Source organism: Akebia trifoliata, chromosome 7 (genome assembly GCF_017979445.1).
Source record: "Akebia trifoliata isolate Shusen 1 chromosome 7, ASM1797944v1, whole genome shotgun sequence".
Classification (NCBI taxonomy): Eukaryota; Viridiplantae; Streptophyta; class Magnoliopsida; order Ranunculales; family Lardizabalaceae; genus Akebia; species Akebia trifoliata.
Genome location: NC_141381.1, coordinates 3,355,200 through 3,499,378, shown reverse-complemented (window position 1 = coordinate 3,499,378; position 144,179 = coordinate 3,355,200). Strand labels below are relative to the sequence as shown.

The 144,179-nt window shown below is 34.7% G+C and overlaps 11 protein-coding genes across 15 annotated transcripts; 3 read left to right on the top strand and 8 right to left on the bottom strand.

The window, feature by feature from the left end:
- Positions 1–4,989: 4,989 nt before the first annotated feature.
- Positions 4,990–9,018, top strand: LOC147398008 (large ribosomal subunit protein uL6z/uL6y). Its single transcript, XM_086447117.1, has 3 exons — positions 4,990–5,472; positions 8,496–8,618; positions 8,709–9,018. Exons 1-3 carry the CDS (start codon positions 5,098–5,100, stop codon positions 8,793–8,795), a joined length of 585 nt encoding a protein of 194 aa, XP_086303243.1. The 5' UTR covers positions 4,990–5,097; the 3' UTR covers positions 8,796–9,018.
- A 6,245-nt stretch (positions 9,019–15,263) lies between these two features.
- On the bottom strand, positions 15,264–34,745 carry LOC147398007 (putative cyclic nucleotide-gated ion channel 20, chloroplastic). Its single transcript, XM_086447116.1, is given in 14 exon segments — positions 15,264–15,575; positions 16,684–16,843; positions 18,607–18,853; positions 20,364–20,493; positions 21,625–21,702; positions 22,293–22,438; positions 22,763–23,026; positions 24,388–24,636; positions 26,690–26,827; positions 29,807–29,905; positions 31,502–31,548; positions 31,551–31,692; positions 32,853–33,379; positions 34,587–34,745. Coding segments are annotated over 13 exon segments (2,328 nt in total). The 5' UTR covers positions 33,357–33,379; positions 34,587–34,745; the 3' UTR covers positions 15,264–15,451.
- A 10,245-nt stretch (positions 34,746–44,990) lies between these two features.
- LOC147398006 (pentatricopeptide repeat-containing protein At1g32415, mitochondrial-like) lies at positions 44,991–56,431 on the bottom strand. Of its 3 annotated transcripts, XM_086447115.1 has the most exons (3): positions 54,779–56,431; positions 53,764–54,505; positions 44,991–46,147 (listed from the first exon to the last, which is right to left on the bottom strand). In XM_086447115.1, exons 1-2 carry the CDS (start codon positions 56,364–56,366, stop codon positions 54,015–54,017), a joined length of 2,079 nt encoding a protein of 692 aa, XP_086303241.1. In that variant the 5' UTR covers positions 56,367–56,431; the 3' UTR covers positions 44,991–46,147; positions 53,764–54,014. The 3 variants fall into 3 exon arrangements, with proteins under 3 accessions (XP_086303241.1, XP_086303240.1, XP_086303239.1); XM_086447114.1 differs by having other exon boundaries at positions 44,991–53,329; positions 53,764–56,429; XM_086447113.1 differs by having other exon boundaries at positions 53,764–56,429.
- Positions 56,432–62,394: 5,963 nt separating this feature from the next.
- Positions 62,395–69,850, top strand: LOC147398005 (glutamate decarboxylase-like). The gene is made up of 6 exons (XM_086447111.1): positions 62,395–62,555; positions 62,651–62,855; positions 65,493–65,693; positions 67,327–67,795; positions 68,258–68,310; positions 69,163–69,850. The coding sequence occupies exons 1-6, from the start codon at positions 62,470–62,472 to the stop codon at positions 69,607–69,609; spliced, it is 1,461 nt and encodes a 486-aa protein (XP_086303237.1). The 5' UTR covers positions 62,395–62,469; the 3' UTR covers positions 69,610–69,850.
- On the bottom strand, positions 69,586–82,043 carry LOC147398004 (Protein kinase superfamily protein). 2 transcript variants are annotated; one of them, XM_086447109.1, is made up of 16 exons: positions 81,814–82,043; positions 81,636–81,719; positions 80,985–81,125; positions 80,779–80,849; positions 79,023–79,116; positions 78,509–78,586; positions 77,741–77,807; positions 77,471–77,556; positions 77,048–77,098; positions 74,670–74,717; positions 73,733–73,853; positions 73,410–73,590; positions 72,993–73,130; positions 72,773–72,885; positions 72,051–72,122; positions 69,586–71,958 (listed from the first exon to the last, which is right to left on the bottom strand). In XM_086447109.1, the coding sequence occupies exons 1-16, from the start codon at positions 82,012–82,014 to the stop codon at positions 71,846–71,848; spliced, it is 1,659 nt and encodes a 552-aa protein (XP_086303235.1). In that variant the 5' UTR covers positions 82,015–82,043; the 3' UTR covers positions 69,586–71,845. The 2 variants fall into 2 exon arrangements, with proteins under 2 accessions (XP_086303235.1, XP_086303236.1); XM_086447110.1 differs by lacking the exon at positions 74,670–74,717.
- A 1,061-nt stretch (positions 82,044–83,104) lies between these two features.
- LOC147398003 (protein NRT1/ PTR FAMILY 8.3-like) lies at positions 83,105–88,956 on the bottom strand. Its single transcript, XM_086447108.1, has 5 exons — positions 88,610–88,956; positions 86,492–86,597; positions 86,184–86,401; positions 84,755–85,311; positions 83,105–84,115 (listed from the first exon to the last, which is right to left on the bottom strand). The coding sequence occupies exons 1-5, from the start codon at positions 88,658–88,660 to the stop codon at positions 83,293–83,295; spliced, it is 1,755 nt and encodes a 584-aa protein (XP_086303234.1). The 5' UTR covers positions 88,661–88,956; the 3' UTR covers positions 83,105–83,292.
- A 1,777-nt stretch (positions 88,957–90,733) lies between these two features.
- On the bottom strand, positions 90,734–97,961 carry LOC147398002 (protein NRT1/ PTR FAMILY 8.3-like). Its single transcript, XM_086447107.1, has 5 exons — positions 97,619–97,961; positions 93,723–93,828; positions 93,417–93,634; positions 92,499–93,055; positions 90,734–91,774 (listed from the first exon to the last, which is right to left on the bottom strand). The coding sequence occupies exons 1-5, from the start codon at positions 97,652–97,654 to the stop codon at positions 90,955–90,957; spliced, it is 1,737 nt and encodes a 578-aa protein (XP_086303233.1). The 5' UTR covers positions 97,655–97,961; the 3' UTR covers positions 90,734–90,954.
- A 1,088-nt stretch (positions 97,962–99,049) lies between these two features.
- LOC147398001 (protein NRT1/ PTR FAMILY 8.3-like) lies at positions 99,050–104,439 on the bottom strand. The gene is made up of 5 exons (XM_086447105.1): positions 104,054–104,439; positions 102,150–102,255; positions 101,844–102,061; positions 100,883–101,439; positions 99,050–100,090 (listed from the first exon to the last, which is right to left on the bottom strand). The coding sequence occupies exons 1-5, from the start codon at positions 104,102–104,104 to the stop codon at positions 99,268–99,270; spliced, it is 1,755 nt and encodes a 584-aa protein (XP_086303231.1). The 5' UTR covers positions 104,105–104,439; the 3' UTR covers positions 99,050–99,267.
- Positions 104,440–107,597: 3,158 nt separating this feature from the next.
- LOC147398000 (glutamate decarboxylase 4-like) lies at positions 107,598–112,746 on the top strand. Its single transcript, XM_086447106.1, has 7 exons — positions 107,598–107,781; positions 108,172–108,376; positions 108,559–108,759; positions 109,588–109,802; positions 110,386–110,639; positions 111,266–111,318; positions 112,131–112,746. The coding sequence occupies exons 1-7, from the start codon at positions 107,687–107,689 to the stop codon at positions 112,605–112,607; spliced, it is 1,500 nt and encodes a 499-aa protein (XP_086303232.1). The 5' UTR covers positions 107,598–107,686; the 3' UTR covers positions 112,608–112,746.
- A 1,229-nt stretch (positions 112,747–113,975) lies between these two features.
- On the bottom strand, positions 113,976–117,316 carry LOC147397999 (Adenine nucleotide alpha hydrolases-like superfamily protein). The gene is made up of 4 exons (XM_086447103.1): positions 117,029–117,316; positions 116,829–116,938; positions 114,857–114,975; positions 113,976–114,256 (listed from the first exon to the last, which is right to left on the bottom strand). The coding sequence occupies exons 1-4, from the start codon at positions 117,204–117,206 to the stop codon at positions 114,166–114,168; spliced, it is 498 nt and encodes a 165-aa protein (XP_086303229.1). The 5' UTR covers positions 117,207–117,316; the 3' UTR covers positions 113,976–114,165.
- A 3,036-nt stretch (positions 117,317–120,352) lies between these two features.
- On the bottom strand, positions 120,353–122,987 carry LOC147397998 (zinc ion binding protein). Of its 2 annotated transcripts, XM_086447102.1 has the most exons (4): positions 122,783–122,987; positions 121,741–122,649; positions 121,525–121,648; positions 120,353–121,186 (listed from the first exon to the last, which is right to left on the bottom strand). In XM_086447102.1, the coding sequence occupies exons 1-3, from the start codon at positions 122,950–122,952 to the stop codon at positions 121,546–121,548; spliced, it is 1,182 nt and encodes a 393-aa protein (XP_086303228.1). In that variant the 5' UTR covers positions 122,953–122,987; the 3' UTR covers positions 120,353–121,186; positions 121,525–121,545. The 2 variants fall into 2 exon arrangements, with proteins under 2 accessions (XP_086303228.1, XP_086303227.1); XM_086447101.1 differs by lacking the exon at positions 120,353–121,186 and having other exon boundaries at positions 121,357–121,648.
- Positions 122,988–144,179: the final 21,192 nt, after the last annotated feature.

Below are 144,179 nucleotides of genomic sequence, written 5' to 3'. Positions count from 1 at the left end.
TTTCCATAAGCTTAAATGACCTAGGAGCTAACCATGCCAATTTCTCCATTTCTGAACCCTTCCACTGACTTTTAAATTTTTTTTATAGATATGTCTGAAACAAAATCTATGTTGAGAATTGGGTAATACATTTTTAACTGCATCAAGGATGCTTTTTTGTCTATCTGAGTAAATAGTAATTAAGTAGTGCCCCATGTTCTGTTATCCGAAAACTAATCAACTCTAAGAAATGTGTCCATGTTTCTTTGGTTTCTGGCCAATGAAAACAATCCATTGTTCCTATCTAATCCAATGGCCGAGAGAATAACACCCCCATATTTTCCCTTGAGAAGACATCCATCCAACCCCACAATGGGACGACCCATCCAACCATCCCTCGAATGAAGCTTGAAGTGATGTACAAATGCACTTGAAACGTTGATATTCTATATTAACATCAGCACATGCGATGCTCCTAGGATTTCTTAACAAAATTTGTCTACAAAGCTCAGGAGTATCTGCGTAACTCCTATCAAAATCACCATATACTCTTGAGAGCCTTTGCTCGAGCATGCCATGCAACCCAATAAGATATTTTCAACATAAAATTTCCCCATATTTAAACTATCACATCCTTTGGCCTGTAAGATTTGAGAGGCTCTCTGATTTTTTGTTCTATATGTAAAACAACCTAATTAGCATCAGCCATGTTGTTTCTACTTTTAGGCTCACCCTCACAAATATGCTCTACATTCATTTTAGGACAGTGGTTTCTACTTTATATTTTATATTTTAGCATCAGCCATGTTGTTTCTACTTTAACTCGTTTGTATTGATCGGACGAGATTTTGAAAATCTCGTTCGATACGTCTCGTTTAACTCGCGAGTTAAACCATTACTGCACTGTCTTGTTCGTATCACTCGAGATAATCGAAAATATAGTCCGAGACGACTCGCTTATCTCACGATACGCGGTCGTCTCATAACACTTTGTGAGTTGATCTCGTTGGGCTCTAATACTGAGTTAACTTGGACGATACTTCTCGGTCTCAGACGAGTTTAAAAACCATGGTTGTATGCCAATTAGCTTAGTTGAAAAGAAATATTATTTCATAAGATGTTTCAGTTTTTTTTAGATGCACTAGGTGATAGGATAGGTGATGTTTAAATTGTTTCAGCTTCTTTTAGATTTTCTTATTTACTATAATTGATATTTTTCAAAGTATTTTGTGGGTGATTTTTTTAAATGATATTTAATATATTTTATTGTATTTTATATGTGGGGTATTCTCTATAATAATTGTTATTAGAAATACAAGAAATATATTGATATAAATTTATATTTGCAGGCATTACAAAAAATGGTGGATACTTGTATTGACTTTGTCGTACATTATGATGGGCAATGAAAAGCTCTCGTTCGACATTGAGACAATGGCTTTTAACCATTTAAAAATTCTGAAAAAATTCAGAAATAATTCCTATAAAAAATATAAAATTAAAAAAAATCGATTTGGGAGTGATCCTAAAATATAAAATTAAAAAAATTGATACAAATGAGACGAGACGTATCGTCCGAGTCAACGCGATATCAAAGTTGAATGAGACGAGATGTAATACCGAGTTCAAAAACCATGCATACAACCACAATAACATTTTCTTAGAGAGTTGTTATTAGCTCACCTACTTTTACTTATTACACTCCAATTGCTTTTTTATTTTATTTCATAGGTAATCGTGAAGTTGTGTTCTAAGGGAGTTGGCATTTTCAATTTCTCAAATTATTTATGACACCCTAATTAAAGATTAAAACACACAATTCATATAACAAAAAATCGGTTCAAATTATTATTTTAACATTATAAAGGTTTATAAAACAATCAAACAACTTCAAGGATTCTCTCCGATTAGGATCAGGTCCATAGAAAATCCTAACTCTAATAGATAGAAATCTAAAATAATAAAGGAAAAAGGGAGAGTTTCTATTCGCCCCAACTTTATTTATTCTCATTCATTGATTATTTTTTTATATTCCATATAAGGTGTAATTAGTAAAAGTTGGGGTGCCAATAGCAACCCATTTTATTTTAACAGAAACACAATTGAAGCACAAAGAAAGTAGTGTGGGCTAGCGTGACTACCTTTGAAGGCACGTCCTCTATAGTTTACAATTTCATGGCTACATCAACTTTAATAAAGAATAAAAAAGGCCCAAAAAAAAAGAATGATATTGAACTTTTAAATTAAAATTGTAGATGGAAAATAACTTTTTATTTCCAAAAATGATGGATATATTTTTTTTTTTTGAGATTTACAACCCATTGATCATGATTTTAATATTACCTTTGGTTGGAATGAGACGGTGATATGATCTTACCTCTTTTATATTGTGTGATTCCGACAACAATGAATGGATTATGATCGATTTTCTCTAGAGTTTCAATATTTTATCAAAAGCAGAGAAGTTGAAGATGATAACAGATTTCCAAAAAAATCTAAACTCAAGACTTGCAATTTTACACTCTAAATCCAACATCCCATATTTATTTTGATATTAGAGATCTTGACCATCGATTCACTGAATTTATTTTTAGTGGATGTGGCTCATGAATGCCTTACTACGAGGGTATTTCAATCTTTTGACAACTAGTTATTCTCCAAAATGTGGGCATGACTTAACTGCAAGGCCATTTCAGTCTTTTGGGAAGTGACTCTCCCAAACGTGATTGGTCCCTCATTGAGGACAACAATTAAGGAATTTATGTCATCAATTTGAACAAGTGTGGGCTATTTTTAATATTCATCAAAATGTAGGAAGTATGTCAAAACCATAACAATAAAAATTCAACGGTCCACAATTAAACCACTTTTAACGGGGTTAGAAAGTATAGATTGGACTGATTTTTTGTGAGAATGATCTCCTCATCTTAGAGATTATTAAAAAAAGTCTGCCTATTTCGAAACTTCTAACCTATATAGGATAAAGGCGTTGGCTCCCTAATGTTGGCTATTGAACGAGACATATAGGGAACGTTTAGTTGACAATCTTAGGATGACAACATTGGCTGATAAAATCTGTCCTATATGACTTAGAAGTTTTGGATTTAGATTGATTTTTTGTGAAGATGATTTTTCCATCATAGAGATCATTCTCATAGAAATGAACCAAATATAAAACTTCTAACCCCATCAAAAGTGATTAACAAATTAACAATAAAAATCAACAATTCTTCAACTTTGTGTACTACTTTTCATGGGGTTAAAAGTTTTAGATTGGGCTGATTTTTTGTAAGGATGATCTCCTCACCATAGAGATCATCCTTACTAAAAAACTAATCCGAACGAAAACTTTTAGAGTATGTTTGATTGTACATGGAAAATAGGGTGGAAAATCAATTTCCATGGAAAATGACATTTTTCAAGTGTTTGATTGCACATGGAAATGGAATTCATTTTCCACCCCATTCAAAAAGTCTACTAAATCATGGATTTCACTTTCCCACCCATATGGGTGGGAAAATGAAATCCACCCATATTTTCCATCATCAATTCTTCCCTACCACCACCACCACCACTACCACCACCACCACTATCACCACCACCACCACCATCACCATTATACTAACCTCGTCGTCATCGTCACCATCGCCGTCGCCATCGGCTCCATCTCCGACCACCTTCTATCTCTATATTTCTTTTTCTTCTTCTCCATCCCTCACCTCATCCACCACCACTACCACCACGTTCTCCTCCCCATCTTCCTTACTTACCTCCGTCGCTACCGTCTCCGTCGTCGTCGTCGTCGTGACCGCCACCGTAGCCGTCGTCGTGGCCGCCACCGTTGTCTCCACATCCTCCCCTCTCCCTCTTCCTCATCATCTTCTTCTTCCTCTCCCCCTCCTATCATCTTCTTCCTCCTTCTCCTCTTCTTCTTTTTTCTCATATTTTTTCATGATTTTATCCATGTGAAATCAAACAATGGAATTTGATTTTCCAACCCTACCTATTTTCCACAGCTAATTTTCCATGGATTTAAAATTCTATGGAAAGTGACTTTCCATGCAATCAAACATACCCTTAATTCATATAGAATAAATTTTGTTAGCCAATGTTGTCATCCTAAGATTGTCAATCAAACGCTTCCCTATATATAAGTATATATAGGTGGGTAGTGTTCACAGACAACGTTAAGGAGACAAAATTTGTCTTATATGGCTTAAAATTTTCGAATTGAACTAATTTTCTATGAGGATGATTTCATGTAAATGATATCTATGATGATGAGATCATCGTCACAAAAAATAAAATCATCCTAATCTGAAACTTCTAATCCCATCAAAAGTGACTAATGATAAAAAAAATTCGATGGTACACAATTTTAAACCATTTTTATGGGGGTTAGAAGTTTTCATATTTGATTGATTTTTTGTGACCCTCACAAAAAATCAACACATTCCGAAACTTTTAAGTCATATTAATCAAATGCTGTCTCCCAACCTTGTCTCTTTGATGTTGTCTTTCAACACCTTTGTCTTCTATGACTTAAAAGTTTTATATTGGATTGATTTTTATTATGATGATCTCTATTAGTAAGGAGATCATCCTTATACAAAATCAAACTTAAAGATCATCCTCACAAAAAATCAGCCTAATCTGAAACTTTTAATCCCTTAGTAAAATTTGTATATCATGCAACACGAGATTAGTTGGACGAGTCAACTCGATTCAAATTTGGTTTTCAATTTGTCACTCTAAGACCCAAAAGGTTGGAACAAATGAACAACGATAATTACAAAAGCATCGTACAAATTAATAAGGGCATCTCACGTCATAACCAAATTATTTTGTTGTTAAAAGTTTTGGAATGAGCTGATTTTTTCTAAATCCGTTAGGAGTGCTTTTATAATTACCCAATCAACGAATCCGTTCTAAAAATTAGTTTCGTAAAGGGCATTTAGGTCATTTCAGTTGGTCTAACAGAAGATTTATGTCATTTGATTCGATCGCTAACTTGATCAAACTGTTAGGGTTTTGGAATTTAGCCTCTCCACAGCGACGACCTTTCTTTTCTTTGGAAATCTAGGGTTAGGGTTTGAGGAACAGAGAGAGAGAGAGAAGATGAAGACTATACTATCTTCAGAGACCATGGACATTCCAGATGAGGTGAAGATCAAAGTGAAGGCAAAGATGATACAAGTGGAGGGACCAAGAGGAAAGCTTATAAGGAATTTCAAACACCTCAACTTGGATTTCCAACTCATCAAGAATCCTGAAACTGGGAAGAAACAACTTAAGGTTGATGCCTGGTTCGGATCAAGGAAGACCTCTGCAGCCATCCGTACTGCCCTAAGTCACGTTGAGAATCTCATCACAGGTGTCACCAAGGGTTATCGTTACAAGATGAGATTCGTCTACGCTCACTTCCCAATCAACGCTAGCATCAATAACTCTAACAAGAGCATCGAGATCCGTAATTTTCTGGGCGAGAAGAAGGTATCATTATCAAACAACTCATACTTGGCTTGTTTCACATTGAGATTCTTTGGTTTTGTTCAATTAAATGCAATTCTAGGTCAGTGGCGTCTTATTTATTTATTTTTAAATATGTTAGATCAAAATAAAATTTTGGGTGTATTTTTGATCCGTAAATGTGTTTATGTTATATCTGTGAGAGAACGTAAAAAATTCATTCTAAACTGGCGATTGTATTGTATTGGGATTTTAGGAGGATAGTTTTAGGTTTGTTTGATGATTTTACGGTGCTGCCCCTTCGCCTGAAAATATGCTGCTAATGGTGTTTTTATAGAAGAGAAAGAAATAATTTTTTTTTTATATAGATGAACATCAGAGAGAGAGAGAGAGAGAGAGTGGTTATCAAGTGGACGTCAACGTTACAGTAGGGTGACTATGGACCATATTGTTAAGTCCATTGGATGGCAAAGTATCCCCAGTGACCTTAGTGTTGATGTCGCTATGACTCTAGCTTTGACAGTGATGTCAATGTTGCCCCTAATCTTCTTGTTTTGGAGATGAATTATTCTTAGTTCGTCTCCAAAATAAATCATCTTCAACTTTTCTTTGAAGTTTGAAGAGTCATAGCCAATGCCAATATCAAGGCCAATGCCATTGGGATTCTTTGCCGCCTAATGGACATAACAATGTGGTGCAAATAGATGTTAATCACCCTACCAATGTGGGAGAAGTCCATGATCAAAGATATTCTCGTCAGGGGTAGAAGAGGAAAGACAATAAACTTGGAGGGTTGTTATTGGAAAAGGGTGTGAGTAGGAAAAGTAATATACAAAGTTAAAGGTGTGCTCTTGGAAAGAGATAGAAGATGAAAGGCAACAAAGTTGAAGAGGTACTCTTGTAAAGGGGAAGAAAAGAAAATAAAGTTGAAAGTTATCCTCGAGATGCTTGCAAGATTGAACTAATAACCTCATGAAGCAAATGTTTTGATCCTTCAAAGATCACAACAATTCATTTCTTCCCTAATACCCCAGCACATTGCGAATTTTCATTGAAGATGTCATTCAATTGAGTTATGGGTCTAGACATGGGATATGATTTGTGAAGATGATGCTCTAGACATGCTTTTTTCCTTGGATAATTTGATGTGCTACAACTATTAAAACTTGTATTTTCCTTGGTACATAGGGTTGATATTAGACGTTCATTTTGGTTTAATGTATAGGGTTGATTGTAGACATTCATTGTGATTGAAGGTTTTGTTAGGGCTTGCCATTTTATTGGTCGACATAGAATTTCTGTCATTGAATACATTTTAAAAAAATCACCATCATTAGTTGTATTTGACTGAGATGATTTTGGGCGTTCCTCTCATGAGATGAACACCTAAAAGAACATATATGAAGACTGTGAAAAGCAAATATGAATTCATTTTCAATAACATAAGGCTTGGCTTTGGATATAATGGAATGAATGAACAAGAATCCTTTAGCCGACCTCAAAATTTTGGTTCAAGACCTTGTTGTATTATTTCATTAGATGTATGGGATTTGTTTTCTTGTTGGAATGTTTCTTCGAAGATATGCAAACTTTGAAAAGCATCATCATTTGAGTGTTTTTTTTTCCTATTGATCTAAGGGGAAATTATCGCAAAAGTACTAATTTTTTTTATATTTATAAAAAAGATAACAAATAGGCACTTAAAGTACAGAAAATATTTTTTTAATTAAAAAAAATAAATTTAAATGAAATTAAGATATCAAGATCTTGATCTTGATCTAGATCAAAATTTAAACGAAATCAAGATATCAAGATCTAGATCAGGATTAAAGTTTAAACAAAATCAAGATCTTGATCTAGATAAAATTTAAATAAAATCAAGGTTTTAATCTTGATTATTGGATCAATATCTGGTTTAAGATAAAGAAATGTTTAAATGTTTATTTATAATTATTTTTGTTGAAATAGATGGTAGCTAGTGATAGGTGTATTTTCTTGGAGGTCCAATTAGTGACGATATTGTAAATGATCGTCAAGGTCATATGCCAAATGATATTTAGATGGGACATGTTATATTTTAATATTTAAATTTTTATTAATAATTAAAGTTCCACCACTTAGTGCCTTAGCGTTGATTTCACCACTTGGTGTGAACTCGATACTAAGTTTTGGACTTGACACTAAAACATTAAGTTGGGTTCTTGAAACTAAGTGGTGAGCTCGAAATTAAGTGGTGAACTTTAATCATTAATAAAAATTTAAATATTAAAATTTAACATGTCTCATTTAAATATCACTCCATAGATGACCCTGACGATCGTTTATAATATCATCTGTAATCGGACCTCCAGGAATACACCCATCATTAGCTGCTATCTATTTTGACAAAAATAATTATATAAATAAACATTTAAATGTTTCTTTATCTTAAACTAGATCTTGATTTTTTTTTTTTAATTATCTTGATTTTGTTTAAATTTTGATCTAGATCAAATTCTTGTTCAATCTTGATTTTGATTTTGCTTAAACTTTTATCTTGATCAAGATTTTGTTTAAATTTTGATCAAGATCTTGATTTGTTTAATCTTTTATCTCAATCATGATCTTGATATCTTATTTTGTTTAAATTTTTATGTAGATCTTGATCTATCTTGATTTTGATCTAGATCTAAATTTTCATCATTTGTTATAAAAGGAAAAAAAGAAATGGTAAAGACTATTTTATTCACCTTTAATTGATGTGTGTCGATGCCGGAATCTCGGATGAAATCAAGATGTTCAAGTGCCAAAATCAAGATCTTCAAGGAGGAGGAAAAGAAGAGGAAAAATCGCAGGAAAAAAGTGGGTGGAAGTACATTGGCACTTTAAGTGCCGAGAATTTTTTTTTTTTTTTAAATAAATAAATCGGCACTGTTAGTGCTGATTTGTTATCTTTTTGATAAATATAAAAAAAAATTAGTACTTTTTCAATAATTAAATTTAATTTTGGGTTTTTTTTTTCGATAATTTCCCCTTGATCTAAGTCTGCTTTTGTATTTTTGAAATAGGTGCGGAAGGTAGATATGCTTGATGGTGTTACCATTGTCCGGTCTGAGAAGGTCAAGGATGAAATTGTATTGGATGGGAACGATGTTGAACTTGTTTCCCGATCGGCTGCCTTGATAAACCAGGTACCCTTTCTACTCCCTTGTTCTCTTTCAATGCCTTCCGTTAATTTGTGAATTTTATTGATGTCAACTGTTATGATTTTGTTTGGACAGAAATGCCATGTTAAAAACAAGGATATAAGGAAGTTCCTAGATGGCATCTACGTAAGTGAGAAGGGAACTGTGGTTACTGAAGAGTGAAAAAAAGAAGGTAAGGTTGTGGAATAGAGATGTATTGGATTTTCGTCCAAAGTTTTGGTTTGGATGGTGGTTCATTTTGTTGGTTTGTTTCTTTAGGCACTAGTTTTTTGTGGACACCCTCTCAGATTGTTTACCAATTAGAGATTCAAAGTGGAACATTTTTGTGGAATCTGGAGATGATTCAATGTCATGAAAGTTACTTCTAAGTAACTTTTATGAGTGCCTTATTTCCAAATTCGTCGCGTTGATGATGTTTGAAGTTCTGGCAGGTTGAATTTCTGTGTGACTTGGACATAACTTTGGTACGCTTTGTACATTCTAAATGGTTGGAGATAACTTTGGTATGTTTTGTACATCCTAAATGGGTTAAGGCCACAAAAATCAGATAAATTTTCAATTGTTATAGCAACTTAACAAATTCAAAATGGAATGATTTGTCATATTAGTATTTGTCCTAGAAATTTATGTTGCGTCTTATATTGGCAACGTTGGATACTAGAATTTCAACGTCAGATTAAAAAAAAAAACTCTCTCAGCCAATCAGACCAATTTGAATGAGTTTTTTTTAATTTCACTTTGAGATTCTAGTATCCAACGACACTGACATTGCCAACTGTCTCTCGCTCACAAATGTCTAATATGAGATTCAGTATTAATTTCTGGGACAAATATTGGCGTAAAAAATCATTCCATTTTGATGGTAATCATTCTGAATTTGTTAAGTCGCTATAACGGTTGCAAAATTATCTGGTTTCTTATCTACATAAGACAGTATCATTCTCCAAGGGATTAGCTGATTAAATTGGTGAATCAACGAATTAATTGTCATCAATTAATAACAAATTATGGTAATATTTTTACCATTACTTTCAATATATTATTTTCTTGTATTCTCAAATGTTAGCGACAAGATAGGGATTTTCACCAACGTTTGATGAAGGGTTTTTGTTTGTTATCAAAAATTATCTTTTATATGTTTTCCAAAATTTCCTTTTTTTATTTTTTATTTGAAACTTTTCAGAATTTAGCTGAATTAATGGAATTGAAATCGCATTATCTAATCCAAACTTTCTTACTATGGTAGGTTGCTATAAACGCATCAATACAGTCTAGGTGGGAATGAACCGATTTGCATGGAAAGTGAATGAATAAATGATTTCCCCTGAAAAGTAAGGGTTTTAAAGCTTATCTTTATGTATTTTCCTTGGAATTTAATTTTCTTTCAAAAGGTTTATTCCACCATAAGAGGATAAATGTAATGACTCACTCCTAAAATTAATAAGATAAATAAATATATATATATATGAGTTTCGTTCAACAACAAACATTTTGGCAAAACATTTTTCAAAACATGGGTTAGAGGTTTTAGAATTGGCTGATTTTTGGTGAGGATGATCTTCTAATCATAGAGATCATCCTCACCAAAAATCAGCCCATTCTAAAACCTCTAACCCATGTTTTGCCAAAATGTTTGTTGCTGAACATTTCCCATATATATATATATAGGGACGGTTCAGCAACCCGAAAGTTTGGTGCCAAACATTTTTCAAAATATAGGTTAAGAGCTTTGGAATGAGCTGATTTTTTCTGAGGATGATCTCTATGATGAAGAGATCATTCTCACCAAAAATCAGCCTATTCCAAAAGTTCTAACTCCATCAAAAGTGATTTACAAAAATTGGACGGTCCAAAATTCTTCGACTTGTAAATTAGGGTTAGAAGTTTCAAATGAGTTGATTTTTTGTGAGGATGATCTCTTCACCGTAGAGGTCATCCTTACAAAAAATCAGCATATTCTAAAACTTCTAACCCCATCAAAAGTGATTTACAAAAAATGTTTGGCACCAAACTTGGCAAACTTTAGGGCTGCCGAACCGCTCCAATATATATATATATATATATATTGGAGCAGTTCAGCGGCCCTAAACTTTAACAAGTTCCGTGCCAAGTTTTCCCGACCATTCGATCTCCACGCATCTGATGTTTCTGCGGGATTTTTACGATTTTAATGTAAAAGCGTATTTAATTACAATCGACTCCCTATAAATTCTTCATTTTTTCTTTTAAATCTCTCTTTTGTAAAAGAAACCCTTTTTCTTCGAACGACTGTCCCTCTATATATATATATATATATATATATATATATATATATATATATATATATATATATATATATATATATATATATATTATATTTATATTTATATGTATATGTACAGTAATTAATTGATTAATTAATAAAAGAGCAATGCTAAATGGACAGAGTTTTTGGCTAATGCCCTATGATGTATTGGCTCATAGTCTAACAAATATTTGACATGTGGCACAATGACATCATCACTCTCATGCCCTCTACCCACATATTTACTTTTTTCAGATTTCAAATCTTAAAAAGAGTCATTGGGCTCACATTGACAGTCCAACAACGCATCTTTTTAGATTTCATGAAATTATTTATATTAAAAAAATATATTATTTTTCGAATTTGACAAAATTCAACGGTGAAAAATAATTATTTAATTTTTTTTTAAAATTCATATAATTTTGTCCTCTACAACTCCATTGTATTGGATGATGTTTTTTTTAATGTCACAAGGTGATCAAATCAGAAAATTTGCCTATTTTTTCACTATGGACACGAGAGAAAAGGATGTCAGGGGCGTTGGCCAAAAACAGCATGCAATTAACATCACTCTTAATAAAAGGATTAAATTAAAATAAAACTTTAAGGTTAGGTGTGTTTTAAAATTATTTAGAAGTTGAGGTTTAAACTGCTTTTTTAAGATAAAAGGAGGGGGTTATAACGAACTAAAAACAAATACAAGAAGAAGAAAAAAAAAAAGTTGGGTTTGTTAACGGTAGACCTCACCATTATGTTTGATACGTAGGGACCTTTGCTGCCTAGCATTTTTCTCAAGTGGAGCTATTACAGAAATAAAGAAAATCAAATGAGGGAAAGGAAAAAGAAGGGAAAGGGATTTTTGAATTTTTGGAGTGGGTTTAGTGGATGGAAATGCTAACGTCCAAGAAATCATAGGGATTTTAGTATTGTCCAACACTTTTTTTTAGTAATACACCTCCTCGTTGTCTTTTAGTGAAAAATACAAGAGCATGTTAGTCTTTTACGCAATAACTATATTTATTATGTCATTAATAAATACATTTATTATGTTGGCATTAATTGTCAAAGCATTTATAAAAAAAAAAAGATATTTAATTCAAAATACTTAAATGCTCATAGTATTTATTATGTAAACAAGCATTTATTATATAAAAGATTAATACACCCTTATTTTTGTTTTACTAAAAGACAAAACGAAGAAAAGTATTATTATTATTATTATTATTATTCGGCACCCTACTATTTACCCTACGCTTTGCCCAAGGTGTTTTGTCCTACATGGGTTAGAAGCTTTGTAATAAGCTGATTTTTTGCGAGGATGATCTCTATGGTGAGGAGATCATCCTCACCAAAAATCAGCCCATTCCAAAACTTCTAATCCCATAAAAAATGATTTACAAAAAATGGACGGTCCACAATTTTTCAACTTGTAAACATGGGACTAGAAAATTCGGAATGGGCTAATTTTTTAGTGAGGATGATCTTCTAACCCATGTAGGACAAAACACGTTAGGCAAAGCGTAGGGTAAATAGTAGGGTGCCGAACATTTCCATATATATATATATATATATATATATATATATATATATATATATATATATATATATATATATATATATATATATATATATAGATATATAAAAGATTTTCTCGATGATTCTTGATGGATTTGAGTGGTTTTAAAGGGTTGGAGTTGTTAGATTTAAATTAATTAATTAATTTTAGGGTTTTTGGTTAATTTCGTATTTGGATTATTTTCGAAATTGGTTTTAGTGATATTCCTAGATATTTAATAGTGGTGGGCCCCTACCAATATTTTTTTATATTAAAACAAGGGATTAATCCCTTTGTTGCTTGGCATTTTTCTCAAGTGGAGTGATTACAAAAAATAATAATAATAATAATAAAAAACGAAAAACAAACGAACGAAAGGAAAAAAGGAACAAGAAAATAAAGGGATTTTGGAATTTTCGGAATGAGTTCAACAGATATATGTATATATATATGAGATTTTCTTGATGATTCTTGATGGATTTGGGTTGTTTTAAAGGGTTGGAGTTGTTAGATTTAAATTGATTAATTAATTTTAGGATTTTTGGTTAATTTCATATTTGGATTATATACGAAGTTGGTTTTGGTGATATTCATAGATATTTAATTGTTGATTAGGTTGTAAATTGATGATTGATATATGGTTCGGTGAATGGTTAAAAAAAAATTCACACAAAATGTTTGAAGAACTGTCGAACCTAAATAAATTGTTGTAATTTCAAGTGTTTGAGAAATGATCAAATTGACTAAATTTTTGTATTGGGTACTTAAAATAAATATTCGTTTGAATAGATATTTCAATAGATGAAGGATTAGTAGAAAATATAAAAATTGATATTTATGGATATAAGCTACAAAGAATTGAGGAAATAGTTACGGGCGATAACACATGTTGATGCATTAGGTGGGATATGTTAATTTGGACAAGTGAAGTTTATGACAGGTTATGTTGTTAGTAAATAAACTATAAAATTAGTTTATTGTAAGCATTTGAATGTGTTATTAATGAAAAATTAATTTTGATTCTTTTAATTAGAAGGAAGCGTGCGAGAAAATGGAGAAGAAGCCAACTTAATCAATGTATGTCCAACCTATGATTATGTAAGTAATAATCTTCCTTATTCTAGAGTTTTACAATAATAAAAGAAAATTCTTTTATTTAGATTATGATTTTAAAAAAATTATTTTATTTATAAGTATTATTTTGAGAAAAAATTATTGATAAAGTTATATGAGGTTGGATTTAAAAAATGTATATAAACTATGAATTGATTTATGATAAAAGAATGTTTATGTTAAAGCATTTGAATTCTTGTGTGATATTTTCCTAGGTGTATCAAGAATTGCTTCAATGTAAGTAATGAGATTTTATAATTTTGAAATAATTACATTTAGAGAATGATTTAGAAATAGATTGAATACTTCTAGCAAGGTTTTGACTCAAGTAACAATTGAGTGCTTTATTTTAAAAGTTTTTATGTCAAAAGACCGGTGAGATAGAATACCATGAGTTAAAGGTATAGTGATGCCTTGGGTGTGAGGACCCATAAGATGTACGATACCAGTTTTAAAAGAAATTTTACAGACTACCCTAACAATTGGTGCAACTAAACAAGTAGAGTCTAGCGGGTTCATGGTTTTTAAACTCGGTATCTCATCTCATCTCGTTCAGTTCCAATACCGAGTCATCTCGGACGAGTTTTTCGATATATTTGAGACGTCTCGTGAGACAAATCAAAAAATTAAACGTGACTCGTAAATCTTTGTCAAAAAATGACTTCGTGAGTTGATCTCATTCAGTTATGATACCAGGTTAACTCGGGTGATACGTCTCAGTCTCGAACAAGTTTAAAAATCAAGAGTGGATTAGGATAATCTCTACTGAGGATTGGCGTCGTTGAAAGACACGTTCCCATCCAGTATAGGATAACACGTTGATATTCAGTGCCTATTAAATTTTATGGTAACTTGGTTAACTAGAATACAAGTTTATTTAATGGTTTAGATGAGAAAGAATATAAAGAATGTTTCCAACGATCATAAATCATAGTATATGAATGAAATTTCATATTTGTCTCATGATTGCTTTTAATGCAATTTTTCTTTTCTATATAGTTGACATGGTTAACATAAATGTAATCAATATTCACATTGTTTGATTTATTACTTATGTTAAAAAGATATTCCTTACAATTTTATTGGAATGATATTTTTTTTAAAGCAACAAACTTATTGTATAAGTTAAATTTACTTGCTGGGCTTTTCCCAAAGCTCAACCCCTCATATATCCATGGTAGAATCAAAGTTGACAACTTACGAGTCAACTCAGATGAGTGAAAAAAAAAAGAAGAATTTATAAATGTTTTGAAAATAATTTTTCATAATTAAAATAAACAAATTTATATATATTTTTTCATCACAAAAATATTATATATAACTGCTGAATGATTGGGTCAAGTTTCTAACATAGCTTGGCCAAATTGACAAGTTGACTCGACTTGGCTTGTTGAGTTGATTCCATTGAGCTCTAAGGCCTAATCACCTCGAATCGAATTGAGTCAAGTCGAATCGAGGAGTTTTAAAACCATGCCAAAAACCAATGCCCTTTTTTGATATTTTCTCTTGAGAACAAATTTCCTGAACTTTTTCTGCTTAGTCCTTTTAACTTGACTTTCTATTGAACAGTAGAAACGTTGACGGCGTAAAAAAACAAACAAAAACCAAAACCTAAAGTTTAATCCAACTTTAGTGCTCATAACGTTGGACGGGTAAAGAGGAAGAATACTTACCATGATAAGCTAAAAAAGTTATTGTTCTATCATTCGTAACTTATAGTTGCTTTGGTAACTTCCAAGTCCAAGAATCGAACTTTGTCTTGTATGAATATTTTCAGGGTTAAGTCAAAATGAAATATAGAATATATCTAATGCTCATAGCTATATACATTCCTATTGATTATGAATTTTATAACAAAAACTGTGATTACGTTGATGGGTGACCAGATTCTTGATTACAAGTGTTACCTCGGCTTAAGCGCTTCTTCCTGTATCTCCACGCTACTTGAATGCGCATTGCTGCACGTCCTCTCCAATAGGACGATTCATACCTGTCACGTGTATCATTTAAAACAAATAAACAATCAGATACTTTACTACTTTTTTTCTCGTTTTTAAAGTAAATATGTTCATAACATGAGATTTTTATACCTTTTTGAGGAGTGTAGCATAATATTTTCAAGTGGGCCATATGAAATGAAGAAGTTTTAATGCCTCTTTAATGCGACCAAACTCCTAAGAATAATGATTGTTTAAAAGCAACAACTGTTAGAGGTGATTTGCGCACAAGTTGTGCATTAAGAAATTTGCTTGGACCCTATAACGAGACCAAACTCCATAGTCATTAAATTCAGAAACCCCACTTTGTTGTTTAAATGTGTCAAGAGTTCAAAATAATCAAACACTCTTGAGGTATGTTTTACAGCTCATTTGAAATGCACATAAGAAACCTCGTAAGTGATTTTAAGGTGTCACTGTTAAATCTTACAAAAGGCGAATGTTTTTCTGTCAAGTAAATGGAACAGAATGCAGGACCTCAATACCGTGAATCACTCCGAATGGTTTGACAACAAAAACCTGAATTTGTCGAGTTATTTTGATTAGTGTTCATTCTCCTAAATCGAGGAGTCTAACTAGAATCTTCTGTGTCACAGTTTTCTAAAGTTACCTAAGACATGAACCTAGTGCTCTGACACATCTGAGAGTGGAGGAAAATATTCACTACAATTTAAACTATTCGTTTTCCAGCTCAGTATTTTTGTAGACAAAGACTTTTCTACCATCAAAATACGTCTCATGCACATGCTGAGATGTAAGAAAAAAACTCTGGTTTCCTAGAGTCATTTTATTGTATATTCCTAGAAATATTCTCCCATCTCAGTCCTATTTGTGATGCTGTGATATGGTTTGTAGCCATGTTTTGGCATACTTAACCTCCTTATGATGACCAATTAAAAGAATTTGAATAGGAAATGAAACTTATTTTCGATTTCTTTTCCATTTTTATATGCTAGCTGGCAAAACCTAAACGGCTACAGGAAGAAAACTATTTTTTTTTTGATCGATAAAGGAAGAAAACTTTCATTAACTACATGTGATACCCCACAATAATGTTTTTCAACCAGAATTTATTGGAAATGGATTTAGAGCATGGATTACCTTATGGCTCCTTGAACACGTGGGCTCCGAAGGAATCTCGCAAAAAGGGCCGTGACTTCCTCAAGATCAGCAGCTCGGAGGGAAAATGCTTCCACATTAGTTAAGCATATTACAGTCCTGTTGGAAAACTGCTGTCCCGGGATCCTGATTCTCTGCCCATCTGCATGATAAAGCGTGGCACCGTATCATTGTCGTTCATATTCAACTTAAAAACATGATCATTAAATACTAATTACTTCAAAATCATGACTAGCCAAAGATATTTCATACTTGAGTAGCCATGTGAGGATGACAAGTTTCCCTCCCAACATTAAATGCGTTTATGGGCATCCTCTCTCAGGTTAAGGGGGGTAAAAGTGAAAAAAATAAAGTTGGAGTAGGTGGTGGAAATTTTAACACGACTCGCGAGGTCAAGTCTAATTGAGTTTGGGGTATTATTGAAAAATTTTAAAGTTAAAGAGGTAAAAGAAAAATAAATAAAGTGGGTTAAAGGAGTAAAAGAGAAAATATAGTAAAGTTATAGGGGGTGAAATGTAAAATAAATAAAATGGTTCCCACAAAACTATAGCTTGATGGGAGAGTCAAGGGTATAAAAGTGAAAAAAATAAAGTTGGAAGGGTATTATTAAAGAATTTTGAGGTTAAAGGGGTAAAAGATGAAAAATAATAAAATAAGTTAAAAGGGGTAAACAAGGAAATATATTTAAGTTAGAGGAGTGAAAATAAAGTTGCGGGAGTAAAGGGAAAAAGCAATAAAGTGGTTAAAGTGGGTCCACACAAAGGTTTGTCTCACAACTGTACCAACTCAGTTGTGCTTTATTATATATATTTTGCATGGTTTTAACACATATTTTACGCTCAAGGACTAAAACACGAAAAACTGCCACATAATTAAGGACATGAATGAGAGAGCCTAGACTAAATGTTGAGGAGAGAAATGAGTTCCCAGTTACAACAGGTTAACATCAGGGATCAACTTTGAATATGTTCCTGTTTTCTAGGAATATCTTTGTAAGTCAATTGAGATGGTTTCATCATGTGCAATGGAGGTTGATTACAACACAACGGAGAAAGAATGTGCTAGCTGAAGGTTGTAAAAAAGCAATACGAATATGGAAAGGAATGTGGATTGAGCTAGTGAATATGGATACAAATAAACTCGAATATATACCAAATTGGATGGAGATACAAGATTTGTCTTGCTGATCCCCAAATTTTTTTAACAAGGCTTTGATGATGGTGATGGTGATGATGATATAACTTGGATTATAATTACGAAAAAAGAAATCAAATTGATTATTTTATAAAAACATCATTTTTTGTTTATATTTTACAGTCTTTACAAGAGCATCCATAATTTTTTTCTTTACGCTTTATTCTGGCATTTTTTTCCTTATTGTTTGTATGAAACTAAAAATTAAAAAAACTCATATCCTAAGCATTCACAAGCTCAGGGAAACTTTGACAATTGATAAATCTCAAACTTCAAGGTCAACACCTTGAAACTACGAAATTATAAACAAACAATTATGAGCAATAGAAATGTAAATGAGCTAATTGCATCACAATTTGACCATACCACCATTCAGGATGAAATCAAGTCAACATTGAGAAGATAAAGGAGAAGAGATGGTGAGAGTGGAGAAAATGAAGAAATTTTTTCGAAAGTTAGGATGCTAGAATTTTGTGAAACAATAAAATACTAGTTACGAGTGTGTACCCTAAATTACATTTCTAAATAATTAAAAAGGTAAAGCATTCAAAAGTAGATAAAACACAAAACTACACTTACTCGTAGTCATAAAAATAAATATTCTATTCTAACGTCCTATACCATTTTAGGCTATTTCTTTTACTCATTTATCCTTCTTGGGTCTTGCTAAAGCAACGACCTTATTGAAAGCAAATAAAATTCAGATGATACCTTTGTTTACTGAAGTGTGCTCAAGACACCATGTGAGAAGTTCTTCACCACAAACATCCCCTTCTGACAAGGAGGATTTATTCCCATATGCTTCGATGCTCTCTATTTTCCCTCGCACAATAAAAACCATCTTGTCAACAAGACCTCCACTGTAAAAAATTTTGCTTCCCTTTATGTATAACTTCTGTCTTAATCTTTCACATATGGAATCTAAGATTGGTTCTTCCATTAAAGAGAAAATTCGGACCTGCAAAACAAGTTTTTATTTATTTAATTTTGTCTAGTAAGGAGTAGAGTCATATTGATGGCATAACAAATGTAAAACATAGGCCATTACGAAAAAACTTCAGGGAGACCATCTCCAAAACTAGAGAAATAAAAAAATAAAACATCAAATTCATAAAAAGTGTGGTTCTACTTTGTTCTACATGAGTTATATTGACAGCATGAGTAGTGATCCCCAATATTGCTTTGATTCTCTCTAGGTTCATTGATTTAAACAAAATGGCCTGCCAGAAATGTTGTTAGCCATGACTGGAGAGCAAGGTGAAACAAGAACACACAGCAATAAGCATCAATTTATATATATTTGTATCCATATACAAACAAATATGAAGTATTATATAATATACATTTGTTATTTCTATTTATAAAAAAAAATTACATTTGTTATTTCATTCTACCATACAATATTCGTGGTTGTAATGTCAAGTTTGCAGAGTGTAGAACTTCTTCCTTGCCTTTTACTAGGGGTACAACTTGGTTTGATTTCTGTGGGCTGCCAATATTCTATAAATTAGTTGTGACATAATTTTTAATGAAAAAACAAAAATTTCATACGGTAAATCATTAATCTATCCATAAAGAGTCGCTAATTTATCCATAAAAGGATCTTTAATCTATATATTACAGAAGGGTTCAGTTCTATACAAGCTTGATCCAAGAACTGAACCAAATTGATCGGTTCTCCATTTTCTTAACCCGGAACTGAACCGCAACTTGTTCCAAACCGAACCAAACCACCCCAAAGCTATCGGTTTGAACTGGACCAAGTTGCACCCCTAACTTTTACTATGAATTATGTTATATTTTTCCAAACTCAAGCTAGGGTATTCCTGGAAGCAGAGTGCTGCATCCACACCTGACTGTTGTGGAAAGTAAACAGCTAAGGATTTTCATGTTGGAAGCTTAGTTTCTTCATTAATTCACCATTCTTAGAGTAGAAACACTTTTAAGAGGATTTTTCAGCCACAACCAAACTGTGACTTCATATCTATATATTGTTCTCCAAAGTAGCAGCCATCCATCTTGGATAGGGCAGTTGAAATCCACAGACTCAGCTATCCAAAACCGCAAGTGATGCAAAATGCATGCCAAAGAGTGGATAATGTTGAAGACTTCAAGGGTAAAAATGGTTTTCCACATCCACAAAATTCTGGAATATAGCTTTCCGTGATTGATATTAATTTGTCTATAATCGTGTTGATTACAGCTGTGAGACTTGCAGAAACAAGGGTAAGGACACCTACTTCTAGATGAGATATTTACGTATTCTATCCAAAGAAGATTGATGAGATACTGATTGTCTATTCCAACAGAAACCAATTGCGTTTTCTTGGGGTCACACTAACATGCTACATTGCAGAACTAACACATGGACATAAACATTTACTGAAATAATAAACAATGAAATATACAGAACCAAAATTATACAATTTCTATAATAATGGCCATCACAACATGTTCTAAAAGCTCACTTTCTTGACAAATGTAAAGAGATGGCGGCGTATATCTCTTTGAAGGTCCTCGGGGAAATTTTCCAGAAGCACTTCTTCATTTACACCACGTGTGGCAGCCCAATTAAACCGATCCGACTGTCGTACTTGCCTATATTACATGCAAATAGGTAGGTAAAAGTAGCCAATAAATGCTGTTTGACATGTATACCCAAAAAAAAAAACACAAAAAAAATAATATTTGAAATGTAGAAAAAAATTCCTATATATGGGACTACTACATTATTCTGCACACTTCATTCACATATATCCACTTTAAGTTTTATTCTTTGGATCAAACTAGATTACTTAGTTTTCAAATAAAAATGTAAACAAATAGAGAATACCATGAAAACAACATACACTGACTCCGACTTTTATACCCAATTAAGGATCCATAGGATGTGTTTGAATGATCTTTCAAGTTATACGATCTACTTCTAGGGGTTTTGCAAGATATTATTCTTACTAAACTATGGCACTGAACTTTAATATATTTCCACGGAAAATATGAAATAATACAATTTATCAGGGAACCAAGGAAACACTATAGGAGTATTTCAAAAGATAATAAACTATCATTAACTATGTTCAAAAAAAGGAAAAACTATCATTAAATAAGACATACAATGAAGAACACATTATAAATTGATTTTTTTTTTTATAAGTATTTATCATAGACAATATTGCTCTATATGCAACATTGATACCACACCCATATCACTTGATACACTACAAAATGATGTAAATGAGCCATGCAACCATATGGAAAAATATATCAATATGTATGACTCAATTTGCCCTGGTGCATTGTATATCCATGAATACAGCACCAATACATTATTTACATGGGTGTGAAAAATCTGTAGTGATCAAGGCATGTGAATTCAACAGTGATACTTTAAGTATGGGAGTAAGAAGTCATATTAATTTTACTTTCTGTTTAGATTCTTGTCGTTGAAACTATATTTAGGGTTTAAATATTGTTTCATTGTAATTATATTACTGGATTTTCTTACAAAATTCAATTGCTGAGGAATACTAGAAGGAACTAATTGTTAAATTACCTCAAGATTCATTTATTGCTTCTAAAGTCTACTTTCAATTTTGCCAAGTAAGATCTTAAAATATTAAACCTCAGACAAAGCCCGTGGAATTAACTAAATACTACACTTTGCCAAAAAAAAATAGAGAAATCACCATAAAAAATACAGGAAGGAGAAGAAGAAAAAATACTTTATACCTCCTTAGATCATCAGGCAAGCGTCGATGACTCATCCATTGCTCAACATCACGACGCCTAAGTTGCATCTCTAATCTCCTTGAGAAATAAATGAATGAAATCAATAGCAAATAATGGCGAGGTTTGAGAAATTAGAAAATGTTCGATAAAAGCAAATGAAAAAAAGAACTTCGTTGACGACACTTACTATGATTTAATTATAATTCCTTCTTTTGGGGACACTAATTTTTTTTTATTAAGAACTTTTCCTATGAAGCTTCTTTTTTGAAAATATTATTTTGTGGCAACCTAGAAATTTTCAAAAGGAATTTTCACAGATTTTTTGGGTGATTTAGTAATACCCCCTGTGAAATTGGTGATATTAGGTTTTCCCCCTTGACCGGAAGTCAACATTGCTTTGTTGTTTATGATTTAACGGAGAAATATTGATTATTATTTTTTCAATTTTTGATTTGGTAATTTAAGTTTTTGAAGAAAAAAAAATCAAAATTTCACCATTAAATCATTAACAAAAACCAATATTGACTTTCAATCAAGGGAGGTAAACCTAGTCTTGCATTTTGAAAGAGGGGGGGGGGGGGGGGGTAAACAGGGGTATTTCTAAAATACCCAACTTTTTAGAACAAAAAAGTTCAGCATCAAGAAACAATAGTGAAGGAATTATATACCTCCGCCCAAGAGCTTGGAGAAAGTTCTGCATATTCCCTATGAGTAAAGCAAAAAGAAAAAGGCCAAGTCCAATAATGCCCATGGTAAAGAGAACTTCCCATACAAAATCGCTAGGAACTTGATTTCCAGCGAGAGTACTGATTTGCTAGGCAAGACCAACAGAAATGAAAAAAGTAGTATCAATAAGAGACACATCTCCAATCAATTATATGAGACACTTCAAACACTAAATTTGAAATGAAAAGCATCAAATAATCATCATAAGGATTACACGATGGTGGGTCTGCAAATTATTCTAGGTCCATAATGTACAGGAATTTTTTTTTTTAACACAATATAATTCTAACTTTGTTCAGGTGAACCACAATATAGGAGCTGTTTGTTTATACTCAAAATTTAATACATATAGTATCCTATCAATTTTGCAGAAACAAATATCAAGAATGAATCAGAAGACATCAGGAAATACCTGGAAACCCCAAAACAGAGAATATATATATCTTGTAATGATACTAGGGACGGTTGTAATTTTAACAGCTTGTTCATAGATCCCGTAATCGAAAGCACCCTTTGGTTTAAAGCAGTCGGCAGCATTTGAATGGTTCACCCAGTTCTTCCAGTCTGTGGATACCTTGTAATCTTCAATATCATCGCCATCCCCACAATCTATGAATTTTTTACAATCTTTTATCTGTGTCTTGATGCAAGCATCTCGAAGACATTGATTTACCCTCTACGACAAAAGTTATCAAAAAGGTAGAGTGAACATTAAATGAATATTTGCATACATAGTAACAAAGACAAATTAAAAATGTTAATTTATTGATCAAGAGTAAGAAACCCTATATGATTAGCAAAGAAGAGCAGAGGTGCACTGCAGGGGCCAAAAAAAGAATACGAAAACATTATGACATAATAAGAATTGGAAAGATTGCTAAAGAATGGAACTTGATCTATTAGAGTTCACTGATATTTCATGTAGCTGCACATGCAGATTTGCTTTAGAACATTTACCGAATGGAATGAACCGCTCATACATTTGAAATGAACTGCTCAACGATGGTCATTAAAGGCCCATTTAAATTTTAAACTATATCTTCTTATGTTGGGATGGGTTCTAAAACTTATTTTGTTTAGTGTTGATTTTGGAATTATGGTACAAAATTTGAAAGGAATGAAGGAGTTGGATTTGGGTTAGGAAGTAGATCACCCTCAAAGTGGCCTTCAGGACACTGATTCCCTCAAAGAGACAGCTTTACTTTTCCAGACGATGGAGTTGCGTCAATTTGGTGGTAGAGCCCATGATTCATGATTCCTTGGAGGCAAGATGGAAGCAAATTTAAAGAAAATGCTAAAAAGTCAACCCTCATAATTAAAGCAAAAGAGCTGAAAACATATGTACATGATGGCTACCCTAATGCAATCATAAATGTACCAAAACTTTTAACATATTTTTGAAATCCAAAACATCACAATATGCTCAAAAGTTGTGAAATAGTTGTTGTAAAGCTTTGAACAAGCTTTCCAATGGATCTGACAACTCCCCAATCGGATGTCTGAGTTAGAGATTATATCTATTAGACATTAACAACATCTAGGACCAGATCCAACGAGTCCAACGACTGTCAATATTATTGTTATCTTGTGATGCTCAGGTACTTTACATGTCTTGGGCACCAATATTGACATAATATACCATCAATTTACGGATAATTATAGCTGTAATTTTCTCACTTCCTATAATACCAATGGTTACTCTCTTAGTTGCTAGAAGTTCACTCAAAGAAATGATAGATTAAAAATGCTACAGTAGAGCATGGTATCAATTTTACTAGTTTCAAACAATTTCAACATGCAAAATATCTACGGTTCCTAATGGAATGGGTACCAAGAGAATGGCTACTACTACTAAACAGCACCAACTATGAGAAATCAACTGAACTACATGTGAAGTTTGGACAATGGAAGCTGTATATTAGCTAGGTTAAGAGAGAATTAAGTTAGTCATCACATTGTTAGGATCTCATAAACATGATATAGCAAAGAAAATACAGTTCAGCAATCATCTGTTGATGTTAAAAGGTCTATACAAACCTGTAACCCGAAGAGGTACCAGCACGACCCCACAACATGCCCAGCCAATACAAATATGAGAAGATTAATAATAAAGTTTGCCCAAGCTGTCTCAAATATGAACCCACTTGCAGACCGACCGGAAAGAAGAGGCAGAAACCTGAAAAACCTGGGTATATACTGAAGAAGAACTGTTGCCCGTAGAAGATTTTTTGCATAATTTGCAGCTGATGAACCCACATATTTAGGTAAGACAAACAATATCATGATCTGCAGAACAAGTATAACAGACAAAATGTAAATATGGATGAGAGAATGCTAGATTTGTGAACAATTGGATGTTTATATACTTTAATGAGTTCCCAAATAAAGTTACATGGAACCAGGAATCTTAACATGTACATCAATATAGGATGTTATTTCAAATGCATAGTACATAAAACAACTCCACATCATTGACAGCTCCACTATTAGATCGTCAACTCTGAAATCACACAGAAATTCCTTTTATCAATGATGAAAAACAAATATTTTATTACTTTTTTTTTCCTTGAGTTCATCCACTCACATAATTGGGTATCAATCCCTGTTCCCTCTATCTGGTTTAAACTATTCACTATCTTTGTAAATCGTTCACTCACTGTAGATAAACAGTAAGAACCATAAAACGGCACAGCATAAAATTTCTTTGCATTGATGTGGCGGAACCATTCTATAGACTAAGCCAGGAAGCAGTCCAACCAGGTTAGCAAACCCGGTACAAATTTAGAATGCCCAAACCACCCAAAAGTGGCAAACAGGTCCGATACACGGGAACTTCTAGGTTCCAATAGCTAGACAGAAGCAGGAACTTCAGATTAAGGTAAAATCATACTGTTGGGCTAACAATACGTTGGACAGCTATCCAGTGAGGCATCCTAGGTGCCTCCATAACTTGACTCACAATGCTAAGCATTTGAGACATTTGGTATCGTGATGGTTAGACAATTTAATTTCCCAACCAGTCTTCTGTACCCACTTGGATCATCAAATGCATCTCCTTACTTAGCTATAAGTTCAACTTTGGAACTACAGGTGTGTTTATGGGTTTGGACCCAAGTAATCTTGGCTCTTCTAGCAAATTTAAGACACCATTCTTTTGCGAGAGACTGATACCACTAGCTGAGCAAGCCATTCAATACCAAGGAAATACCTTAGCTTCCCTTGGTTTTTGATATGAAATTGCAATTGTAGATATGACTTCAGTATCTGAATCCCATCGGCATCACTAGCTGTCAGCACAATATCACCTATATATAATACTACAAGTAGAATAAACCTATGTCTCACACTACTTGTCCAAAGTGTAAACCCCAATTTTGATGGTTTCATGTAAGCACTGGGTCGACGCGGGGCACCAGGGAGGGAGGGAGGGAGGGGGGGGGGGGGGGGAGAGAAGGGATCATTTAGGATGATTCATCCAAGAGGCTCAGAATAGAGGGGATAGTCTAGGAGACCTTCAAAAGGCAAAGTTTGTAATACCGCCAAAGTGCACCACGGATTTTCTAATAGAGATGAAATCAAAATGGGCTATGAGTGGCCCCAACCTAATCCTTGCACCGAACAAAATCCATACCTAGACAATCTCAAGGTAAATAAAGGTTCAAAGACATGGTCAGATGAGTTGGAGAAGAAACGGTTTATTAAGGAAGTAATGGAATGGCTACTGAATCATGTCTTGGCAATAGGTGTAAAACTAGGAATTGTGTTTTCCGACAAAAATTATGTAACATATTTGTTCTCAATTACATGTATGATATATTGTTTTGGTTATTACACCATCCAGATACCCATGGTAAAAATCTCATTTCCATGTAATGTTTAGATCAGAAGAAAAACTCAGTCTCAACCAAAATATTCTGACATATTTCGAGACAATCTGAAACATTCCCAAAATATTCTTTCGTGCTGGTCTACCAGAATGTTCTACTGAAACGGCACGGAACTTTGAGCCACATATAGTGGAACATTGTTGCACTGTTGATCATTATTTCCATAGTCCATATGATTGTTTATAATAGCTTAATGACTTATGAGTGTGTTTTCATGCATGATTTATTATTCCCTACAATTTCAAGAAAATTTCCTGAATCTTTCCATCATTCCACAATATTTTCATCATATCTATGATATTATTAATTTCTACATTGACCACAATATTCCAATATTTCCATTTCTGAACCAACCAAAATTTAATATCTTGAGATCAGGTAAAAAAATAGAAGTATTCAGGACAGAAGTATTTGAGATAAAATAACAACACCACGTAAGAGAGAAATCTTACCTGAGGAAGTGGTAATACAATAAATAAGTCGATTAAAAAGTAGCCATAAAGGTAATGAAGAGCAATTTTCTTTGGTTGATCAACCAATTCTCCAGCACCCACAATTCTAGATTCAGGAGCAACATAAGCCAGCCTGAACTGCAGCATAGAAATTGTACTAACTAAGCTAAAAAGTTCAAATAAGATGCTTCAATACTGGAATCAACATAAGCAGCATGATTTAAGACATAAATTTCACTTTACAAATCATTGTCTCCTATATAAAAAAAATTAGTAAATCCGTAGGTCAGCAAAATTAAAGATTTATATTCAATGTCAAAACAAACTTCCTATTTGAAACAAGAGAGACCCGCATATCAAAGACAGCAAATTCATTTCTCCTAACAATAACTACTGTAAGAGAATAGGATGCATCACAACTACCATCCACTTATCTTGATTCTTTGGATGTGTAACTATCTACTCATCCTCCAGAAATCCAATGTTTTTCTTCATGTTATCACAGCCTATAGACAAGAGAGCAATTATGCAAACCCAAAAGGGCCCCAAAACCAAGGAAACATGTCTCTAAGGCAATGCATTGTTGGAAATCAATATGACCCATGGACCATGCAGCTCAACAACAAATGCCAGAAAGCTTCACGCAGTCTGAATAGGAGATTGAATGGAATTGTGACTGATGACCAGGAACGATGTGTCAAGCATAATATTATTAAAGGGAAAGCCTTCAATCAAATAGTAAACCAATCATAAGAAGGACATTCAGAAGAGGAAGATGTTGAATCAAAACCTTCAAGAGTTGCTTCAATCAAGGAATCACCAGATCAATCAAGTCCAAAAGTTTGCCTACCCCCCTCAAACTAGTCCATGATCTCTCGTCACGAAACTAGTCTAGAGCCTTACACTACTACTCATGGGTCTAAAGAAACTACTCTTCTCGGACTTTTACCTATGCCTCAAAGTGCCAACTTAGATAAGTGGTAAGTATTAACCAATCAACCACTCCAAAGACCGATTTGTTGGAGAAGGGGAGAACTATGAATATAAGAGGGTCACGGGAATTAACTAGGGTATGACACACCCAAGAGTGGAGGAAAATATACACTCAACAGTAAGACGTGTGGAGTGTTGTTCCCACGTCCTACGTCCAAATCCCCTTGAACCCAACTTCACTTGCTAACCACTAACTCTATACCTATCAATACCTATCAAAAAAGAAAAAAAAAGTTTTACCTATGCCTCTTTGCTCTGTCTTTGTTTCCTATCAAAACCTACTAGTCTTTTGAGTAGTACTATATTTGCTTTGTTAGTTTCTCATCCTCTATTGTCCATGGCCATCAATGAAAGACATGAACTATCTCACACCCCTAAAGCTACAAATGCCCTCTTATGCCTCTTTAAAGATGGGCATTTTGTGGTTTCAAACAAGCTCCTCGTTTTTAGTATTTGTTTTGCTTTCTTTAAAAAGTGATTCCCTATTTTGATCGTATGACTCTTATCATAAAGACATTGAGGTGCTGCAACTCCTCTCTATTATATCCTCCAAAGTAACATGACTGTATTTTATCAAAAGAATTTTCTCTTGTGCTGACTTATTGGGAATAGGTTTGTCAAAAGATAGTTGTAAATCGAATCCAAATCCAAAAATTTTGGATATCGGATTCAAATTCGGGTGTTGATACATCCAAATCAATCATATAAATATAATACAATACAACTATTATATTTATTATTATTATATATAAATATAACAATTCATTTTTTCTCTTAAAAATCCTTCAATTTCAATCTCATCTTCGACCTTCATCTAGAAAATCCTGGACTTTTCACTCAACCTTATCTTCAATCCATCATTTTCAACTTTGCTTTAATCCTTTCGAGAAAACAATTGATTTTTCTACCCAAAATTCCATTGTTTTCTACTACCCCAAAATCTAATTTTGTCTTAATGTTTTAGGTTGAAATAAGTAGAATATTAAGGTTGAAGTAGGACCTTGGTATGCTTGATTGTCATCTTGTTTCCTCTCCTATGGATCAGAATCATCGCCTTTATGTCGAATCTGGCGATCTATTATTTGATCATTCTTTTTATCAAAGACTCGTAGACCATCTAATTTATCTAACTAACACTAGACCAGATTTAACTTTTACGGTTAGTATGATCAGTCAGTTCATGCATGCTCCGCGCACTTCTCACATTAATGTTGTTTATCATATTCTTCGTTACTTGAAGTCGTGCTAATCTTAGACATTTTTATTCGTCTACTGCTCAATCTCATTTATCCTGCTTCATTGATGTTGATTATGCTGGTTCTATTACATATAAGAGATCTACATTTGGTTTCTGTACTTTCCATAGTGGTAACCTAATCTCATAGAAAAGTAAGGTACAAAGTGTGATTTTCCGTTCCTTTGCTGAAGTTGAGTATTGAGATATGACCATTGGCACATGTGAGCTTATTTGGCTTCGATCTTTGCTGACGGAGCTGGGATTTCTTATTTCTGGCTCCTCTACACTGTTTTGCGACATCAAGTCTGCTATTATGTTTATTTCTGACTCTGTCCTTCACGAGAGGACCAAGCATATAGTGGTTGATGTTCACTATATGAGGGAGAAAGTTCGATGAAGTACCTTTCAGACGGTATTTGTATCTTCTTCAGATCAGCTTGCCAACATGCTTACGAAGTCTGTTGGTCCTTCTGTTACCAACTCTTATCTTGTCAAGTTGGGCTTAGTTGATATCTTTGCACCAGCTTGAGGAGGAGTATTGGAAAATAATGTCCTTTAGTTTATTTTTCCTAGTTTTCTATTTATCTCTATGTAAGGGCATTTATGTCCATTCCCCTTGATTAATATAAATATCCTGTCAAGTTCTCATTGTGAGACTTGACAATTATTCTTCTTAACGAACACCCTAGCCTATCCTTGTGCATTTTTCGTTGCACCCAGTTGTTGATGAAGTGAATTACTTCCAACGAATGCCTTAGCAAAAGAGCTTGGAAAAGGAAATCAAGCTTCATGTGATGATATTGAGCAAAAGTTCCTTGAAACAAAAATTGTAGAAAATATCCATGTGAAAATGCTAAAGATTGAATAAATATATGAAACCAACTTACTTGAAGAAGCATATGCATAAAGTAAATGAAATCAGTTAAGCTTCTCACAACTGCAATTATTGTTGCTATGGGCCAATCAAGAACTATGCATCTATTACCCTGTTGTCACAAAGAAACAAAACTAAAGGTGTTCATGGAAAAGCATGAATATAGCACATCATTAAAGAGTAGTAACACAAATACACATGTACGAAAATGCCTCTCCTAGACATAAGACCAAACAAAAAGAACCAAGATTATAAAAAAAGAAACACAGAAAAAAGAAAGTTCAAACAACAATACACACCATGTTGAAGGAAATTAATAAAGATAGATCACAAACAACTCAAGCTAGAGAGGAAATATATCTCATAAAGGATTTAAAAACACTAAAGGAGAGCTAATGTCTCACAAAAAATATATATATATTCTTTTCTCAAGTTTCCCAAACTTTGATTTGACTCAAATCCCCAACTTTTTCTAGGACTTGTTCATAGCACCATTAGAATTGAAAGTCAAGCCAACTCGAACTTATTAGAAGTAACTAAAAATTGTACTCATTTATTTAACTAATTGATCAAGATTTTAGATCAGTTGTTCATTGCTCAATGTCCTCGAGATATTGACACTACTAATGAGATCACTATGATGTCAACTCTCTTTTCTTCATCTGAATTTTGACTGCTGTCATCTTTCAATTTTTGATATCTAAAAAAATTGTAATAAGAAGAGAATTGAAGATCCCCACTGTGCAAAAAAGAAAAGAAAGATAAGAGTTTAGTATCTATTATCATGTATATTTTGCACTCTCTCTCACCCCTTGATCTCCATTATTCTTCCTCTCATTCTTTGATTTTATTCTTTTACATTGTATTAGAGCCTTCAGACCTGATTGCTTCTTGAATACTCATCCAAATCAAATAATGCTATAGGATTTTTAAATGTGAGATCAAGCTCTACATTTTGGTACCATCCAAAGTACAAGAACACTTGCCCTTACCAAGAGTAATAGGCAAGTCAAGGTGAGACAGAATATCAAGAAAGGAGATCAATCAGCAAGATTGTTAGGTTGCTTAGATCAAGAACAAGTCTAAGAAGAGAAAGAGGAATTGAGAAGAAGTTTAATTCGTTGAAAGGAGGAGAGGAATTTAAAAATATTGCTAAAAATGTGATCGGTACCTATCTGTAAAGTTTGTTCACACTAGCGAAAGCGCACCCCCCACCCCCTGTTGTGTATTCAATAAATTCTTACGAAGTTTTGTCAAACCCAGTGGCCCTAATAATGTGGAGAAATAAAGATGACGAAAGATAAGGAAAGAGGAGAAAGAATGTATCTTCTCTCAGTATATAAATGGGACACAAACCGAAGAAGAATAAAACAAATGTAAAATACCCATTACATCACATTGCATCCTTCAACAAGTTGGAAGCTTCAGAATGGGCTGATCTTTTGTGAGGTTTACATCCATGGTGATAATATTTCCCTAAAAATCTGCCACTGACTAATCTCAATGTGGAACCCATGGATGCACGTAAATCTTCTGTACAAACCAAATCATGTGTGTGTGTGCAGAATCATGGAGTCTTGCCATCCACCAAACAATCATAGAGAGTAACACATAAAAAATGGACCATTCAAGTATTTAGTTCATCAATGTTAAAATCATTCAGAAGCAATCTAAATGATCTTTTAGCAAGAAAAGAGACAAACTATACCTGTTGTGCCGACAGCAAGAAAAAAAATAAAGGGTCTACAAAAATGCCACCAAACAAGAGATCACAAAAAATTTGTTCCACTGTTGAACAGCTTTAGTGTGAGGGTTCATGATGCCAGGAACATATGAACTTAGAAAGGAAGAAAATCTCCTCATCCAACCTCTAGCATCCCTGTGTAGAATATTATGGAACTGCAAGTAAACATCATAAAGGAACTGCATGAATATGTCATATTGCTTCAATAATATTAATTTGGATGATGATCAAATAGGATGAAGAAAGAAATCACAAAACATAACTCTAAAGTGGCCTTGCCATCTCAAGAAATCCTGTCCAAGATATCACATATTAGAAAAGAAAAGGTCATGCGTATGTGTGTACATAAAGAAAGAAAAGAAAATAAGGTAATCCTCAACAGTTCTGCTTCATATTCCAATACTAATAAAAAATATGTGGCTACAAGTTTATTACATATAAAGCATCATGAATATATATATATATAAAATGTTTGGCTCTCTTTAGGGCCTCCAAATGCTCCCCATACATATATATATACACACACTAGAGTTTGCCTGTGCCAAGGGGTATTATTAGAAGAGAGGTAGTAGAGAAACCATAAGTTGGAAGGGTATTATTGGAAAAGGAGGTAGAAAAAGACGGACAATAAAGTTGGAAGGGCATTATTGGAAAGGAAGAGAGGAGGAGAGACATTAAATTTGAAGTTAAAGTTTCCTCGAGATCCGCAGGGATATTAAAACCCAACCCCTCTTTATATGGGGGGATAAAGGGAGTGAAGAGGAGGAGACAATAAAGTTAAAGTTTTCCTCAAGATCCGTAGGGATATTAAAACCCAACCCCTCTTTATATGGGGGATAAAGGGAGTGGGGTCCACCGTTGTGTTTTATTATATATATAGTAAAACTCTGGGATAAGACTTTGATGATGATAATGAGGAGGAGGAGTAAAACATACATACAAGTTGGTGCATAGGTTTGTAGCACTTACCCAGTCTGAAACTTCGTATTAGTGATCAACGTTGACACACAGATTAGTGCCAAGTAATACAGGTCGCATTGGGTATTTAGCAATGAACACACATAATTTCCACATTGAAGCTTTCTATGAAAAATGGTAAAGCATAAGTAAGGGAAATGTAAAATATTTTGTGCAAAATTCGGTCGAAGATAAAATCGCAAAGGAAAGCCAAACACATAGTGTCCAAATCATATGGAAGTATGATTATGCAAGTCTGAAGCATAAGAAAGAAGGCAACATCAAATAATCCTAGTAAACTATTTATGACTATACAACTACGAAAACGTCAAATTGTGTAAAAGAGGAAGAAAAGCACCTTCGAGTCAAAAGGAGAGGAAGTTTTTGGGTTTGTTTGTCGTGGTGGTCTGTGATAATATGTTGGGCATGTCGTACAAAAAGGATCATTGCACATCCCTAATGGACCAGATCTCAACAAATGTTCATTCTTTCCAGCACCATTGTCATCTGGCTTGGGCCAGTTTTTTGTTTCCAAAGAAGGATATTCTTCTGGCATGACTGTAGATGAGGTGTGGGATTTAATGCCTTCCATAGGCCAATGAATGTTGTCGGGTTTCCGAGTAACAAATATAGGACCACTCATTTGTGTTGATGGTTTTCTTCTTTCACTCCGCAAAGGACCAGTGTGAGATACAAGGTTATATTCACTTTCATCTGAATCCATCGAGGTCGTTGGATATGACATGGAGGCACTCCGAGTTCGGGCTGTTAGCATTTGTGGTCCAACTCCCATATGTTCTTTTGGTAATTGAGACCAAGTACTTGAAAGCATGGGTATCTCCTCTTTCTCAGAAGCATCCATCTTTTCTTTTCATGCACTAAGACCTGAAAAAAAAAAATAAATAAATAAATTCTAACGAACATAAAAAAGCTTCCCATAAAAAAATTAAGCATCGGATCTAAAGCAGAAGAATATATATATAGAAAATGTCTTGAAGTGTATAATAATAGAGACAATTTATAGAACACGGGAAAATTGAGTTACAAAAGCAATTACAGGTTTGAAAAGCCCAAAAAAAAAAAAAAAACCGTAATGAAAAAAAAAAATTAAAAAGAAAAGAAGCTATTTTGAACAGCACAATACAAAAATTATGACAAGTTTGAAATTGAAAATCCAAAAAACCTAAATAAATAACAAAGCTATTACAGTTTTGAAGATCAAAATCTAATTAGACCAATCAAAAAAAATCTAATGATCATAAAGAAGTTTCCCAATCAAAATCTTTAAGCATTAGATCTGAAGCAGAATTTAAAAAATAAAAAAAAATGTTAGAAAATGTACTAATAGGCTCATCTTTACAAATTTAACCAAGAACTTTCAAAGCAAACAATCAAAGGTCTATGAAACAAGATAAGTCACTGACAATTGAGTCGCAAAAGCTATTAAAGGATTAAAAATCCAAAATAATAATAATAAATAACAAAGAAATTACAGTTTTGAAGATCAAAATCTAATTAGAAACTTTATGGAAGTTGCAACAGCTATCATAAACCTTTGTTTCACAGAATTAATCTAATTCAAACCCTTAAAAGAAATGAAGAAAAAGAACCAAGAAAATATCAAATTTCAAAGAGAGCACGAAACTTTGCAATTGAACTTCCACAAACAAAACCTCCTGAAGAAAAAAAAAGAACAAAGCAAGCTATTGAGCCACAGAAACCGAATTAATTCAAGATAGTATCAGTTAACTCAAGCTCAAGAATCAAATTTATTACAGTTTTGAAGATTAAAAGCATAATTTAATTAGGAAAATTTTCAAATAGAGCACGAAACTTTGCACTTGAACTTCCACAAACAAATCCTCCTGAAGAAAAAAAAAAAAAGAACAAAGCAAGTAATTGAGCCACAGAAACCGAATTAGTTCAAGATAGTATCAGCTAACTCAATCTCAAGAATCAACTTTATTACATTTTTGAAGATTAAAAGCATAATTTAATTTGGAAAAAAGTATCAGATAACGTAAAACCTACCACAAAACCTCATTTGAAACTTCAAGAAACTAAAGCAATATCAAGATTGAAGACAACAAACCTCTGTAATTGAATTTCCACCAAAACAACTTCCAGAGAAAAAAAAATCAGAAGATAATGATCAAGATTTTGATCTGAAACTAGAAAGAGACAGAGGTTTTAGTCGTTGACGAGTCTACAGCCTCTAACTGAGACTGGAAGTCATGAGTCTTCGTTTTTTTATTTCTTTTGTTAAATTTTTACCGAGGTTAGCGAGCGAGCGAGCGAGTCGAGAAAATGTTTTATAAAAAGTGGTTTTGAATTTAAGGGTGATTTAGACATACCCCATCATATTCCGGAAAATATTTGAGATACCCCTTTTGGTTTTTAAGCTAATGACTTAACTCCCTTGACCTCAGTTTACGCAAATAGACTAAAATGAAATGACTTAACTACCTTCTCTTTCAACCTGTAGTTAAATTCCCTTGATTTTTGTTCCCAAATCTTCAACTTATGACACACTTTTTTAAGAGAGACCCAATTCATGTGTAAATCACTAAAGAATTAGCATACAACTTTGGGTGGCATTAGCAAAAATTGAAAATTGAAGAGTTTCAAGACAAATAGTTTTGAAGAGAAATTCAAAAAAAAAAAAAAAAAAATCTAATAGAAGAAAATGATATTTAAGTCATTTTCAAGTAGTCTCTAAGAGAAGTCCTAGTCAGAGGCAATATCATCTACGAGGTGAGTGGATGAGGGCAAATAAGACATGTAATTAGCAAAAAAATAAAGGGGTATCTCAAAGTTTTGTGAGGGCAATTTCCCCCTCCCTATATTCGCCTTTCCTTACAAACTCTGCCCTAAATTTTTAATTAAAAATATTGGAGATAATTGGTTTTGAGAAGAAAAGTCAAAAGTTTTGACTAAAGTTTGAAAAAGAGGATATTTGGGTCTTTTCTCATTAATCAATTAAGAAGACCAATGTGAAGTGAAGCATGACATTAGTTTAAAAACAATGGGGATATCTCTAATATTCACTAAAAGATGGGGGACATGTCTAATTAAACATGATTACAACCGTGTCTAAGTAAACATGATACGGTATTTGTCCATGTCAGCTTCACCTTCCGTGTACCCCATGAGTTTAAAATTAAATAAATGGCGGAAACAACGACGTATTTTGTCAAAATGATTGAATGGAATCAGTCATACTTTTTAATGTTTATGAATACTGCAACAACTCCCTACAAAAGTAACGAGTTTATTTTTATGCCCTTGAGTTGAATGTAGGTTGAAAGAAAGGGTAAATAAGTAAATAGAAAATCTACCATAATATACTATTTGATAAAAATAAAAAATTATAAAATTGAATATATAATTTTTTTTAAATATTTAGATTTATATTTAAATAAATATAATACGAGTTTCCATAACTCAATTGATATCTTCAAAAGATCTTGAAAATTCATTTTGTAAATAGAAAATGTAACATATAATATAAGTGTTTTGGTACAAATAATTTATTATAAAATTAGATATATGATTTTTTTTATTTGTAAATTTATTTTATGTTTAAATAATTATAATTTGAGTCTAAATTAATAATGTCAAAATGTCGTGAAAAAAAAAAACATTTTCATTAAGGAAAATGCTGAAGTAACACTGAAATTGACATGTTTCACACATTTGTGGATCTCTATAAAGAATCATAAATTCTTTTCATTGAGATACGAGTGAGAAGCATCTATGGTTCTATGCATTCTAATGTGTGAAATGATGTCAACGTTACTCTAGCACTATTCTTTCATAAATTATGTCATCTTTTCCAAAAGTAACATTGAAATGTACATCGATTCTAAAAGCATCTATAGTTATGTGTGCACCACTGAGAGGGGTAAATTCTCTAACCTATAGGACAACGACATGTGTCATCCAAGATTTGAGATATATGTTGGGACACAAAGTTCTAATCCCAAACCTTGGATACCACTTGAATAAGTAAGCGAGAAAATGGGGTCGTGTAAGCTCGGGGAAACATAATTCCGTGAATAGAAAGGGATCTAATCCCTAGAATTTTGGAATTAGAACGTTACACTTTAGGAAGGATTCTAATTGGGGATTGTCTCACGATTCTCATCCCAAAATAAAAAGAGATAAGATGGGAAAATGTGCAAATTAGGAATTTCCCTCTGTAAATAGAGGAGGATCCCCACACTAAAGGTACATAATTTTTTACACAAAAACTTGCTAAAACTTGTCTGGAACTAACTTAGGCATGGGAGGTTCTATAAAATAAGGAACATGGAAGATCTCATGAAACTACAAATCGTCCGATCGAGAATTTGAGAATCTTGAGGTGATTACAAAAATCACCTCCACAACCACCATATCAGAACGTACAACATATGTACATTTTAATGCTACTTCAATATTTTTCTTTTTTCAATCATTAAAAGTGTGTTTCTTGATATTTTTATAAAGGGGAATGCTAACGCCCGAAACCTCATGGGGACTATAGTATTCTCCAATACTTTTTTTTTTTTTTTTTCTAATAATACCCCTATTAGTTTGTTTTTTAGCGAAAAAGATAACGATATATTAATCTTTTTATATAATAAATACTCATTTAAATAATAAATGCTAATGGCATTTAATCTTTAAAATTAAATGTTTTGCTTGTATTTGTCATAAATGATTTGACAATCAATGTAAACATACTCTCATTTTTATACTAAAAGACAAAATGAATAAGGGTATTATTGTGTGGGTAAGATTGAAGTCACACATGGGATGGATAGGCCTTTGGAGTTGTATCATGCAGTATTGTTTCGATGGGTCTCATTTAAAAAAATCCACTATGGACATGATCATATAATCAGAGCCTGATTAATAAAAGATTTTGTAAAGACGATCTTAACCATCCAAACAAATTGTAAATGTTTGGGCTACCAATGTAAAACATTTGGAGATATAAGGGGGACTATGGCATAAAATCAGTCGGTTCTAAGTATATCCGTATTAAGATCCATGTTCTTTTTTACCTATACATGTCTGGATCTGACTTGAATCCTACTAATTAATACCATATTCGGATCCAACATGGGTCAAATCATATAATTTTGGAATGTTTTTTTGTTTTTTCCTATTTTACTTTTTCGTAGGCTTGTAATAATATTCTATTATACTCTTCTATTTTATAAGAATCTATATAAGGGGAAATAATATTTAAAAAAAAACTTAAAAAATATAGTTTTTCAAGTAATATACATTTGATCGGGTAGATCTAAGGATGGATCTGTATCTAGCTTGGATCCAAATCAAGCCAGGGAATGGTAAACCATATTCACCCATTTTTTTAATTCAAATCTCCTATACGGATCCAAACCCGTTAAATTTGGTTTTTGTTTCACACGGATTTCAAGTCAAATCCAACCCATTTTATTTGCCCGGAGAGGATTGGAGAAAATTAAAACACCCACCATTTCAATTTTTCTTTTATATCTCTTTTGAGTTGGACGTTTGTAAACTTTAGTAATAAGTCGCATGCATAGGCAAAAATGTCAATAGAGTATAATAGTTATAAAATAAAATAAAAAAATATGAGTCCAGCATATATATTAGACTAGTCATACCCATACGTGTCAATGGGCTATGCTGAGCTGGGTTTGGGCCGAGTTATACATGGATCGATGTTAATTGGGCCTAATAATCCTACACCAAGCCCGATCCATATAATGGTCGGGTTCAGGCCACCTGACCCTCAAAATAAGAGTCGTGATAATCGGACTCCCCCATGTGGCATACTCAAAATACTCTCCTGACATGGCATTTTCTAAAATCATAGACTTTGTGCTCGCGATACACAACTGCACATCCCCATAAATCTTTGTATCCCGGTTAAAGAAAATCTATGCTTTTGGCACACCGCACGTTAGAAAAGTATTTTGAGTATTAATTGGACCTAGTAACCTAACCCCACCACCCACAATTTATATATATAGATAAAAAAAAAGTTATTTCACAGCTGTGTGGCCTTACAAAATATTTTTATGAGAGATTTATGGGGATCCACAACATAAAATTGAAATTGGTGTTAATTGCTACTTAACATACCTTGGCGTAGATCTTAACCGCATCAATTTGTGGCATCTAAAAACATGATTTGATGCCACGGGATATAAAGGACAAAATTCTAAAAACTTTAAAAGAAAGAAAAAAAAAAGTTTAATTTTCACCATTAAATTTTAGTTTTAAATTTGGAGTTTTGTAGCCATTCATTTTCAACACCTCTAATTATCTTCAAAACGGATATATATATGTATAAGGTCCGTTCGGCACCCAAGCATTTACCCAATAATTTGCCCAAAATGTTTTGTCTTACATGAATTAGAAGTTTTGGAATAGAGATCAAAAATCTGGTCATTCCAAAACTTCTATCCCCATCACAAATGATTTACAAAAAATGGACGGTCCACGATTTTTCAACTTGTAAACATGGGGTTAGAAGTTTTGGAATAAGCTAATTTTTGGTGAGGATGATTTTCTAACTGTAGAGATCATCCTCACCAAAAATCAGCCCATTCCAAAACTTCTAACCCATGTAGGACAAAACATGTTGGCAAATTGTTAGGTAAATGGTTGGGTGTTGAACATTTCCAGTTAGAAGATCATCCTCACCAAAAATCAGCTCATTCGAAAACTTTTAACCCATGTAAGACAAACACATGTTGGGTCGTTGGGTAAATGGTTGGGTGTTGAACATTTCCTCCCCCCCCCCCCCCCCCCACACACATATATATATATATATGAAAATGTTCAGCACCAAACATTTTGGCATAACATTTTTCAAAACATGGGTTAGAAACCGTAGAGATCATCATCATCAAAAATCAGCCCATTCCAAAACTTCTAACCCCATCAAAAATGTTTACAAAAAATGGACAGTCCATGAATTTTCAACTTATAAACATGGGGCTAGAAGTTTTGGAATGGGCTGATTTTTTGTGAGGATGATCTCCTCATCGTAGAATCATCCTCACCAAAAATTAGCCCATTCCAAAACTTCTAACCCATGCAGGACAAAAATGGTTGGCTAAAATGTTGGCCCAAATGTTTGGTGTTGAACAGGACCCATATATATATATATATATATATATATATATATATATATATATATATATATATAGGGTAGCGTTCAATGGCAAACTTTTTGGCAAAACATTTTTCAAAACATGAGTTAGCAGTCTTGGAATGGGTTGATTTTTGGTGAGGATGATCTCTATGGTGAGGAGATCATCCTCACCAAAAATCAGCCCATTCCAAAACTTCTAAACCATGTTTACAAGTTGAAAAATCGTGGACCGTCCTTTTTTTGTAAACTATTTTTGATGGGTTAGAAGTTTTGGAATGGGCTAATTTTTGGTGATGATGATCTCCTCACCGTAGAGATCATCCTCTCCAAAAATCAGCCCATTCCAAAACTTCTAACTCATGTTTTGAAAAATATTTTGCCAAAAAGTTAGCCATCGAATGAGACCCATATATATATATATATATATATATATATTTCTTCTTTTGATTATGAGTTTTTACATGAAATCTAAAAGGTTGTGTCGTTGGATTGCCAATTTGAAAATTCATGCGGGCCCAATGACCCATATTAAGATTTGAAATCTTATTAAATTAGTCATGCTAGCATGATTCATAAAGTAAGGTTTGTTTCGAAAAAAACTTGAGAAAGTAAAGGAGTTATTATAATAAAATTACAACAGAAAGGTATGCCCAATAAATCTCTCTATTTTCATAATGTCCGATTAGTCTTACTAAGTTAGTAAGGATTTCACCCTTACAAAAACATGATCCAATGCTTTAGGGTTGTAGCGGACAAAATTCTATGAACTTTCAAAAGACAAATTCTTAAAAAAGTTATTCTTCACTGTTGAATTTCAATTTCAATTTTGGAATTATGTGGAAGTTCAATAGACATCCATTTTCAAAATCTTAGGTCAAACTAAAAATAAATTGAGTTTTGAATCATTATTATTATTATTATATATTTATGTATATCTGAGATTCTCAATGAAGCTCAGAGGGTTGTTGTGTTGGATTGCTGATGTGGTAATCGATTTGAACAAAAAGACCCTTAGTAAGGCTTAAATCTTACTATGTTAGTAAGGACAGTGTTTCTCCATTTTTATATGGAGAAGCACCTTCCTTACTAATTTCATCTTCATTTGTATTAATTGAAATTCTCTGGTCCACGTCCACCACACCTACCTTATCTTACACATGAAATTGTCTAAAGGGCTGACATTGAGACGATTGGCCTTGATGGGCCCCATTTAGAAAACCCAGTTGTCTTATTAATCGACATGAATTGGAATTTGGAACCAATCGACCAATCATAGTTTTCGTAAAGAAAACGGTTCGAAAACGACCACGTAGCAGTGCTTGACTTCAATGACTTGAAAATTGAAAATCAAGTTGACATGGACTTGAACCATGTTAACTTAACTTCCTCCATAAGTAACTTACAAAAAAAATAAGCAAAATGTATAAATTATTTATTACCCATTTGATACATAATTGTTATCAAAATCAAAATTAATAAACTATAATCTTCAAATAGATATTTAATTTTAGGTGTTGAACATGATTTTTATGGAGGATATTTTTCGGAAAAAAACAACATGTGGCAATCTCAAGGAAATTTGGTCAAATGCCCGAACTATTGGACAACATAATTGAACTAGCCAAACATCCGAAATAACATAGAAGGAGAAGAAATGTTGAATTTGTCTTTAATCAAGTTTCGAGAAAATATACTTGAAGTACAAGAGTTATGAATCCCATAAAATAAAGAGTATAATTATATCCACGGAAATCAAAGCAAATCCTTTAATGGGTGTAATCGTTCAAACGAAAATCAAAGAGAAAATTTGAAAAGATCTAAGGGAAGAAATCTCTATAAGTAGAGGGATGCAAGGCACTGCAAGATCCTATTTTACTTCTTACATTAAAAATCTTGATTTGGGCGTCGGAGTGATGTTATTGCAGGTACACCTAAGAATACAAGAAGGCAAGAGTTCTTTTATCAATGAGAATCACGAGGTAGTGCAATTTTTTTGCATCTATAATTTACTTTGGAAAGAAAAATCAAGGATTTATTTTAAAGAGTTGTGATAATCTGGCGCCCCACCTCTGACATGAGCCCCTTACACCCTCATCATAGAACCATAGATCATTTGCCTTGGGATACATGGAATATATCCCAATGTAAATGATCTACGATTCTGTGATGAGGAGCGTATGTCAGAGGGGAGTATAAGAAAATCATTATTCTATTTTAAAATATTAAAACTATACCTTAAGTATTTATAAATTAATAATTTTTTGTTGGGCTTGTCGGAGTTATTCAAGTTTTAATACCAAATGTGTGAGAATATAAGAGCAAAGTTATTCAAGATATACAAAAGAAAAAGACTACTCCATATGATGAAGAAAATATTATATAATATAATAAAGAGATGTACTGGGCAGACAAATCTATTACATTCCATTACAAAACCTCACCTACTTTATCAAGTTTGTTAGCAGACCTTTCTTTTTAAGAAGAGACTAGCCTGACTTGCATAGTAAGATTTGATGTCTTAATAAGGGTCATTGGACCGACATGGATTATCAAATTGGCAATCCAACACTACAACTTATAGATTTCATGGAAAAAACTCAGATTAAAAAAAATCAATTAAAAAAAATCTTTTTTTAAGCTTGATCCAAGGTGTTGAAAATAGACGACTATCGAACTCCCAAATTTAAAATTGAAATTAAATGGAGAAAATTAACTGATTTTTTCAAAGTTCTTAGAATTTTGTCTTCTATAACCCTATGACCTTAGATCATGTTTTTGGATGCCAACAATTGATGGGGGAACTTTTCTTACTAATTTAGTAATGAAAGTGTTTTCTTCTTCTTAACAAATCTTAGAGTGAAATACACATTTTTGAAAAAAATAAAAAATACATACATTACCTTGGTATATAAAATTGTGATTAACAAAACTGAGTGCATTATAGGTATTTAATCATTTAAAATGATGTGGATCTACTTTAAGGTTTGTTGAGTAACAAACTTAATAAAATAGGAGAGTTTTTGTAATAAAAACGTAACATATAGGTCTCCAGTAAACCTCTGTCTATATAATATTACAAACATAGAAGATGGTCGAAAGAAAACTTGGTCAACAACTACCAAAATTTTGTTCAGGAATTTTTAATACGACCCTACCTAAAATGTCTAAAATTATTTAGTGCCATGTCATATAGACTATAACTTTATGGTTTTTGTCAAATTTGAAGAAAATTACAGTCATTAACTAGTAGATTTTGAACAATAAATTTATTTATTTTTTAATAATTTAATTTTGTAATAAAATCATTTGATCAATGGAGAGGTCTTGAGTTCAAGCCCCCTCGTTGACCATCCATATGGATTTATCCATACTTACCTGGTATGTGTTGTTTGTGAGGTATTGAATGTACTTGGGGGATTTCGGTGAGCTATGGTGTTCTAAGAGATCAGTTGCCTTGTCTCTATTAGTTGGGCCTACAAGTCTAGAATTCCTTCATAAAAAAATAAAAAATAAAAAATTTACTCGATCAATAAATCGTTCATCTTTTTTAGTATTCTTTCTTTTTAGAAAAATAAATAAATATAATTTAGCGAAAAAATTAAAAAAGAACACATAATCTCAAATATTTTAATAAGATGAAAGTATCCAACTAAAATGAACTAGGGTTTACATTTGATCCAGCCCATTTGGGAAAAAAAAAAAAAAAAACGCACTACTCTTGCGAAAGCTTCGTTGGTTGTGTTAAAGAGAAGGTGATACTTGATAGCGTATGACTTTGCCTTAGTCCTCTTAATCTCTTAAAATATATATTCTTTGCTAGGTGGGATTAGTAGTTAGCGGTTCAAGGAGTTTGAACCTGAGACCTTGGGAGCAACCTCCACAAGATCTTACCACTTAGCTTAAGTGGTTCTTCTTAATCTCTTAAAATATTACTCTAATATATCATTTCAAGATCCAGTTAATCCACCTTGATCCAAAGCTCATTTGACCAAACAAATGTACCTACACTAAAATGCTAAGGTACTCTAGTCCCAACATAGAATTGAGACATTTATTAGATATCAAAGACCATTTTAAGATTTAGCAACCCCTAATGAAACCGCCCTCTTTTTTTTTAAGCCAATAAGATAAGGAAAAACATTGAAGCGGCCATCCTGCTTCAAAATTGTGAAAGAACCATTTCCTTTGGATTACACGTGGCTTTTCTAAAGAGGTATTCTAAATATTGACAAAGATGTAGGGGCATAAAATAAATATAAAATGCCACGTGTCTTGTAACGAAGAGTAGGGCTAAAATGGTATAGATATTATTCAAAATCCAAGTGATCCGAATGTGAATTTAATGGATTTGATTTCATCAAGTATATCTGAATTAATATATGATTTGGATATGAGTTGATGTCCCTTGACCCGAATCGGATCCGGGTTGAATATGGTTCCATCCCTAAATCATTTTCATCAATAATAATTGGGTGTAGTGATTAAAGTCTCTTTTCAAAATGGAGAGGTCTTAAGTTCAAGTTACCATTTAATCACATTTTAACAATATTAAAAATAATCTTAAACGATTAGACATTATCCGATCCAAATCAATAAATTTGATTAGATTGAATCCGGATAATTAAAATAATTTGGATGTGATCTTAATTAGTATGGTCCGAGTGGGATTTGGATTTAGATAAACAATTCAGATATGGATATATAGACACACTCATATTCGGATCGTATTCGACCCGTTTTAAGTCCTAGCGAAGAGGGATCTCGAACTCATAACATAACCACTTTAATTTGTAATCAAAGATATTCCTTCTAAGATTTGCTAACTTGTAATGAAAACTTCCTTGTCATGGAACAATTACAACTATTATTACTATTTCAAGCCTAACTTTAATCTTGGAACCACTAAGGTTGATTGACCTAAACTCAAAAGAAAAGCACTTTTATTACTAACTTAGTAAGATTTTAAGCTTTACTAAGGGGTCGTTTTGCTTAAATGGATTACCACATTGGCCATCCAACACTACAATCCTCTAGATTTCATGAAAAAACTCATATATTTATAATGTGAAAGACAAGTATTTATTATGTAAAAAGACTTGCGCACATTTGTCTTTTTCACTAAAAGACAAAATAAATAAGGGTATTATTAAAAAAAATGTTGAAGAATGCTAAAGTCCCCATAGGGGGAATGCCAACGTCTAAGCCCTCATGAAGACGTTAGCATTCACCACTACTTTCCTTATCAAATAATACCCCCATTTATTGTGTCTTAGTGAAAAAATAAAGGTATATTGGTCTTTTATTTATTTATTTATATTGAAGATTAAAAGAGGGTTAGGCAGATCCCCAATCAGAAGAGAAGAAACTACACTGTCATAGACATGCCCAATGGCATCCTTACAAATAATATTCCTTAGCTCACTAGGGAGATCCATAGGATCCAAGACCGAATTACCTAGAGAAGTCCTACAAGAGGCTAAAAAGTCCGCAGCTTTGTTGGTTTCTCTATAGCAGAACCAGAAATTGATCCTTAGGAACTCAATTGCTCTTGTCTTGATAGCTTTTACTAGCCTTTCTTCTTGCCATGAAACTTTACTCTTTTCATTGATGCACTCAATAGCAATTTTGGAGTAGCTCTAACCTTTAGGGACGTAATATTTAGGGTGGTTGCCATGGCCAAACCCTTCAAGATGGTGTGAAGCTCATAAGCAAGGACAAACTTCCCTTGCGTCTTCTCTGCATAGGCTCTGACTTTTCTACCATTGTGGTCTCTGATGATTCCACCTTCTCCTCTTGCATCGCCCATAAGGGACCCATCCATGTTGAGTATATGGAAGCCTTCAAGAGGAAGCTCCCACTTACATCCTATGGGCTTTCTCAGCTCGAATTGTGGGTTCAGGCACCAAGAGGATATGAAAGATCTATTAGAAGCATTGTCTTCAGTGCTGGGGCCCATGCCTTCGATCCTCAACCGCACATCGCACACAATTAAGCTTTCAATAAGGTTCTGGAGCATGTAGCTATTCTTGAACATACGCCTGCACCTCTCGAGCTAAAAGTGGTGGATGAATGCATTGTATGCCAATTTCTTGATTGTGGAGCTTAGATTATTTTGCTTTCATGATGTTGCTCAGCTAATCTATTTCAGCATTCCAGTCCATATTAATGTGCCTTATGTTGCATCTTCTAAGAAGGCTTTGCCATAAGCTGTAAGAGTATTCGCATCCAAGAAATAGGTGTTCTTCACTCTCTGTTGAATTCCTACAAAAACAAGTAGATTGCTGAAACCTGTCTTGAGTCTTAAGGCCATTGCTCAATGCCAACCATGTTGTGGCACTGTGCCGCTTGATATTATTAGTAAACCATACTAGCTTGTGAAATCTGACATGAGGGTTATTTCGTTGAATGGCCTTGTATGCTGTCCGAAGGGTGAAGGTACCATTGGTGCTAGGGGTCCAAATGACCTTATCTTTTTCATCTTCCTCATGTCCAGCTGCTTAATGTGTTCCCATCTGCTCCCCAGAGCAGCAGCAAGGTGCAATTATGCAAGGCAACAAAACATTTAATTGTAAAGATTAAACGCACTTAGCATTTATTATGTGAGAGCCAAGTATTTATTACATAAATAAGTATTTATTATGTAAAAAGATTAATATACCCTTATCTTTTTTACTAAAAGACAAAATGAGTAGGGGTGCTATTGGAAAAAAGTGTTGGAGAATGCTTACGCCCCTATGACATCTTGGATGTTAGTATTTTCACATATTTATATATGAGACGGTTCATGTGACAACAATTGTAACAACATACATGACAATGCTTTTTTGTAAACCACTTTTGGGCATCATCCAAGGTTTTGAAAATGGACGGCTACTAAACTTCCACCTAACTCACAAATTTAGAATTAAGGTTCAACGGTGAAAAATAATTGTTTTTGAAATTCTTTTTTCAAAGTTCATAGAATTTTGTCCTCTATAACCGTGAAGCATTAGATTATGATTTTGGATGCCACAAGGTGAGCCCAAGGACCCTTAGTAACTAGTAAGGGTGAAATCCTTACTAACTTAAGGCTAAACGAACTCAAATCAAAATATTCTAATTTGTCCCTACTTTAGTTGAGATTATGGTCACAAATGTGTTATTTGAACAATAAACAAGGAATCCCTCCCCTGGAAAATCCTTGATATCACAATCTTCGGATTGCCCATGAGTATGTTCCAACAAGATTTGAATAGAGAGCTGCTATTGGCACCTGTGGAGGGTGTTTCTCGAGTGAGTGACATGTGGCAATCTCGAGGAATCATAACTGGCTCACCAAATTGCATGGTGAGCCAACCGATCGACCTTTCAAATTACACTAGTGTGTAGGTCAGGACAAACTCCGTAAAACCCGGAATGTTAGGTGCAACTACTCCCGCAACTAAGAGATTAGGTGTAATTGCTCCCGTGAAAATCGAGACAGATCATGGAGCAAGTGCAACCACTCTGGTGGGAATCACAGAGAAAATCAAGGGAGATCTGCGGGCGGAGAACTCTATAAATACAAGGTAGCAACACATCTAAAAGGTTAAAAAACATTCTCCCAGAGAACATTATATTAGATTGGCACTAAAATTCTAACTTGGGCGTCAAAGTGGTTTTATTGCAGACCCTCCCCCAAGCATAGGAAGTATCAGCAAGGATCACAAGGTAGAGAGAATATCTGCATCTACTGTCAAATTGGTCTCAATCCCCTTTTCCTAGAGTTTCCTTTCATTATATAGAAGAGATTTACATAATGAATGCCAGATTTCCAGCACCTAAATGTTATACAAGGTAAGTGAATGAATGCCAGATTTCTAGCACCTAAATGCCAGCACCTAAATGCTATACAAGGTAAGTATTTACATAATGAATGCCAGGTTTCCAGCACCTAAATGCTATACAAGGTAAGTATTTCCAACTTATTTACAGCCTAATTATCTGCTATGTACAATCTAGATATCAAGGAAAAACATCCCAAAAATAGTATAAATCAAATCCCTAAATCATCTCCGTAACATCCCCCCTCAAATTGATGCTGGTAGATCAAGAAGCATCAATTTGTCAACCAAGAACTGATGCCGATGCCGAGAAAGAGCTTTAGTGAAGATGTCTGCAGTTTGATGTTCAGTGGAAATGTGAGGAAGAGTAATCACATGTCTGTCAAAGGATTCACGTATGGAATGACAATCGACTTCGATATGTTTTGTACGCTCATGGAAGACTGGATTAGCGGCGATCTGAATAGCACTGGTATTATCAGCATGAAGAGGAGTGGAATGAAGCTGAGGAAAACCAAGTTCACCCAATAACCCACGAAGCCATGTGATCTCAGAGCAGGCGGAAGACATAGCACGATATTCAGACTCAGTGGAGGACTTGGAAACTCTGTCTTGCTTCTTACTCTTCCAAGAAATGAGTGCATTGCCTAAAAACATGCACCAGCCTGTAACAGAGCGACGAGTATCCGCACATCCGGCCCAGTCAGCGTCACTATACCCTACCAAATGTAAGGAAGATTCCTTAGGAAAAAACAACCCGCGTGTAGAGGTGCCCTTTAGATATCGGATAATGCGGCGGACAGCGGCTAGGTGAAGGTGTCGAGGAGCTTGCATAAATTGACTGACCTGTTGCACAGCAAAAGAAATGTCCGGACGAGTAATTGTCAAGTAGTTCAAACTCCCAACGAGTTGCCGATATAAGGATGGATCTGATATAAGCTCGCCTTCATCCTGACGAAGCTTAAGATTTACCTCCAAGGGAGTAAGAACAGAATTACCCAATTGGAGGCCAACTAATGAAATTACTTCCTCCGTATATTTGTGCTGATGTAACAATGTACCAGTAGGAGTAATCTGCACCTCAAGACCAAGAAAGTACTGCAAGGGACCAAGATCTTTCATGTGAAAAGAGGCTTTGAGATGTTGTTGTAATTGCTTAATTAACTCAGTATCAGAACCAGTAATCACAATGTCGTCAACATATACTAGAAGCAATACAATTCCTGCTGATGTCTTGCGAAGAAACAGGGAGGAATCAAACTGACTCTGAGTAAAGTGAAAAGCAAGCAGAGTAGAGCGAAATTTATCAAACCATGCACGCGGGGCCTGTTTCAACCCATACAAGGATCGACGTAGTCGACAAACCTCTTGAGGAAGGTGTAGTAAACATGCCAGGAGGTGGAGACATATAGATTTCTTCCTTCAAATCCCCATGTAGAAAAGCATTCTTCACGTCCATCTGCCGAGGAGACCACCCCTGCGACGCAACAAGTGCCAAGATAGTCCGTATAGTAGTCATTTTGGCAACAGGTGCAAATGTCTCTTCATAATCAATACCATACTCCTGTCGGTTCCCAAAGGCCACGAGACGGGCCTTATATCGGTCCAATGAGCCATCAGACCGAAACTTGACTGAGTATATCCATTTACAACCAATAGGTTTTACACCAGATGGGCAAGTCACAAGATCCCAAGTGTGATTGTCTTGAAGAGCATGGATTTCTTCTTGCATGACCTGTTGCCAACATGCTTGGGTGGCTGCTTGAGTATAAGAGCGAGGAACAGAAACAGTGTCGAGGGTGGCAGTGAGTGAGGTATGAAAAAAACCATACCTATCTGGTGGATGTGTAGCCCGGGTAGAGCGCCTAGGTCTAGGAAGTGTAGAATCAGATGAAGAATCAGTGTCTGGAAGAGGCGTTGAAGGAGGACGTCTATGATACACCACACCCGGTTTAAATCGCTCAATAGAAGAAGACAAATCATCAAAAGCGGGTAGAAGAGTAATAGGAGGATCAGAAATAACCTGAGACTGAAAGAAATATTGATTTTCAAAGAAAATCACATTCCGGGAGATCCGGAATTTGTTCGCATGAGCATCATAACAAACAAATCCTTTCTGAGTAGGACTGTATCTCATAAAAGCACACGTGACAGACTGGGCAGCAAGCTTGTGACGATTAATAGGTGGCAGATGAACAAAACAAATACACCCAAAAGTATGAAAGGATTGATACTCAGGAGATATGCCAAATAATCGAAAATAGGGAGAATCATAATTTAAAGTGGCAGTAGGCAAACGATTGATCAAATAAATAGCAGTAGATAAAGCTTCTACCCGGAACTTAGAAGGTACTGACGAATCAATTAGCAAAGTACGAACGATATCTAAGAGATGACGATTCTTACGCTCAGCGACTCCATTTTGTTGAGGAGTATAAGGACAAGAACGCTGGGAAATGATCCCTTTTTGCTGAAGATAAGTCTGAAAGGAATGAGACATGTATTCCCCCCCTGAGTCGGAGCGTAAGGTTTTGATACAAGTACTGAACTGTGTCTCGACAAGTGCAACAAATTTTTGAAAAACAGAGAACACATCAGCTTTAGAACGAAGAAAATAAATCCAAGTAAATCGACTATAATCATCGATAAAAGTCACAAAATACCGATACTGACCATGAGAAATAATAGGGCTGACACCCCAAACATCAGTGTGCACAATCTCAAAGCAAGTAGAAGCACGACTACCATGCGCAGGAAAAGGTAATGTTTTACTTTTACCAAGACGACAAGTAGTACAATCAAAAGATACAGGAGAAGAAAATGAATCTTTATTACCCAAAAACCATGTTTCAAAAGATGAGTTAAGACAACAGAATTAGGATGACCCAATTTCTTATGCCATACTTCATTATTATTGGCAGTAGCCGTACAAGCAAAAGAAACAACATTAGGAATAGTAAACTGTAAAGGAAATAGACGTCCTACTTTAGGCCCCTTCGCAATCACCGTCCCCGACACCTGATCCTGCACAAGACAACCACCACGAGAGAAATGAACATCACAGTTATTATCCACCAATTGTCCAACAGAAATCAAATTGGTAGATAATCCAGGAGAGACAAAAACATTTCGAAATGAAGAACCCAAAGTACCAACAGCAGTAATAGGAAGTGTACTGCCATCAGCAATCTGAATAGTTTGTGTGCCTCCATACTTACGAACACCATGGAGACCCGTCGTATTACCCGTCATATGATTAGAGGCACCCGAATCAACAATCCAAGAAGAAGTAGCGGTAGGATCAGTACCTTGTAGGCCTAAAGCCGTAAAAGCAGACACAATCATTTGTTGGACCATGGCAGGTGTGAGAACAGATGACTCAGAGCTTACAGTGGGGGGTGTAGAAGAAGACGAGGACTGAACAGCAGCTTGAAAGGCTTGGGATTGGCGATTCTGAGGCCGCACGCGACAGTCTTTGATGAGATGGCCCTCTTTCTTGCAGTAGTTACAAACTTTCTTTGGACAGTTGCGAGCAATGTGACCAAACTCCTTGCAACTGAAACACTGCAACTTGTTCCTCCCCCTCCCTTGTGCTGCAAGACCTTCTCAGAAATCATACCCATCTGAGTAGATACTCGTTATTCTTCACGCAATAATTCTCCTAAGCAAATATCCAAGGAAGGAACTAGATTACGGTTCAATAAACCGGCTCGAACAGGCTCAAATTCAGGTCGAAGCTTCATCAAAAATTGATCGCGTTGACTCTCAGCATGAACCGCTTGAAGAGCCGCGAGAGCCGCGGTGGGAACCTTAGCATGAACAATAGCAGAATACTCGCTCCAAATATTAATAAAACCAGAATAAAATTGCTCAATGGTCAAATTACCTTGAGTGTAATTGCTAATTTCCAACTCCAATTGGAATTTTCGAGCGTTGTGGTCTTGGTGATAAATACGATGCAGATAATCCCACATATTTTGAGCCGTAGTGAAACACCGAAGATTGGTGACAAGATGGGGCTCAATCGTTCCCAATAGCCAAGAGATCACCTTAGCATCCGTGACCTCCCATTGGGCAAGTTCCTTTTCATCAATGGGAACTTGAACAGAACTATCAATATGATTTGAAAATTCTTTCCCTTTCAAGAACATTTTAAATTGAAATTGCCACGTAGGAAAATTCTTTCCAGTAAATCGAACAATAGTATTGTCAAGAGACATGATGAAAATCACTTAAGAATAGCAATAAGTCCAACCAGAAAATTGTAGATAGTCACGGCAAACAGAGAAAGTCCACGTGAGATACCTGCCCAAAACTGAGAGACACTACAGAAAGTCCACGAGCTAATCAACACGCCCAAATAGACACGGCAAGAAGTCCACGAGGAAAACTTGCCTACGAGAAAATCCTGTCGTCAGCCACACCAAGAGGAGTTGAAGCTGCCGACCCCCACAGAAACTGTCAATCACCACGTAGCTACCCACAGAAACAGCCAACCTCCTCACAGCCACCCACAAACGCTGTCAGCCACCACAGAAAGTGCCGACGTGCACAGAGACAGCACTCGCAACTCAGAAAACTCTCAAAGATTCTTATCACTGCATCTTAGAAAACTCTCAAAGATTAAGATCACCGAGAAATGATAATCAGAATAGGGGCTCTGATACCATGTCAAATTGGTCTCAATCCCCTTTTCCTAGAGTTTCCTTTCATTATATAGAAGAGATTTACATAATGAATGCCAGATTTCCAGCACCTAAATGTTATACAAGGTAAGTGAATGAATGCCAGATTTCCAGCACCTAAATGCCAGCACCTAAATGCTATACAAGGTAAGTATTTACATAATGAATGCCAGGTTTCCAGCACTTAAATGCTATACAAGGTAAGTATTTCCAACTTATTTACAGCCTAATTCTCTGCTATGTACAATCTAGATATCAAGGAAAAACATCCCAAAAATAGTATAAATCAAATCCCTAAATCATCTCCGTAACATCTACAACACCCCAATATCTTAAATTATTTATCACCCTCTAATTAAAGATTAAAACACACCATTCACTTATTACAAGAGTTTGGTTCTAGTTATTAACTCAACATTACAAAGCATTATCACACATTCAAACAACCTCAGCTTTACTATTAGGATTAGGCTCATATAAAATCCTAAATCTAGAAGAGAGAGAGAGAGAGTCTCCATTAGCACCCCAACCTTTACTTATCACCAACCATTGACATTTATAAAAAAAAAATATTTATTAGGAGTGTAACAAGTAAAAGTCGGGGTGCCAATAGCATCCTTCTTTGACTAAACGCATAAAGAAGCCATTCATCCCCAGGAATTTCCCTCCACATGCCTCCACAATTGTTCACCTACTTCTTCTCAGGGTCTCTCAAGACAAAATGGGGATGCATTCATCCATTTAAAGCAATATCCCCATGTTCACAATTCTTGCCCAAACCCATGTACTATTCAGTGTGTCTTACTGTCTTAGTGTTCTTTTACACATTTGACACAAGCAAATTTTAATATGCTTTACTCTCGCACGCATCTAAAACAAGATAAAACTTGCATGGAAAATCAATAAAAGGTGTACGACTCTTGGGCAATTTCTATTGTACGCACATGTTAATAACAGTTAATTTGCTATCGTGTTTTGATTTCTCCTATATTGAAGAGTAGAACTCTGTTCCTTAGCAGTGAGGAATAGTCTTGATCCATAGTAGTCTTCGGCTGAACATGTACCCATAATAGCCATAGAAGTTGAGATCAACTTTTGTTTAAATTCTTTCATGTTTGGAATCTTTTGAAAAACATGTTACATGTCGAGTGGAGAGAAGTCAAGGTCAAGAAAAGCTCGATAAAGAGAGTACTACTCAAGATTGAAGCTTCAAGTAAGAAAACAACATTGATAAGTTGGCTATGCTATGAGATTATTAATAAAACAGAAAAGAATGCAAAATTGCCAAAATACAACGATCATGATAGAGAACAAAGAACAGATTTTGTAAGCACACGAAAACATTGACATTAGAGAGATCATAATTGAGTTTCATAATAAGAAACTGATCAAGTTTATAATAAGAAATTGTGCACATATGCCCCAAGTTATCATCTACAATACATATTCCTTTATTCCATATTAGTTAAAGTGATTTTGTAGATAATATATAATAAAAAAGGATATTTTGTAATTTTCAAAAACTAAAAAAGTAACTAACGTGATTTTAGGGCATTGTGGGAATGGCAGTGCAATTTTACTTGTTTTGACCAAAATAAGCTTGATAATAGAAATGAAGTACTACATGGGAATTTAGATCACCTTGTACCAATTGATGCTGCATCAGTCTGCACCAGTTTTGGAGGGATTAACTTGGCCACTTCAAACTCGGATTGGTACCCATGCTCTATTAGGATGCCTATCCTTGCACCCAAACACCCTTTAGGATCAATGCCTAGAGGAAAGGCAGTTCAATGGCTGTATCAAGCAGATGCCCTTTTCTAAGCCATTGTTCATCATTATTGAACAAGCTATCCTTGTGTCCAAAACAACACCCAAATTGCCTTCAACAATCATCCTCCAAGAAGTGAGAATATCTCATCAGTTTGTGGATGTGATCTATCACCAGACAAGAACACATGAACTCTTCCTTTCAACATAATCCAACTACAGCCAGGAACCTTCCTTACCCCCTTTAATCCCATAGCCTTTCTCAACATTCCCTCTTTGCCATGCTGACCAATAGTGGCATATATATTGCATAACAAAACATGGGCCGGTGCATTTGATGGGTCTAATTCAAGAACCCGTTGTGCGGCACGTCTTGCAATGCTCGCATTCATCTCACCAAGCCGACATACACCGAGCAATGCACCCCAAATGCTAAGAGGTGGCTCAAAAGGTAGCCGCATTATGAACTCCTCCGCTTCCTCAACTTTACCAGCTCGGCCTAATAAATCAACCATACACACATAATGCTCTATCCCAGGTTGAACTACAAAATTTCGGCTCATGGAATGGAATAGCTCCCACCCTCGATCAACCAATCCAGCATGGCTACACACTGAAAGAACACCCAGGAATGTAACCGAGTTTGGGTAAGTTCCTTCGTCTTGCATCACATCGAAAAGCTCTAATGCCTCATTGGCTCGCCCATGATGTGAAAGGCCCACAATAATAGAATTCCAAGAAACAACATCTCGAGAAATCATGTTAGAGAATATATATCGTGCATCATTTATTTCTCCACATTTCGCATACATCGAAATCAGAGAATTCTCAAGAATAATGTCAAGTTTTGATCTTGTCTTTATCAATAGGGAATGGAATTGCTTACCCTGAATGAGATTAGCACTTGCACCGGTAGCACCGATAAGGGTAGAATATGTCGAATCCAATGGCCTTAACCCTTTGACCCGCATATCTGAAAACAAGTAGGTTGCCTCTGTGAATAGCTCATTTTGTACATGACCCGATATCATTACCGTCCATGCAACATCATCTCTCTCGACCATTCTATTAAAAAGACAACACGCCTCTTCTACATTGCCGGCTTGAAAATATCCGGCAATCATAGAAGTCCACGAAACCCTATCTCGAAAGGGTATAGTGTCAAACAAGTATTGAGCTTTTTCCAAACATCCAATCCGAATGTAACCGTTAATCATATAATTACAAGATTGAACTATACAATCGTGAGTGTTCTTAGTGAAAATATAGTGTGCCAAATCCATAAGACCAAGCTCAGAGTACATATGAATTAGGCTCTTTGACAACCTTCCATCATAATCATCTGTGTCCAACCCATTTAAAATCATATAACCATGTAATTGCATGCCAAGACGATTAAAACCCAAACCACAACAAGCGTAAACTAGTGAAATAAGAGTCTCCCCGTTCGGTTTCACGTCGTGGGTCCCTTTCATTTCAAGATAAAGCAACAATGCCTCGTTGAATAAACCATTCCACGCGAACCCACCAATCATTGCTGTCCAAGAAACAACATTCCTATAAGGCATTCTTCGAAACATTTGATATCCTTCTTTTACATTACCATCTCGACAATAACCGGCAATCAAACTAGTCCAAGTAACCACATTGGGGTCCGACATCGAATCAAATAAAATTCTCGCTTCCTCCATCATATAATTCTCGGCATAACCCGCTATAATCACATTCCAAGAAACTTGATTCCTCATAGGCATTATATCAAATAGTCTTCGAGCTTCTGCCAAATCATCATTTCTAATCAAGCCCACGATCATCGAATTCCAAGATATGACATTCTTATCCGGCATGCAATCGAATAAAAGTTTAGCGTCGGTAATTCTTCTAGCATTTGTCAGTCCACAAAGCATCGAAGTCCAAGAAACTACGTTTCTCTCGGGCATTTCTTCGAAGAATCGGCGAGCATCAACGATCCTTCCAGATTGCACGTAGGCAGAGAGCATCACGTTATGGGTAACGAGGTTTCGTATAGGCATGAGATCAAAGAGAGCTCGAGATTCTTCAATGTGACCATCTCTAGCGTATTTTGAGAGAATTGAAGTCCAGAGAACAACACAAGAGCCATCGTTGGCTCTTTGAGGCATTTTGTCGAGCAGTTCTCGTGCTTGTTGTAATTTTCTTTGGGAGAGACATTGGAAGAGGAGGAGGAGTTCGGAATCATGAGCGTTGGATTTGAGGTGATGGACGGCTGCGAGTGGAAATTGGGGTTTTGAGCGTTTGATGTGGAGGTAACGGTAAAGTTGTTTGAATGTTGAGGGAAGGATGAAATAGAGATTTTGGACGCGGCACGAGAGCATTAATGTCCCTTGAAGATATAAGGTGTGGGGAATTTCTCGAAAAATTCTCGAGTCTAGGTCGCTCAAATAAAGGAAGAAAGCGACCAGCTGTATCAAGGAAGACACGTCATCATCCAACATGGCCCTATTCTTACCACATGTCCTCCTTTAACACGTTGTACCCTTTGTCTGAACCTAATACCGAGCACAACCAAAAAGAGAAAGATTTGAGTTTTGAGTCGAACTCAAAAAGATCTATTATTGGCACCCCAACTTTTACTTATTATATCTTAATTAAAAAAAAAAAAAATCTAAATGATTATTAATAAGCAAAAGTTGGGATGCCAAATGAAACTCTATCATAATTTTTTTGTTTTTGTTGTTAGATTTCTATTTTTTGGGTTTAAGATTCTATCAGTATGAAGAACTAAACTTAATCGAAAAAAATAAAAATTAGAACTCGATATCACATACAAACTTATCAGAGAAGAGTTGCTCGTACATTTGACAAGAAAGTCAAAGCTCGTCGCTTGCCAATCGAGGATTTGATACTCAAAGATAATCGAACGCATGTCTTTGATTTTAGAGAAAAGTTCAAACCTAATTGGGAAGATTCTTTCATCATCAAAGAAATACTATCTGAAAAATCTGTTGACTTCAAGGCTATGATGGAATTAAATTACCAGAACCAACAAACATTGATCAAATCAAGCGGTACTACATTTAAGGAGGTCATCTTTGATCAAATCAATTTCCTTGTTACCCAACTCAATATCTCATTTCTCAATCTCTTGTAGTCTTTTTTTTTAATTAAAAATTAAAAATTAGAAAAAAAAAATTACGTTCTTCTTTATCAATTTGATCACTCAACTCAGAGGAGGAAATCTACTCGAACTATGTTTTGGTTTGATCCCAAAATTTTGGAGTATGTAGGTAACCTGAGAAATTACTTCAGGCTGTTCACATAAAAAAAAAATGTATATTCCCCATAAACAAAAGAAAATATTCGGAAAAAAAATATATATTATCAAAATGAGGAAGAAAATTCAAAGAAAAAGAAAAAAAATCTAAAGAAAAAAATTTTAATTTTAATTTTATATTTTGTTCTTGTTCTCTTTAGAGACATCTTTACAAGACGAATACTCATGTTAGATTTTTGCACTTATCATCTGACTTAACTTTAACTGAGGTTCTTTATATTCCAAAATTTCTTTTTAATATTCTTTCCATAAGCAAACTAACTTAAAGCCTTAATTGTATTGCCATATTTTTCACACTTTTTGTGTGTTTCAAGACCTATCATTAGGGAAGCTGATTGAAATGGGTGAAGTATGAGATTGGGCTCTACCATTATGTACCTTACAACACCTACAGCCATGCTTGTTAGTCATCCTTGCACCTCCAACCTTTGACATCTACGTCTTTGTCATCCTTCATTTGTTTGTTTAAATAAATTAGTATCCACTTCGTCATATATTTTCTCTTTTGATTCTCATGGTGATATATAACAAATTTGTTGCCTTTTTCATTTAAGTTGCGATAGAAATAGTGAACCATTTAATAGAATTTATGTTGATATTTGGGGGTTATCATACACCTTCACATAGTGGTGCACACTTCTTAACTATTGTTGATGATTATTCTCGGAGTACAAGGTTATATTTAAGAATAATTTACCAAAATGGTAGAGTTTTTAAAATTAATTCCGAAAATGGTACACTGTAGTAATTAATTCTGAAAACGGTAAAAGCAGTAAAATATATATATATATTTTTTACTGAAAATACCCTTTTATTGTTTTACATATATATTTACAATTTTAACCTTAAAAAAATGAAAATCCAACTAAAAAGATTCACTCTCTTTCGGTAATCCAACAATCATATGTATTTATAATTTTTTTTTAACCAAAATCAATTTTATTTTCGTAATTTCAATCAAAAAATAAAAAAGGGCATTTTCGGTATAAAAAAAATACATTTGACTGTTTTTACCATTTTGGTAAAAAAAATTAATTCCGAAAACGGTAAATTTACCGTTTTTGGAATTAATTGCTACAGTGTACCATTTTGGTAAATATTTGAAATGTTGTGCATGTTTTGGTAAATCTGCCTATATTTAATGCATTTCAAATTTGAAGCTTATATTTTTCTTAGACATTTTTTCATAATGGCATGGAATTTCACTCACAACCCGTGCAACTTTTTTTCCCACGAAAATAGTATCATTTAGGAGCGAACTTGTGTTGAAACACCCCAACAAAATGGGGTAGCTGAGCCCAAACATCACTATCTCCTTAAGGTTGCTCAATTCTTACGTTCCAAGCTCATCTTCCTATATCATTTTGGGGGTAATGTGTCAAAACTGCAGCTCACCTTATCAATCGTATTCCTACTCCCAATTTAGATGGAAAATTTCCTCATGAGTTACTCTTCAAAATATCTCCTTATGACCACCTTCGTGTCTTTGGTTGCTTATGGTACGCACATACTCTTTGTCATCACAAATTTTCACATCAAGCCTCCAAGTGTATTTTCATCGGTTATCCCTATGGTCAATGTACACATCGAGTTTATGATCTTGACACCAAAAAATTCTTCACATTTTGAGATGTCACTTTTGTTGAACATATTTTCTCCTTCGCCTTAACTTCGATCTCCCAAACCAATGCTACCGTTATTGTATTCCTTCACTTATTGGTGAATATTCACACCCACAACCGCCCATTGGACCAAATGGCAATCTCGCAATGCCTCCCATCCCAACCAACACCACCATGTCATTGGACACACCACCTGGCCCCATTGCCACCACTCTTTTGCCGCCTAGCTCATCCACAATTTCCTCATCCACTCAGCGCCCTGTAGGAACTGCTCATCCACTTTCTCATCATGTTTTTTATCACCGCTTCTCTAGTAAGCACATGCCATTTTTCTCGACTATTTCACATCAAGGTGACCCACTTCATTTTCCAAGCAGTCACACATGCTCCTTGGCGTGAAGCTATGGAAATTGAGATCTGTGCTTTGCAAGACAACAACACTTGAACATTACAACACCTTCCACCTGACAAGAAACCCATTGGTTGTAAATGAGTTCATAAAATTAAAGATCACGCTGATGGTACCATTGAACGATACAAAGCTCAACTTGTGGCTAAAGGATATACCCAATAAGAAGGCTTGAATTTTCATGAAACATTTGCTGCCTTGCCAAACTAGTTACAGATCCATGTCTCTTAGTTGTTGTTGCAGCTCATCACTAGACACTACATCAACTTGATGTGCATAAAGCATTTCTTCGTGGGGACCTCGATGAAGAATTTTACATGATCATTCCCTCTAGATTTTCTAAAAAGGGGCAGCATCGTGTTAGCCGACTCAACCACTTTATGGCCTCAAACAAGCCTCATAGAATTGGTTATCCAAATTTTCATCAGTACTTAATGAAGTTGGCTACAGACAATCCCAAACAAATTATTCTTTGTTTGTTCATTTAGTTGGTCACACTTTTACAACCATCCTTGTTTACGTTGATGACATTATTGTGACAAGAAACGAGATGGCTTCCATCAATGCTTTGAAAACATTTTTATGCCGTAAATTCCATCTTAAAGACTTAGGTGCTCTAAAATACTTCTTAATTAGGTATTGAAGTTGCACGATCCCCATAAGGCATCTTCTTTAATCAATGCAAATATTCCCATGATATCCTTCATGATAGTGGTCATCTTGAATCTCGGCCTATTGATTTTCCCATGGAGCAAAATTTGCGTTTAACAAATGATCTTGGAGAACCTATTTTTGATCCACACACATATCAGCTCTTAGTGGGTTGGTTACTTTGTCTCACAATCACTCGGCATGATATTGTTTACTTAGTTAATATTTTAAGTCCGTTCATGCACCAGTCTGGTCAGCCACATTATAATGTTGTTATTTGAGTTCTTTGTTATATAAAATGGTTACAAGGTAAATGCATTTTTCTTCCTTCCAATTGCTCCCTTCAATTATCAGGCTATTGCGATTTTGATTGGGCTAGCTGCCCATGACACAATGATCAACAACTGGTTAATACACTATGTTTGGCAATAATCCTATCGTTTGGTAAACAAAGAAGCAAACTAGTATTTCTCCATCCTCTGCTGAAGCCAAATATTGAGCCATGACCACTCTCACATGTGAACTTGTGTGGTTCAAGGCCTTCTTTTCATGACGTTCAAATATCTAATCCTCAACTAATGCGCTTATATTCCGACAATCAAGAGGCTCTCCATATTGCTACCAATCCAATATTCCATGAATGCACAAAGTACATTGAAATCGAATGTCATCTTGTTCATAAGAAACTCAACCACGCATGATATCAATTGGTCGACATTAATTTCTTACTTGACAAGTTGGGCATTACAAATCTCCATGCGCCAACTTGAGGGGGAGTATTAGGATGTAGAAAGATTGCCCAAAGCAAGATTGATGTTGAGAATCTTGCTCGAAATTTTCTATACAATTATAACTTTCTATTTATGTTTTGTGTACTATAGTTGTAACTTTCTATGTTTACTATAATTCCTTCCTTTACGAAATCCACACAAACAAAGGATTGGATTGGATTGGATCTTCCTTCTCTATGATATGTGTATTGTTCAAAAAACTAAATATACAAAAACAGATTTAATCTTCTTCTTCTCATTTTCATTAGTTTTTATTTTTATTTTTTTTATTACCCTCATCACTGATCTTTAGGAAAACTAATGTCTTATGACTCATATCCCTTGACCATAGTCTTCCATGGGAAGAGACTTACGTTCGTGACCATTGGATTTCGTATTTTAACTAGTGTGTGTATTTATCAAATATCTTTTTTCATGAGTCCTATTGTAATAAGATACATGAGATACACTCTATCATGCATTACTATCTTATTGAAGGGGACTATAGAAATCGTGTACACAACTGTTGGATACACCCATACACTATATGCAGTACTATCATGATTGAGAACGAATTCAAGGCATCTTATCTCTCTACCTCTGATTGAAAAGTCTTGTCAAGGTAGGCCCAACACAATGAAATCAATTTTAAATGGACTAACAATTACAATAAGAGAAACAAACCAAAATTTGGTCTATTTCTTTTTTCTAATGATTGGATTCCACTAATTTCCATGGTGATTTCTAATCATAATATTTGACCTTAAACAAACAGTGCCCAAATTCAACTTAAGATGTAATTTGAGATTTTTTATTTTTTATTTTTTACTAAATAAGCAAGTAGTGGCGGAGTCCGAATTTTGCCTATGTGAGGGTTACTAAGAGCATAAAATTTTTTATAAGGACAATAACGACAAAATTTTTATCTATTATTGTTATCGATACACAATCGCTCATAAATACTTATAAACTTTAAAAATCTTTTATGACTTCAATGAGACTTGATCTTAGATTACGTTTACAAACTTAATTAAGTTGACACCATCACCTTCAACGATAGAACATGTGGCATAAGTTGAACAAGCCATAGGTTTTCATGATTTATTTAACCAATCTCAGGGATTTGACTTGACCTTAAAATTAAGAGTATTTAAGTCATTTTACATTTGTCTTTCAGAAAAACGTAAGTCATGTTTATGTCATCAAAAGTTTGAAAAAATGAATTTGATCCTTGAAATGGACGGCTGTTAACTCTGAAAACTCAAATTAAAAGTCAATAATAATTTTTTTTTTCCCTAAAGTAATTCGAATTTTTTCCTTGAAAAATCTGTCGTAGCGGATCATGTTTTGAAATGACAAAGATGTGAGTTGAGTACACTATCCTTGTTCCCTTGTGAGATTTGAAATCTTACCAAGTCTAAGTCACATTTATTTATTTTATTTTGATGTCGGTCACCGCGTGTACGTGTCTCCTCGTATACTCAACACGTGGCAGTATCTGCACAAGCACATCTGTCTCCAATCTGAAAACTCGTCCGAGACCGAGACGTGTCATCCGAGTTAACTGGTATAAAGCCGAACGAAACCAACATCACGTTCAAATTTTTTGATTTTTTAAACGAGACGACTCAAACCTATCGGAAAAATCGTCCGAGACGACTCTGTATCGGGTCTGGACGAGACGAGACGAGACGAAACCGAGTTTTAAAACCATCTACTCTTCTAGTCTGTCTGATAAGATCAAAAACTAAAGGTAGACGCTCTCTCTCTCTCTCAAGTTTAATTCCAGATTTTAAAAGAGAAGAAAAAAAAATGGTGGTGACAACTACAGTATCCGACACCGAAGCATCTCTCCACTGCACATTCGCTTCAAGATATGTTCGTAGTCCTCTACCGAGGTAGATTTTTTTTGCTATATTTCTTCAAATTTCATATGAGATGTGCTGTTCTTTTTCAAGATAAATCAAATTTAATTAAAGATGTTTTGATTCAGATACAAGATGCCAGAGAAATCGATCCCAAAGGATACAGCATACCAGATCATAAGCGACGAACTTATGTTAGATGGGAATCCAAGACTTAATTTGGCATCTTTTGTGACTACTTGGATGGAACCAGAGTGTGATAAACTCATCATGGCTTCCATCAACAAGAACTATGTCGACATGGATGAGTATCCTGTCACTACTGAGCTCCAGGCAAGTTATCTACACTGTCACTACAGATACCATATAAATTGGTGCGACCCACAAAACTTGGTTCATCAGTTAGATCTCCTCCGTTGATTTTCTTTATGGATCTAAATCTATCTAACAAACGGCTGAAATGGGAAATTGATTCCAGGAAAACTAGTATTTCTCTTTCATATCATAGTTCGTTGGACACTTTGGTGTCCAACGTCGTTGGAATTTATAAAAGTTTCCGGTGAGACTAGAAGAGTCGTGATAAATGACTCGCCAGGTGCCTCACTCGATCGACTCACTGTCGTGACAAGTTTGGGACCGTAGATCTATATTATGTCTCGGTGTACATGATTGAACTTCCCCATAAAAAAAGTGTATCCCGAAGCAGAAAGATCTACGGTTTTCAACTTGTCCACGTCAGTGAGTCGATTAAGTATGCCACCTGGTGAGTCATGTTATCAGGACTCGATTAGAAAATTCCAGATTGAATAATGATTTTCTGACTCCCATCTACTCTTCCGGCGTGCGTGGCATGTGACAGAACCGTAGATTTTCTTCCTCTAATGAAGATATGCAATTGTGCATCCCGAGAAAGGAAAATCTACGGTTTTGTAGAATTACCAGGTAGGAGAACCTGACACGCTCACGTGGCATACTCAAAATATTCTCCTCACGTGGCATGTGTTAGAACCATAGACTTTATGCCTCGGGATAAATATGCGAATCCCCATAAATCTGTTCAGTTAATGAAAAGTAAATTTGTGGTTCTGGCACATCCCACGTCAGGATGAGTATTTTGAGTATGCAACGTGGGGTGTCCAGTTATCATTACTCTAACCTTAAAAGATTCCCAAGAAATGATCTCTAAAAAACTTTGCTTCATCTCTAAGGAAAAACTTTCTAATCTCTAGGAAATATGTTTCTTTCGTCACTATGTTTGATTTGGTTTGAAGTTACAGAAGTTCGATCCACAGCCTAACCATAGTTACTTTTTTTAATAACCATGGTTTGGTTGGTTAAATTAGCAATGTGTCGCTGTAGAAAGAGGTTTGCTTAAAAAATTGAAAATCTGTCTATAAAGTAGACACGTGTCTAATTATTATAGCAAAGTAATATTATCTTCATAAAGTTTGATTTGAAAGCATAATTTTAAAACATCCGTGATCTGTCCATGAACGAGACCGAGTCATCTTAGATGAGTTTTTCAATACATTTGAGTCCTCTTGTTCAACAATGAGAAAAATAAATTATGATTTTAAATTTCGACAGATATGTTTGACTTGTCTATCTGTCTTGTTGGTAGATGATACCAAGATGTATGTCTCGAATGAGATTTAAAATCATATTTGAAAGAGAGGTCTTTTTAATATGTGCCCTTAGGGCATACGTTAAAGTATATCAAATACACCTTGAGATTTGATATTTGTACCAAAATTACACTAAAAATAAGTGTTTTTAGCCAAAGATACTCTCCTTGTTTACGACTGAGGAGTATTTAATGCACTGAAAACGTGTGCCCTTGGAGCACATCTTAACAAGATCCTTGAAAGTGAGGGTACTTGAAAGGACCAAAGTGCCCTCAAAACTTTGTTTCAAGAATCAAGAGTAATCTTAATGTGAGCAGGATAAAAAGAAAGAAAAAAAAAGGCCCAAGAGTAATCTGGACGGGCTCTCTACTTTAGACCTGCCATACTTTATTTAGACAAATTTATGGGCCAGGCCAAATTTAAGCCCATTTCTCTATTGAAATGTTTACATCTATGTTTGATGATCCCCACAACTATGTTTCTTCTTCTTCTTCTATAAATGTCCCTCCAAGAAGAGTTCCACTAATAACCTTAACTAGATTTTGTACGATTGCATGAGAAAATCTAAGAAGCAAACCAAATAAAAATATTCACTGAATAAAACCTTGGAAAACGATTTTCTCACAATTACTTACTCCCACTCCTAAAACTGAAGCCAATTCTCCTCTTAAACATTTTTCCTAGGCAATCAAATACCAGCAAACATTTTCCCGAAAAATTCATTTTGTCAAGAAAAAAAATGTTTTTCTCAGCAACATGACACCCCTTAAATTTATGCCTAAGAGGCACCTAACCTGAGTTTCAAGTGCTAGCTAAAGATCATAGGAATATGATTTTCATGTGAGCTCCTTGCATAAGAAATTAAAATCATGTAAACATTCAGAGGTTGACACGTCATAGAACGCATGAATTGTTGTCGTAAACTAAAAAAATGTTTGATGATCCCCTATATGACATGTTATAATTGGACCTTGTTAGATATATAAACATAGATATTAAATTCGAGTACGAGTACCTCTAATTAAAAAAAGAAAGAAAAATCAAATCTATGATTACGAATTGGCCATGAAAATTATCAAATTTAATGACTAGAAATCATCGATGAATTCACGCGTACTATAACACGTTTAAAAAAGACAACAAATTGTGAATGATGATGCTGTGATCTCTAGGCGCTTGGCATATCTGTGCAAGGAGCTTGCATCAAACTCGGACTCAAGACAATAGACGTGATTAATTTTTTTTATTTTTATTATCAATGTAGTAGATTCGGATAAAATATATTTTCTTTTATAGTAAAAATAAATTAACAAATTAACAAAAATGTATTTTACCAATTTTGCAGAACCGATGTGTAAATATAATAGCACACCTCTTCAACGCTCCGATCAAGGAGGATGAGGCTGCTGTAGGAGTGGGAACAGTGGGATCATCAGAGGCTATAATGCTGGCTGGACTAGCGTTCAAGAGGAAGTGGCAGAACAAGAGGAAGGCTGAGGGCAAGCCCTATGACAAGCCCAACATCGTCACCGGTGCTAATGTGCAGGTCTGCATGTATTATTTACTTGTGTGCCCACTATTCATATATTTGCTCTTTTATTTAAATAATTAAAAAAAAAAGTGTGATTAATGTCCAAAACTATATTTTTTCCATAAATGTCCCTAGAAGAAAATCTTATTACGTCTTTTAGTGGATAAACACAAGCTTTGCGACATTATAAAAACATTATTGCACAATGGCAACAATTTTTTAGGGATATTTATGGAAAATACATGGTTTTGGTGGTTGATAATGTTCCATTGAAGTTTTGGATGTTAGTATTCTCCTTTAGATAAATAGTTTCAATTGGGAGAATGAAGGTTCTACTTCTTACAAAACATGTCATCAAATTTTATAATTGTTCATTTTGTACGGAGCTCATAAAATTGGGCTTCGGCCTTCCAATATAAATTAGCTTATTGGCTTTGGTCCTTAATTTTCAACTTCTTCCAATATAAATTTTAATCTTATCTTTATTTATTAAGGTCCAAGATTAAATTTAAATAATTACATAAAACTAAACGTGTCTATAGTTCCTTCTTTTATAAATTCTTGGTATGTGGTTCTTTTTTGCAAAGCCTTATCCCAAAGATTTGGGGGCCGTTTAAACAAATCTTGTTACTCCATTCAATTATGTTTAGAAAGAAATTATATAAGGTAGAAATAATTAATAATGGAGACTGTGGATTTGTCTCCAAGAGACCTTTCTGCGAGATCCATTTTAATGCAAGCGGTATTATAGAATAGAAGTTATTTTTAAAGAGAAAAAAACTAAAAGGAAAGAAAAAAAGATGTTTGTTAAAAAGATTCTGATTGAATTATATAGAAATTAAAAAATACAAGAAGCACCTCATGTTTTTTCCTTTAGACATGTTTAAGATTGTATTGCTCCAAAAACGTGGACTGTATGCAAATCCCAAGGAGACATGTGGACTATCGGCACTTGTAAGAATTTAACTCCCACAAAACTAAAATTACGCTCAAAATATAAGTATCTAATACAAATATGACATCCATTTTGGATCGCATCTATTGGCATTCTTTATATTTTTCTAACCCGCTGTCAAATGTGTCAATTGTATGCTTTAACGGTTCCCAATTTGTAATAGATCCAAAAATATTGATCGTATTAGATTATTTAAGTCATTCAATTTGTTAACTCTATCTAAGAAGTTCCCAAATAAAAATGATAGAAGGCTAGAAAGCTTGACAGATTATATCTTTGATGGTCATGGTCATGGTCATATGTACTAGTTTATTATTGTTTGATATTTATAATTGTTGTGGTTTGTGGAGCCTGATAGTACTGGTCAACAAGGAGGTACTGTAAATCAAACCACGCCTTCACGCCGGTCGAGCTAAATTTCCTGATTAGGTTTATTTATTTCACTAATATTATGTAAAACCCTAGTTAGATTTCCTGGGATATTTATACTTCTCGTTTTTGGTGAAAGGGTGTAATATGTAACTGTAAATTCTCTTTATAGTGGAATCGATGTGATCCATGGACGTAACTCAACCTTGAGGGAACCACGTAAAATCTGTGTTTTTCTTTGTGTGATTGCATCTTGTGTTTGTTTTTCGATTTGTTTTCTTGTTTCGATTGCATCTGTTTTCTTAACAGTAATGTTGTATACAGGTATGTTGGGAGAAATTTGCAAGGTATTTTGAGGTGGAACTTAAGGAGGTGAAGCTAAGAGAGGGATACTATGTGATGGACCCCGTAAAAGCTGTAGAAATGGTGGATGAGAACACTATCTGTGTTGCTGCTATCTTGGGATCAACCTTGACGGGTGAGTTCGAGGACGTCAAGCTCTTAAACGAACTTCTCACTAAAAAGAATAAGAAAAACGGGTGGGACACGCCGATCCATGTTGATGCTGCGAGTGGAGGATTTATCGCTCCCTTCCTATACCCAGAGCTCGAGTGGGATTTTCGGTTGCCATTGGTGAGAAGCATCAATGTCAGTGGCCACAAATTTGGCCTCGTTTACGCTGGTGTGGGATGGGTCGTGTGGCGGACCAAAGAGGATTTGCCAGAAGAGCTCATCTTCCATATAAACTATCTCGGAGCTGACCAACCCACTTTCACACTCAATTTTTCTAAAGGTGATTTTTTTTTTTCCATTTATTTTTATTAGTCGGGACTTTATTAAAAATTTTGTCTGGTGATCATCACTCTGTCAGTGAAAAATAGTCTGTCTTAAACCGAAACAATCAAATACAAACCCAAAAAAATTGAAACAAGCATCGTTGAGATTGAGACATCGATATGAAATTTTGAACTATGATTAGGAATGAGGTTTTGTGATAATATAAAGTTTAGTGCCCATAATAATTGTGTTCCACTTGGATATAACCAAAAGATAACTTTTGTCCGTGTCTTCGTTACATAGTTTACAAGCAAACTAGTTATTGGTAGGATGTTTAGCCTCGAATGTGAATTCGTCAAATTGTGTGCCTAATCCTAGAGAACAGTGGTTTTTCTTGAAGTACTAATATTCTCATCTCTAGTTTTACTATGATATTCAAAAACAGTAAATAAAATTGTATCTTCTTGTTGTCTGACAGGTTCCAGTCATATAATTGCACAATACTATCAACTCATAAGGCTTGGGTTTGAGGTAAGTTCTGTAAAAATTTGTATATGCTTATGCCGTGCACATCTATGCTATATCTGATCAAGCATTTTTCTTTGCAAAAATCCCCAAAACTGAGCGCAATCATGTAAGTTGAACCTTAAGGGACAGAATGAGGATGCAAGGCATGTATGGAAGCTTTAAAAAAAAATTACTACTGTTAACAGAAGATATTTCTTTAAAGGACTTATTTATCTTTGATATTAATGAGATTCCCAGCTGGGATGTCATTGTCATTTAAATCAAAGAACCTACCCTGTGTTGCCATCATCTGATTCTCAGAATTTTTTAGAGAGCTTATATTGGCATTGCACCACCAACTTTTTTTTAAAACCATAGATATTGTATTTGGGGTGTGGATAACCATTCTTTCTTTTTAACAACAGCACTCCCTTGCCATTTCTTCTTTGCTTTCAGAACTTTTTTTGGGGGCATATTATATAAATTTCATTAATTAGTATAGTATATATAACAAAGAAGTTGGCGCGAAAATATAAGCTCTCTTATGTTTTATAGCCTGTTTATATATATATGATAAATTTTGGGTCCAACTCAAAAACAATTGGCAATAAGTGAAGAGGCCCAGAAGCTTATAAGGAGAGAGACGAGGCAATTTGTGTCCGATGTGGGACTAAACAACATATGTTTATTGCTGTCCATTTCAATTGTTATGATCACATGGTCATCTTAGTTTTCGGCAAAAAGATCTCTATGGTGGGAGTCACTAAGAGATAGTTAATGCTCCCATCTATACATCTAAAGGTGACATTTTCAGCCTACATGTTTCTATTTCTTTCGATGGGAAACTAAGTGAATTATCTTATAAACCTGGTGCAGGGGTACAAGAACATAATGGAAAACTGCATGGACAATGCAAAGGTTCTTAGGGAAGCTTTAGAGAAGATGGGTCGGTTTAAAATCGTTTCCAAGGAAGTAGGGGTGCCACTCATTGCCTTTGCTCTTAAAGATAATAGCAAACACACTGTGTTCGAAATATCCGAGAGTCTAAGGAGGTTTGGATGGATCGTTCCCGCCTACATGATGCCTCCTGATGCCGAACACGTTGCTGTCCTTCGTGTTGTTATTAGAGAGGATTTTAGCCGTAGTTTGGTTGGGCGACTTGTATCTGACATCGAGAAGGTATTGCAGGAGATCGAAGAGCTTCCAAGCCGGATTGCAACTAAAGTTGCCCATGCTAAAGCCACCACGGATAAAACCCAAGAGGAGATCGCATCATATTGGAAGAGACTTGCGGATCGGACGAAGACTAGTGGAATCTGCTAAGATTGATTTTGTTGGATTTCATTTTGCATGCAGTTTGTATGTTACATCTTGGCTTATTATGTGGGACTGTTTGGGTGTGTTTTGCCTTTTTTTTTTTTTTTTGTGTGTGTGTGTGTTGGTTATGACGGTTTTTCTAAGATGAAAACTTGTATCAATCCTATGAGGATACTACTACTACTATGTTGAACAGTTTTTTTGGAATTTTCAATATAATACAATAAGATACTTTTCGCCTTTTCAATTTATGGAAAAATTTCAAGAATAAAGTGAGTTACAAATATGGAATAAAAGTTTCTATGAACGTTTCAATTTATGGATAAAATCCGATAAACGACAATCTTACGAAAATAATAAACCCATTGTTACGTTTCACATCAAAGTGATGGCACCAGAGGAAAAAAGAAAGCAAAAGCGATTTCTGTAGTACTGACAAGCGAAATGGAGGAAGCCTAAACTGTGGAAACCTGGTTCTTCATCCAAATGCCCAGTGGAACCCGGGTTTCTTCCCACAAGTATTTTGGTGATTGTGTTCCTCCAAGGAAGGAGATTGAAACTCTCTCTCAATAACAAAAGAATTGGCTATTGTTGTAGCATTCCTCTAAACTAATTTATCATTAGAGGAACTAATGAGTTTGGTCTACAATGTATCATTCATGGGCATTGATCATGGTAAGGTCCATCGAATTTGCTTGGATTTAGCTAAATAGATCCAGAGGGTCAATACATGTTGAGCCTTTGTAAGATTTAAACATAAATAAATTGAAATATTGAGTCTTTTGGAGTCCATGTTTGATGATCCACACCTTTTGACCTACAACTCATGAGGGAGGGGGATGAATACTTGGTTCAACTCCTTTGATGGATTGATTCACCAAAATTCAGTTTTCTTCAAAAGGCAAACTCTAGCCATTCTTTTTTAGCATCAATCTGAGTAGTTTAATGGGAAAATTCTATTGACACACCAAATTTTACTTATAGCACAATAACTTATGAAGTAATATACTTGTACACCAAATAAGATTAAAGAGAAATCAAAATCATTTTCTTAGACAAACTTAAGTGATAAGTCGTAAAGAGAAAGGAAGGGAACAAGAGAACTATGGAGATAGGGAACAAAAAAAGAGGAGAGATTTATAATGAATTTGATTTAAAATATTCTATACTAAATCCTAAATTTCAAAAAATCTCCATGAATGAACCCTCCGAAAAATTCATCCACCTCCCTTTGAAGAAAAAAAAATGGATTTAGTCTCTCTCATTTGGAGTGTCTTTAGTGGTTTTCTAGGGCCAACAAATCATTTTTAATTTAAAAGATTGGGTTTTTATATGGAAATTTGGTGTGCCAATAGAAGTTCTCTTGAATAAAAACATTCATGGGCCAGTAGGAAGTGTGAATTCAATTTTTTTTTATGTCGGGCAAGAAAATCTCTCACCTAGTTAACACAAATTGGAAAAATCAGATGGTTGACCATTAGACTTGGTTAGAGTCTTGAATCAAACAGCAAATACATTATCATGATTTAGGGATTGGGTCCAGTCGATCTGGGATTAATCCAATAAGGATCATATTTTTATCGGATCTCAATATTAGGATCCGAAACTAAACTCATAACAATTGGATTGGGTCCAGATCAGACCAAATCCATTTAGATATACAAAATCTAAATGAACTTCATATATTTAAAAAAATATATATAATATAATTTACAGACTTTTTAATAGATTATCAAATCGGGTCCTTATTGGAAGTTATTGCACAGAATGGATCAGATTTCGGGTCTGATCCAATCCATCAATAGCCTTAGCGTGATTCAACAGTTGACATTCCAATTCTGGAAAAGTTTAATCCACCATCAAGTAGAACAATTCATATTCAATAAAAATGGAACCATTAACTGATATATTTCCATTTGATTGCAGTAGTTTTTGCTATTTCAGTGAATGAAACAGGAATTCTACTCTAAATATCATGTTCAACAGTTCAAGTTGATAATAGAAATTAAAATGCTTAAGCAAAAAAGGTCTGTTGCAGACTGATCCAACAAATAAAAGAACCCAAAATTACAATAAAATACCTTGTTGGATGACTACTAAGGCCCATATCCTCCAAAATCTCATCTTGCGGCATTGTTGCTTGGTTGTCTGCATAAGCAACTTCATTTTTCCATTATCAAAGTATTAGTTCCTTTCACCGAGACAACCCATAAATTCGTCTCCAATTAATAGGTTTAGGACGTCAAAGGGAATGAACTCCAGTAACTAAATGAACAGCCTCAACCAGCATCCGCTTCAACTTATTCATGATCGAATGTTGAAAATCTTCCATCTGAGAAAGTAACTCCAGAAATACTGAAAAAAATGAAAAACACATTAGTTACCACATTGCTTTTATCTTTTGCAATTTATTACTGAGTAGGAAAAGAACTAAGTTGCAGGCTTACCAAGAAACAGCCTTAACTGAAAATAACTGATGCTTCCCTTGAAGCTGGAGATCAAGAACCCAATCGTGAGATCTGAATACACAATAGATATTATTAGTACTGTCCATTTTTGTGGTCAGTTTGTAGCAATGTTAGAAATCTCGGTGAGTTAGCTTCATAACTAGGTATAGTTTATTTATTCTGTTTATTGATTGAGGATTAAGGCCCAAATCTGTCTAAAGCCATGTCTATTGTTATTGCTAGCGTGTTCATATCTGTTCTCACTACTTTTTTCAAAATGGGTAACCTAGACTCAAACCCACAAACCTCAAGGTTGCAATGTGCTGCAATATCGTCAATTGAGCTATAGGTCTTAGCCCACTGCTCTCACTACCTTGAGATACGTTCTGATGAGTCTTCATCTCGCCCTTTTAGAACGTTCAACTTGAATAACAATGGTTGTAAACTTGTAATTGACCAAACCATCTCATTCAACATAAATTTTCACAAATGCTTTCAGTTCTAATTTTATCTTTTTGGTCTTTCAACTCATCCATCTCAATATCCTCATCTTTGCCATGCTCAATCTATTTACATTGTTTCTTCTTGATGAGCAACATTTATATATTTTACAAGTAATAACTACTCTTTTATATATGTAAAATATTTCAAATATTGTCCAAGTCATCAAGTTAACTTCCTGAACTGAGATTTTTTAACGGGGCAAATAGCTGTTGACTCACCAGATTCAGGTTTTGACTTCGTTGACAGACCGTATACTGAGTATTTAGCATAGGTAAGTAGCCTGACCCGCTGTGGAGCACCCAACTTGCTAATTATAGACCTCAGTAGCCCACTGAAATGGAAGTTTAAAGAAGGAAAATGGGGAAAGAAAATACAGGTAAGGAGAAGAAACTATTTCTGCATTTCACATCAGGACTGTTTGAAAAAATGGTTTCTTACTCTGTACGCAGTATTGTAATAAAGTCAGGTGGCAAGGATTCCATAAATGAAGAAATATCTTCCATCTTCAAAGACAGTAATTCTAGCTTTAGATATTTTTTCTCTTCGGCTGTCAATCCTCTCCCAAGAGCTGATTTACTGCAAACCACTTAGTTACATAAATTGCATGGCAATTGAAGTATAAAAAGTACGACATTAGCCCTCTAATCAGCAGAAAGTTAATTTTCCTTTTTTTTTTAATCAACAAAAAACCTATAAATTGGTTGAATTAAGCCAACAACTGAACATCTGACAATGATTGAAACAAAAGAAGAGTTGCATCTGGAGATGAATATTGGCTCAATAGTGTACAATTAATGTGAAATAAATAGTTTCACCATTCAAAACGATGGCTGTGAAATGGAAAGTTTTCATTACCTGTCAATAGTTCTCCCAGTGAATATGATTGGAAAATATTTAGAATACTTTTCAACACCAAATCGTTGACCTAGAAGTTCTATTTTGTGTGAGTCCTGAAGAATCAATGCTTTCCATAGTTGACAATAGTCCAATCGGAACCCTTCATCCAACTCTTTGTAGATCCCATGATCCAAAAGAACTGCAAATGTCACCCATGAAATGCAATATCTATATAAAAAAATTATGATGTAAACAAGAACATGCGAGTAGTCTTTTTAAAAATAGATTAAAAATAAAACACTTTCATCTTAGATCAGCCTAGTATGGGTTGAAGCACATACCTAGAGAAAAACCATTTCGACGTTCAGGAGAGACTAATATGTTACCAGGATGTGGATCACCATGCACAAATCCATGAATAAATATCATTTCAGCGAATACTTCAACTAATACTTTGGCAACCTGCAGTACTAGTCAGTCAAAAGTAGTCTAAGCAAGTTAGCAAACTACAAAACGAAGAGCGTGTCAACAACAATCTAAGAGGAAATATCCAAGTGTCTACTCTACTACAAGTAACTTGAGATACTCCATATGTGGATTCAATTGCATTTCGCAACTTATCCTCTAAAAGAAAAAAGAGATGGACGAAGGGCAAAAGAGTCTACTACACATGGATGAATGAACAAGATGAGTGACCTCAAAGTATATGCAATGTTCGACTGGTAATCTCCGTACAAGCATAAATTGCTATTTTGCCAACTAGTGAATCAATGGGTTGAGCTCCAAGATTTCAAATCCCACTAAGATAAAGAACATAAAAATGATCTTCTTTGAGCATGCCATCTCAATCCCAACAACACCCCAAATTCATTCTTATAATTGATCTATTCCATTCTGTTCAAAAACTAGAAACTGATTCGAAAAATTAGTTCACTACTAAATGAAGCAAAAAAGAGTTGTTTTCCTGCTATCGACTCTTTGTTTGGAGGAGATGTTTCCTCTCAAAATGTCATCTCATCCACCATAACTAGTCTACCTACCAAGTAATATTTGATGGTATTGGGTTGAACAACCAACTTGTCAATTGTGCATTTATCACACTCTTGCCATTGTGTAAAATGTTTTGTACATAAGAATGCTTTAAGTCTTCTTTTAAGAGAAGATATATGGTAAAATCTAAACCCAATGGCTATTAGAGTGAAAACTTAGTTGTAATCTAGATTATGATATTGGATAATTAAAGTGATTTGTTAATGTGTAACAACCAAGTGTAACAACCTTTGTCGGATTTATTCCAAACTCCTTCAAAAATCCCAAGTCATCAACCTGAAAGTTTAAGCAATTTCTTGTTAATAGCACATATATTGTCAAGACTCAAGAGTGTTGTACATAAAATAGAATATAGGCACCATATGTAAATACATTAAACACTGTAAACAGCTTTCTGACTTAACACCAAATGACCAAGTAGACATCACCCAACTTGCTGTTGAATGCAGCAACTTGGCTCTAACTCCATATTGTTTTGGTAAAATTAAGTATATTCCCAACTTTGTTGTCGTCTTTTTAAATGAGTCTGCTCATCCAATCAACTTGGTCACCCAGAAATGTATTAGTTGAGATCTCGAGTTCAACCATTGTACACACATGTAGAGACCCAAACCTCGCCCGCTTTTGAATTATCGAAACAAGAACTTTACGTGAGAGTGGAAGCCCCAAAAGGGGAATTGGGAATTTTTATGATAGGAGATCAGAGTGTTTTTCCCTGGAGATGGAAAATTCGTCCACCAGGTTTTATAAAATTTAGCAATTTCTTCCACTGCCCTGGTCCTTTTCTTGGCCATCTTGCTGCTCAAGAACACCAGTCACAGAGCCAGTGGCCTCAGGAAATTGAACATTGCTGTAAAAGAATGAAATTGGCTGATATTATGACGATACTAGGTAGTATAGATATCATTATGGGAGAAGTTGATCGTTGAAATGATAATTGGTACAAATCTTTTATTACCTCAATTTGTCTTGTTAGGACCAATCTGTATCTGGAGTAACACACAGTTTTGTTTCTTGTCTTTTGTGATTGTTTTTATTTGATTTTTTTATTGTACTTGTCCTATCCATCAGATCCTTCATTTTTGTCTTTGTCGGTGAATAATATGTCCAATCCAGGGATCTAATTCGAATTGAAGATTCATGAATAATCAGATTGGTGATAATAGTTACAGATTTTTTTTTTCCATTTTGATTTTGACTCGATTCATATCCTTTCCTCAATAATAAATACGCAGTCTACTCTCCAAAACAAAAAAAACAAAAAATACGCAGTCTAACTAATAGTCAATATACTCCAAATGGCATACAAACTACCGGATGATGTAGAAAGTATTTCTCTATAGAAGCTAATAACTAAGTAATTTGTCCAAGTGTATTGAGGTTGCTGCTAATAGAAATCGCACATAAGAGGGAGGGACAACATAAAAATAGTCGCAATCTTTTCTCTCTTCTTTATTTTTGTTGTTACCATACTTCTTATTTCAAACCACATTATCAAATCTCCTTTTTAAATGATCCTCAGATTGTAAGGGGCTCCTTTTTATGACTTTGTATGTAGATGGGGATCTATTGTACGAGGGGGAAGGGGTGTTAGGTTGTTTCACCTTTTGATGTTGTAAATTGTAATCATTGGTAGATAGTTTTGGTGACCAGGTTTTGAGGTATGAGAGACATGCGAAATTCAAGCCTTTTTGCAGGCACATACAGGGTCCGAACCTATAATTTTTTTTTCTGATTTTTTCCTAGTCTTTCCCCAAAATGGTCCTCCCATTTATCATATATGCCAAAAATGACCCTGCTCAAAAAGATTTAAATCGTTTTTCTCCTCTCATTTACATCAGTAAGTTTGAAATATGTGGTTTAGGTAGCTTGGTCTGGAAGGTGTTTGCAATTGACTTCATTTTTATTTAATTCAGAAACAGTTAACCTTCCCATATATAATTCCACCCAATGTTTAAAATCTCATCTCGAAGCAATGTTTTGGTCTAGACAAAAACCAAGATAGTCTCAGCCAAAACCAGAATGTTTCAAACGAAATTGTATGAAACTTTAACCATGATTTCCCCCGCCAAAAGACAAAATCCTTGAAATGGGTGCATCTGCATTCCTGCAGCAGTGATCCTCTCAAACTGAACAAAATCATCCAAACACATCAAAAAATAGCATCCAGCTGAGAATAAGAGATTCACAATCTATAACTTGGTCAGATTAACTTTTCGAAAAAGCTTTCTTTAAAAAAAAAAATTGTAAAATTTTATATTAGACGAGTAATATTTAGCGAGGACAAATCATACAATGATGGATTGTTTAGACATGGCCTAATTTACTGTTCCATAAGTAAAATGAGGGAAACACAATTGGCAATGGTGCCTAAGAAGGCAACAATGACTTTTAAGGGAATCTCGAAGTTGAAGCTGCTCCCAATGATAAAAACCAACTAATGTGAATGAAGGTTGAGAACCCCTGACATGCTTTGCTATTTTCAAGAAAGGGAAACTTATATAATACCCATGTGTTTAAGCTAACATGGCCATTAGGAGCATGAGATAAAGTCATAGCTTAAACAAATCCTCATAAAACATATGATGTGAAAATGACAACCATACCTTGTTTCCGCTGCAAAATTGCATCGTCAATACCTGACTTCTTGTCAAATCCTGCATACATATATGGTTGTCAGCTTGTTCCATAAAGAATCCTCATTAATCAATACAAATGGCTATTTAGATGGATTATGAGACTGAGTGTTTTATTCGCCATTAACAAGTTTTCGGATTAGGGACGATTCAGCGGAGACACAATGCACCCAGTAATTTGTAACTAGAAACAACTTCAAAATACAGTTGGTGTGAATCCAAGGGGTGTTTTTTTTTTTTTTTCTCATTCGAAATCTTCTTGGCTATTTATTTTTCCCTATTCGGTCGTGCTTCTGTCCAAACACGTACCTAGAAGCATCAAGTTCTGACTAAGCAAATATTAAGGAAATGAAATGTAAATGTAGATACTCTGAAACTTGTTCAGGATCTTACCCAAAATACACGAGGAACCTTGACCATCTTGTTCTTCTTAAAGTTTTTAGCCGTTCTCTCAGAATTCCTGGCCTCTTGAACAAAATCTGAGAAGTCAAAATCAATATGCTCTTTAAAAAACAATCTTCTTTCAAACTGCCACTTCAAGTAATTCAATCCTCATTTAACTCAGATCATTTTTTTTGCAACTTAAAATAATTCAAAAACCAACCAAATAGAACGGAGAAAGTAAATTCTATATTAGATATCCCACCAGATTCTACCACTCACCAAGTTCCGAAGATATTGCCTTCTTAAATTCTAATACTATCCATCCAAATCTGTACTCAGGGAAAACCTGTAGAAAGAAGTGAGACATCATGATCATTACCATCATCATCAAAGCCTTATCCCGATTATTTGTGTTGGCTCAACAAATCCCACTTTCCCATTCAAAGGCTCTAGAAGCAAAGAAAATCATTGAAAAAGTAGTGTTCTCTAATGGCTCATCAATCAAAAGAATTACCATATATTCAGATATCACATAAGTGAAAACTTATCAAAACAATTCTCGGTGAACTCTTCAAGAAAATTAATTAACCAGGTTTCTTAAGACTGGTAAATGTCTAAAACTATAGTACAGCCTAATATATATCATAATGAGCATATTCTAAATGAGGGTTTGACATCTTCTGAGCTGGGCATGATTGACATCTATGCTACAGTGTATCATCCTATATATTTTTTATTTATTTATAAGTATCATCTTATATTATGTCCTTCGATTCTAGTCCTTTCTCCTAAATTTCTGTAGTTTCTTAACTGTTTGAGTTCAAGGCCTTAGTTGAGCATCCACTATTAACATAAGAAATAATGATTTAACATCTTATTAAAGAAAAGTAAATATACAAGTTATATGTATATGTCACCAAAATAAATAAAAAAAATGAAAGCTACAAGTTATCATTTGTTATCTAATTAAAAGTTAAAGGACAGATATCACAACTGACTGTATACCATGAAAGAAATTCATCAGGTGGCAAGAAACTTATTTCATACCCAAGCAATGGAGTTTGAGAGGATAGCCATGGTTGCAATGTCTATTTTCATCTGGTGTTCTAAGCCAGGGTATTGCACCTAATTTCCACAAGAAAGAAATAAAAATTAAAATATAATACTATCCCACTAATAATTACCCAAAGCCACCCAGCATGAGTTCACCTTAAATGCATTGCAATTGTCTTAAGATACAGATTCAAAGAGAAAGAGGAAGAGAAACAATTCACTTTTACTTCTCATATCTTTGTTTTTAGTTGTCATTTGATAAAATACAAACTGAAACATTCCAAAACAGAATGAAACTTTGAAATTCAAGAGAAATATTTCAGTTTCAGCTGAGACCAAAACAAAAAATTGACCCCAAAATATGGAATGTTTCAGATTGTTTTGGAATGTTTTGGTCCAGACCTCATCTCGGTTTTCTCCTGAACAAAACGTTACCTCGAGACTAGATTTTAAACCATGGTTACATTAAACACATATTTGTATATCATTGTGAATCAACAAAACCAACCTTAACTGCTACTTCCTGATGATCTTTCAATATTGCATGATGTACTTGAGCGATTGATGCAGCAGCAATGGGTTTTTCATCAAATGACAAAAATCTGCCAAGTACAAATAGATCCATGAGCCAACAATGATCAGATATTAGTTCAAATAGCAACCAAACAAGTAAAAGCTGAACCTGATTTTCCACACAAGTATTTCCACTTCCAAATCAATATTTCAAAATGCTCAACAATTAATGAAGAAAAAATCCATCCTGCTTTATATTTGTTACCTTTCTCTAGGGAACATAGAGACTATACATATACAAAAATGTTGAAAGAAAGCTTTCTATGAATTCCCGAATGGTGACCCAGAAGTGAGGACATCATGAGAACCTACCTAAGGGCAAACCACTTCAAGCAAACTAAAAATAACCTTATGTTAACGCCTGAAAGTAAATTTACCTCAATTATTTAATTTGGAGATAATTACGTCATTGAATTTCACCACTTGATAACTGACCCTGAATTTTGGGGATAAGGGTTTGTTGATATATATATATGGGAACAGATCAAGGGACATGAAAAAACAATGTAACATTAATAAAATTTCAAAATATGGGCTAGAAGTTTCGGATTGACCTGATTTTTTGTGGGGATGATCTCTATGATGGGAAGAACATCCGGAAAAAAAAAATCAGTCCAATCTGAAACTTCTAACCCCATTAAAAGTGATTTAGAATATGGACCGTCGATTTTTTGCCAATAATTTGTAAATCACTTTTGATGGATTTAGAAGTTTCAGATTGAGCTATTTTTTGTGAGGATGATCTTCTCATCATAGTGACCATCCTCGCAAAAAATCAGCTCAATCCAAAACCTCTAACCCATATTTTGAAAAACCATTGTTTTTACATATGTCCCATGACCCGCCCCCTATATATATTTATAAGCAAAGATAAGGGTTTGTTGATGATGATGACTTCTACTACATGAGGCCATTAGAACTAATTGCTTTTTACTACCCACATAAACTAAGTACAGGACCTACAATATTCTCGTCAAGTCTGCATGTGAACTTAACAAGGATGAATTTATCATGTCCACAGGAGAAAATACATCAATGATATGACATAATTCGATGAAGCCAAGATGATCATAATTGGGAGGAGGAGGAACATGAAAACAGACGAGCCACCAAACATATTTAGAATATCCCTAGCAAAATCAATTGGGGAGTTCTTCAAGACATAAAAGAGTTCAATTTATAGGAAAAGAAATGATAAATTTCCTTTATTAGTTCTCACTTCGGATATGTGTGGGCATGCATGCTTGTATCATTATGCCACAAGTACATGGATAACTACAGATAGGAATAAGATGGTACTTGCAGACTAAATAGAAGGGTATTTAAGAAATACCCCCCTGTTAAATTGGTGGTATTAGGTGTAACCCCTTGCAAAATGCAAGATTAGGTTTACTCTCCTTGACCGTAAGTCAACGTTGAGTTTTCTTGTTGATTTAACAGTTGAATTTTAATTTTTCCAAAATGCTATTCAAATACTTAAATTACTAAATCAAAATTTCACTGTTAAATCTCAAAGAAAAGGCAACATTGACTTACGGACAAGGGGGGTAAACCTAATCTTGCATTTTGCAAGGAGGTAAACCTAATATCACCAATTTAACAGGGGGTATTTCTAAAATACCCTAAATAGAATAATGAAAAAGTTGTCAATGGAGTTTCAAAAAAATAAACATGCGTAAGAGACAACTTACATGTCTGATAAATCCTGGCCCAGATTGTTTACTAGTACTTGTTTAATAGCTTTGAAATGACAAGGAACTGCCTAGGGCATCAGACACAAAACAATTAGCAAGAAACTGAATCAGAAGCATTCCCAACATTTTTCCATGCAAATAACTATCTGAAATGGAAAAAAAAAAAAAAAAAGTTCACATATGGATGTGAAGCTAAAACTAACCTTGTCCTGCAAGGACGACAGAGTTGACGAGTATTCTTGCGGAACTTGCCGCAAAGCTGCAACAAATTGGCCAGCTTTCACGTAGAAACCTTTATTGGTTTCACACAATTTCAAAATCCTCTTGGCCGAGCGTACATGAACCTAAATTGCCACAGAAGTCAAAATTTTCAATATAAAATGAAGGTTATTGGGGTTATTTTCTAACAATAAATAAATAAAAAACCTAACAAGTCTCCTTTTCAGTAAAGCTCATCCTTCGCAATTTACACAGAGTAACATCCCTAGTTCTACAAGTTACTAATTTCAATACGAGCACCTTAAAACTCAGTATATCGAATATAATTCAAATTTTCATTAAAAATTAGTGAAAAAATGAAGATGTTGTAATTTTTCCATACAAGAGATTGATTATTTTTAGTAGCTCATCAATAAAACAGGTATAAATACCCGAATTTTCCAGAATCTCCAAAATTTTCAGGTTTGCGATACGTTTTATTAAAAATGTAAATTTTAAAAACAATAAACCTATAATTAGACAACTTCAATTACAATGCCTATATATCTTACCACTTATGTATCTGTAATCAAATTCCATCCAAGAAACCAAGAAAAGACATAAAATAAACAACAAAAGGGTCCGATTAGATGCACCTCTGATAATTTTCGGAAATACTCATCAGAATCAACTGGTAGCCCATGTAAGGAAATTTTGTAATCGACAACATTGAAAGTGATCTGCAACAAAGATCAAAATGAAATCGAAGATAACATTTGGAATGAATTGGGGAAGAGTAGAAGAAATCAAAGCTGAGAAGAAGAAGAATCGAACTGTGTAGATAGCACGAGTGGAGCGAACAACACCGTTCAATCCTGCCCTAATTTTCTCGTTGAGGTCATCAGGGAAGGGAGTGAGATTAGGGTTTGATGAGGCAGATTTGATGATCAGAGCTGCAGAACCAGTAGCCGTTATGAGGTACAAAGTGTTCTTCTTCACCTTGGCGGGAAATTTGAAAAACTGTCTGATCTTCATAAGAGAGTATTCTGTTGTTTGTTGAGGACCATTACGAGACAATAAACAGGTCTGCAAAGGAAAGAGTCCGAGACTCGGTATTGTCCAACTCGTTGAGTCAACACGTGAGTTGAAGAGTTACAGATAAGAACGTAAATGGTTCGAATCATACCGAAATCCAACCCGGTAATTTTTATGCATCAAGGCGGGCAATAAACGGGCTTGGCCTGGACTTGATTGAGCTACAAACCAGCCCACAATAGCCAGGTTGCAGCTTAGACCAGCCTTATACCCTTATTGGGCCTAAGCTGCCTAAGCCCAATCTAAGTCCTAAATTTAAGTAGCTTGATATTTGTTTTTCATTAAAATAGGCTCAGAGCCATGGTGTTTAAGCTCGGTATCATGTCTCATCTCGTTCAACTCCAATACCAAGTCGTCTTGGACAAGTTTTCGGATACATTTGAGATGTCTCGTGAGACAAATAAAAAAATTGAACCTGACTCGTAAATCTCAGTCAAAAAATGACTTTGTGAGTTGGTCTCATTCAGCTCTGATACCGAGTTAACTCGAGCGATACGTCTTAGTCTCAGACGAGTTTAAAAACCATGCTCTGAGTTCCATTCTTATTTTAAATTTATTTTAGGTTTTTTCTATTATAAAATCACACATTTAATTATTTATATAATATACTTATATGCAATATATTAGGTTGGGCAGGGTTGGGCATTGTTAAGCCCTAGCCCGGCTCGCACTTAATGGGTTAGAAAATTTTATGGCTAACCCTATCTTTGTGGCTTCAAGATCATTGACTCTAACCCTTTTTTATAGCCGTAGAATTGATTGGAATTTCCAAATTCAATAATTGTTCATATTCGAATGAATATTTATGATCTGACCCATGCATTTCCATGCTATTTGAATACCCTTTCAATAATAGAAGATATGGCTCTAAACAAAACTACTTGTCCAAAAGAAACATAGTAATCAAATTGGGATAAAAGGATTAACCTTCCTAAGTGAGGATCTGATCCCACTCTCAAAGGTGTGAAGCAATCAGAATTTTCAACTTCCATGTTCATCCTGACGAAAAGATCCACATGAGAACTCCCAATACATGTAAAAGCATCAATTTATCGAAAAGTACTATAACATTCAGTCATAAAATTACATCCAAACATGATATTTATCCCATTTAATTATCCCCAAAGTTTGGAGATTAATAATAATTACCATATGTACACTATACATCATCAGTGTTTCAGGCATGGCTTGCAAACCACGATACTCTAGAAAGAAATCCTACGAAACCTTCTTGCATTTGTACTTTGCCGCACAGTATACATAGATGACCAAGTTCAAGACACTGAGACCACCCAAAAGCCAGAAGAAGTAATCGAGATGCCCCCCATTCAAATTATTGGGTATCCAACCGGGCTTTCCACCTTTGGTTGTAATGGTAGTCACAATGGTCAAAATAAGTGAGCTTAGATAATTCCCAAGCGAAGTCATCAGAAGTTGTAAAGCACTAGACAAGCTCCGCATGGCATCCGGGGACTGGTCATAGAAGAACTCAATCTGCCCAATGACAGTAAATACCTCTGCTGTCCCCATCAAGAAATATTGAGGTATTTGCCACAAAATACTAATGGGTACTCCAACATCTTTGTCAACCAAATCAAGATCTTTCGCAATCTCCAACCGTTTGATCTCTACCAATGCAGCAGATACCATGGATAGTATAGATATGAAAAGCCCAATGCCCATCCGTTGCAACTCAGAGAAACCTCTCTCCCTTCCTGTGAACTTCCTTACAATTGGGATTAAGACCCTGTCATATAATGGGACCCAAAAAATGACACTTACTACATCCGTTGCTGCCAATGATGCCGGGGGAATGGTGAAGGAACCCATGGTAGTGTCCATAACCATCCCTTGCTCCACGGACATTGTAAACATCTGAGCATAGACAGTAGTGAAGACTATGCCTGTGGCCCAGATAGGAAACATGCGGATTAGTATCTTCAGTTCCTCAACCTGAGTAACGGTGCACAGCCTCCATGTATTAGAGAAGTCCCCACTTTTAACCTCGAGCTCCGACACCACCGCAGCTTTGTCAAGGCACCTGTGGATGTCTGTCAGACACTGAAACCATTCCCAAAGACACAATATGCTGGCATATCCTTACAACCATTTTAGATAGTTAAAGAGTTGCCATCCAGAGCAGTGTCCCGTACCTATAACAACATATGATGTCTACATGGCACTTTTTGGTTGGAGATTAAATCATCAGACAGTGTGCAATAGAAAACAGCTTGGTTGGGAGCCCATGTGTTTTAAACTCCTACTAAAATGTGCCACATAGACACTGTTCCTATTCTATAGGAATGGGACACCTCTCTGGATCGTGATTCATAGGTAAAAAAGTATTAATTGTATGAGTTGTGATCCAAAGCAGTGTCCCATTCCTATAACAACATATGGTATCTACACAGCACGTTTTGGTTGGAAATTAAACACATTGGGCTGTGTGCAATGAAGAAAATGGCTTGGTTAGGAGCCCATGTGTTTTAAACTCCTACTAAAATGTGCCATATAGACACCATTCATATAGATAGAACGGGACACTGCTCTGGATCCTGATTCTAGGTAAAAAGTATTTATTGTATTTGATAAAGAACTCTAGAGTTAATTAGGAGAATAATGGAAAAGATAAGGAAGACTTGTAATTGTATTCACTAGGTTAAAAAAAGAGGAAGATTACTTGAGATCATCACTGTGCTCCAATTTCCGACTCCCTTCAATTGCAGTGGTTCCGTCGGGTAGTTCATACAGAAGAGAACTGTCATGAGGTACCTCAACATTCGACTTGCGAAAAGATGCAACCAAAACTTGGCAAATTCTCGTAAGAAGGCTTCCTCCTGGTTTTTTATATCTATAAAGTGGTGTTCCTGAGAAGAAGCTTCCAATGGCAAGTCCCATGAACACTGTAGGAATGCCAAACCCTAGGCCCCACCCAAGATTGTCTTGGACCCACACTAGAAAACTAGTAGATATAAGAGCACCAATGTTGATAGAGAAATAAAACCAATTGAAGAAAGACCCTTTCTTCACTCTCTCTATTGGATCTGTACAATCAAACTGATCAGCCCCGAAGGAAGACACGCAAGGTTTGATCCCACCAGTGCCTAGTGCAATCAGATATAGACCAAAAAAGAATACAAAGAGCTGAGCTGGAGTGGCTGATGGGCAAATAGAATCCACACAAGCAGAAGGCCTAAAAGCAGGAACTGATGCTGAAAGGGTCAATGTACCCATTCCCTACACAAAAGAAACAAAAATGACTAAATTCAAGAAAAATAAACAGTAGAGTTAAAAACAAAAATCAACAATATAAAGAATGCAAAGATGAGGGACCTTGGCGCTGTATGGGTTAGGATTCATTGAGGATGATGGATTTGGGATGTTTATACATAATTATTCCAAAAGTAATCAACATCTTACAATACAACATATGCAAGAAAGATATATGCGTCCGTGCTGAACACTGATAAGAAATGTCACACTCACTGACCCCAAAAACCAGATTCGATAACTCATCACTAAAGTTCATTCCATATGTTGAGATAAATAATTTTTAAAATATTTTCGTTCTTGTTAACCTTAAGCATAAATATAGAAAGAATAAAATTTTAAAGCAGTTGATATACATTAAAATTATATATGTATAACTTCCAATGCTTAATGTGGACGCTGGTAATCCTCTATAACTTGCTTTTTCAAGAACGCCCTTCATTTATTGTTTTGTCTTTTAGTGCAAAAAAATACTAAAAATGCTTTTAGAAAATGCCATTGCAATAAATACCTTTTACAAAAATGTCATTGTATAATGATCATATTACCCTTACTTTTTGCATTAAAAGACAAAATAATAAATGTATTTCAAAAGTATTTTCGAAATACCAAAGCTATGGAGGATGCCAGCATCCAGGTCTTGGATGTTAGCATTACCCATATATATATATATATATATATATGTATTAGTTGAAACCAAATATTTGAACAACTTTGGATTAGCGTTTGGGCATGTGGCTGACACATGAATATGGTCCCAACATGGAAAGTCTTTGTTGTATCCTATCGCCTAACACGGTTCACCAAAAAATCAGATGAAAAGATGGGCAATTTCTTACGATGAAGTAAATTGTGGAGAACACTGCAATTGTCCAGTATCTTCCCCAATATGCATCTGCCAGAACCGCTCCAATGAGGGGTGTAAGGCAACAAGTGCCTGTCCAAGTGGTGACATTTCTTGCAGCAGAGACATTTCCTTCATTTAGTTTTCTTGTAAGATAAGTAACAAGATTTGTCGCAATTCCATAATAAGCCAAACGCTCACAGCATTCAGTACCTGTATTTTGTTTTGCAATTGTTAAAAGTAAAAAATGGATTTCAGTGGACATATGAAAGTAGTTTGGTTGTCTGAAAAGTGATGCAAAACCTAGAATAAACGGGCAAGCTCTCCAATTTCCAGTTTTATGCCTGAGGACAGGCTTTCCATTAATGTCAACTGATCCATCTCCGGTGTATGGTCCTTCACATCCATTCTGAAATGTACAACAAAGGCATCAGACATCGGTGCTGTTGTGCAAAGCTCCTGAACTTATGGGGAAATGGGTTTTTAAATAATAAATAAGTATAAAAGAGAAATAAAAGAGTAACTATAGTTTGTACAACGTAAATGGAAGAACTAAGTTTGGGGAAATGGGTTTTTAAATAATAAATAAGTATAAAAGAGAAATAAAAGAGTAACTATAGTTTGTACAATGTAAATGGAAGAAATAAGTTTTAGATGTTCAATGATATTGGCGAAATTATGTTATGGTCATATCACATTGAACATGACATTCGACATGGAGCCCCGCACATGAGCAAATGGAATTTGTGCATTTCTGTTATCTAAATTGCAATATGTACATGAATGAAAAAAGCCCGTCATAGATCTTCTTAATGTCTCCACTTGCAAACAGGTTATTATGAAGGCATTTATTTTTAAACAAAAAAAAAAAAAAAAAAAAACATAAATAGGTGCCCTGGCACCATTTTGCACAAGTGAAATTCCATTGGTGCACCAAGGTAGGATTAAATGGGTTGTTTTGGCTAGTTTGGTTAAAGGAGCTCGTTGGAATGGATTCTCATTGGTAAGACAGTTAAGGACATTCTGCCCACTTTAAAATTTGGACGAACTGCATGATAAAAGGAACATCACTAATTGGGATGTCCTGTTTCATAACCATGTTCAGTATGCCATGGACATGATTAAGAACATTTATTATAATACAAGAGCCCTCGCAGTCTCATACCATTAAGTTGTTTTACCTAAAGAAGTTTCCATTCCACATTACCAGAATAAAAGTTAGAAAAACTGGTTGGATTTGAATACTTGGAATTGTGCAAGGCATGATCACTGCTGCAACGAGGTTAATGTTTTAACTATTGTAGGGGTTACGAAGAAGAAACCCCCTTTAGATTGTGAAAAGAAGATATCCCCAACATTAGGGTTCTCTAGGAAACTCATCATCGTGTATGCCTTGTCCCAAAAAAATATGACTTTGATAAAGACCCATGTATAGGTTGGCACCACAGCCCATTTCACCAATCAATCAGCAACCTCAAAAACCATGTGGAGATATTGACACTATTTATGCCATCTGTAAGCTTGACACAAACATGGTTTCAAATCTCAGTTTGACGTCTCATCTCGTCCATGGACGAGACCGAGTTGTCTTGGATTAGTCAACTTGTCTTAGGTGAGATAAACCATTTAAATCGGTTTATTATTATTTAATCATATATATTAGTATGAAAATAATTATTTTTTAATAAAATAAGTTGGATTAGAAGATTTTTTATATTATAAAATCATATTTTATTTAGATAATAAGTGTTTAAATTTTAAAAAACTATAATTATTCTCATTAAAATATACAAAATCCTGGTTGACTCGGACGAGTTTTACTAACTCAGTCAAGATTTTCAAAATATCATCCAAGTCAACTCATTTATTCGCTAGATTCTGCAGATGTGAGACACCATGTCCATCCGTCTCGTTCACCGACAAAATGGAGATGACTCAGGCAAGTCATCTTGCTCTGAGGCAAGATTTAAAACCATGGACACAAAGCACTTATTTTTTCTTTATTGAGTCTGGCAATGCAAGTATAACTCACATTGGCCGAGGATGGTTTGACATCATTTTACACAAGTTGTCAGCCCAACACAACCCACTACTTCATCCCAAAGATTTGGAATCAGCTTAAAGAATCTTGTTCCTCCATTCCACTTTGTCCAAAACCCCATCTTCTATCATTGAAGTAAGCTTATATCTACCTATTAAACATAAACTGTAAAACCCACAAATATTCAATAAAATTAAACCAAGAATTTTTGCTTGGTTAGAACAGTGTGACAGCATACAATTAATCGTTTTGGATGAAATTTGCCGAACCAGGTAAAGATGACTCAGATTATCTTGAAGTGTCATAAATTTATTTAGAGAATTTGAAAGAAATAAAGCAAAGGATTTCTTTAATTTTAAAGGAATAAAACTACAAATTACCTCTAAAAGCCCATCCTCCAAGAGAAATCTCTCATCCTCCTGAGAACCCATGAATCCAATCAGTAAATAGATTTCGAAATTGAAGAGAGAGAATCAAATCAAATCCAATATACAAATTTGAGATGTGGTACTTGTAGAGAGAGAGAGAATTCTCTCTTTCTCAAGAATCCAGATTCAACAAGGTTGTAACTTTCTATCTTCTAATTATGACTATGTACAAAGCTGAGTGATCTGGTGACGTAAGTAAGTTTACTTGGCCGAAACCAATTGGATATCGCATTTTTCTACATCTCTTTTTGGACTTTTGTCTCCTAACGACAGTAGAAACTTTGAATTTTCTACCCTATAAGAAGATAGTGTTTGTATGATTGATTGTGAGTTAAAATAGGTTGAAAAATAAAATTAGAGAATTTATCTAATCAAATCCTTACCGATTAGTAAGAAATTTGAAATCAACAATTGTTGGAAATAATCTGCAACAAAGGAAAAAAAGAAATCGAAGATAATATTGGGAGGATTTCGGAGAAAAGTAGTAGAAATCAAAGCTAAGAAGAAGAATCGAACCGTGTAGATAGCAAGAGTTGAACTAACAACTTCGTTCAATTCTGCCCGAATTTTCTGGATGAGGTCATCAGTGACGGGAGTGGGATTAGGGTTTGATGAAGCAGGTTGGAAGGTCAGACCAGCAAAGCCCAAGTGTTCTTATTCGGCTTGGCGGGAAATTTGAAAAAAATGTTTGATGTTCTTGACAGTATTCGACCGTTGCTGAGGAAAAACGCCAGAATAAGGTCTGCAAAGAAAAAGAGTCGACAACTCGGTGTTGACCGATCCGTTGAGTCAACACGTGAGTTGAGGAGTTAAATAAGACTGTATATAAATCGAATCATACCCGATATTTGCCCTGATTGATTGAAGTGTTGAGAGATCCAATAAAACCTTACCCGCTTAGAATCTAATCAATATTTTTTGGATAATGTTGAAGTAACATTAAAATGTACATCGCGCGGGACATTTCTGACGTGGATGTGTATCATAACCATAGATGCTTTTATCGAAATCTCACTCGTATCTTGATGAAAAGTAAGTAAGATCTCGATGAAAGCATCTATGATACTGTAGCACGACTCACATTTTCTCATTAATTATGGATCCACACCTTCACCTTTGCTGATCACAAACCCCTTGTGTGTGGAGTAGATGGATCAAATCATACCCGATATCCAACCCTTTAATTTTCTAACTATAGTAAACACTTTAGCTTGACTCAGATCTATATTGTGTTGCCGTTTTACGGTACAATGTGGATCCCAAATTTCAGATAAGGGAGAGGTATTATTTCTGGTTGGAAATCATAGTCATAATTCACCTCGCAAATAGAAAGAACATGCACGTTGAAGATTCAAAATAAATGAAATTAAGATAAATAATGCTGAAGTGACCTCAAGATTGTACCTAATATCGTACATCCTGACGTGAAAGTATGCAAGGACCATAGATGGTTTTCGTCGAGATACGAGTAAAAAAAAGCATATATGATTCCTACACACTTTCACGTCAAGATGTGCAATAGGAGGTACATTCTTGAGGTCACTCCAGCACGACTTAATTAAGATTCAAAAGAATGTTTGGATTCATGTAATGAGAGTGGACATCAAGACCCTTCCAATAAAAATAAAAAAAGGCATGGATTTGGACAGACTTGGAATGGAGGAATGAGATTTGTAGGGAAGACCCCAAATTTGTTTGGGAAAGGCTTTGATGACGATATTGAATTTAGATATGACGACCAAACTCATGCATTTCCATGCCATATGAGTACTCTTTCAATGATAAAAGACACAATTATTAAACCTATAATAGAATGGAGGAACGAGATTCGTTGAACTAACCCCCAAACCTTTGATATAAGGCTTTTGAGGACGATGAATAATTTGCCTCATCACAATATTACGAAGGTTGCCAAATCACATATCTTGACATCAACGTTTCTCAATTCTTATGGTTAAAAGCTACACATCCAAAAAAAATATACTAATCAATCGGGTTTATAGCTGATAATCAATCTTATTTAAATAATACTAGAACCATTTATCATCCTTAAAGAGAATAGGGGCATCAACACTATAACCAATAAAACCAGCATCAATTTATTGAAAAGCACTACTCAGTCATAAAATTACATCCAGACGTGATAATTATCCCATTGAATCATCACCAAAGTTTGGAGATGAATAATAATTTTACAACAAACGAGAATTTTTTGAAATTGCAGAACCATATGTACACTATATGTCGCCGTGTTTCAGAACATGGCTCGCAAACCACCATACTCTTAGGAGAAAAACCTACGAAGCAATCTTGCATTTGTACTTCGCTGCACAGAATACATAGACGACGAGGTTCAAGACACTGAGACCAGCTAAGAGCCAGAAGAAGTAATCCAGATGCCCTTCATTCAAGTTATTGGGTATCCAACCGGGCTTTCCACCTTTGGTTGTAACGGTAGTCACAATAGTCACAATGAGTGAGCTTAGATAATTCCCGAGCGAAATCGTCAGAAGTGCCAAGGCACTACATAAGCTCCGCATGGCATCCGGAGATTGGTCATAAAAGAACTCGAGTTGCCCAATGAAGGTAAATACCTCTGCGGCCCCCACCAAGAAATATTGAGGTATCTGCCAAAAAATCTTAACGGGTACCGCAACACCTTTGTCAACCAAATCAAGATCCTTCGCAATCGCCAACCGTTTGATCTCTACCAATGCAGCGGATACCATGGCTAGTATAGATATGAAACGACCGATACCCATACGTTGTAACTCCGAGAAACCTCTCTCCTTCCCTGTAAACTTCCTCACAATTGGGACTAAGCGGTCGTACAATGGGACCCAAAAAATAACACTTATTACATCAAATGTCGACAACGATGCTGGGGGGATGGTGAAGGAACCGATGGAAGTGTCCATAACCATCCCTTGTTCGACGAACATGGTAGACATTTGAGCATAGACAGCAGCAAAGACTATGCCGGTGGCCCAGATAGGAAACATGCGGATCAATATCTTTAGTTCCTCCACCTGTGTTACGGTGCACAGTCTCCATGTATTAGAGAAATTCCCACTTTTAACCTCGTGGTCTGAGACCACTGCAGCTTTGTCAAGGCACCTCCGGCAGAACAGAAATTTTTCACTCTAGTTAATAACATGGGTATATATGCCTGAGAAAATCGTTCCAAGAGACAATATGCTGGCATGTCCATACAACCATTTTCAATAATTAAAATCAAGTATGGTATTTGACAAAGAGCACTATTTTATTTTATTTTTTTGGCTAGGCAAGAGAGATTAGTGATCAGATATTAGTGGGTGAAGGTGGTGGTTTTAAACCCAGGTCGTGGTATCAGCAATCACAGACTTAACCAACTTAGCAAGCATGCTCCTTAGCGTTAGAGTTAATTAGAAGAATAATTGAAACATAAAATTAAGGGTAAATAACACTTTCACCCCCTGTGGTTTGGCATAATTCTATGTCGACCCCTAACATTTTGACAACTGCACTTACCTCCCCTATAGTTTATCTAAGGAGCTCACTTACCTCCCTTTTGTCTACATGCCATAAATCAAGAAGTTAAAAGAATGATTTTTCACTTTCTATGAAGACAATTTTACCCTTTTTAAAATGTTTCTTTTTTTAAATAAGAGGGTAAAATAGTAAAATAACATCTGAATTTTAACATCATATGCGAGAGGCAAGGTACGTGCAGTTGTCAAAATGTTAGAGGGTCAACATGGAATTATGCCACAAGCGGTCAAATTGTAATTTACACTAAAATTAATAAAGGAAGACATATATGATTGTATTCATTAGGCCAGATAAAGAGGAAGATTACTTGAGCCCATCACTGTGCTCCAGTTTCCGACTCCCTTTAATCGCAGACGTTCCATCCGGTACTTCATATAGAAGAGAACTGTCATGAGGTACCTCAACACTCGACTTGCGAAAAGATGCAACCAAAACCTGACACATTCTTGTAAGAGGGCTTCCTCCCGGTTTCTGAAATCTATAAAGTGGTGTTCCTGAGAAGAAGCTTCCTATTGCAAGAACCATGAATACCGTAGGAATGCCAAACCCAAGTCCCCACCCAAGATTGTCTTGAATCCACACGAGAAAACTACTTGATATGAGAGCACCAATGTTGATAGAGAAATAAAACCAATTGAAGAAAGATCCCTTCTTCACTCTCTCCCTTGGATCTGTATCATCAAATTGATCTGCCCCAAAGGATGACACGCTAGGTTTAATCCCACCAGTCCCTAGTGCAATTAGATAAAGACCAAAAAATAAAATGCCAAGCTGAGCTGGACTGGCTGACGGGCAAACAGAATCCACACAAGCAGGAGGCCTGAAGGCAGGAACTGATGCTGAAAGGGTCAATGTACCCATTCCCTACGCAAAATAAATAAAAAATAAGTTCAATCAATAATTTAAGTAAGGAGAATGCTAACATCCAAGACCTCATGGGGATATTAGCATCACCGCATTCACTTTCCAACAATTTGTTGGTCTTTGTGCAATGGTGGAGTTGGGGCAGAAGCTAATACCAATATACCATAAAATCATATAAAAACACATATCTTATTACACTTTAGCTGAAACAAAATATTTGAACAAATTTGGATTTGTTTGAGAAAGTGTCTGGACATTCGTCTGACAAGTGAATACGGTCCAACATGAAAAAGTCTTTTCTGTATCCCATCCTCAACACGGTTCACCAACCAATCAGATGAAAAGATGGGCAATTTCTTACAATGAAATAAATTGTGGAGAACACTGCAATTGTCCAATATCTTCCCCAATAAGCATCTGCAAGAACCGCTCCAATGAGGGGTGCAACGTAAACAGTGCCCACCCAAGTAGTAACATTTCTTGCAGCAGAGGCATTTCCTTCATGTAGTTTGTTGGTGAGGTAAGTAACAAGATTTGTTGCAATTCCATAATAGGCCAAACGCTCGCAGCATTCAGTACCTGTATTTTGTTTTGTAATTGTTAGAAGTAAAATGGATTTCGGGGGACAGATGAAAGTAGTTTGGTTGTTTGAAAAGTGCTGCAATACCTAGAATGAAGGGGCAGGCTCTCCAATTTCCAGTGTTCTGCTTGAGGACAGGCTTTCCATTAATGTCAACTGATCCATCTCCAGTGTATGGTCCTTCACATCCATTCTGAAATGTACAAAAAAGTATTAGGCATCAGTGCTGATAATGGAGAATTGATTTTTAAAGAGTAACTCTAGTTCGCAGAACATAAATGGAAGATATAAGTTCTAGATGTTCAATTGTATTGATGAAATTATGCTATAATCATATCACATAGAGCATGATATTTCAATGTGGAGCCCCACAAATGATTAAGTAGAGTTTGTGCAGTTTTTCTGTGATCTGAATCAATGTTTCACACGCTGAGGCATGAAGCAAGGCACTTAGTTGGCCAACACCCCTCAAGGCATAAAGCATAATCCCCACCTGCATGACATTTTTAAGTAAATAATATGACATATAAAATAACTAATATTAAAAAAAATTAGGATAGCCACCACATATGTCCAATTTCTAATCCACAGAATTGAATTCCATGTTTTTTAATCCATTGAAATGAATAAAAATATAAAATATTACTCATTTATATTTTAGGAGAAACAAATATTTTATATTTGAATAGTTGAAAGTTTTAAAGTGGATAACTATTTACATTTATTGCAAAAAATACAACTAAATATTTTTTTTTCAATACTTTCCTCTTATAATACTTTTTTGGGTCAGTAATTTCCTCTTATAATACTAAATAATACCCAAAAAAATATTTATAAATTAACTCAACAATTTTATTTGCGTACATCACAATTTTGTATTTGAATTCATTTCTAAGTGTTCCAATTATGTTGCATGCAACAAAGAAATAGAAGCAAAGAAGATAATTACAAAATCTTGCTTAGTTAAAAAGAAGTAAATATGAAAAAAAAAAAAAAAAAAATACACTATATTAAAAAAAAAAAAAAAGGAAAAGATAACATGAGGCATGTGCATTTTGGGTGCCTTTTGGTCCGAGGCGAAGTCTTAGCTGCTTTCATATTTCAACCTTACGCCTCAAGGCATTTTTTCCGTTCTAAATTGCAATATGTACATGAACGATGAAAGTCCATCATAGATCTTTGAAATGTATCCAGTTCCAAGAAGGTTAATCTAAAGGTATATTTTGTTAAATGAAAAACATAAATAGGAGCCTTGGCACCAGGGGAGGAGCCAGGATTTTCTTCTAGGGGGGAAAACTAGACCTTTACTGGTTAGACGCTACTGATTGATCAGTGGGACTCCCGTTTCTCACGAGCAGCTCGCTTCCCCGTGCTACCGCAGGCGCTTCTGGATGGCCTCCCTTCGACCTCGTCCTTCCCTGCGCGAGCTGCCCGAGGCTTAACTCCGTTTGGAGTGGAACACGAAGGGATCTCGTGCCGGGATGGAACCGGAAGGAGGAAAGACAAATAAAGTAGTCCTTATTATTTCCTTGATTTCCAATTCCCCGCCCGTTCACTCACTTTCATTCGGTCGATATATAACCAAAGCCCAGAAATGGGACTGGTAAATTCATAGTGGTCTTGATCCTTAGGTTGTGCCTTTCAATCTGCTCCGTACAGTTCCGTTGCACAAAACGGATCCCTATCCTTTGCTCCAAACGACCAGGAGTGAAAGTATTGACCTTAGACCGAGATCCAACATTGGAATTGGGTCGCGCTATCTATACGGAGAATGACTGTCACTATAAAAGTATAAATAAAGTGCTTTTTCTTTCTTTTTTCTTGTTGTTCGATCGGCTACAAAAGAAGTCCTAATTCAATTGGGCAATGTCATCAACTTAAAAACATAGGGTACCTAAAATATTTACCAAAACAACTAAATGCCACTTTGATCTCTTCCCAAAATCAATCACCTTTAACATATTGGGTAAATTATTTTTTTTTCCCCATAGTCTTCAACCTTGAGATTAATTTACTTTAACCTTCAAATCTAAAGAAGAAGACAAGGATTTTTGGAGTTGAAGATGACATGATTTTTTTATAGAAAATTTTAGGAATTTCATCAAGGGAATAAGGCCAGGTAATGATGGATTGAAAATGAAGTTAAATACATTAAAATTAATTCCTATAAAGATTGAAGAGCTTGAAGATAACTGGCTTTATGGGGGGAAAAAAATTAAAAATATGGTTATAATTTGAAAATAAGGGTATTTAGATTATTTTTTGTTAGTTTGGAAAAGATGAACAGGGGCACGTCATCGGTTTGAAAACATAGGTGTATCTCAAACTTTCACTAAAATATAAAGAGGTGTCTAAATCTTCCAAAAATTTAAGAGACAACAAGGGGCATGTCATCAATTTGAAAAAAGGGGCATCTCAAATATTTGTCAGAATGTAAAGGGGCCACCATAAATAATGGGGAGGGAAGAGGGCAAGAAGGTCAAAGGAGCATATCATCAATTTCATAACATAGGATTATCTCAAATAGTCACCAAAACTAAGAGGGGTGTTTAAAACACTAAAAAACTTTAGGGGGCAAAAGAATTGAGAGAAAAGTGGGGGCAAAACATTTTTGGGGAATGAGAGGGGGCAGCACAGTCAAAGTGGTGTGGCATCAGTTTTAAAACATGGAGGCATTTAAAATATGACCAAAATGTAGAGGGGTATATGAATGAGCATGTTTGCAAGTTGATAAGCATGTTCACTATAGTATGGGCATAATTACGAACCAATGTTTATTATAATACAAAAGCCCTCAAGAGTCTCAGACTATCAAATCATTTTACTTAAACAACCTGTCAAACCATCCTCAGAATCTCATGTGTGAGGCACAACCATTGCTGCAACGAAGTTAATGCTTTTAATTAATATGGGGGTTATGAAGAAGAAACCCTCATCGATTGTGAAATGAAAAAATCCCAAATGATCAAAACAAACCCACCCAAAATTTGAGTCCTCTATGAAACTTATCATCGTCTATGCTTTATCCCAAAAAAAATACGACTTTGATAAAGATGCATGGGTAGTTGGCACCAAGGCCCATTTCACCATTTAATCAGCAACCTCAAAAACCATGTCGAGAGATTGACACAATTTTATGTTGTAAATCAAGCAGACACAAACTACGTTTTATCCATTATTGAGACTGGCAATGCAACTGTAACTCATACTGGCTGAGGATGGATTGACATAATTTTACACTATTTGTCTGCTAAACACAACCCAAAACAACAAAGCCTTATCCCAAAGAATTGGGATCCGCTAAACAGATCTTTTCCATCCATTCGACTCTGTCCGGATCCAAGTCTATTGTTATTGAAAGTGAGTTCATATCTGCCTATGAAGCATAAAATTAAACAAAGAATTGTGATTCAGTTGGAACAGTAAGACAGATTACAATTCATGGTTTTGGATAAAATTCACCAAACCAGGTAACATGGACTCAGATTATCTTGAAGGGTGTCTTGTCTATATTTTGAGAATTTGAAGAACAAAAAAATTAAATCAATGGGATTCTTTAATTTTAAAGTAATAAGTCTACAAACTGAGCTTGTAGACAGAATTATAAGTCTAGTGTGGGGATTCCCAGATGTAATGATCACAAAGCTTAGCGTTTTTGCTCAACCTTTTTAAAGACCACCTGTTGTAACTTAGGTTATATGTATTTGTTGTATATTATCAGAGCTAATATGTAAACAAATTCTTGGATCCTCTCAAAAATATACAGAGACCAAAACTTTATCTCAATTCTCACCTGCTATCAATTAATATTCTGAATTACCTTTCAAAAATATTCTGAATTAAATTATACATGAAGGACAAAGTGATGTTCAATCAAGAATTGGAATTTCAAGATGCATGAGCATAGAAGCTATAACAGTTTAACAATTAAGAAAAAAAAAAAACCTAGAAAGGCAAGAAAAAGAAGAACAAATTGAAATTACCTCCAACAGCGTTCTCTCATCCTCCTGAGAAGCCATGAATCCAATCCGTAAATAGATTTCAAAATTGAAGAGAGAGAATCATACCCGATATTTGCTCTGATTGATTAAAGTGTTGAGAACTTGAGATCCAATAAAACCTTACCCGTTTAGAATCTAATCAATATTTTCTGGATAATGCTGAAGTAACATTAACTGTACATCGAGAGGACATTTCTGACGTGGTTTTGATGATTTGCATCAAAATCATAGATGCTTTCATCGAGATCTCACTTGTATCTTAATGAAAAGCAATGAGATCTCGATGAAAATATTTATGGTTCTATCATGCATCCACGTCAGGAATGTCCCCCATGATGTACATTTCAATGTTACTGCAGCACGACTCACATTTTCTCATTAATTATGGATCCACGCCTTCACCTTTGCTGATCACAAACCCCTTTCGGAACGAAGATGGATCAAATCATACCCAATATCCAACCCATTAATTTTCTAATTATAGTAAACACTTTAGCTAGACTCAGATATATATTGTGTTACTTTTACGGTACACTGTGGATCCCAATTTTCAGATAAAGGAAGAGGATTATGTCCAGTTGGAAATCAGTGTCATAAGTCACCTCACCATTAGAAAGAATATGCAAGTTGAAAATTCAAAATGAATGAAATTAAGATAAATAATGCTGAAGTGACCTCAAGATTGTACTGATATCGTACATCCTCACATGGAAGTATGTAAGAACAATAGATGTTTTTCATTGAGATACAAGTAAAAAAAGCATATATGGCTCCTACACACTTTCACATCAAGATCTGCAATATGTGGTACATTCTTGAGGTCACTCCAGCACGACTTAATTAAGATTCAAAAGAATGTTTGGATTCATGAGATGAGAGTGGACATCAAGACTCTTTCAATAAAAATAAAAAGGACATGGATTTGGACAGGCTTGGAATAGAGGAATGAGATTCATAGGGACCACCCCAAATTTGTTTGGGGAAGGCTTTGATGACAGAACTTAGATAGGACGACCAAACCCATGCATTTCCATGCCATATGAGTAATCTTTCAATGATTAAAGACACGGTTATTAAGCCTATAATAGAATGGAAGAACAAAATTTGTTTAACTGACCCCAAACCATTGATATAAGGCTTTTGAGGATGATGAATAATTTGCCTCATCACAGTATTAAGAAGGTCACCAAATCATAATATCACGACCACACACACATGCCGAAGGATTCCAACCCTAGGGTCAAAATCGACATGATCACATATCTCAACATCAACGTTTCTAAATTCTTATGGCTAAAAGCTACACATCCAAAAGAAATATACGAATCAATTGAGTTTATAGCTGATAATCAATCTTATTTGAATAATACTAGAACCATTTATCATCCTTAAAGAAAATAGGGGCATCAACACTAACCAATAAAACCAGTATCAAATTATTGAAAAGCACTACTCAGTCATAAAATTACATCCAGAATTGATAATTATCCCATTGAATCATCACCAAAGTTTGGAGATGAATAATAATTTTACAACAAACGAGAATTTTTTGAAATTGCAGAACCATATGTACATTATATGTCGTGTTTCAGAACATGGCTCGCAAACCACCATACTCTCAGGAGAAAACCCTACGAAGCAATCTTGCATTTGTACTTTGCCGCACAGAATACATAGACGACGAGGTTCAAGACACTGAGACCAGCTAAGAGCCAGAAGAAGTAATCCAGATGCCCTTCATTCAAGTTATTGGGTATCCAACCGGGCTTTCCACCTTTGGTTGTAATGGTAGTCACAATAGTCACAATGAGTGAGCTTAGATAATTCCCGAGCGAAGTTGTCAGAAGTGACAAAGCACTACATAAGCTCCGCATGGCATCCGGAGATTGATCATAAAAGAACTCGAGCTGCCCAATGAAGGTAAATACCTCTGCGGCCCCCACCAAGAAATATTGAGGTATCTGCCACAAAATATTAATGGGTACCGCAACACCTTTGTCAACCAAATCCAGATCCTTTGCAATCGCCAAACGTTTGATCTCTACCAATGCAGCGGATACCATGGCTAGTATAGATATGAAAAGACCAATACCCATACGTTGCAACTCTGAGAAACCTCTCTCCTTCCCCGTAAACTTCCTCACAATTGGGACTAAGAAGCTGTCATACAATGGGACCCAAAAAATAACACTTATTACATCAAATGTCGACAACGATGCTGGGGGAATGGTGAAGGAACCGATGGTAGTGTCCATAACCATCCCTTGTTCGACAAACATGGTAGACATTTGAGCATAGACAGCAGCGAAGACTATGCCGGTGGCCCAGATAGGAAACATGCGGATCAATATCTTTAGTTCCTCCACCTGTGTTACGGTGCACAGTCTCCATGTATTAGAGAAATTCCCACTTTTAACCTCGAGATCTGAGACCACTGCAGCTTTGTCAAGGCACCTGCGGCAGAACAGAAATTTTGCACTCTAGTTAATAACATGGGTACATATGCCAGAGAAAATCATTCCAGGAGACAATATGCTGGCATGTCCATACAACCATTTTCAATAATTAAAATCATGTCTATGGTATTTGCCAAAGAGCACTATTTTATTTTATTTTTTTGGATAGGCAAGGTGGGTTGGTTTTAAACCCAGGTTGTGGTATCAGCAATCACAGACTTTAACCAACTTAGCAAGCTAGATCCTTAGCCTTAGAGTTAATTAGAAGAATAATGGTAACATAAAATTAAGGGTAAATTACACTTTCACCCCCTGTAGTTTGGCATAATTCTATCTCTACCCCTAACGTTTAGACAATTGTACTTACCTCCCTTATAGTTTATCTAATGATCTCGCTTACCTCCCTTTCGTCTACTTGCCATAAATCAAGCAGTTAAAGAATTTTACTTTGCATAAAGATAATTTTACCCATTTTAAAATGGTTTTTTTTTATTAACAAAAATATCCCTGTGAATAAATGGGTTCACACGTGAACGTTAACGCTTACACATGGACATCTTTATAGTTTTAAAACTTAACTTTTTTTTTTTTTTAAATAAGAGGGAAAAATAGTAAAATAACATCTGAATTTTAACACCGTATGTGAGAGGCAAGGTACTTGCAATTGTCAAAATGTTAGGGGGTCAACATGGAATTATGCCACAAGCGATCAAATTGTCATTTACACTAAAATTAATAAAGGAAGACATATATGATTGTATTCATTAGGCCAGATAAAGAGGAAGATTACTTGAGCTCATCACTGTGCTCCAGTTTCCGACTCCCTTCAATTGCAGACGTTCCATCCGGTACTTCATATAGAAGAGAACTGTCATGAGGTACCTCAACATTCGACTTGCGAAAAGATGCAACCAAAACCTGACACATTCTTGTAAGAGGGCTTCCTCCTGGTTTCTGAAATCTATAAAGTGGTGTTCCTGAGAAGAAGCTTCCAATTGCAAGAGCCATGAATACCGTTGGAATGCCAAACCCCAGGCCCCACCCAAGATTGTCTTGAACCCACACGAGAAAACTACTTGATATGAGAGCACCAATGTTGATAGAGAAATAAAACCAATTGAAGAAAGAGCCCTTCTTCACTCTCTCCCTTGGATCTGTATCATCAAATTGATCTGCCCCAAAGGATGACACACAAGGTTTAATCCCACCAGTCCCTAGTGCAATTAGATAAAGACCAAAAAAGAAAATGCCGAGCTGAGCTGGACTGGCTGGCGGGCAAACAGAATCCACACAAGCAGGAGGCCTGAAGGCAGGAACTGATGCTGAAAGGGTCAATGTACCCATTCCCTATGCAAAAAAATAAAAAAATAAGTTCAATCAATAATTTAAGTAAGCAGAATGCTAACATCCAAGACCTCATGGGGACATTAGCATCACCACCACATTCATTTTCCAACAAAACCCCTGCTCATTGTGTCTTCTAGTGAAGAAAACAAGGGTATGTTGGTCTTTGTGCAACGGTGGAGTTGGGGCAGAAGCTAATATTGATATACCATAAAATCATATAAAAAAGCATATCTTATTATACTTTAGCTGAAACAAAATATTTGAACAAATTTGGATTTGTTTGAGAAATTGTCTGGACATTCTTCTGACACGTGAATACGGTCCAACATAGAAAGTCTTATCTGTATCCCATCTCTTAACACGGTTCACCAACCAATCAGATGAAAAGATGGGCAATTTCTTACAATGAAATAAATTGTGGAGAACACTGCAATTGTCCAATATCTTCCCCAATATGCATCTGCAAGAACCGCTCCAATGAGGGGTGCAAGGTAACAAGTGCCCGCCCAAGTAGTAACATTTCTTGCAGCAGAGGCATTTCCTTCATGTAGTTTGTTGGTGAGGTAAGTAACAAGATTTGTTGCAATTCCATAATAGGCCAAACGCTCGCAGCATTCAGTACCTGTATTTTGTTTTGTAATTGTTAGAAGTAAAATGGATTTCGGTGGACAGATGAAAGTAGTTTGGTTGTCTGAAAAGTGATGCAATACCTAGAATGAAGGGGCAGGCTCTCCAATTTCCAGTGTTCTGCTTGAGGACAGGCTTTCCATTAATGTCAACTGATCCATCTCCAGTGTATGGTCCTTCATGTCCATTCTGAAATGTACAAAAAAGTATTAGATATCAGTGCTAATAAGGGAGAATTGATTTTTAAAGAGTAACTCTAGTTCACAAAACATAAATGGAAGATATCACATAGACCATATCATCAATTTTATAACATAGGGTCATCTCAAATATTCACCAAAACTAATAGGGGTGTTTAAAACACTCAAAAATTTTGAGGGGCAAAAGAATTGAGAGAAAAGTGGGGGCAAAACGTTTTTGGGGAATGAGAGGGGGCAGCACAGTCAAAGTGGTGTGGCATCAGTTTTAAAACATGGAGGCATTATAAATATGACCAAAATGTAGAGGGGTATATGAATAAGCTGAAAAGTTGAGAGTTGCCCACTTCCCCCCGGCTCTGCCCCTGCTTGGCACCATTTTGAAATTCCGTTGGTACACCAAGGTAGGATTAAATGGGTTGTATTGTCTAGTTTGGATAAATGAGCATGTTTGCAAGAATTTTCATTGGTCAGACAATTAAAGATATTCCGTCCAAAGTAAAATTTGGTACCAACTGTCCAAATAAAAGGAACATCATTAATTGGGATGTCCAAGTTGATAAGCATGTTCACCATAGTATGGGCATAATTACGAACCAATGTTTATTATAATACAAGAGCCCTCAAGAGTCTCAGACTATCAAATCATTTTACTTAAACAACCTGTCAAACCATCCTCAGAGTCTCACGTGTGAGGTACAACCATTGCTGCAACGAAGTTTATGCTTTTAATTAATATAGGGGTTATGAAGAAGAAACCCTCATCGATTGTGAAATGAAAAAATCCCAAATGATCAAAACAAACCCACCCAAAATTTGAGTCCTCTATGAAACTTGTCATCGTCTATGCTTTATCCCAAAAAAAATACGACTTTGATAAAGATGCATGGGTAGTTGGCACCAAGGCCCATTTCACCATTTAATCAGCAACCTCAAAAACCATGTCAAGAGATTGACACAATTTTATGTTGTAAATCAAGCAGACACAAACCACGTCTTTATCCATTAGTAAGACTGGCAATGCAACTGTAACTCATACTGGCTGAGGATGGATTGACATAATTTTACACTTTTTGTCCGCCAAACACAACCCAAAACAACAAAGCCTTATCCCAAAGAATTGGGATCCGCTAAACAGATCTTTTCCATCCATTCGACTCTGTCCGGATCCAAGTCTTTTGTTATTGAAAGTGAGCTCATATCTGCCTATTAAGCATAAAATTAAACAAAGAATTGTGGCTCAGTTGGAATGGTACGACAGATTGCAATTCATGGTTTTGATAAAGTTCACCAAACCAAGTAACATGGACTCAGATTATCTTGAAGGTTCTTGTCTATATTTTGAGAATTTGAAGAAAAAAAAAAATTAAATCAATGGGATTCTTTAATTTTAAAGTAATAAGTCTACAAACTGAGCTTGTAGACAGAATTATAAGTCTTTTGTGTGGGGATTCCTAGATGTAATGATCACAAAGCTTAGAGTTTTTGCTCAACCTTTTTAAACACCACCTGTTGTAACTTAGGTTTATATGTATTTGTTGTATATTATCAGATCTAATATGTAAACAAATTCTTGGATCCTCTCAAAAATATACAGAGACCAAAACTTTATCTCAATTCTCACCTGCTATCAATAAATATTCTGAATTAAATTATACATGAAGGACAAAGTGATGTTCAATCAAGAATTGGAATTTCAAGATGCATAAGCATAGAAGCTACAACAGTTTAACAATTAAGAAAAAAAAAACCCTAGAAAGGCAAGAAAAAGAAGAACAAATTGAAATTACCTCTAAAAGCCCATCCTCCAAGAGCAATCTCTCATCCTCCATAGAACCCATGAATCGAATCTGTAAATAGTTTTGGAAATTGAATAGAGAGAGAGAGAGAGAACCAAATCAGATCAAATCGGACATCTGGATTCGATATGTGGTAGTTGCAGAGAGAGAGAAAGAGAGAATAAAATCAGGTCAAATCGGACGTCCGGACTTGATACGTGGTAGTTGCAGAGAGAGAGAGTGAGATTCTATCTCTCCAGAATCCAGATTCAACAAGATTGAAACTTTCCTCAGGAATCTGGTGACGTTAGTTTGTTTTGTTGCAAATACAACAGATTCGATATCTAAATTTTCTATATTTTCTTTGTGGACTTTTTTTCCAACAAACTGTTGAAGAAGTAATCATGCATTCGCAATTAGCAAATCGAATTTTTATAATTAAATTATTTTGTTTTGAAAAAACAAAAAAATTTCTCTTCTTTTCAAGCAAATATTTACCTATCTCATCCGAGTCCGACCTTGAGGTGAGTCGGGCGAGTTACCTCAGTATCGGATGCAATTAGGCAAAAAAGTCGTGGTGAATTTCCCATCACATTGATTAATAAAATCTTGAACGAGTTGACTTGACCTTAAAACTAGATGGAACCAACATACTGAGTCAACTCGGAAAATCATATCCTAATCATTTTGAAAGAATAATGATTTTTTGACGCTCCCTCACACACACACCCCCTTGATGTGGCACATGTTACAATCATAAATTCTTTCCTCAAGATACACATCTTCACATATTTATGGCGATGTATGGCTGTATATCCTGAGAGGAAAATTTTATGACTCAAGCTCATGCCACATCAAGGAGTGTATGGGGACATGTGTCAGAGGGGCATCAGGAAATCAGGACTCTTTTGAAAATCCATCAAGTCAAGTTGGAAACTCAACATATAGGACTTGCATGGGTCAGATAAATCCAACGAATCATCTGACTTGAATAAATAGGATATGAGCAAGATTTTTCTATCTAAATAAAAATTCGACCGATATCCATATACCCAAAATATTATCAGAGGGGGCATCACAAAATCATTATTCTTTAAGGAAAATGCTAAAGTAACATTGAAATTGACATCTTTTGGGATATTGTGGACGTGGATATGTCTATAGAAATATAGATATTTTTCATTGAGATACGACTGAGAAGCATCTATGGTACTGTGCACACCAATGTCCCAAACGATGTCAATTTCAATGTTTCTCTAGCACGACTCATTCTTTAATCCAACTTATTATGATAGAATAATTGAATCAATATGTGCAACACCTATACATCACATGCACCAGGTAAGTGAGGGTGCAACCTCACAGGTGGCTCCTGAGGAATTAATGCTCATACTAGGTATTGAACTCATAACCCATGGGCATTAATCGTTTATCAATCCAAAATTGGGTTTCTTTCATGAATAGATTATCCCTATGTCCAAAGAGTTATTGGCACTTTTACTCTCATTATTTATATGAGTTAGTCGCTTTGGCACTTTAGCTCCCACTATTCCAAACTTGAGAAGAAGTCATAACTATGCCAACTTTCAATCTAAAAAATAGATACAATTGGTAAGACTGGGTGGATCAAAATGCATCCACATATTTCACCACTCATTGCCTCCTGCATGGAAAATCTCGAAACAATTAATAACTTTTTATCGGTTTTGTATACCATTTATATTGAAAAAGTTATGAACTAGCTTCTTTCTGATGCAAAGCAAAGTAATAATAGATCTTGCAAATCATAAAATCAAAAATTAAATATCAATAATCATCCGAAGCCACGACACATAGATCTCATGAAAATATAGCCATGTTCTCAAATCTTCTTCTACCTAGATGTCATTAATTTATAAAGAGAATAACTTTTGACTTATACATCTAAACATTGGAAACCAATTAGATATGATATGTGAGAAAGCTCATTCATAGATCTGCACCAACTATTCACTTCTTTTGGAATATTATAATGTTTCGAAAGCTAAAATATATTGAAAATTTTGGTATACTAGAAACGATATAAATTACTGATATTTTAATTATTATTCAAAAAAAAAAAAAAAAACCACTTATGTTAATTTAGAGGATGGCCATGATTTGTAGTCTAGGGTTGTTAAATTAGTTTTTAGATTTTTTTTATTTTTTCTAATAATTAGTAATACTTTTAATTTTAATTCATCCGTAAACCATTGGAATTTGGTAAGATTAACACCTTTTATGAGGTTTTTCCTAGAATTTTCTTAAGAAATATTGACTTTGATGATGATTGGAGTTTCGTTTCTCACTTGCCAATATACCATTCTTCTTAATTACTTGCATCACTTTTGCAAGTAAAGTAAAAGAAAAATAATAATAAAATACCTTACCCAATAAAAATAATTGATTTATTTAAATAAATAAAAGAATCATAATAAAATGACTCCACCATGTGGCATACTCAATCGACTCCCCCTAACATGACATGGGCTAGAATCATAAATCTGTACTTCTCGGGATATACAATTGCACTTTTATGGAATGTGCAGTTGTGTATTCCCAGTACATATCTACGATCCTTGTACATGTCATGTCAGGAGAGTCGATTGAGTATGCCATATGGGAGTGTCATGCTATTATTATTACTCTAAATAAAAAATCATAAGGAAATGGGCTGAAACTTGCCAAGATGCGGGTAAAGCAAGCTAGCTAAAGATTTGGACCTGTAAGACTGGCTTGGTCACTTGCTTTATGCAACTTCTTTTCTTTTTCTTTTTCTTTTTTTAATACCCTTCTTTTCACCATTTTTGTTTGGATGATTTAGACATACCCTCCATGTTTTGGGGAATATTTGGGATACCTCACTGTTAGGACTAGCAATGGGTCGGATAATATCCCTTACCCGACTCATCCTAACAGAGTTCTTTGGATATGATTACAAATTTTTTATCTAATTAAGAATTTGGATAAATTTATTCGTAATTATTTTTATTCCGAATATTTTTAGGGTCGGATATGGATATGTGTCCTATCCAACTTGAATACCTAATACCAAAATTTAATACGATAAATACACAATAAAATATATGTATTACCCAAAATTAAGATTTTTCCATCATCTTCATAATGAGGTATATATATCCGCTTGGATATCCACTTGAAATTTGAGTAGAAGTTGGATATGGATATCCTTTGAGAAAGGGGATAAATAATTGGATATGGATATCTTTAGCATAAGTGGATAAAAAATCGGATATAGAGTTGGATAAGGATACAGAAATAACTTCACCCGACCCACACCCGACTCATTTTCAACTATCTTATATAATAAATCTGGCGCTTTAAGTAAAAAACTACTTAACAATGCTTGAAAGCAAGCAACTGCTAGACAAGCAACAAAGAAAGAAAGAAAAACCCAAACAAGTAATTTCTCACACAAAAAGCAAGGTAGAACAACAAGCAAAGAACAAAGAATCTCACAAGACAAGCATTCTAGCCTACTTATACATGTACAGGGATGCTATTTTTCAAGCTTCAGTCCTTAGCATCTTAAGCACAATAGGTTGCAGCTTTTGATAGGACGAGTCGACCCCTTAGATCGAGAAAAAAAAAAAAGGAAAAATAATCATGGTCCTCTCTGAAGTGCAACGCCCTGAAGAAAGCTCATCGAACTTCATTGACTCTATTTTCGCTTCACGATATGTTCAAGAACCCCTTCCAAGGTTGGTACTTTTAACGACAAATTACATACATATAGGGTCAAGATTGGTGGGGGGTAACAATTATTTGTTACATTTTTTACAATACCGTCGGATCTTGTAATGATGGATAGCATTCGGGCAATGTAAAAAGCTTTGTAACGAATAGTTGTCCCCCGGTCTCAACTCATAAATATGAAACATTTGGAACTGAATATTGGGGTTGGCAATGTTAGCATATTTCTTTATTATACACTATCTTTAGTACAAGGCCACGGGCATATATTTTTCAATTTTTTGTCGTTTTCCAAGCATTCCTTCTTCATTGGTGTTGTTATCGATCGTCGTTAAATAGTGTACCCTAAATTAATCATTCTTATATTTATCTTCAAAATGTGGTGAAATGGCTTTCAGATATAGAATGGCAGAAAGGTCGATACCGAAGGAGGCAGCTTATCAAATAATACATGATGAGCTACTATTAGATGGTAATCCAAGACTTAACTTGGCTTCGTTTGTCACAACGTGGATGGAACCAGAATGCAATAACTTAATGATGGAATCAATAAACAAGAACTACGTAGACATGGATGAATACCCAGTCACCACAGAACTTCAGGCAAGTTCTCCGCGACATTTAATGGTTTTAATAAATTCATTTGGCCCTCAATATTTATTCTAAATGGAACAAAGTGTCTAGGCACACCAATTGGTCGACCTTTAGATGACTATTGTTATTATTTTTAATTTATCGAATGTAATTGATCATACTTTATGTCCTTCATGTATCCTTCTTCTTAGAATCGGTGTGTAAATATAATTGCACACCTTTTCAATGCCCCGACGAGGGATACTGAGAAAGGAGTTGGAGTAGGGACAGTTGGATCATCGGAAGCAATAATGTTGGCTGGATTGGCATTCAAGAAGAGATGGCAGAACAAGAGAAAGGCAGACGGCAAACCCTACGACAAACCCAATATTGTTACTGGTGCCAACGTCCAGGTATGCGCGTTTTCTATATAACTAATTGGTCATGTATTTTCTCTTGATAAGCAAATGGTTCACATTAAACCAAAATCAATTTATTGGATTTAAAACCTTCACTTGTGCTTGTAAATGTGTCAAAATTCTTGAATCTTAGACCTTGTATATTTTTTATACTTCTTAATACAAGAGTTGGTACTTGATGTCTAACCAAATTGGTGCCTATTATTCCAATTTTTTTGTTCACATTTATTTTAGAGAGCTTTTAATGCCACACCAACTTTTTATACTTCTTAATACAAGTGTTGGTACTTGATGTCTAACCCAAATTGGTGTCTATCATTACAATTTGTGTTCACCTTTAGTTTAGAGAGCTTCTATTGCCACACCAACTTTTACTAATGCCACCACCAAGATATGTGCTAATTCTTTGATGTAAATACGAATGAATTGAAGTGGCGTTAGCAAAAGTTGGTGTGGCAATAAAATCTCTCTACCTTTAAGGGGAGAAAGTATAAAAAAGGGCATGCATGTACCCTTATTGGTAAAAATAGTTTTGTTTATTACTAAATATGGTATAGACAGAAGATATCTCCTATCTGTTAAATATATTATAAAAAATGTAAATGGCACAAGAATTTTGATTTCTGATTCATCCTTATCGACGATAAAAATAAATGAATAAATAAAATATTTTTTCAATGTTGAAATTCGAATTGATAGAACTCGGTATCATTATATATAATAGAGTTCAATTTTGCATACAATGATACCGAATCAGTACGTATTGCAAAAAAAGGAGAAGGATTGATAGACTATATTCAATAATCCTTTTGATGATTTCAGGTTTGTTGGGAAAAATTTGCAAGATATTTCGAAGTGGAATTGAAGGAAGTGAAGCTCAGAGAGGGATATTACGTAATGGACCCCGTAAAAGCAGTGGAAATGGTGGACGAGAACACAATATGCGTCGCAGCAATACTCGGATCCACACTTAACGGCGAATTTGAGGATGTTAAACTCTTGAATGATCTTCTTGCCAAAAAGAACAAGAAAACCGGGTACAACGATCTCTTCTTCATTCACTTCATTCTACTTGTTTTTCATAACACATACCAAGGAGCCATATTGCTTGATTTGCGAAATCATAAGGATACAACAATTCCAATTTATTTTTATTTATATTTTTTTTCAATTTTTCGAGCTCCACGTTGGATTCTCAGAATATCCAAAATGCACATATTATAGTGGCAAAACAAACACTTGGATCAAATGTTACAATTAAATCTTCAAAATTTTGAGTACATGTTCTCTGTTCATTGTTCATTCTCACAAATTATCAAATTAAATCAAGAGTTACGTCTAAATCTTCAATCTTCAATCTTCAATCTTCAATCTTCAATCTTCATTCATCATTCACCATCACAAAATCTCATAATGGATCACAATTATTATTAAAAAACTCAGGTATGTTAAAAGAGGTGAGAGATGAGTATTTTTGGCACTTTAAAACTTTTGTTAAGGCGAGGTGGCATTAAGAAAAAAAAAATTAGTAACTAGACTATGACACCCAAAAGTAAGGGGGGATATAGAAAGAAGTCCCTTCCGCGGGATGCATTAAATAATATTTCTTTTGTTCGATAGGTGGAATACACCAATTCATGTAGACGCTGCGAGCGGTGGATTCATAGCACCATTCCTTTACCCGGAATTGGTATGGGATTTTCGACTTCCATTGGTCAAGAGCATCAATGTTAGTGGCCACAAGTATGGCCTTGTCTACGCCGGAGTAGGTTGGGTCATTTGGAGGAGCAAAGAAGACTTGCCCGAAGAACTCATTTTCCATATCAACTACCTCGGAGCCGATCAACCCACCTTCACCCTTAACTTCTCGAAAGGTAAATCACCAATATTTTCTAATGAAACAACTTAATTTCATGGTCGTAAAGTAATCTATTACTATTTTAAAGAGAATACTTATGTTTTACCTTAAAGACCTCATCAAATATATATTTTGCATATAAAAAAACTTACATTGTCACACCAACCTTTTTATAATAATAAAATTAAATAGCTTTGGATGTTAGATGGCCAAGACCACACCTCAGGAAGGAGAGGTCTTGAGTTCGAATCCCCCCTTATGGGTAGGGGACTGCATGTGCCCCGAGGATTAGTCAGGTGCTCTAAAAGTTTAGGATACCTCGATTCAGAAAAACAATGAATAAACGAGGAAGAAATATAAGGTTTTCCATTGTTTGATGTTGTCTCAACTGCTCCCTTCTTTCTCTTCTTTTGTTTTAAATCACTTTTTTTTTTCATAATTTGTGTTTCTGTGTTCATTTAATGTGGCATGTATGATTCTCATGTTGGTGTGTTATATAAAAAAGTTGATGTGTCAATATAAGTTCTACTACATTAATCAATATATCCAAAACAATCTAATACATTGACTATAAGGACAATTCTACCCTTATAAAAATATCATAATGAGATAAGATTTTAGAAATTTATATTGGTTGTGCAGGATCAAGTCAGATCGTTGCCCAATACTATCAGTTCCTTCGTATGGGTTTCGAGGTAAGATACCCCTCCATCTTTACTATAGGCGGAGTAGAACTGTAGAAGTGGTTCGACGCCAAAATGTGAGGGTTATTTTAGTCAAATTTTATATTCAAATTTTATATAATCAGGGTTATTTTAGTCAAAACCCCAGAAAATTGCAACCCATAACCTAGAATCTGGTGCTTTGTTTTCAAAATTACAAAATCATCCTCTTTTTCTTTACTACCATCACGAGAGAAGACGGGTAGAACCATAGAAGTAGTTCTACACCAAAATTTGAGTGGTCACAAATCCCTATTTTAATATTCAAATTTAACATAAACAGGGTTATTTTAGTCACACAAAATTGCAACTCACTATCTAGGAATGAATTGCTTTGTTTTCAAAATTACAAAATCATCTTTTTTTACTATCTAATCTAAAAATTCTTTGATCAATATTTTAATTTACGAATGAACCCTTTTGATACAAACCTTCTAGTTGCTAGTAAGATGCATTGGAAAAAAGGGGAAATTACTAAAACAGCTATATATATCGTGCTAAAATTATTGAGTCAGGCCATTTTCTCATATTTACGAAAACGGATAAGGGTAAATAAGTATGTCAAATCGGATTTAATCCAATCCACTTGTTATTGGATCGTGTTTGGGTCCTAATATTGAGATCCAATAAAAACCCAAACCATACCTAATTAGTTTGGTCCGATTCAGATCGGATCCATTGGCAGCCCTACTTAATTCCACCCAATGGACTTTCAAATCGAACCAAGTTTTTTCAAGTCTTTCCACTTAACTACACGTTGATCAAAATCATTTGGTGCAATTCAGGGCTACAAGAATGTGATGCAAAATTGTATGGCGAATGCTAAGCTATTACGAGAAGGATTAGAGAAAACAGGAAATTTTGAGATCATTTCGAAGGACAAAGGGATACCTCTCGTGGCATTTGCATTCAAGAATAGAGACAAGAAATCCACGTTCAAGTTGTCAAATTCTCTAAGGCATTTCGGGTGGATTGTGCCAGCTTACACTATGCCTGCAGATGCTGAAAATGTCACCATTCTTCGAGTAGTTGTCCGAGAAGACTTGAGTAGGCAACTCGTTGAGAAGTTGCTTTCGCACATAGAAAGTGCAGTAAAGGAGCTCGTTGACACACCTATTCATGTTCCGAGGATTTCATTTACGGTTGAAGTGAAGTCAAGTGGGGATGTGGGCGATGCATCCGTGCAATGGAAGCAAGAAAAATCCGAGAAGATTCACAAGGAGGTGGCAGTGTTGGATGGGAAGACAAAAGGAGTTTGTTAGCCACAAATGATGAATTTGAGGACCAAACATCCATTGATATATTTCATTGACATGCCATGGTTTATCTCATAATGCAAATATAGTCCAAAATAAAGTGAAATTTAATCAAAATTATTAAATAAAAATTTATATTGCCCTAGATTATTGCTATTATCTCGAATAATATATGAAGATTAAAAGGATATTCTATTATTTTAACAAATTAATTAAAGTGGGTCTGTTGGGATGCCGTGCATTAACAATTTTATTTCTTTAGATTAAAAAGGAAAAAGAAGAGAGAGAGAGAGCTGCTATTGGCACGCCAACTTTTACTTATTACATCCCAGTTAAAAATAAAGAAAATAAATGAATGGTTGAGAATAAGTAGAAGTTGGTATGCCAATAGAAACTCTCTGATTTTTTGTTAGATACATACTTTTTAGGTTTAAAATTTTATATGAGTCCAATCATAATTGTAAACAACTACTGAAATTGTTTCAACGAGTTTTATAATGTTCTGTAATGTTGAGATTATAATTTGAACCAATCCTGTGTAACATTTGAAGAGTGTGTTTTAATCTTTAATTGGGGTGTGATAAATAATTTAAGAAATTAGGGTGTCATAAGTAAAAAAAATTAGGGTGCCAATAGTAACTCTAGAAAAAGAGAAAAAAAACCTCTACTTTGAAAGAAAATTTTGGTGTCAATAGCCCCATACTTTGCCTTCTCTCATCGTGATAGTAAATATTTTTTTTTTCTAGGTAATGTGTACAATGCAACCTAAACTCATAGTTAGACTTAGGATTCCTAATCTGATCAAGGGCATATAATTGTAAGGTGAGGATTGCCCCAAATTTATATATAACCCAAAGTCTTGATACTCAGGCGATATGGGATTATCGCTTACACTCCCCCTCACGAGTAATATGCCTCTTATGATTACCGGTTCTAATATCATGTAGAAGTTAACGTAGCCTAACTCATCCTCACACAACGTAAAGTGAGGATTGCCCCAGGTTTATATATAGCCCAAGGTCTAAATACTCAGGCGACTATGACCAAATTCAGGTATGGAATTTTTCCTTTAACCCCTAACAAGTAATATACATGACATGATAAGTTGGTTAAAGTCTATGAGTGTTATCATAACTTATGTTTAAAATCGACTTGTACCTTCAAATTATTTTAAAAACTAAGAAAGAGCGAACACCACCTTTATGTTGAACCCACCATGCAAGTCATATAGACCCCACTTCAAAAAAAAATGTGTCTCCTCCACACGAAGCTACGATCATTTCTGATTATGACTCCATGGGTACAAGATAAGATGCTTATTTTATAAACAATGACAAGAAGAATAAAAATATATCTTTATCGTATACCACCTAATATAGAATATAGAATATAGAATATAGAATAATAAAAGTTCCATAATACATAAAAGTTCACACTCAAATGATACTCCTAAGCAAGAAAATTCAAAAATATCCAATAAAAGCAAAAGCAATCCCTTATCCAATACTCTTCCATGACCTTCACCACTCATTTCTTCCTTGTAGAATAACAAAGCAAAAAAAATTTATGGTTTGATCATTGTTGAACCCTTGATAACTGTTACGGGGCACGTAGCGTTGCTCACAACATAGTTGCTTACGCTCCCAAGCAAAACCCTGCATTACATTCATATTAGAGTGTCATTAGAATAAAAAGATTGACCTCAATTCACACACATCGAGATACGAGTGAAAAGCATATATGGTCGGTCACATATGCACCTCCATGTCAGCAAAGTGTGAATTGAGGTCACTCTGGCACGACTCTAAATTTTAATCGATTAGTAACCTTAGAATGAATTTTTTTTATTTAAAGTAAATATTAAAAAAAAAAAAAAAAAAACTCCAAGTTTCAATTCCTTAATCATGATTTTAAAACTTGCCAAAAATCAAGTCTCGATAATGTGATAGTCCATCACTTTTAACAAGTTCGAGATCAAAGATGACTTGTCAAATATTTTGAAAATATGGCCGAATTAATTGATTTTGTTTTTCTAAATGTAAAATAATTAATTTTCATAATGATTTAAATGTTTGTTATATGTGAATAACATGGTCAGTCTTGTGATTGAGGATCTATTAATCTACTTTATAATAAGAAAAACATTAATATTACTAAATATAAATATATATATATATATATATATATATATCTTAATAAATAATTTTAAAAAGGGGGAAATATTTTTGAGAATTTGAAGGTATGATGAAGAAGACCTTTTAATCATTCCTAAGCCCCTGCTTCCAACCACAAGTGAGCTAAGCTTAAGATCTTCAACAGCATCACAGAGCTTCTCCCTTGCATCACCCCAATATATCTTTGACACCACCTTCACCTATTCACACACACACACACACACATCAACTTTCATATTTTCATAATTTAAAAGAAAAAAGAATTTTTATTTCACTCCCTATTTATTGTGAAATTAGCATAACACCCAAAGATAACCTTAAATTTAGAAAGTTGTTATTGGCACTCCAACTTTTAATTATTACACCCTAATCTATTAAATTATTTATCACACTCCAGTTAAAGATTAAAACACGCACTTCAAACAAGACAATAGTTTGGCTCAAATTATACTCTCAACATTACAAAACATAATAACACTCTTGGTTCAATAATTTCAGTAGTTGTTTGCAATTATGATTAGGCTCATATAAAATCCTAAATCCAACAAATAGAAATCTAACAAAAAAATCAAGAGAACTTCTATTGGCACCTCCAATTTTAAGTATAATTAGACTCATATAAAATCCTAAACTCAAAAAATAGAAATCTAACAAAAAAAAAAAACAAGAGAGTTTCTATTGGCACCCCCAATTTTTACTTATTCTTAGTCATTCACTTATTTTCTTGAGATATTTATGACAATATGCACGACTTTTGTTCTAATTATGAATTCGGTACACTGTTCATGTTATTTACGAAAACATGTGCGTGGTTAACTGTTCATTTTTACGCATCTATGAACTCATAAATTTATTAGTGACGAACTTACAAGTCCGTAGACATGCAAAAAGTGAACAATGATCATGTGCATGTTTTGGGAATTAAAATGAACAGTATGCCCAAACTGGAATTTTGGCATATTCAATGCACGATTTGGGGATTCACCCTAATTTCTTTATTTTTAATTAGGGTGTAATAAATAGAAGTTGGGGTGCCAATAGCAACTCCCTAAATTTGATTTTCCTACATTTAACGGAACACATAAATAGTAGAAGTGCCTCTAATAATAATGTCAAAGCTCAGCCAGACGAGATTCGTTCAGCAACCTGTTCGATGACTGCCACCTATACAGGAACGCAACCTTGCGAGAAGACCTAGATGGAATGTGATCATCTACTCCTGGTGCTGATTACGTTATCTAACTCCATAACTCCTTTTTTCAGATTTTGGGGAATATTAGAGATATCCCCCATGTTTTCAAACTGGTGACATGAGCTCTTTGACCTTTGTCATCTCTTATAGATTATGAAAAATGACCTAAATGCCTCTATGTTTGGGCTTTGAGTCTATCAAACTCGTAATCATAAAAATAAAGCCCATGATCCAATCATTCATATTCAACGCTCAGGGTTAACCCATGGTGTGTAGGGCCCACTACATGGGCAGGACAATATAAACCGACATAGAATGCCACATGCGCCAGGTTGAAAGAGATTCAAGAGAAAAAATTTCATTACTAACGTAGTAAGATTTTTAAATCTTACTAAGGGCTGTTTTGCTGAAAGCGATTATCAATTGTCAATCCAACACAACAGCCCTCTAGATTTCATAAAAAAGACGGCTACAAAACTTCCACATATTAAAATTAAAATTGAATCACAAGGTGATCCAAGAATTGTTAGTAAGGCTAGTTGGCCTCTTATGTTTTACTTGTGTGTAGGCCCCACCGTATGTAAGGACAAACATTAGTACAACAGGGGAGCGAAATAACATGGCACGTGCTGCAGGTTGTAACAGATCATTCAAATTTTACGATTATAAACAAAAATGAAAAGTGAGTAGAGATCCCATACGGTGTCCTGTTTCTATAGATAGAACGGTGTCTACGTGGCACAATATGATTAAGAAACAAATACATTCGACTGCATAAACGGCCGAGGTGTTTTTAAACACCAACTAAAACGTGCCACGTATACACACCGTATTGGGTTGTCCTTAATGATGAAAAATTACCCCTTTAGTCCTTGAGGCAGTATCAAGAACGTCAAGAACCTCTGCATCGGGAGTGAGTCCGTACATCTTTGACACATTCATCTGTCTAAACTCTTCAAGAGGAATCAAAGCTGAAATATTACAGATTTTAAAATTATAAGAAGATTATTAATTAATTAATTAATTAAAAAGAAAGAAATGCTGAGAAGGGAAAGACGTACGTGATGATCCGGTTTCTCCCCAAAGCTTCTTTTGTGGATGATCGGACTTCGTAGATAGTACGTGTATTAAGATGATGCGATCTCCATCGTTCACTAGATTATCTACTGCCCATCGTACGGCTGATTTGCTTGTTACTGAATAATCCATCCCAATCCCTATTGTACGTGATTCTCCCATCTCTCTCTCTCTCTCTCTCTCTCTCTCTCTCTCTCTCTGTGACACCCTGAAAATTAGGGTTTAAGGACAATAAAATGGTTATAGTGGTAGTGGCAGGGCCACTTGGCCTATATATAATAAATATTTTACATTCCTTGTTTAAATTAGAATATGGAGATAAGGAGAATAATGATAGCTTCTTGAAAGATCTAGAGATAGATGAGATGAGGGACTCCTTTAATAAGACAGAATGAGTGGGTCCTTTAATAATTATAGATCAATGATTTGGATTCCATCAGGACTCCATATGATAACTTATTGAATCGGTTTTAGACCAACCCATCCCCTTGTCCAAGTCTTTGAAATATTTATAGAGATTTATCTAGCCCTTGAAATTCTGACTTCCAACAACTTCCGGGGAATCCTACTTTACGAAGTTTTTTACCCACCAAACCTTATTTTATTAGTTAATTTGTTACTTAACAAATTTTGGAGTGAATTCCATCCACATCAAATTATGATATCCAAAAATATGACCTGATGCTCTGATGCCGCAAGGTTATAAAGTAAAATTTAAAAAAAAATTATTTTAAAAAAAAATTATTTTGATTATAAATTTTCCCATGCAATCTACCAGTATGTGTCGTTGATAATTCATATGGGCTCAATGACTCTTAGTAAAGTTTGAAATCTTACTAAGTTAGTCAAATAACGTTATTCATAAAGTAAGGTTCTTGATGTAAGGGAGTTTGTAATAAATTTACATAAGAGAGGTCGCCCGGTAAATATCTCATATATGAATGGGTCAGGGTCTAATACTTGTAACAAGTTTGATATCGATCTGATCCATTGACAGGCATGGTTCATGACATGCTTTTCTTAATTATCAATATCATTATCATTTAGGTCTCTAAATAATTAGGGAAATTTAGAGTGTGCTTTCAAAGTGTTGACATGTCCTTCACTACAGTCTTCTATGATAGACTAATAAAATGATCTAAATGCTTTCAACTTCGACCTCTAGGATAATAAATAAATTCAACCTCAAGATTTTATTTCCTTTAGATCTCAAAAACAATTAAAGATTTTAGATGATGGCTTTTGGATAAAGGTTGAATACAAGGACATTTACATCATTTTGTCTCGCACGACAAGACAAAGGTCAAGGGTGATGTCACTATTTCGAAAAAGCATGGGATATCTAAAATATTCATCAAAACTAAAAGGATTAATGCCTAACTTATCCTTACTATAATTATTGAAAAATGCTACACTGATTTCCTACAACATTGCGCTAACGTGGTGGTGTGCACAAAACCATAGATGTTTTACCTCATGATATGAGTAGTGTACACTCGAGAAAAATCGATGGTTCTCTGCATAAACAATGTTGTAGGATGTCAGTGTAGCATCACTCATAATTATTATCAAGGGTATCATTCGATGCATATTTAGATTGTCATATGGACCAATCGAATTAAGTTGTATAGCATACCATAAAAGTTGTCACCTCCAATGATCTAACATTACACTCGTGTCAAGTCATGTCTTTATATCACCATACAAAATTGGACCAAGAGAATCATCAATATGTGGTGATGTAAATGAGCACCTTACTTTGAAGGTCTCCCTCACACTTGGCTCTGCTCGGATGTTTTTTAATCAAGTGGGATGGAACTTTCATTTCTATAGAAGATTCATTTATAAGTACATTCTCAATTTCTATTGTGTCGATACAAGGTTGAGGGACACAATTTTGGGATGAACATGATGAATATAGTGGGTCCCTAGGATGCCCATGGCACTTACATGAAGACTATAACGTGATAAAGTTCTCTTCAGGAAAAAAATAATGGGGATAGTCATTCAACAAAAAGCATAAGAAGTTTTGAACAATGTTGGAAGAAATTTGTTGATGGTTATCTAGTCCTAAATTCGATATGTTTCTTGTGAACGAGGAAGGCAAGGATCAATCTATTCCTCTTTTTTTCGAGAAAATTTAGTTAAAACATCCTACATGTGTGGAAAGATTTGGTGAAAGGTGGGTCATTGTTATTGAGGGTAGAGTTGGACAATGCTTTAAAGTAAAGCTGAAAAGGGCTTCATGGGAGGATCGAAGTGTGGAATAAGGAGTTTGGAAAGTGGATCAAGAAAGGAAAGAGGTTCTACAGGAGATCAAAGAGACTGAAGGGAAGATACCACCACCAAGTTTTTTCACATATTGACCAATGCCCACAAGAGGGAGACCATAATATGTAGTGTAGGTGCATAATTGCACTCAAAAAACATATACCAAGTGTAGGTCCACATATCAACTCTTCTATGTCCACAACATAGTGTAGGTCCACGTATCAACTCTTCTATGTCCTAAAGAGAACTCAAATCAGGGTGACACGTGGCTAAAGTAGAGCACTCGGTTGAATACGGCCAAGTGACCACTCTTGCAAAGGAAGAATCATGCTTACATTGGAGGATCTTCCAAGATCTTTAGAATGAGATATGAATCAATACAAAAAGGTGAAGGAGAATATTAAAAAGGTCCTCAATATAAAATGACACTAAAATTAAGGAAAGATTGGCAAGATCTTCGCAAGGAAGGTTGCCTAAAGAAGAACACTAAGAATCTATAAATAAATGAATCAGTGCATAGGTAAAGGACTTTTGACTCGTTCTCTATCTCAATTCTTCTAGATTTTTGCTAACTTGACCGTTGGAGGATCTTTGACTAGGAACCCCTCCTATAGCCTTTTTGCAGAAACCGAGAGGAAAATTTTCAACGAGATTGGAGTTTGGGGGTGAATTAAAGATCTTTTACCTACATGTAGAATTAAGATAAAATGGAACATGGTAGAAGGGAACGAGCACATTAGGGAAAGATTTATACAAAGTTGGTTTGTGTGAAGGGAATAGCTAGGTCTTAGACGATCTTCACTTTGAGGTTATAAGCTGGGATGACTAGAAAACCTTCCAGATATATAGTAACTCCATGATGTTGAAGTCTATTCCCTTGAACAATTTAACACCATCACAAATCCTTAGAAAGCCAATATTCTATGCCTATAACAAATAATCAAACTGCTCCCAAACCAGAACCATATAAATGTATTTTAGGTCCTTCAAATGATGCAAGTGATTAACAAATAAACTGTGAGGGGCTTGGATCCATATGTCACGGTCTCGTGGTGCGACATGAGATTTTCCCCTTCACAAAATCAGGAGGAAGCTGGAGATTTTGAAAACGGATTAGAAAGCTCTAAAATATACTAGAAAAAAAGTATAATAATCCACAAAAGTGTGGAAGAATCTAGAACAGTTGTGTATACCAATGGAATGTTATAGAGTAGGTCCAAGATAATTCCAGATATTTTAGAAAAATTATGGAATATGTAATCAATAATGGATTTTTCTAGATAATCCTCCCTAAATCTAGGGGGAGAAGTCATCATTGGTGATAATATCCCCTTTGGGATCACCCATACCTCTTTGGGTGAATAATACAAGTTTTCTTCTTATATCACTTTTATTCTCTTGAGTGGATGAGTGTCTTAGTTGTAGAGAAATCAATCCAAGAACGGTAAAGAAGAAAATAAATCAAGATGCAAACACACATTGAAACACAAAGATTTTACGTGGTTCCCTCAAGATTGAGGTACATCCACGGATCCACACCAATTCCACTATGAAGGGAAAACTATCTGTCAGAGATTACACCCTTTCACCGAGTAAAGAAATATATATACCCTCCAGGAAACTTAACTTGGGTTTTACATAATACCAATGAAATTATGAAAAAACCCGTGAGAAAATTTCTTTCGGGACCTCTGCCCCCAACCCTATCTTCCTGGCAGGGGAGCCAATGTCCCCCTGCCACCCTCAACGAGCTCGACCGGCTATAAATTGTGGGATGATGAACAGTATTCCTTGCTAACCAATACCATCAGGCTCCGCAAACCATAACATCAGAGAGTTTGAGGAACTCATTGGACTAAGGCTGACTTCAGCTGTAACAGAAGATTAGCTCAAGTGGTACACAAGCACTATTCAACAAGGGGCTATTTCTGTGACACGTAGCTCATTTCATGGGCATATTGCAATGCAACTTGGAGGTCATGGATGCAACTCCTATCGTGCCAGTTTTTCCTAGAGCCACTATATGCATTGGAACAGTAAATAAAGTAAATGGAGATATCATTCAGATATTAGGTCCTAAGAGGAATTTCAGTGGCAACCAAATCAAAAGAAAATAAAGATGCCTACAAAAAATTATTCCTAGTTAAAGCCATTCCATCTTGTGCAAAACAGTTTAAGGATGATTCACACACAAAAATGCAGAATATACCACAAGATATAAATTGTGCAACTATCTTGCACAAAAAATAGGTTCAGCATCTGGTGTAGGTTGTGTTCTTCGAGTGTACTTGAGGAGCAAAGCTTCAGAAGAGAGACCAGGTACACGTAAATCCCTAAAAGTCAAAGATCAACAACAAAACAAAGGAATTTATACCTACACCAAAAAACAAACATTGCAAAGAAATCGATAGTGATTCAAGAAAACCTTATATAGGGCTCCAAATCCTTCCATTCCCACTTCTGCCGCTCTCGAAAGAGCACCGCAAATCTCTCAGCAGGTATGAAGGGCAAAGAGGAGACACTGAAGGCACGAACCCATGTCTCGACTCCAAGCATTTCTACCAAAACTTCTCCTTCCAACATCTCAAAACTTGCCGACATTCCCGATGGGATCTTCCGCATCCACTCCTCCATGAAACTCTCCATCTTCCTCTTCCCTCCACTCAAAACATTTCGGGCAAAATGCACACAAACCCGTTTTTTGTCTAAACTCCATAGATGACTTTCATCATCCACCTTACTTCCATACATTTCCAAACAATGAAGCACAATCCTTCGTAGAAACCCATCAGACTCCATCACACCCAAAACTACATCTTCTATGAGCCCATCAAAAGACCATCCGTGTAACACCGAATTGTGCAAGAGCATGCTTAAGATAATGCCCATGTACTTCTCATCAACAATTCTCCAATACCCATTAATCTCCACAGCCGACAGACCCCTTAATCCATCCCTCAATTCTGCATCGCTCGACTGAACCCTTGCGACTAAATCGTCCCATCGATACAACCCAAATTTACCTTTTATCCCCAATTCTTCCAAATATTCTTCATCATCATCATCGTCATCATTAGGGCTGTATGGGTTCTCGGTGAGGAGTGATTTAAGCTTGTCGAGACGAGGAGCGACCTCGACAAGCTCCATATTTCCAGGAGCCAATTTGAGGACAGACGCGACGACAGATTCATTTTCTGTTTCTACAATTGATTTTGAAGGATCTGATGGGGGGATCAAGAAGATTGAATTCGAATTTCCAACGAATTTGAGAGCGTAAGTTGTCGAAGGAGTACAAAGAACGGCTTCTTCGTTGGATTCTCCTCTTATTATGACTCTACAAAGAAGAAATCATGGAAACTTGATATTTAATTTGATTTTGATTTTGAAACCCAGAATGTTGGAGATTGGGAGGAAATAGAGATAAAACCCTATAAATTTTGTGAAAAATTGGGGGTGATTTGTTGTACCTGCTGTCAAGGATGTGTGGGAGAAGCTTGTTGTCGATCTCGAGGAGGAGAAGATCCTCGTGAGAGCCAAAGAGAGAGTGATACGCGATCGAGATTGAAGAGTTGGGTTGAAGATTCAGAACTGCTTCTGCTCCTCCTCCTCTGCTGCAAACTGCTTCTTGGTCTTCCATCTCTCGCTCTTTCCCGCTCTAACTTTTGTTTCCCGCGCAGCTTTTATTACTGTGGAGTTGTATACTGTTTTAAAACACGACTCGACTCGGATATCCAATTAGCCGAGTCAACTCGATATCTGACGAATCAAATCGGTATATTCAAATAAACTTCTATTAAATTTGTTTTTAATTATTTGAAAATATTTTCAGTATTTTAAACTGCTATATGACCTTCCAATATTGGCGAACTTCAGGATCTCTACGATTGAAGTTAGAGTTGTGATAACATGACTCCCCCACGTGGCATATTCAAAATACTCTCATGGCGTGGTATGTGTTAATACTGTAGATTTTATGCCTTGGAATACACATCTGCACATCCTCATAAATATGTGTAATTGTGTATCCCAATGAGTAAAGATCTATGATTGTAGCATATGCTACGTCGGGAGAGTATTTTGAATATGTCGGATTGGGGAGTCAAAAAATCATTACTCTTGAAGATGTATCATTTTTCAGAGACATTGTTTATTAGAGAATATTAAGGACTCATGTGTTTACAAAGAGAGAGTTTTCACAGAAATTTTTATTCCTTGAGAATTGTATCATGGGAAAAGGATTTATATTGTTTGATTGCAATTATAAAAATTGTCAAAAAGAAAATTGGTTTTTTATTTTTGAGGTGGGGGTAATCTTGACAGAATAACATTTGCTGATGATGGGAAGATCATTTTTCTTTTTTTTTTCCCTTGGAGGTCTTCTAGGACAAAAATCTCTTTAGGTGATAGAATGAACTTTGGAGAAAATATACAATCATACATCTAGTAAAAAAGTTAAAGAAAATTAATTTTCCCGTTAAAAATCCAAATTTGGTCAGGCCCTCCATGCAAAGTGCCTCGACATCTACAAAAATTAGAATGAACCATAGAATCTAAATCTTCAAAAAATTAATTTATTTTTTCAAATAAATAGCTGAAGGCCCCTTCCTACTCTAAAGACCTACTTCATCCTCCTTCTACATTATCATCACCCTAATACTCAATCTAACCTTAGTCCAACCAAACACTGTACCTATTTAACCCACCATTTAAGCCCATTGAACTTAAAATTAAGCACCATACCTATTCAACTCACTATCCAACTATTACCTCAAGCTCAAAAATCACAACCAATCATCAAAGTGTGACACATGTCACCACCTTAACCCACCTCCTTCATTCACCTAATCCCAGCACCTTTTTCTAAAAAAACCACTTACCCACATCTCAACCGACACCTTTCTCCAACCTACCCTCATCATTTTCTTTAAATCCATCATTACAAGCCATCCTCACACATCCCCAATTCATCTAACACACCATATCAATTCTTTTTGGGCACATGTCATCACATCCTCTACCCTCCCCAAAAAATTAACAACCACTTGCTTACACACCTCATTTTTCTGACTAAAATTCACTTATTTCAACTCATCTATCACTCAATCTACAATCACTCCCTTAGACCCTCGTCCTTCTTGTAAACACCCCAATTTGAACGGGCCCACGCTCAAAAAGGCCCAAAAATACTGATTTTTCAATAGGATTCACCAACGAACCTCAAAAGCCCAAATCACTAAAAAGTGACTTTTTGATCGAACTGATGCCCCTAAGACCTCTTAATGGTCTAGGAGGCCCACCAAAAGGACTTGGCCTACCCTACGCTTTCCCAATATTCGCCACACCATTCCTAAAATCGAAAATGACGAATTTTCAATAAAATTTACCAACGAGTCCTGAAAAGTTCGATTTGCCAACACATGGCATCTTGATCTAACCAATGATTTCAAAAATCACAAAAAATAAATAAAATTAAAAAACGAGACTTGGGACGCCCACCACCTCCTATACCCTCCACCTCTCCACTTCCAAATCCGAAGAGACCTTAAGCCCACCTAAAGCCCATAAGCCCTCAACTCTCCAAAATCAATCCCTCACCCCCCCCCCCCCCCCTCTAACTTAAAATTCAATCTCATGTCACCTAAAATCCTATGACCTATCCATCCTCAAAAACCCAATCCAAAATAATCCTAAACCAATTCATAAAAATCCCTAACATTTCCTAAAATCCAAACCCAATGCCCCTAAGCCCAAACCCATATCCAATTCATATCTAACCCACATCCCTAACCCTTAAATCACAACCTACATCAACCGATCACTCTTTTATTATCAAAAGATGACACATGTCATCACTCCCTCATCAAACCACCCACTCATCACATTTCTCTAAAATATTAATTACCCACATCACATTTTCTCTAAAAAATCACATCAACCCACACCCTCCCCTAATCTACCCTCATTACTCTCTATAAACCTCTATTATCTCAAATCAAACATCATCAACCTACACCCTCCCCTAACCTACCCTCATAAGTCCCTAACCCCTATTTTCTTAAATCAAACACCTCCAACCCACACCTCTCCCTAACCTACCATCATCATATCTCTCCTTAATCTACCATCATCATTTCCTATAAACCCATATCTACAACATAAATTTACACCCATTCTCTCAAATCAAACACTCAATCTCTCTCATCAATTAAATATAAATTCCTAACATCTACACATCTTGCCACATGTCACCATCTCCCTCACCATCCCAACCACCCTTTTACACCCTTCATTCTCTTAAACCAAACATCACTCAATCAATCAACCACCTTCTTAAACACGCATCATCTCATCTTACCAAACACTTCACCTAAATGATTTGGGTAAGACCCAAATCATTTGGATCAAAACACAATCCATTTACCTACATTACATAATTACCCCTCTCCCAACTCCTAATTTCATACCCCCCACCTTTAAAACCTATGTCATTCTCTACTATCCCTACCTCTCACCCTATTACATCCCTCAAACCATCATCAAACATCTATAAAAACCCCCCTCCTCTTCCCAAAAATGGTTCCCAACTCTCACAAAAAATTTATTACTAAGTCTTAAAAATATCACTCTACTCTCTCTACTCATCTTTTCATTACTCTCTCACACTAACCTCAAAAGAGTTACATTCTCATAACTCACCAAGGACTCAACTCAAGAAGACATAGAAAAAGAAAAAGGAATGAGAGAAAAGAAAATAAAACCTTGAAGTTTCAAGGTGGGTGCAACAAAAATAGCCCCCCTCTTTTTCTCTACCCTCTCCTCCTCCCTCTTCTATCATCCTCTCTCATCTTCACTTTGTTTTAAATGGACTTGGGAGTAATGGACTTCAAGGCAAATGATCCATTAGGATCATCTCTTTCAATGAGATGATCCTATGATTAAGTCGAAAGTAAATCCCTACTTAGGGTGCACACACGTAACACTTTATTTTTCACTTTTTTAAAATCAAAATAATCGAGTTATTTGATGTTACAGCCACTTGGCGGAGAGAAAAGGGTGCCTAACACCTTCCCTTTTCTCCAATCGAGTCGCTTACCCCGAATCTCAAGGTCCGATCAATCCTTATCCATCGTGAGTCACTATATACCAAAAATGTCATTTTTGAAAAATGTACATCAGATAACCATTCACACCCACTTACAACATGAATGATGGAGACTCCAAACCATAGTAGATGTGGTCGTCGTAATGACGAAATCCACGTATCTACACTTCTAATCAAAATTCACTTAACACTCAACCCATATGGGTTGAAAGATCTAACCCATTTGGACCATAAATAACCAATTTACACCTTCTTCCATAAATACCCTTCTACCACTCTCAATTTATACACACACCCTGTAAAATCCTGAATTCTCGATTCGTATCTCGAGGAAATAAATAATGAAATTTTAAGAAAATCTAAAAAGTGAAACTTAAGGATAAAACTTTATAATATTTTTGATCATTTTTAATGGAATCTGACTTCACCATTGGATTCAAAATGATCTAAAAACATACTTTAACCTGTAAGCACGCTCAAATGTGAATCCAAACAGAAAAGTTGTAAAATCCTCAATTACCGAGTCGGATCAGACTAAAATAATAACTTTTTGTTAGAGCAAGAATTTTTAAAATTTTATCATACCATTGAGTTCGTAACGAAAAATTATTAAACATGGACTATTTATTTATAATTTTTAGGGCACAAAAAGTCGAATTATCGTCAAAAACGAAAATGACGTCAATTTTATGGGTCACCTCAGGTAAAAAATGTAAATTTTTGTTAGAAATAAAATTTGTGAAAATTGACCATACCATTAGATCTAAAATGAAAAATTAGATAAAATAGAGTATTCATTTATCAATTTTGGAGTCCGGATGGTCAAATTATCGTCGATCAAAACAATAGGCAAAATACCGATTTTGTCCCAAGATATATATAAATAAATTTTTTTAATTTTTTCACTATTCACTTTCGTTTTAAATGACCCAAAATAAGCCAACCCATTTTATTAAAAAAAATCATTTTTTCTTCGATCTTCCACCTCAGATCCTTCGCAAACGGTTCGTCGTCAATGACTGACGTAGAAGGAAAAAAGGTTCGCAACCTCGACATCTACAAAACCCACCCAAGATCCCTTCATTTTAATTTTTTTCACCCTCTATTGTCAAAAATCGGTCGTATATATATACGGGGATTTCGAAACTTTGACCTCGGATTTCACTCATTTCGGGGTTAAACCGTCTTCCGTAGTAGAAAGGAGAAAGGATGACGACATCAAGATCTTCAAAATTACCAGGTCAAATTTAAAAATCAATTACTTCGAAATCTGATCCATCTCGATTTTCGTGTCGATCGTCTTGATTTTTGTGCACGTGTTTCAATTCCGTCGTCTATAGATGGTAAGGAACTTTCAATTTCTATTAGTAATCGTAGATTGTGAAAATTGCATTTAGGTTTTTATTAAAAATTTGTGGTAAGTTTCAAAAAATATAGAATTTAATCAGTTATTTCATATTCATGTCAGAACTTACATATTTGATATGTTTAACTGTATTTTTTAACAAATTATGCGTGGGTATGATATTTCAACGGGCTATTTCTATCAGTTGGGTCATGTGCACCTTTCGGACCCTATTTTGATCTAAGTATTGTACCTTTTCAATATTATTAATTAAAATGAATTTCGTAATTGAAAAAATGATTTTAATATTCAATAAACTCAAATTGAGTTGATAAATATCAGAAAATGAATATTTTGTTTGAAAGATTGAAAATGGTAAAAATAAAAAAAAAGTAAAAAAGGATATAAGACGATAAAATGTCAAAGTCACACCCGAGGGATGATGTCTGCATTTTACATTGTTGTGTTGTGCGTAGGTTGGTGAACGGATATCTAGGGATAATGTTATTGTTTGCATGTTTATTTACTTTCTGTTAGCACGAGGTGCTGTTTACCTTTTCATTCTGTTATTTATTTTAGGCCGGTTGACCACATTTGCATGGTAAGAAACTGGATATTCATTCTCAATCTTGTATTGTTAATTTCTCTTTTGTTTTCAAATGAAAATAATATATATATATATATATATATATGTAGCTATTTTGTGAGCTGTTAAAAAGTTTGTGAATGCCTGAAGGAATCCGGGTTTATTCCTCTCTATTTTTACCAGTGAACTTGTACTGTAAAGGTAGTCGTATACGAATGGTTTGTATATTTGGAAATCACATTTACGCCTGATAGACATAGACGAAGATGATTAGTCAGTGATTACTAACAATCTATAATTGTCGAATGTTCTGACACATTGAAAAAATGCTCATTGCTTACGATCACGTCAAACGGCCAGTCTGATCCGAATAAATGGTCAACCAAACGTGGTAAATACAGCGACTGACCACAAAATCAGGAACTAAAAGCCAGTAAACAATTGTAACATCATGTACTAACTGGGAGCGATCCAGTCGTGAATCCCAACTCTCTAATTCTACTACTCTACCATATGTATTATGTATATGTTACCTTATTTTAATATATAAAATGAAATGCAAGTTTAATGTTTCTATTTGATCAATTAGATTTGTATAAAAAGAAAATGCTATAATGAGTACTATTGGTTGATGTAATATCAGTTTTAAAATATTTAGTTGCTTATATTTGACTATATATACCAGTTAATCATAGTTTCTTCTATAATATTTTATATATTTTAAAATGATTTAGTATGTTTATTCATTTATATTAGAAGAGGTTATTGACATAAATTGTTTGCTTCCCCACTGGGTAACCATTGTTACTCATTATTTCCTTATCCCTTTTTATAGTTTCAGATCCGGAGATTGACAAAACAGGTGTAAAAAATGAGTGAGAATCATATGGTAGGTCAGATAGACAGTCAGAGTCTGTCACTTCGTGAGTATTGGGGTTATACCCCCTAGTGGTGTCAATTTGTCTAGGATTATTATGAATTTTGTCTTGAGTGTTAGGACTTCTGTTAAAGTGAAGATGTTTGTATTATTCTGTGTTTTGTTATCCTTCCGTACTTTGACTTATCGTTCGTTATATGATGTATGTAGGCTTTCGCTATTGTTATATTTTGTATATATATATATGCAGAATTGTATGTCGTTTATTAGGTGTAGGTTGAACGCCTTGGAATGCTAACATAAATAGAGAAAACCGTGCCGAAATTTCGAGGTGTCACCTAGTACCTTGGGATCTGACTTGGGGATTTGTGTTAGCGTTTGGCGGGGCGCCACACCCCCCTCTCACAAAACTCATACCATTTTACTATTTTTCATTACTTCACCTCATTCTATCCCTAAAAATCACCTCCAAAATCTATAAAATCCCTTATTCTCAACATAATTTCCCTTCATGCTTTATCCCCCAAGACTTGATTTAAAAAAGTCACTCTCAACTCTCTCTACTCATTCTCTATTCCCTTAATTTACCAACTAAACCCTAATCTCTACTATACGAGTGCACCAAGAGAAGTCAAATAAGATTTGCCCTTTAAGGGGAAAGAAGGTTAAGTCAATAACAATGTAAGGTTTGGATAAAAAATGAAAGAAAAGTATTCTCTTGCTCCCTCCCAAACACCCATCTTCTTCTTCTCCTTTATTTTGTTTTTTTTACTTCTTTTTTTTCCTTTGGTTTCAAGAGAACATCTTCTACTTTCGGTAGATTGGGCTCCAACTTAATTGAAAAGGTAGAGATTGAGGAGTTTTTTAAAACAAAACACTTTCAAAATTTCTACACTAATGCACACACTACAAAATTTGAGACTAAGGCCTTGGGCCATTTCTCTATGGAAATGGGCCCTCGACTAAAAAGTTCACACCTTTTTCAAATTTTTCCAAAGGTTTGAACTATAAGAAAACTCTTAGCGATTTAACTGAAATCAAAATCCTCCGTACTTGAGAGGACAAATCAATTATTTTCAAATTTTCATTATTTTTTTTCAAAATTGACCGAATCTGAAGTTACCATCAATGGTGGAGGGAATGAGGTGCCTAAATACCTTCCCTACTCCCTAATATAGATCCCTTTACCTAGATCTAAGGTGGATCAGTGGACTTTATTCATACGAGAGTCACTACTAAACAATTTTTTACAAAACTATATTTCGGGTGCCCATTCACTCTTATTTCCAAAAAAGAATGGTGGTGATTTCAAACCCAAAGTAAGAGAGATATTTAAAAATGAAAATCTTATGTCTACATCCCCTATTTTCATGCACAATCAATCATAAATACCCCTCAAAATAAAATTTTATAAGATAGTAATAGGACATTACACACATTTTGAAATGGTCCACATTGTCACATCAATTTGAAATTTTTTACAACAGTCATAGACAACCAAACACTAAAAGTTGGGACTTTTTTACAACTCTCAAAAACATCCAAACACTGAAGTTATAATTAACTCTCACCGTCAATATATTAAGAACTAAACTTTCAAGAGTTGAATTCATGGAAGTTCAATTCTCATGATAAACTCTCTTTATAAATACATCCTAGATTTTTAATAGAATAAAATTTTCATTAAGAATTTTGTTGGATATAAAACTAGCTTTTAGGAAATGACCATCTATTTCCGTTGATGGGAGAAAAGTTATTTAAAGTAGTGCTTGAGACACATTTTCCACAATTGATAAGAGTGCCACATTGAAAACAAATACCAACTCAACTTTCGTGCATTTGTGGCACTGGTCATATTTAACACGCGCGCGCACACACACACATGCATACATACATACATACATACATACATACATACATACATATATAGGGGTGTCAATGGATAGCCGAAATTCGAATTCGAATCCGAATTCGAAAAATTGGATGCTATCCAAAAATTTTAGATATCGGATTCGGATGTCATTTTTACATTCGAATGAGTTTCGGATACAATTTCGGATATTGCGATATCCGATTCGATAATATCCGCTCCAAAAATAATACATATATTATGTATTTCTGTTTTACAACAAAACTTTATATATGCAAATATATGGGGTTATATATTCGTGTCATACAACAAAACCTATTTTCAAATCTTTATCTTCTCAAATGAACCCACCTTCAACACAAACAACAGAGGACGTTAATGGTGGGTTTCCGTTTCGATCGAACTCCATGACTATGATTTTCTCCAGCCGACGAGCATCAGGTATTCTCTCTCTCTCTCTCTCTCTCTCTCTCTCTCTCTCTCTCTCTCTCTCTCTCTCTCGATCTAATCAATTGGAGTGATTTTTTGAAGAAAATATATGGGTTTCACTTCAAATATGCGAACTCCGACATGTCTACTCCGGTCGGCGAGCACCCAGGTATATATTCTCTCTCTCTCTCTCTCTCTCTCTCTCTCTACGATCTGAGTCTATGGGAGTTTTCAGATGAAATATGTGGATTTCGACTGTGCAAACTCCGATCGGATCAGATATTATCGGATATCCAATATATTTTTTGAATTCGAATTCGAATTCGGATAGTATTTTTTTTTTCGGATTCGAATTAGGATATAACAGTATTCGATCGGATAGCTATATGTTGACAGCCCTATATATATGGGTGGGGTTCCTACGACCCCCATTACGACTCACCGTTGTCTTATATGGGCAAAAATGTTTGGAATGGGCTGATTTTTTGTGAGAATGATCTATGTGATAAGAGGATCATCCTGGCACAAAATCATCTCATTCCAAAACTTCTAACCCCATCAAAATTGATTGACAAAAATTGGACGGTCTAAAATTTTTCAACTTGTAAACATAGGGCTAGAAGTTTCATAATGAGCTGATTTTTGGCAAGGATGATCTCCTCACCATAGAGATCATCCTTACAAAAAATCAGCCCATTCCAAACATTTTTGCCCATATAAGACAAAACGATGTGTCGCAATGTGAATCGTAATGGGGGTCTACGGAACCCGACCCTATATATATATATATATATAATTCAGTAGATAACATTGTAGACAACTTTCTTATATGGCTAAAAAATTTTGGAATTGGCTGATTTTTTATGAGCATGATATCTATGGTGGGTAGATCATCATTGTAAAAAATCTGCCCATTCCGAAACTTCTAACCCCATAAAAAGTGATTACAAACTAACGATAAAAAATTAATGGTCTATGAGTCTTCAACTTATAAAGTAGGGTTATAAATTTTAAAATGAGCTGATTTTTTTAGGATGAGTTATTCATCATATAGACCATCATCACAAAAAACTAGGTCATTCCGAAACTTTGAGCCCAATATGACAAAACGCTTTGTCTAGAATTTTATCTCTTAAACCTAACCCATGCATATATACCCAATTACCCAATATACCTAAAATCAATTAGCCAGTTTTTTATCTACCATTATGGACCCCATCCTTTTTGGGTTTGATTATGGGTAGCCATCTTAAGGAACCAAAAAGATTTGGGTCTTTTTTAGGCATCCAAGTAGTAAATTTATTTTATTTATAATAAAATCAGTACTCTAATTAATTATTAACAAAGATCTCTCAAAGTAAATGTATTTGAAGTAAATTAAAATATAAAGAGAATGTGAAATCTTTAATTTTTACATTTTCTCTGCACAAACCTTCATTCATTTTTCACATGTTTATACAATTTCAACAACTAATAAACATTATATACCTTGGTTTTCTACAATTTTATTCTCAAAAGTTCAAGTTGTTTGAACATTTCATTGTCGATTCTAACTTTCAACTAAGGAATTATTAGTTAAATTGTTACATGTATAAATAATTGTCTATTTTATTGGATATTCAAAAAAAAATTATCTATCTTATCGTGTACCCAATAGGTGTTGGATTTTTGTAAGATTGGTTTTGGTTCCAATGATTTCATACCCAGAATTGAAAATGATAAGAATCGGAACCGAGATTTTATTTAGGTTACGGTTCTCGGTATATGTGGAACCAACCCGTTGACACCCTGAATACAGATGGGCATTGAAAATTTAAACGAAGGGGTATTGATATTTTGATGATTTTGTGCACATTCAACTGTTGATACTCTACAGAGAGCTATAAGAAAAAAGAGTAACAAAGGATCCGCCCTTTATTTTTTATGTCCCAAGGCCATCAAGGAAAGTTAATTGTCTGGAATTCTATTGATCTCTATATTAAATCTTGCCGAGATTAGAAGATGTCTTTATTCATTCTAAGAATCAAAACAATGATGATCAATAGAAGGAAAACGTGAAGATCAACATATCTGATTAATAAATCAAGAAAGTAAGAAATTTATAAGAACAACAAATGCAATAATCGTCCTTGGAGATAAATACATATGATACATGACGAAGCACGCACACACACACACACACACAAAAAATCACCCACATATTCTTCTAATAAAATCAAAATGATATTTAACCAATCATGTATCTAAAAAGTGAAAATTGGTGGATTTTCACACAATTCTCCAATATGTGTCAACACACACTCACATACTAATGAGACTACTCTGCTCTCGATGGGGACAAAATTGGGATCAACAGAAAAATTCATTTTGCATATGAGAGCCATAAAAATTGACCAAAGCTCCAAAATCACTTCCTATAATCTTGGTTAAAATGTGAGGTTTACAACGATCTGATTTATTAGTTTTCTCCATTGACCGAGGATTACCGAAAGTCACATAATATTTTCTTAGGACAAAAAACATACATATATCATGTGTACTAAAACTATGAAGAAAGACTCATGAGAGACATGATCCTGACCTTTTAAACACGAAATTTGATGTTTGAGATTTATATGTACCCGGACAATACATATCTCAAAAATACTTGTCTCACCGATAAATATCAACTATTGGATTTTGTGTTTAAACAATTGGGATTATGTGTTTTTCTACAAGTCATTTTTCATGAGTCACGGGATCTTGGCCATCCAAAATAACTCTATATATCATGTTATTTTTACTAAAATTTTAGGTTGCACCTTGAAACAACTGCTTACCTGCTTAAGTAGGGATTGAGTCTTGCATAGTTCATGGGCGGATAGATTGTCCCCAAAAAACTGATTGACATGAACTTAATCTTGGATTTTGTAAGTTCTTATTGATGTAGTGTAAACTCGTACTTATATTTTGTATTCATACGTGGATTGTATTTGCTTTCTCTATCTCCTTTATTTTTATTTTGTTTATCGCACACTATCATTAATATATTTGGGTGTTCTCGAAATTGAATTATTCAATATTTTGAGTATTCGATTTTGATAGTAGGTTAATTGACCTGATTTTTTCTTGCAATAGTTTTGATATTTCATTATTTCTGTTGAATTTTATCATGTTTCATGCACACACACTTTTTTTATTACAGTAAATTACCAAAAAGGAGCACGAAAACTGAAAATTTTCCAAAATGGTTCACTATTCAAATTAGTTCCAAAAACTATAATTTATCATTTTTGAAAATAAGTTTTTTTTTTATACCAAAATGGTAAAAATAAAATGAACAATACTTTTTACATTTTTCTTGCCAAAAATATCATTTCTTTTTCTTCTACCTTTTTACTATTTTCACCATTCACATTTATCAAAACCAACTATATTATATGCTATTGGATGATAAAAAGACCATTTTAAATCTGTTATCATTTTTACCTTCAAATTTTTTTAATTTCAATATAAAGTTAAAAAAGGGTATTTTGAGTACAAAAATTGTGAAAATTACAGTTCATTTTATTTCGTTTTGGAAAAAAACATAATTATGAAAATGACAAATTATCATTTTGAGAATTAATTTGAATAATGCACCATTTTGGTAATTAATCAATTTTCAATACATGTTTTAGTAATTAACCTTTAGATTATTGCCCTCTACATACTCATGGTATCAAGTTGTCGGTTGATACTAAAAAGAAATTAACACTTTTTTTATTCTCCAACTTCAATATGTCAACATAAGTAGTTTGGGAATCCAAAATTTGGTGTTCCAAACTTTTTAAATCTTGTTTGTCAGCTTCAAGGGACCCATTTAGATACACCTCACTTATACGATTATTCACATTGAAATTGATTCGACAACCACTCTTGTCAACACATTTTAAAATAAAATATATTTCAATCTAAGGTTAAAAAAATGCCCAAGAATATATTTATTTTCTTCAAATAATAAAAAACACATAATAAGTTAAGAATATTGATTTTCTAATTAGAAAGTCTTCACTCGGTCGATACTCGATTGATGTGGCATGAACACAGAACCACATATAGATATATTTTATCGAGATACACAATTGAACATTTTCATAAAAATGTGCATTTCTGTATCCCGATGAAAGAATCTATGATTTTGTGTCCATGCCACGTCAGTCAAGTACCGCTGAGTGAAGACTTTCTAATTAGAAAATCAACATTTTAAGTTTAATGTTAAAATTACTATTGTTCAAAAATTAACCTTAGAAATAGATTAGGTCTAGGCTTGGCTTTGAAAATTGGTGTGTACAAATATGTCATAATAAAAGTTGATCAAAGTACTGTATTGATGTAAAAAATGATACCTCTTATTCGACTTCCTTAATTGTAAAGTTGATCAAGTAGGCTTTGATCGCATTTGCTCTACCTATACCTACACTCACACTCCATGACCACCTTCATGTGACCATATTATCTATCATTTCATGTAGCACGAAGTCGAAATGCCTATTCAAGACAAATTTTCACATAGATTTATCAAGTGAAGCTTTGTGGTTCATTTGTAAAACGATGATAAGATTCACAAATGATTTCCCTACAAAAATGTTGTGATTTGTGGAGTATGATAATATTGGTCGATAAGAAAGTATTGTAAATTAAGCCACGCCTTCACGCTGGTCGAGCTCACGATAAGTTCACTGGGGGGTTAGAGGAGGGTCAATCCCCCCTCAAACTCCATGACCACCTTCATGTGACCATATTATCCATTATTTCATGTAGCACGAAGTCGAAATGCCTATTCAAGACAAATTTTCACATAGATTTATCAAGTGAAGCTTTGTGGTTCATTTGTAAAACGATGATAAGATTCACAAATGATTTCCCTACAAAAATGTTGTGATTTGTGGAGTATGATAATATTGGTTGATAAGAAAGTATTGTAAATTAAGCCACGCCTTCACGCTGGTCGAGCTCACGATAAGTTCACTGGGGGGTTTGAGGGGGGTCAATCCCCCCCCTCCTCCCCCCAAAAGAAATGTTCCCAAATGTATTTTTCATAATTTTACTAATATTATGTAAAACCCTGATTAGATTTCCTGAGGTATTTATATTTTTCACTAACTGTAATTGTGAGTTTAGTGGAATCGGTGTGATCCATGAACGTATCTCACTCTAAAGGGAGTCACATAAAATCTCTTTTCTTTATGTGATTGCATCTAGTGTTTAATTTTTTTTAATTCATTTTCTTATTTTGATTGCACCTATTTTATTAACAAGAAGTTATAATTTACTATTTGTTTAATTGTTTGTTTTCAAAAAATTAAAATTGAAAAAAAAAAATTATGTTCTACAAAATTGTAGTCAAAATGAAAAATTATTTATTTCAATATCATTTGTCCCCAAAATCTATAACATTACAGTCATTTTCAAAATAAAAAATAAAAAATAGTAGATTTTTTTTTTCTAGAGAATCTTAACTCTCTTAAGTGTTACTTCATCCTTGCATATTAATTTAATAATCTAGGTTACCTTTTATAATGGATTAAAAAGCAAGATTCTCAATCTAACTTTTTATCTATGTGAGACTGAGTTTAGACCACTATTTTATTACACTGCATTAAATTGGCTGGTCAACACCGTATGTGCATTTGCGAATCAACAAAAATATCAATTTGCTATGTTACATCACATCATATTTTATACTAAGTCTAAGAAACCTCCATCACAAATACCTCTCCCACAATTTATCAAACCAAATACTAACATGTGGCAACACAACTTGTCCTTTCACTAAAAAAAAGAGTGGTGAAAATCTGATTACCACACGTGGCATACTCAATAGATTACCTGACATGACAAGTTCGAGAATCGTAGATCTGTGTTGCTCTAAATACATGATACTCTTGAGATACATTTTTTTTATGAGAAAGTGCAACCGTGTATCTCGAGGAGTACATATCTATGATTTTCGAACTTGTCACGTTAGGGTAGTCAATTGAGTTTGCTATTTGAAGTAGTCAGATTATCACGATTCAAAAATAAAACAAAAACAGATTGGCATCTCATAATTTTTTGGGACATTACTAAAAATAAGGTTAATTTTCAATTAATTACTTAATAATAAAAATTAAAAATTAATTTTTTTTTTTTACCCTTTTCAACTTACTTTAATTATAAAAAATGGCTATGATATTATGAAAAAAAAACTTTCCTTACTAAATTAGTAAGATTTGAAATCTTACTAAGAGTTGTTGAATTGAAATGGAGTACCAAATTAACAATTCAACACCACACCCTTCTAAATTCGTGGAAAAACTCATCGAAAAATAAAAAAATTGGGCTTGGGCCAAGGTTTTGAAAATGGACAACTACTAAAATCCCAAATTTAAAATTAAATTTAACGGTAAAAAATAACCTTTTAAATTTTTTCTTCTGAGTTCATAGATTTTTTGTCATCTAGATCCACGTGGCATCATATCATGTTTTTGTATGCCACAAGGTGAACTAATTGACCCTTAGTAAGATTTGAAATCATATCAAGTTATTTAATCTAGTCTTACCCCTTTTAGTACCCAAAGCCTAAAATGTTGGGCAGTGGATAGTTCAACGCGTTAAATCATTTTTAGTAATTTCTTTAAAATTATTGTTTTTAATAATTGATTAAAATATCAATCAATCTTTACTAACTTTCTCTTTTTTCCCATGAAAAAAAATCCATGGGTGCTGGGTAGGGATATAGAATAGAGTTCAAGTACTTAAATAAAATGTTGGTAATTTCTATATGCCCATATGGTTTTGGTTTTTATTCGAGATATTGTGAAGTTTTTCAAGCTAATGACATACCCGTTGACCAAGGTTTTTTGTGTGGAACAAATAAAAAATGATTAAAATACCTTAATATTTAATCCCTTACCCAAAATCCTATTTTGTAAATATCTTGTATTTTGTTGAGAGTATGCTGAGCAGCACTAGTATAGGGAGTAGCTCCCCTCGACAAAAAATATTTAGGGTTACAAAAATGGTAATTATGTAATATTTTCTTAAAGGTTTTTTATGTTTGATGATTTCTATTTTGGGGGAAATAGACATCCTTTCTCTACTCCCAATTTTTTAATTAGAGATCGCTAGGAATGTAAAACTTGAAAGAAAATAATGATTGTTTTTTATATGATCTGTAGGCGTAAGCACACTATCAAAACACATAAATATTTGCATTTTATATGCAATTTTTATTTTCTTTGCTGCTTGTTTTTCACAAAACCCTTGATTTTTTAATCTCGTAACTCATCATTTTCAGATAAGGCCACTCCTTTAATATCTCATGTATTGTTGAGATTTCGAGTAATAAATCAACTAGAAATTTTTTTTTAAAGATATACTCCAAAAATATCATAAATCAAAGGTTTGATATTATAATTTTTGAAATGCCGAGTGAATCATAAAATTTACAAATGATGACTTTTGAGGAGGAGAAAAAACCAATAGCCATAAGTAAGAGTTCAAGGGTATATTATTTATTTTAATTGTTCGAAAAACCTAAATGAAAATGAGTGCATCATTATTTTGTAAATTTAAGGTTTGTATAATTGGAGGGAATTCATTTTTCCCTTGAAAAATGGTCATGGGAAAAGTACTTCCTTCAAAAGAAAGTATGCACTATTATCATTATTATTATGTGTGTGTGCGTGCGCACGCGTAGTGGGAGGAGAGGTGGGGTTGGAAAACATTTCCCCACCAAGGGAGAAAAATCACCTTGATTGGAAAAAATGAGTAATCACATTTCGTATATTTTCTACATGTAATCCGTATAAATGCATAGAATATTTCAAAGATATGTTAAAACATGAATGACAAGAAACCAATTAATGATAGGCATAGTGATTAGGGCCTCTCTTGAAAAAAGGAGAGGTATTGTATTCAAGCCCCCTCGTTGACAACCCACACGAATTTATCTTAACTACTAAGTATGCAAAGTTTGTGGGGGTATTGCATGTACTCCCTTCCCTCGCGTCGACAGTTGTCACGCCCTTACTAGTCGGGCCTATGGATTTGGATGCCCCCACAATAATATTAATATATATATACACACACAAAGGACAAAATAAAATTACTCAAAAATTTTCTAAATGTATGTAGGACTCATTACATAATCCTTGATATAAAATACGAAATCCACCAATTTTGTAATTTAATGATCAAATCATATGTTTATCCAAGAATCATTTTTCACAATTTAGTTAATCCCAACCTATAGAAAATGATTCGAGTTCACTGATCATGAAAAAAAAATACATGCCAGAATATTTTAAGAGTGAAATCATGTGTTTCTCCATGACCTATTTTGAATGTTACCACACCTTAACCTAATAAAGAAAGGGTAAAGATTTGGTGATTCATGAAAAAACACATGACCAATCATCATCCGAACATAAAACCCAACAATTAGAATCTATCCTCAAGAATAATTATCATATCCATAAGATATTTATTCTCAAAATTTTGTATAAATTCGACGATTTGATTTCCTATCTAGGATTTTTTTTTCCCATGAATTATGAATGATTTAGCCCATAATTTAAAAAAAAGAAAAAAAAAAAAAAAGGTGGGGGGAGCCATGCCTCTTCAATATTAACGGAAAGGTTTAAAGGGGAGCCAAATTAGTGGGGGACAAAAGAAATTATTCCACGTGGCAGATATCTGGGTAGCAATAAGGATGACAGATACGTATGAGCAACACTTAATATTTCCAGAAAGTATATTGGGGAGTGTCCCTATTAGAATTTCCAAGGCTTTGAAAAGGTGCTCTAACGGATGTACGGTCTATGATGCGGACCACACTTGCCTCGTTGGCTGATCCCTTAATTGACTAATAGTCAACCGACACGCCTCGAAGATGCCGTTAAAGATCAGCATCATATGGGTCCCACCACACCCATCAGTCTTCTCTTTCCAAAAGCAATTTATCGTGATAAAGTAAGTGAATCCATTTTTATAAAATAGTGGGACCCACTATTTTTCAAAGCTTCGTGACGACGCTATGTTTAAAGTTAAACGGATCCCTAACGATTCGTTCAGTCCTCCCGCTGATTGCGCTTCGCCATCAGACGTTTTCCGTAACCCTTGTTAACAGAGATCTAACGGTTAATACTTTTCAGATAAAAAATATGAGATTCTGAAATCGACGTGGATTTGAGGTGAAAGGAAGAAATATTGTCTGTATATAAAGTATAAAGTATAAAAGTTTTTCTTCTAAGCCAAGAAATGATAAAGTAGAATATATAAATAAAGATCATGATCAAATTCAACGGCTCAAACACGATTTGTGGTGTAATTGAATGATTGAATCTTGTCCGTCGAAAATTTTCTTGGTAGGGAAGGTATCATAAAGGAAACAGTGATTTAGACACGTCCATCCATGTTTAGGTGAATATTAGATATGCCCTTTCAAACTACTAACTTAGCCCCTTGACCTCAACCTACTCTAAAATACTTACGAAAATGATCCAAATGTCCTCATCATTGATTGAGGGAAGGGTGAAAAGAATTCACGTCGGGAAGTGAAATAGAATATGAAACCGTAAGCTCCCAAGTAGTGAGAGGAGACAAGGGCTCTGATCATGTGTCTCTTGAAGAATGAGTCGACGACTCATAGGCATTGGCTTGGTTAAGAGAACCCATCAGAGCCAAATGTTATCCCCACTTGGATCAAGACATAACGTTTACCAAAGTTTATTGTGATTTTTTTGTTTAAATAACAATTAAGGTGAAGCAGGGTCTTCCATTAAGAAGACCGCCTAGCCATGAAACTTAGCCAGGAGATGTTTTTTTATTTGCATTCACGCCTTTTGGAATTCAATAGATCTTGTTTAGCAGAAAGGCAGATATTCTTTGATCATTATCAGACAGTCACTTATTCACAAATCTTGTGTGGGGCTAATAGTTTTCATTTCCCATCTCATGGAAAATCGAGCCTCTAGTGAATTACAGACAGAGTTCGAAAAGATCAAATCTTTGATGATTCCATCATACATGATTGAGTTGCTCTTGCCAAAGTTGCAAGGCAGGATCATATAGTCATAAATATTACCCTGATTTTCCCCTTAAGATTATTTCTCCTCCATCCATTAAATCTCAAGAATAAGATAGGACTTTTGGAAGTCAAGTCTCATCTTGATTTTTTTGCATTGCCTACAAATCAATTTGTCATCTAGCCCATGTGCAACTTTTTTAACTTTGATTTTCAACCAAATATTAACATGGCATGATTAATTCAAAATCGACCCAATAATCATCAAACCAGATTTATCCCTTATCGCAATTTGAAACTTGGTCCATTCTAATACAATAATACCAAGCTTTGGATGATTCAATCCATTGAAGGCCCTAGTTGACATATTACAATGCAACTTCAAGGTTGTGAATTCAAGTCCAACTTATCCACTGAAAAAAGAGAGAGAGGAAATTGTCATTAATGTGATTGGAGATTTGTAGTTGTTTGATTGTCCTATATTGTAAAGTTTTGTGTACATTGTGAGCCTTTAAAAATCTTGGATAACTCTAACTTGTCATACAATTAATTACATAGTTAAATGAAAAATAAAATAAAAAAACTACAAATAATCTTGCATGATTCATTATTAGCATCAAATATATATAACTTTTATTATGGAATTGAATAAATAAATAATAACCCTAATCCCCCTAACTCCTTACTTGACTCATGATTTTCTAATTGATCTTCCTATTGGAATCTTCTTTGAACTCTAAATATAATATCAAAAAAGTTTGTACTATCCAACTCCAATATTCTTGGGTATTCAAGCCCACTCAAACCCCAAAGCCTTTTTTTTTTTTTTTTTTTAATATTTGAAGTCGTCTTAAAACATCTATTGAAAACTTGTAATGCTTCAAAAACTAGTAGAATTATTAGTTAATTCATCTTTATTATTTTATTGTAAATAAGGGTCATCTTCGTGGTCAGATGCACAAAAATCATTAAAAGCATGTTCTTTGTTCGCTGTATAATTTTCGACTACGAAAAATCCCTTTATCATTAACTTGGAGGAGTTACTATTCAAATTTTGGAATGGGTGTGAATGAGTACCTGAGAAATGGTCTTTTGGAAAATTGATTTTTTTGTAAGATTGTAAAGACTATCTTCAATAGATAATAGTTGTGGTGTACCTAGAGTCTAGGTAAGGAGGTATAGTTATTAGGGATCCTACTCTCTTTACTTTAAAATGATTACTATTTTTTTCTTTACCATTTTTTTAAAGATATAGAAAAAAACTAAAATAAGTGAACATGAAAGTATCACATTAATGAGTATTTTGAATGCCTTGAAAATTAATGATTGGGTGAAAGCATGCACATGTGATTGAAATGATATCCTCATTTCATCAAGAGACGTTATTGGTGTGGAACATCAATGACTATCCTATAAAGGACATTCCAAGCATGTCCATATCGTGGGATTGTATGCATGAAATATCATGAAATGTTGGCCTAAGTTTTTTAGGCTCATTATATTGATGAAACTCCCTTTTTACCATGGCCTTAAAATGTATATATAAGATGGTTAGAATCCTTGGGGTTCATCCCATAGAAGAGTACTCCTTTATCATCATCGTTACGAATAATGAATTTATGTGCAAAGCGTGTAGTATGACGCATGATATGATGACAAGGGTAAGAAATATTTTAAGCCCTACTAGTTTGGTCAAACCACCTTAGATAATCCATGCATAATGTTGAAGTTCAACCTATAATGACGAGAAGGGATATTTCATCACATTCTAAGGTTTATTTGAAAAGAAAAACAAATAGTAAGGGTGTAATAGATAGATAGGGGGAATACAAAAAAGTAATTAAAGAAAACATATCCTAACCTAGCTTGGATGCTTGAATTTCTTTCATTTTTATGCTATTTTCCTTTTTCGAAGTATTTGATAGATTTTTTTGAGAAGAGAAATTGTGTTAGAGAGTTGGCATGAAGTGATGGGATTTTTAGGGGTCTTGACATAAATTTGAGGCAAGAAAAAATTGTGTCCCCAATCATGGGATAAGTTTTCTTTTATAGAGCTTAAGAGCATTTCTTTTATGTTAGAAAAGTTCAACCCTAAAATTAATGAAAAAAAAAAGAGAGGATTTGCATGAGAATTCCTTTAATTTCCAATCTTAATGAGGGGAAATGTGTGAATTTATCTTGATCATCTTAAGCCATGTCACTTGGCCAAGTCTATGTGTATTATGCCATGTGGTAACATCTAGATGGTGGAGGAAAAAACAAGTGACACGTGAAAAATAATTTTTGAGAGAACTAATAAGGGACAAACATGTGGAAAGGTAGAGTGATAGATGAAAAATGATTTTAGGAGGACAAATTAAGGGGGAACATGTGAAAATGTGGAGTGGTAGGTGAAAAATGGTTCTATGCAAAAAATGAGGGGAAACATGTGAAAAAGTGAGCTTTGATTTTCTATAAATATCTCAAAAACTATGGACAAATACATATTTTCAAAATGCTTTTAGAGAGTGACAATTGGCAAAGGGATTAAGTACATGTACTTTGGTGTTTTTTACCTTTTGAAGGTAAAATTACCCATTTCCATGTATCTTAATATATTTACAAGAGACCAAGGTGTTTTTTCTG

What these genes read in the sequence shown, in the direction of transcription:
- LOC147398008 (XM_086447117.1), top strand. Translation starts at nt 5,098, where the DNA reads ATGAAGACTATACTATCTTCAGAGACCATGGACATTCCAGATGAGGTG. An exon ending in ATTTTCTGGGCGAGAAGAAG is followed by an intron (nt 5,473 to 8,495) that starts GTATCATTATCA and finishes TTTTTGAAATAG; the next exon opens with GTGCGGAAGGTAGATATGCT. An exon ending in CGGCTGCCTTGATAAACCAG is followed by an intron (nt 8,619 to 8,708) that starts GTACCCTTTCTA and finishes TTGTTTGGACAG; the next exon opens with AAATGCCATGTTAAAAACAA.
- LOC147398006 (XM_086447114.1), bottom strand. Translation starts at nt 56,366, where the DNA reads ATGTTGGATGATGACGTGTCTTCCTTGATACAGCTGGTCGCTTTCTTC.
- LOC147398005 (XM_086447111.1), top strand. Translation starts at nt 62,470, where the DNA reads ATGGTGGTGACAACTACAGTATCCGACACCGAAGCATCTCTCCACTGC. An exon ending in GTTCGTAGTCCTCTACCGAG is followed by an intron (nt 62,556 to 62,650) that starts GTAGATTTTTTT and finishes GTTTTGATTCAG; the next exon opens with ATACAAGATGCCAGAGAAAT. An exon ending in CACACTCAATTTTTCTAAAG is followed by an intron (nt 67,796 to 68,257) that starts GTGATTTTTTTT and finishes GTTGTCTGACAG; the next exon opens with GTTCCAGTCATATAATTGCA.
- LOC147398004 (XM_086447109.1), bottom strand. Translation starts at nt 82,014, where the DNA reads ATGAAGATCAGACAGTTTTTCAAATTTCCCGCCAAGGTGAAGAAGAAC. An exon ending in GGCCAGGATTTATCAGACAT is followed by an intron (nt 79,117 to 80,778) that starts GTAAGTTGTCTC and finishes TGTACTTGGCAG; the next exon opens with ATTTTTGTCATTTGATGAAA. An exon ending in TTGGAATAAATCCGACAAAG is followed by an intron (nt 73,854 to 74,669) that starts GTTGTTACACTT and finishes CTAGTACTGCAG; the next exon opens with GTTGCCAAAGTATTAGTTGA.
- LOC147398003 (XM_086447108.1), bottom strand. Translation starts at nt 88,660, where the DNA reads ATGGGTTCTCAGGAGGATGAGAGATTTCTCTTGGAGGATGGGCTTTTA. An exon ending in AGCTTGCCCGTTTATTCTAG is followed by an intron (nt 86,402 to 86,491) that starts GTTTTGCATCAC and finishes AACAAAATACAG; the next exon opens with GTACTGAATGCTGTGAGCGT. An exon ending in GAGCACAGTGATGATCTCAA is followed by an intron (nt 84,116 to 84,754) that starts GTAATCTTCCTC and finishes AGACATCCACAG; the next exon opens with GTGCCTTGACAAAGCTGCGG.
- LOC147398002 (XM_086447107.1), bottom strand. Translation starts at nt 97,654, where the DNA reads ATGGCTTCTCAGGAGGATGAGAGAACGCTGTTGGAG. An exon ending in AGCCTGCCCCTTCATTCTAG is followed by an intron (nt 93,635 to 93,722) that starts GTATTGCAGCAC and finishes AACAAAATACAG; the next exon opens with GTACTGAATGCTGCGAGCGT. An exon ending in TCTCCACAATTTATTTCATT is followed by an intron (nt 93,056 to 93,416) that starts GTAAGAAATTGC and finishes TATTTTGCGTAG; the next exon opens with GGAATGGGTACATTGACCCT.
- LOC147398001 (XM_086447105.1), bottom strand. Translation starts at nt 104,104, where the DNA reads ATGGGTTCTATGGAGGATGAGAGATTGCTCTTGGAGGATGGGCTTTTA. An exon ending in TGGAGGATGGGCTTTTAGAG is followed by an intron (nt 102,256 to 104,053) that starts GTAATTTCAATT and finishes TGTACATTTCAG; the next exon opens with AATGGACATGAAGGACCATA. An exon ending in GAGCACAGTGATGAGCTCAA is followed by an intron (nt 100,091 to 100,882) that starts GTAATCTTCCTC and finishes GTTCTGCCGCAG; the next exon opens with GTGCCTTGACAAAGCTGCAG.
- LOC147398000 (XM_086447106.1), top strand. Translation starts at nt 107,687, where the DNA reads ATGGTCCTCTCTGAAGTGCAACGCCCTGAAGAAAGCTCATCGAACTTC. An exon ending in GTTCAAGAACCCCTTCCAAG is followed by an intron (nt 107,782 to 108,171) that starts GTTGGTACTTTT and finishes AATGGCTTTCAG; the next exon opens with ATATAGAATGGCAGAAAGGT. An exon ending in CAGTCACCACAGAACTTCAG is followed by an intron (nt 108,377 to 108,558) that starts GCAAGTTCTCCG and finishes CCTTCTTCTTAG; the next exon opens with AATCGGTGTGTAAATATAAT.
- LOC147397999 (XM_086447103.1), bottom strand. Translation starts at nt 117,206, where the DNA reads ATGGGAGAATCACGTACAATAGGGATTGGGATGGATTATTCAGTAACA. An exon ending in GGGAGAAACCGGATCATCAC is followed by an intron (nt 116,939 to 117,028) that starts GTACGTCTTTCC and finishes GTAATATTTCAG; the next exon opens with CTTTGATTCCTCTTGAAGAG. An exon ending in GGCTTAGGAATGATTAAAAG is followed by an intron (nt 114,257 to 114,856) that starts GTCTTCTTCATC and finishes AATGTAATGCAG; the next exon opens with GGTTTTGCTTGGGAGCGTAA.
- LOC147397998 (XM_086447102.1), bottom strand. Translation starts at nt 122,952, where the DNA reads ATGGAAGACCAAGAAGCAGTTTGCAGCAGAGGAGGAGGAGCAGAAGCA. An exon ending in CCACACATCCTTGACAGCAG is followed by an intron (nt 122,650 to 122,782) that starts GTACAACAAATC and finishes TCTTCTTTGTAG; the next exon opens with AGTCATAATAAGAGGAGAAT. An exon ending in GATTTGGAGCCCTATATAAG is followed by an intron (nt 121,649 to 121,740) that starts GTTTTCTTGAAT and finishes TTTGACTTTTAG; the next exon opens with GGATTTACGTGTACCTGGTC.